The sequence below is a fragment of the Danio rerio genome, chromosome 19 (assembly GCF_049306965.1).
Source record: "Danio rerio strain Tuebingen ecotype United States chromosome 19, GRCz12tu, whole genome shotgun sequence".
In the NCBI taxonomy this organism is placed as follows: domain Eukaryota; kingdom Metazoa; phylum Chordata; class Actinopteri; order Cypriniformes; family Danionidae; genus Danio; species Danio rerio.
The window spans coordinates 33,529,897-33,674,075 of record NC_133194.1 but is presented as its reverse complement, the minus strand read 5'-3'; the positions used below and the strand labels follow the sequence as shown (position 1 = coordinate 33,674,075).

The following is a 144,179-nucleotide window of genomic DNA, read 5'->3' as shown; positions in this document are numbered from 1 at the left end:
CAACCCAACAATGGAATCCGATGAATGGTTGAAACTTAAAAGCCTTTTTAGCACTTCTAAGCACTTTCTAGCACTTCTGTTATTTATTACAATTTATTTATATTTGTTTTCAGCTCCAAGTTCAATCTGACTCCAGTTTTAATTTAACCATTAATGTTTTTAACTGATCATATTATTAATTGTAGTACAATTTAAATTTTAATATATTCTTGGGTCCCATAGTCTTAATTGTACGTTTATTAGAGACCAAACACTGCTTAGAGTTCCATGCCCCAAGATTGCATTTCTTCTCACGGACATTATCTCAACACTCTGGAGTTAGTCCGAGGATGTAGGCTTAAGTAATATTCAAGTAGTCTGGTTGCTTCCCCCTCACTCATACCAAAAGAGTAGCGAGTTTATTCATTTCCAGACAACTTACTAATATCAGTGACTAAATGATTACGAGGTCTTCATGCTGCCATGCCTCCTGCTTCGTACAGTCAAATGCGACTTGAAAATGGATAAAATCATGTCACTTCCTAATGGTAGGGCAGACTCAACTTAATCTACTGGAATTCAGGAAACCCCAGAATTAATCAAAAAGGTAAACATTTATCTCCCAGATGAAAGGGTGTCATGCCAATTACAAAATCAAACAATAAAAACCATCTCAGAAGTAAATGCACAACATCAATTACTCAAAGATAAATCTAAGAGTATAGATTATACATAGTGTTGAGCTTGAGAGCTCTTCACCTCGGGACGGACTGTATATGACCCAGAGCCATTTTGTCCTTCTCTTTAAAAACTCTATGAAAGCAATGAATGGTTATTTTGTCAAAGTTAACCAATGACTTAAAGATTTACCATCTGTTGGGATTTAATCAAAATTGATTAAAGATAGTAAACAAAACCTTGTTACCAGTCACACTTGAGTATTTATCAGTACCAGAGGGAATGGAAAGTTCTGGAAAAGAGCAAAAGGTGTCAAAGTCTATCCTGGGGCTTTTCTTCAGATTCCAGAGTTTTTGTTGCTTTATTACATGTGACATATTGTGACTATGATTTTGGACATTCTTTTAGTAAACAAACAAGCAAATGCATCCCTTGTTTTTTTGCCATTCGTTTGTTCATTCATTTAAATGCATTGAATTACACTTGTGTTGTGGTTTCAAATGCAAAATATGCATTTGCGAAATGGTCATTCTTATTTACCTTATGTCTTTTTGCAGTTTATGGACTTCATGGTTTGTTGTTAAGACTCTCTCTCTCTCTTGTTTGATAAATTATTTAGGTTGGGATTGGTCGTTACAAAAATACAACATAAAATGTGAATTTTGAAGCAATTCCAGAAGAGACCCACCGATCCACAGTGATGAGATTTTGATAAGTTATCTGGAAGAGTGCTAGACCAAGGCAGTAGATGAGGAATGATTCGTGCATCTTGCCAAAGCCCGAGCCTGCAATCTGTTATCAATCAGAGAGCCAGTAATACATCAAAAGCAGAGCAGTTTTACTTCTCTAAATAAATTTTTATTTATCTACAATTGTTGAATCCTTAAAGGGATATGTATAATTAATCTAATCCCATAATCTTGAAGCATGTTTTAAATCATTATTTACTGCACGATAGAACTATTTGTGTAAATTTGGATGTTGGATTGATAAAGCTTCATTATTATTTTGGTGCATGAATTTGCATGTTTTAACATGTTTCTAGAAAGTTTTTTTTTTCAGTGTTTTACATGTGCATAACCTAAACTAGTAACTTACCATGAATTAACATGTTTCAAGCTATTTACTATTTTGTTAGCATAAATAAATGTTTATAGCATGGATTTCCATTGTGTTATGTGTCTGGCAAGCAATAGCATAATGTTAGAATATGCCTATGTTATCATCTTGGATTAACATGCTACTAGCATAAATTAGTACATTGTTAGCATGTTTTGAATATGAATTATGTTGTTAAACTTTCTAAAATGAATTAGCATGGTGTTAATAAGTTTCTAGCAGGAATTATCATGTTGGAAGCATAAATTAATGTGTTGCTAGCATGAATTAGCACAATGCTAGCATGTTTACAATGAATTACAATCTTTATAGATTTTTTCTTACAAGCATTATTATGCTGTTAATATATTTCTAACAAGTGAGCTTGTTTCAAGCATGAATTAACATGTTTCTAGCATGTTTCTTGCAACATCTTCTTCCTAAAGGAATCAGAAAATTTAAGCAAACCTCAGATCAGCCTGAAGGTCTGAGCCAAGTTTGGTGAATTTGGAATTTAGTCTCAGAAAATTCTACCGTGTACATTTATTCATTCATTTTCCTTCGGCTTAGCCTCTTTATTCATTAGGGGTCACCACAGTTGAATGAACCGCTAACTTATTCAGCATTTGTTTTACACAGTGGATACCCTTCCAGCTGCAACCCCATCTATACATACACACACACTCATTCACACACATACACTTCGGCCAATTTAGATTATTCATTTCACCTATAGTGCATGTCTTTGAACTGTGGGGGAAAACAGAGCACCCAGCGGAAACCCTCGCGGACACGGGGAGAACATGCAAACTCCACACAGAAATACCATCTTACTGTGAGGTGATAGTGCTATCCACTGATCCAACGTGTACCCCCCATGTTAATTCGCTAAACTAAATAACACACACAAACACATGCATAGATGTCGACTGACCCCTGTGATGGTTTGCTGCGTAGAGGGTTTGGGTCACTGTTGATGTTATTTCACAGCCCCTTGAGCTTGATTGTACAGCAGTCTCTCTACATCCTGAACGCTCGGCTACTTTTGTCCTTCATCCAACCTACACAGCAAGGGACTTCCAGTCAGGGTCCAGATTTATGAGGCCCTTCTCTACTGGGGACTCACCTCACTGCAGCCGCAACAGGCTTGTTCTTCAAACAATAACATCCAACTGCACTGGAAAGCTTGTGCACTTTTCCTTCTCTTTCTTTCTTTTGCTATTTTATGTGTTTATGGTGAGTGGAATGCTTTTTCCCATTTAATTTGAAATAAAATCACAATAAAAGTCTTGCGCTGGTTGATAAATTAAAGGCCATATTATACCATACAAAGTCTTTTTTAACAAAAGTTTATTTTTGAAGATTTTGATGTAAATTGCTCCTTCTGTGATCACCAAACTGAAGATCTGTCTCACCTTTTTTGGAATTGTGAATATACCAAAAAATTTTTGAAAAATGTATTAGGTATATTAAGTGGTATAATTCCTGATGTTATGTTAAAATATGAAAATGCTATTTTAGGATATAACCATAAAAATGAACATCCAGATGCTTTTTATTTATTTAATCTTAATATATTTTTTGGTCAAATATTTTATACACAATTGTATATTTTGTATAAAATAAAAATAAAAAGTAAACCTTTCTTTCAAATTTTTTTTGAAGATCTAAATCTTTATATGTCTTTGATTTCCGAATGTACTAACAAAAAAGCTGTAAAAACTGTGAATCTGTTTAAAAGATACATTTCTGTTTTGATCCCTGTCATGTAATGTAATGTAATGTAATGTAAATGTTTCAGTTTGTTAATAAAAAAAATTTAAATAAAAAAAATAAATAAAAAATAAAGGCCATATTATGCAACTCATCCAATAATTGCATACAATTTATTTTGAATATAATATGCTGCACTTTGCAATAACCTTTTTGCTGGTTCATGTACTATCAAACCAGGCCCATAATTGATATTGTGATATTTTGATATTTTTAAATATGTTAACCACTCCCCTACCTAAGATATATGTAATCTGACAATTTAACAACAACAAACAACACAGGAAATGCATTTCCAGATTTCAATTAAAGATTACTAGCAAAAATAAATAAAAAATGATGGCATGCACAGATGAATTGTTCACTACAAAACTAGTATTGTGAGTTAACAAAATCATATGGTTAGTTTTGATTTCATATATATATATATATATATATATATATATATATATATATATATATATATATATATATATATATATATATTCTTTTCTTTTTTTTGGTCTGGACCAAAAAAATCAAAAGAACCCAATTACAAGTATAAACATAGTAGTTCCTGCATTTTCCAACACTGTTTCCAATCAATATCAAGTTATGGATGAGTCACATAGCACCGGTTTCCTTATTTCTTACTCAGGCTCTCTTCACTCCCACGCTTGCTGGCTCGTTGCTAGTCTTCTTCTCCAAATTTTTATTCTCTCTTGCGTTCCGGACAGTTTAACACATGCCAGACCACGGTAGAAATGTGTGGGGGAAGCGAAGGTGATGAAAGACCAGTCAAAATGCATGTGAGAGACTGCCATAGCACATGTGGCTTCCCATGAATCTAATAACGTCAGTGGACACTGTTGCGGGCAGTAAAGGTGGATGATCTGTATTCATTGGTGTGATAATTTACAATGAAAAGGATCAACACCAAAGGAGGCCCAGGTGTGAGGGCCTACACAGAGCTGAGTCTTTTGCGAATGACGGTATGATTTGTTTCCACAAACCTCAGGTCGTGGGGTTAAGGGTCACTTGTCCTTTCACACAGGAAGATGTGTTACATGATTATTACAAGAGTGAATGAGAGCACTGTATGACACATAACTTGACCTGACACTTATGGGGCCAAAACGCTCTTGTGGTTGCTTTATCACCACTTTTGCAAGGACAAAGTGTCAAGTGTTCTCATCGGAGGGGAAAAGTAAGTCACCTTTGAGTGAACTCTACAAAGGAATACACTTTTTATAAAAAGATGGTTCTTTACACATAGCAAAATTAGTATTTACAATCACATTATCCTGAAGAACTTCTTCATGTTGAAAGAGTTTAAGATTCTTTATTTTCCGCCTTTTTGTTATTTAAATTTGTAACTGTCAAAGGCAACCCAGGCTCATTCTGAAAACATACCACTATATACATTTTTGGAGAGCACCAAAGACATCCGAGGAGCTATGCTTTTTTGCAGATTTTGTTTTTTCGAATCCACCAGAGGTCGCTGTGTATGCTTTTTCAGATCTCAAATTTCTATTGTGAGTTCCAATTGCACCTGCTGTACTCACGTAAATCCACCCGAGGCTGCTGTCGACTAACTGACTAAATGACTGCTCCCACCCTGCTCCTTCCCTAAACCCAACCAATAGTGTTTTCAAAAGTATTGATTCTTCACTGGACTCAAACCTTGTTGTCATGGTCAATTCCTCTCTGTGTCCCAAGTCCGCTAACGTACATGGCGAGCTACTGGACAAACTGGTAACAGTGGAAAAGCTGTCCACGCAAAGGTCAGCTGGTCAGCTGGCAAGCGTGGAAAGAAATGACGTCATACGTGCGGTAGCATTTATTTTAAAGACGAAATGCAGCCATAGGTACTTCTGTCTACATAATTTCGATCTCCAGAAATGTACATATTGCTATGCTTTCAGAATGAGCCTATGTTGGTCAAAGCACCTCATTATTGCTTTTCAGAAGCATAATTATTAAACTTGGATGGTCAACACTCATTCTTGCTAGGGCAGATGCTTCTAAAAAGTTTTTTAAAAATCTGGGGCCTCTTCCTTGCTTTTAAAAGTTGAAAGTAGGGCACTTATGATTCATAAACACTTTCACTCTTACTTTTCCACTCCAATTTCAGTGTTTTGAGTTTGACCAAGTAAAACTTGATAATCTATATTATTTACTCTATATTATGCATGTTTGGATAAACTGGTGTTTTTATTATTATTATTATTATTTATGTTTTTTTTATTAATTAACTTATTTTTTATCAATTATATAAAAACTATTATAGATCATATACATGTTTTGATTCTTTTTTTGTGCTTTTAAAAACTGTTATAAATTATATATATATATATATATATATATATATATATATATATATATATATATATATATATATATATATATATATATATATGTCAGAGGTCTGAGTGAGAGAGAAGATGGTTCAGACACAGATGCAGGTCTCAGCAAAGTTTATTGAAGCCCACAAACTCAAGGGGCAAAAAATAGTCAACAAAACAATCTTCAAAAAAGGAAACTAAAAATTCCTCCGTAATGGAGTTGGCAAAAAAAAGCCCAAAGTTCACAAAAACTCAAAACTGAGAAATAAAGTCTCCAAAAACGATTAAATAAAACTACTCCGGAGAGGTTATATGAACAGTCTTCAAGAGGGTGCAATACCCTGATACCCGACAGGGGGCGATGAATCCGGCCGCCGCTGACTGGGACAGAATGGCCACGAGGAAGACTGAGGCTTGGAAGCCGGCGAGAGAGTGTTGAGGGCCGGCAGGATAGGGACGGAGAGTCAGATGGGCGGCAAAGCAAAAACAGACGGGAACAGGCTTGAAGGCAGACGGAGAAAAAACACTTTAGGAAAATCAACAGGATGACATCAGACACGACAAAACTCACAGGATATACAAGGAACAGGACTAGACCAGGAGATCGCCAGACATGCCGGAAGGGGAAAAACTACGATCTGACACAGAACTACGATCAACAGAGGGATAAATAGGGGGAGAAATCAAGGAAACCAGGTGAGTGAAATTAGTTTGATAGACTAATGGAAAGTAATAGAGCAGATGGGTGGGGAAGCGAGAGGTAAACAAAGCAGGGTATGAGTGATCAAAACAATACGAGTGAAAGGGAAAAAGTAACACAAACATCAAACCGGTGATCAGACCGAGATTGTGACAGTACCCCCCTCCCCACGGACGCCACCAGGCGCCCTAGGGAGGGGGCTCACCTCGTCTCCGACGAAATTCCTCGACCAACCCCCGGTCCAAGATATCCCGGGCCGGGACCCAGCTCCTTTCCTCCGGGCCATAGCCCTCCCAGTCCACTAGGTATTGGAAACCACGACCCCTGCGTCTGACGTCCAGTAACTTTCTGACAGTATATGCTGGAGCACCATCCACTAGACAGGGGGGAGGGGGGGAAGGGGTCGGGACAGTGGGAACAAGGGGGGAGTACAAAACAGGTTTAACCCTAGAAACATGAAAGACTGGGTGTACCCGACCAAGCGTAGGAGGGAGCTTGAGCCGAACTGCCACAGGACTCAACACCTTGGTGATCCGGTATGGGCCAATGAACCTGGGAGCCAATTTACGTGAGGCTACCCTGAGAGGCAGGTCCTTGGTAGACAGCCATACTCTTTGACCACTAACATAGCGGGGAGCGGGAGTCCGATGACGGTCAGCCGCTGCTTTGGTCCGTCTACTAGCCTGGGCCAAGGCTTCCTTGGCTCTACTCCAGGTACGTCGACACCTTTGGACAAAAGCCAAGGCAGACGGGACCGCAGCATCGGGTTCCTGTGCGGGGAAAAGAGGTGGTTGATAACCAACAGAGCACTGAAATGGTGACATACCTGTGGAGGAGACTGGTAGAGTATTATGAGCATACTCTACCCAGGACAGTTGCTGACACCAGGAGCTCGGATTCTGGGATGCCAGGCAGCGGAGAGTGCGTTCCAGATCCTGGTTTGCCCGCTCAGACTGCCCATTGGTCTGAGGATGAAATCCCGATGACAGACTCGTAGAGGCCCCGATCTGTCGACAGAATTCCTTCCAGAACCGGGAGACAAACTGGGGACCCCTATCAGAAACAACGTTGACCGGAAGGCCATGAATCCGGAAAACGTGGTCCACCACCGCCTGAGCAGTCTCCTTGGCTGAGGGCAATTTGGGAAGAGGAATGAAGTGGGCCGCCTTGGAAAATCGATCCACCACTGTAAGGATGACAGTGTTCCCCTTCGATACTGGTAACCCAGTAACAAAATCAAGGGCAAGGTGTGACCAGGGGCGGGAAGGGATGGGAAGGGGGCGGAGCAGACCAGTGGGAGGCGAGTTAGAACTCTTGTTCTGGGCGCAAACTGAGCAGGCAAACACAAACTGCCTGACATCCCTGGCCATGGATGGCCACCAGAATCGCTGCCGGATGGCTGCCAGCGATCTCCGAACTCCTGGATGACAGACTAACCTGGATGAGTGACCCCACTGGATGACCTGTGAACGCAGAGCAGAAGGGACAAATAATTTGCCCGCTGGAACTCTCTGAGGAGGTTGGCACTCTCGTAAGGCCTTCAGGACCCGACTCTCAATTTCCCAAGAGAGGGAGGCCACCACCACACCCCTGGGCAGGATGGTGTCCTTTGAAACCACCCTCTCTGGGGCCTCAAACAGGCGAGAGAGAGAGTCGGGTTTAACGTTCTTGGACCCAGGCCTGTACGAGAGTGTGAAATTGAACCGGCTGAAGAAGAGAGACCAGCGGGCTTGTCTTGCATTGAGCCTTTTGGCAGAGTTTATGTATTCAAGGTTTCTGTGGTCTGTCCAGACCACAAAAGGCTGCTCTGCGCCCTCCAGCCAATGGCGCCACTCACCCAAAGCGAGCCTGACTGCCAACAACTCCCGATTGCCTATGTCATAGTTTCGTTCCGTGGGGGTCAAACGGTGGGAGAAGAAAGCACAGGGGTGTACTTTCCCATCCTGAAGAGATCGTTGTGATAGGACTGCGCCTACTCCGACCTCAGAAGCATCAACCTCGACTATAAACTGCTGTTTAGGATCTGGAATAGACAAGACAGGAGCAGAGATAAAACGGGACTTGAGTTTATCAAAGGCCTCCTGAGCCTTATCCCCCCACCTAAACAGTACCTTGGAGGAGGTCAGTGCTGTTAAGGGTGCAGCAATCTGGCCAAAGTTCCTGATGAAACGCCGATAAAAGTTGGCGAATTCCAGGAACCGCTGCAGTGCCTTGCGAGAGTCTGGAGTTGGCCACTCGGCAACAGCCCTTACCTTTGCAGGATCGGCACTGATCTCACCCGCCGAAATCAAAAACCCCAGGAACGAAACTGACTGGGTGTGGAAGACGCACTTCTCCGCCTTAACAAACAGTTGGTTTTCTAAGAGTCGTTGCAGCACCTGGCGAACATGCTGAGTGTGTGCCTGCAGAGAGGGAGAGAATATTAGGATATCATCCAGGTACACGAAGACAAACTGGTTTACCATGTCTCTCAACACGTCATTGACCAGGGCCTGGAAGACAGCCGGGGCGTTGGTCAGACCAAAAGGAAGGACCCGATATTCAAAGTGTCCCGTGGGTGTGTTGAAGGCTGACTTCCACTCATCCCCCTCCCGAATGCGAACCAGATGATAAGCATTACGGAGGTCCAACTTGGTGAAAACTTGGGCTCCCTGTAAGAGTTCAAAGGCTGAGGACATAAGAGGTAAGGGGTACCTGTTCTTAATGGTGATGTCATTCAGCCCTCGATAGTCAATACAGGGACGGAGGGAGCCGTCCTTCTTCTTGACGAAGAAGAACCCAGCTCCCGCTGGGGATGAGGAGGGGCGGATGAGGCCGGCTTTAAGGGATTCATTAATATACTTGTCCATGGCCTCTCTTTCAGGACGGGACAGAGAATACAAACGTCCCTTAGGCGGAGAAGTGCCTGGGAGGAGCTCAATGGCACAGTCGTAGGGTCGATGCGGAGGCAAGGAGGTGGCCCGGGACTTGCTGAAGACCAGGTGCAGGTCGTGGTACTCCGCCGGAACCCCGGTCAGATCCACCGACTCCACCTGTAACACAGAAGACACAGAAACAGGAAACGGGGCAGGACCAAGACAAGACTTAAGACATGATTGACTCCAAGACAAGACAGAATCTCCAGACCAATCCACGTGAGGACCATGCTTTACCAACCAAGGATGCCCTAAAATTATAGGTGCATTGGGTGAGTCTAAAAGATACAGCGTGATGACCTCACGGTGATTGCCGGATACAATAAGACTTACACTAGGGGTAGTGTGAGAGACGGTGGCAATAAGAGTACCATCAAGGGAATGGGCAGAAACAGATTCAGCGAGAGGGATGGTCGGGATTCCCCACTGGGCGGCCACAGAGCGGTCCATGAAATTCCCCTCTGCCCCAGAGTCAATGAGAGCAGAACAGGAACCAGAAATGCCATCATACTGGACCACAACAGGGAGGATGGTGCGAGATGAGGGGGAAGAGAAAGGAATAGCGCCCACCAGGATCCCTCTTCTCACTGATGAGCTTTGGCTTTTACTGGGCACTTCGCTGCAAAATGCCCCGGCTTGCCACAGTATAGGCACAGACCCTGAGCCAGGCGCTGCTGTTTCTCATGAGACGTGAGATGGAGACGTCCCACTTGCATGGGTTCATGATCCGATGGAGGTACCATGGTGGAAAGGGACCCGGGGTCCTCTCTTCTGGTTGAAGAGCGCAGAAACCTTCGATGGTCTCGACGGCGAAGACGGCCCTCTATGCGAAGCGCCAGGTTTGTGAGGGTGTCAAAATCTTGAGGTAGGTCGTGGGTCGCCAGTTCATCCTGGATGTCCTCATCCAGTCCAGCCCGGAACATGGCATGACAGGCTCCCTCGTTCCAATCACATGAGGCCGCCAACGTCTTGAACTTTATAGCGTACTGAGTGACAGACTGACCTTCCTGACGAAGACGAGCTAATTGATCTGCCGCCTCCTGGCCCCTGGCAGATCGGTCAAAGAGTCTGATCATTTCATGACGGAGACTACTAAAAGAGGAAACGCATGGTGCTCTGGCCTCCCAGACAGACGTTCCCCAGTCGCGAGCTCTGCCCGTGAGAAGGGTAAGTACGAAGGCCACTTTAGTCTCCTCCAAGGCATAGGTGCGTGGCTGGAGCGTGAAGACCACCGAGCACTGGGACAGGAATGCCCGGCATGAAGTAGGATCCCCATCATAGGTAGGGGGATTGTTGCAGCGTGGTTCAGGGGCCTGATGGGACGCCTGGGCCCCCTGCAGGGTCTCGAACTGAAGCTCGTGTAGACGGGCCGTGAGATCAGCCACCTGATTGGTGAGATACTCCACTTCTCTGGAGGTGCTGGTGAGTCTTGACTCGTGCTGACCCAATAGAGCTCCTTGCTGAGTTAAAGCCGACCTGACAGAATCTTGGCCTGCTGTGTCCATCGTTGGTCAGATCGTACTGTCAGAGGTCTGAGTGAGAGAGAAGATGGTTCAGACACAGATGCAGGTCTCAGCAAAGTTTATTGAAGCCCACAAACTCAAGGGGCAAAAAATAGTCAACAAAACAATCTTCAAAAAAGGAAACTAAAAATTCCTCCGTAATGGAGTTGGCAAAAAAAAGCCCAAAGTTCACAAAAACTCAAAACTGAGAAATAAAGTCTCCAAAAACGATTAAATAAAACTACTCCGGAGAGGTTATATGAACAGTCTTCAAGAGGGTGCAATACCCTGATACCCGACAGGGGGCGATGAATCCGGCCGCCGCTGACTGGGACAGAATGGCCACGAGGAAGACTGAGGCTTGGAAGCCGGCGAGAGAGTGTTGAGGGCCGGCAGGATAGGGACGGAGAGTCAGATGGGCGGCAAAGCAAAAACAGACGGGAACAGGCTTGAAGGCAGACGGAGAAAAAACACTTTAGGAAAATCAACAGGATGACATCAGACACGACAAAACTCACAGGATATACAAGGAACAGGACTAGACCAGGAGATCGCCAGACATGCCGGAAGGGGAAAAACTACGATCTGACACAGAACTACGATCAACAGAGGGATAAATAGGGGGAGAAATCAAGGAAACCAGGTGAGTGAAATTAGTTTGATAGACTAATGGAAAGTAATAGAGCAGATGGGTGGGGAAGCGAGAGGTAAACAAAGCAGGGTATGAGTGATCAAAACAATACGAGTGAAAGGGAAAAAGTAACACAAACATCAAACCGGTGATCAGACCGAGATTGTGACAATATATATATATATATATATATATAAACACTCATTCTTTCTTAAAACGTCTGTATTTTAACTTCTTAATTTTAAGTTTGATAAATTGTTTGGCATTTTATGATAAAGAGATTTAATTTTTCTTTGGTTGTTTTGAAACATTTTTGTTTCAGCTTTAAAATTTAAAAATATTTGTACATTTTCTTGGCTGAACAAAGTTTATATGCTCAATTAAAAAATGGGATACCCTCAGCACAATAGCCTAGTGGTTAGCGCATCGACATATGGTGCAGTAGCACGTCAGGGCGTCCAGCGTTCAGATCCCGGTTCGAGGACATTTCCCTACCCTACCCCAATTTCTAAAATCAAATAAAAATTTCTGTGAATCAAATATGATTACCCTTTACAAGGGGCAGAACATTTTTCCAACTTTTTTGTTGGCACTGTAAATTCAAAGGTTATTCAACATAAAACAAACGTGACATGCCTTCATCCTCCAACCCATCAACAAAACTACCCATAGAAAACTGAAAATGTGCCTCAGACTGCATGTAATACGGGTTCATTTGCACTGAAGATAAACATGGTTTGTACTTACCACAATGTGTTTGTGGGGTGAATTACTGGCTGCTGAGAGCATGAAAGCATTGAAATTAAATTTTTTTTAAAGTAAACAATTTTGATACAGTGAAGGGTCAAAATGTAAAATCCTGGTCAACAACCACTGCTCAATTCAGTTTGTTGTTTTTGTGCATTTGTGACCAAACCTGTGGTCAACCTTAAAAATTTCCGCCTTCAGGCTTTTAAGTCCTCTTCCATCCTTTTCATTCAGTTTTTAAATGTCGGTTTCCAGGTTGTTGTGGTAGAACCTCCTAAAAGACTCATTACTGTAACTCCTAAGATATCTATTTCCTAAAGTAGTATTTTAACCTGAGCACTTCTGTCTGTACCTACATTCAGTCGAGTCTGTTGAGGAAATTATGTAAGTGAAGGGTTGTGGCGAATCACCTAATTTCCAAAATTCCGAAATACAGACTATTATTAAAAGGAAATCAGAGAATGAGCAGTAACTATTACCTTTTCCTATTTGCTGGTAGAAAGAAGCCCTCGTGACCTTTACTGACGTACAGTCAGAGTCCAAACTTGGAAAAAGCCAGATGGCCAAGGACACGGTGTCAGTCAGCACAGAGGAAATGAACAGGGCACAATGTATTGGCGAGTAAAAAGCTGAGCTGGAAAGAGAAAGACAGAGAAAGACTGTCAACGAAAAGACAAATAACCTGGCAGGTCTATGAATTTGATTTAGATATGTTGTCATGTCAGAATTTGGTGCAAATCATTGCAGCTCAAAGGCTCTTCATCAAAAGAATGAAAGACATCTCACATTAAACAAGAAAGACCAAAGTCAGACAGTTTTTCAAATCTTTTCTGGAGCATTTCAATGAGAAAATAGATCTATGTATCTATCTATCTATCTATCTATCTATCTATCTATCTATCTATCTATCTATCTATCTATCTATCTATCTATCTGTCTGTCTGTCTGTCTGTCTGTCTGTCTGTCTGTCTGTCTGTCTGTCTGTCTGTCTGTCTGTCTCTATCTATCTGTCTGTCTGTCTGTCTGTCTGTCTGTCTGTCTGTCTCTATCTATCTATCTATCTGTCTATCTGTCTATCTGTCTATCTATCTATCTATCTATCTATCTATCTATCTATCTATCTATCTATCTATCTCTTATTAAAAAAAAAAAAAGGGAGAGTTCTCGAGACCTACCTGAGCTCAAAGCTGGCCTCTCACCCTGCAAACGGGAGGGAGCCCAGGGCTCAAGGACCTTTTGAGCTCAGGGCTCTCTCCAGGGACAGCATGCCAAACTTGCCTATAATCAATCATCAGCTAAGGGTGAACTCTTGAAATACTTTTAAAAAGTTACTGTTCATTTGCTTTAATGTTATTTTTTTTTCTTTAAAAAAGTGGGAATCTCATGCTAACTAAAATGACAATACAAAACAGTATTGCTGCTTCAGAATAATTTAGACATGGACCCATATTGAATAAGTGGAGCAAACCCACACCACACACACAAACTTGATCTTCCATCATTAAAAGAATTTTAATATTTTTAATATTTTTTAATAAAATATTCATGCTAGAAAGCATGTTTTTTAGGTGGGAATGTAACAACTAATTTTGATGCTCTCATCTGAGGAACAAAAGACAGACAACGTTATCGCCAGGGCGGCCAGAGCAAATGCTCTCGCCACCTTTGGTGGAAATGCACAGTTAGTCTAGCACTTTATTCTCTGAGCACTGACAGTTCTTTTGTAGAATTATCACTTCTTGTGTGTATTGCCTCTTCTTTTTTTTAAGCTCTTCAATTTTATACAACAGCTGATAAGCCTGTTGGGCTTTATTTTGTGAGAAAACACAACCAAATGTACATTAAAACGTACATAAATATTCAAGGATGATAATGCGGTACAGTAATGATCACCCTGTTGGACTTTATTTTGCATTAAATGTTGCTGTAAGGCACTTATAAGTAAAAAGGAGTTGCAAACATTTATCTTTAGCCTTTTCACTAAGTTTAATGTACAGCCGTGTTGGTGTTTAAACTATATCACTCTACGAAACAAATTGAACTGTAATTGAAACTAAGGAGGAGTAATGGTTCTCTTATCAATTTGACAGTAAGACCTGTCTTAGGTAGACTGTATAAACATGAAGAAGCATAACTTGGAGTTCACTTCAGTTCTTTGAGTGTTATTGTAACTTATCTTCGGCTATGGTGCAAGAAGTATGTCTTCGGTTTACTTTCTTTTGGAGAAAGAAATGGGAGTTGGCTGCCAAATTGGCTTCTACTGTACATCTACAACTGAAGCCCCCAAGAAGCGAATAGAAATGAACGGTGTTTCTGTTGGCATAGAGGTTTATAAAATACTAGGGCCACTCTTTTTCAGAACTGGTAGTGTACAGTTCAGACACTTACTGTAGGTATTTCCATGGCGTCTCTGAACCACACTTATTTGGATATTAGTTCATTCAAAAACAAAGTTTCCCTCAATATTTGTGCACTCTTTACATTTTGGAATATAAACGATGAACTTCATGAAAGTTCTGTTCAGTATAATGAATTGAATGAAGACCAAATTATGAAAAGTATCTTAAAAGTTATAAAAAAGTTGAGACTTTTAAATCGCTTTTTGCTATTTAGATTTTGTTAAAAAACATTTTTTTTAACATGCAATATAACATTTTAACATGAAAATTTAAATTAAAAGGTACATTTAAAAAAATGTAATGCGTTTTTTATTTTCTTTTTTAATTTACACAAAACAGTGAAGAATGCAGCATCTCATTTCTCACAGGATGCAATCTGTGTTCTTGCAATCTCACGAGTTCGTTCTTCCGAAGTGACCTGGCAGGACCGCTTTCCACAAGAACACAAGTCTGGCACGGTAAAACCAAACAGTCAACTTTATCAAATGAAATGTAGTCAAATGAGTGTAGTTAACTCAAAATGTACTGAAAGGTAATTCTACTCATTTCAGAATAGTTTTGAACTCAGGGTTGAAGGTGATGAGGTAATTTAATACCTCATACTTCAACTTAAATGGAGAAAGTTCACAGTACTCATATAGAGTATTTTTATTGGTTTGTAGAAATCGCTTTCCTCAAATGGTTTAAGTTGCCTTAAGGTTAGGTTTTACAGTACTCAGTTGGTTTGAGTTCTCTTCACAGTACTCATTAGGATTCGTTTTTGAACTTAAATGGTTTGTTGCAATCGGTCTCCTCAAAGGATTTGAGTTACCTTAACTTTTTGGGTTTTACAGTGTGCGTTCTTGAAATTAGGAAACAGACAATGTGCAAAATATATCTATCTCATAAAAACCTACTTATGAACTTAATTAAGTAGATAAAAACAGGCTAATGATGAACTAAACATAGGAATCATGGCAATGAAAATAATTTACACAAAACAGTGTTGGACAGCCTGAAAATGCCACAGTATCATCATAAACTACAAAAATGACATTATTTTGTTATAACGGTGATATAATGTGACAAAATTGCTCACTTTATTTGCACGTGCAAGTATTTGACAACCAAAAAACAAAACAGAACTTTATGAGCAGACGTGTAGTGTTTCTTTATAAAGTGACATCGCCAGCTTCTATCCTGACTAGCACAATCCATAATTTTTTATGTAGATTTTGAGGATCCATGTAAATGTGGATTATTTTGATATTTTGATCATTGCGGTTTGATCTGAAACTTTACAAAAGGTTGCAGTTTTAGTACATCAGTGATGTGTCAACTTATTATTATACCATTCCACAAACAACAGAAACACTTGAAGAAATGAATATAATTAAATGAGGACATTCCATTCAATTTAATTCATCTTTATTTCTATAGCGCTTTTAAAATGTAAATTGTGTTAAAGCAGCTTGACATAGAGGTTCTAGTAAATTGAAATCGTGTCAGTCCAGTGAGTTGAAGTTTAGTTTAGTTTAGTTCAATGTGGTTTAATTTCACTGCTGAAAGTTCAAACACTGAAAAGCAAATCCATCTGCACAGCTCCACAAGTCCCAACCAAGCAATTCTGTGGTGACAGTGTCGAGGAACAAACTTCACCAATTGACGAAAACAAAGAAGAAAAAAAAACTCAAGAGAAGCCAGGTTCTGTTGGGCAACACCATTTCTCCTCTGGCCAAACTTTCTGTGTGGAGCTGCAGCCTAGGCGCCGGGGGCTGGAGAATGCTGGGCGTCCATTTTGGAGATCATCATTTTCATATTTAGCTGATGTAAAGCTGTAAAAATCTCCCAGATACTGCTGCAGTGCTGTGAACTTCATTAGAGAAAGCCTACAAGTTCCAAAAAAGACAACCATAGCTGTCATATTAGATCATTTATATATTGCCTTAAATCCCACTAACAGTGGAGATGATGCATCACACACACACACACACACACACACACACACACACACACACACACACACACACACACACACACACACACACACACACACACACACACACACAGCTTCATCCTCAAAGTTGAGCATATCTGACCCACACTCTCCAACTGATCAAAGAGGATCTCACTTTCTCCCTCACTCTTTCTCTAAGAGCCAGATGCTCGTAAGGATGGAGGGAAATGGATCTTACACGACAGCCTTATTAAGCAGCACATCACAGCTCTGCTCTCTCCAAGGGTCTCAGAGGTTTCTCTCAATTCTCAACTGCAGGTGTTCCTCCTGGCGCCAAGCCCAGAGAGTGAGCGTTTACCTACGGATCCTTCCGGACAAAGACCTAGATGATATGTTTTTTGACTTTGGTCCATCTGGGCACTCCTTTAACACTTGGACCACGAAAGAGTTGATCATTGCTGATCTCCAATTTGGAAAATGTGCAGCCATGGGTCTTATTATGGCATCAGCATGTGGATGTTTTTGTCTTTTGGGAGAGATGGGGGAGTGTTTTGGATTGATGAGCGTCCACGCACGACTTGAACCACATCTTCCCTATCCACACAAATTTCCTCGCCTGCGGAGCGCTGGGAGCAGGGCCTGTTGTTTTTTCTCATTGCATGGTAACTTATCTTTGCTGTAGTGTTCACAGTAGCCACAGCTGTTTGACTTGGACCCGGGCTGCAGGTTAAATGTACAGGGTTCAGAATAAGTGAAGATGTATCAGGTTCCCCCACAGCAGTCTGATGTGAGGAAACGCGGGGTGGATCAACCTATCATCACTGTGCATGGGATCTCTGCCACATGATGACTCGTCCAACACTCTGATCCAAACCTGAATATTGACCTGAAATAACCCATAACTGCATCATAAATCAAGGCAATTACGGAGAACCCACAATTGTTTGATGCATATGGAATATAGAATCAGTGGTGTAACATACTCAAGCATCTCATCTTTTTCAAAACTAAATACATAATAGTTTACAGCTACAATATTTGATGTATGGCTACTGCTTTTATTTTCAGTGCAACCTCCAAGAATGAATGAAGGAATAAATGAATGAATGACAATAGTGATCATTATTCTGTTTCTGATTGTTCCTTTTGATTTTTGTTACGGAAAAAAACATATACTGTATTAAACTAACTGTAACAGCATGTTGCATCTTTGTTTGATTTCTTCTATTGTCCTCGCTTATAGGCCTCTTTGGATTACAGCAACAACTCAAATGTTAATGTTGTTCCTATTTCTATGCTTGCTTGTTAAGTGATATATTTTGTTCACCTGTGTCTTGTTTGGTTCTTTAATTAGCAAAATATATATGTCCAACTTTTCTTTTTGCCTTTTTATTTTTATACAACCCCAAAAACAGTTGGAAAAGTATGGAAAATGCAAATAAAAAAGTGATTTCTAAATTTACTTTGACTTGTATTTCATTGCAGACAATACAACAGCACATTATTTAATGTACTCCTCACGATTATTAATATTTTTGCTTAAACATGTATTCCAATTTTGGTTCTTGCAACACATTTAAAAAAAAGTTCAAACAGTAAAGCATTTAGCAATTTGTAATGCTGCCATTCCTTTTCACCACACTGAAAAGATGTTTAGGGCATGAAGACACTAAGTGATGAAGTGTTTCAGGTGTAATTTTGTCCCATTCTTCCTGGAAACAAGTCTTAAGATGGGCAACAGTACAGGGTCTTCATTGTGACATTTTTCGATTCAAAATGCACCACACATTCTCTTTCTAAGACAGGTCAGGACTGCAGACAGGCCAGTCAAGTACCTGTATCCTCTTCCTCTAGCCAGGACGTTGTAATGTGGTTTTGCATTGTCTTGTTGAAATATGCATGTGCATCCCTGGAAAAAAAGGCAGCATATTGTGCTCCAAGATCTCTATGTACTTTTCAGCATTGATGGTGCAATCACAGAAGTGCAAGTTACCTTTGCCAAGGGCACTGGTGCCTCCAAGTCCAAAGAAGTCAACGTTGCTTCTGGACACTGTTAACATAGGGCTTCCTTTTGGCAGTTTTTACTGGCATTTGTGGATTTAACTATGTATTGTGGTACTTCACAAAGGTTTGCCAAAGTAGCCCCGAGCCCACGTGGTGATATTGCTTATAGATGAATGACGATTCTTGATCCAGTGCTATCTGAGGGTTGTTCCCTGAATCTTTTAATGATGTTATGCACTGTCTAAGGTAAAATATCCTAATGTCTTCCTTTCTTTTTTTGAGGAACATGGTTTTTAAACATTTCAATAATTTTCTCACATATTTCACAAACTGGCAATCCTTGACCCATCTTTGCTGCTACAGGACTAGACCTTTCGTGGATGCAGCTTATTTTTTTGCTGCTTTTGTAAATCATAAATACAGGCACCTGTTGACATCACCTGTTTCAAATCCCATCATTTAACCAATTTACCTGATTACTAGCCCTAAATTGCTCCTCTGTCACAACCTTTTTTAATGTGTTGCAGGTCTGAATGACAGGAAAGGATGTATATTTACTAATGAAATGAAGTTAACCCGACAAAACATCAAATATTTTGTCTTCACGTTGTCGGAAATTAAATACAAGTCAAAGTAAATTTAGAAATCACTACTTTTTTGTTTGCGTTTTCCATACTGTCCAAGCTTTTTTCTGACTTGGGGTTGTATTTGTGAATATGTTACATTGATTGTTGGCTTCTGGATAAGCTTTTTTTTAGCTAAAGTAAATCTGTTTCAGTACACTTGTTGGTTATAACATCATATACAGTAGTGATCATGTGTCAACTCAACTGTTTATAAATAATTTATAACCTAAACTATATTGTATACAATAGAGATGAATTGTATAGTTATGTGTGTGTGTGTGTGTGTGTGTGTGTGTGTGTGTGTGTGTGTGTGTGTGTGTGTGTGTGTGTGTGTGTGTGTGTGTGTGTGTATACACACAAAAATTCTATCTAATTAATTTGAGGAACAATATACTTTTTTAGCGTGTTTATATAAAAACTAGTTTACAAAATTGACATTTTCATAGAACATTGTATTTCACCATTTCAAGTAAAACATAAATTTTGGGTGGTATTAAATGAATAGATATTTCATCAGATATTTTCAATTTAAAATGATGAAATGTACTATCCATCTGTTTGTATGAAACAAGTGAAGTGAACAGCAGATAATGTGCAGCTCTTGTGTCCAGTGCAGGTGGTCATCCAGTGGGCGCAGGGAGTGTTTGGGAGGGTCCCGGAATGACTGGAATGTCATGAAGTGTGTATACAGGTGGACTGGGAAACAAGACCAGATTGGATCAGACAGTTAATTGGGAAACCAAGTCCCTGACAGTAAACCAACAGCTGCGCTTCACATTCGGCTCTACGGCTCAATCAGTGAGAACAGGCAGTGGAAGTTTCTGGAAATAATCTGCCTGGGTCTAAGTATCGCCATCATTTGGACAAACGTGATAACAATCATTTCCCCTCCTCTGTGTCGGACTGCAAACCTGCTGCCAAGGAACATTTCTGGAGGCTGCTTTCTCCACTTCTAAAGATTAATGAGCGAGCTCCGCCACAAATACATGATGTAGTCCTCTCAAGATAAATCAATAAAATTATGATAAGCTGTCTGCTTGAATCCCAAACATTAAACACTCAGCCAGTGCCAAACAGTTAAACTAATGCGCTATCACTTCTCACTTGCGAGACTTGGATGGCGGTTATGAATGGAAAGATGCATTTGGGGTGCACATGTTTGTGTTTTCAGTCATGTGGAACTCTTTGCCAAATTTTAACATGATGTGGAATTGTTTTCTGAGTGCGAAAATATTAAATTAAATGAAATCACATCAACACCATCCCCTCAATATTTTGTGTAAAATGCATTTGTAGCTCAATTAAATTGTAAGTATGCCAAACTATATTTAATGGGCTTTTCTCATTTTTATAAGCAGAAAGGTGTTAACTGAAATGCATTAAACAGCATTTAATTGCCAAACCCAAGTTCTTTGCAAGCATACTGATTTTAATTTAAATAGATTTTTTAAGTTATTTGAACTGCACAATACAATATGAATTTTTTTTCAGTATTAACATTTATATCCAATTTTAAAAAAGTATCTTTATTGTCACTATGTTTGACTGTTTGGCAGCGTCTTGTGCCTGAATAATAATAAAAATAAATATGTTAATGTTATTGGCTACTTCCAGCTGCTTTTGTTTCTGCCAGCCCATATTAATGTTATGTGTCTAATTATTTAGATTTGTGGCAAGTAGTCATATGAAAAGCTGGATCAAAAGGAAGTTGTTTCTGCAGAATAATATTTAGAATTGTCTTAAAACATATTTTATGATGTAAGCAACACAGCTACAGCGAATAAAATCGATAATGTGTGTTTTAAATTTTATAGTGTGCAAATTATCAAGGATTGACGACAATTTGTCATTGTTTGCACCAAGGGGGCCCCAAATAAAATTCTACTTAGGGCCCCCCTGAAGGCTTGGGCCGGCCCTGTATATCGTCGTTGGGCTGGCGGCAGGTAAACACAGGATGAGTATGCAGGCATGGGTCAGAGGCAGGCGGCTAGTATCAGAGTCAGTAAGCAGGCTAGAGATCAAGGCATGCGGCGAGGATCAAAGTCGGAGCTCAGGCAAAGGTACAAGGCAGTCAGGACTGGGTCAGTAAACAAAGCAAGGTCACAACGGGAAAGCAGACAAGGATGAGAAACACTCAGTAGTGTTAGCCAGGGCAGAACAAGACTTCGCATTGAGTGAGCGTGTGTGTGCTGCTTATATGTGTGAGTGTGTCATCAACTAGATGAGCTGCAGGTGTGCATGCTATCAGTGTAAGTGGATGACGTAATGTTTAGAAGTCCGGTGATGATGACCTCTGCTGGCCAGCGAGGGAAATGACTGGGACCGAGTCGGTGACACTTATAAGTTTTGCCTCTTTGTTGTCATCTCTGTTTGAAATATGCAATTGCAGCTACTTGTAGAATTATATTTTTTACTTGCTTTGAAAATTGGTGCATATAAAATAATGCAAATTAGACATTAAATTAAAAAGTTACAAACTGCTATGAGGCTTGGTTATGAACTTGCTCAACAATTTATTTCTGGTCATATTTAGCCTAAAAATTTAGGGACTGCAGCTGTATTTTGAGAAACTACATTTTATGACAATATTGGGCCCTATCATACACCAGGCACACTAAAGCAAAAGACGTGTTTGGTGCGAATTGTTACTATTTTCAGACCAATGCATCCCTAATTTTCTCGTTTTGTGCCTGGTTGTTTAAATAGAAAATGCATTTGCGCCGGTTTGTGGACTCATGGGTGGGTCAGTCTAGAAAAGAGGTGCATTAAGGCGCATTGTTAGAGCATTGCTATTTTGAGGAGATAAATTAGACTGTGCAATTGACCTGAAAGCTGGTCTAAAATCCAGTGCAGAATGTGTTATTTGTGTGCCTTTAATGCGTACACATTGCTTAATACACACAGGATTTACAGCAACAGATATCTATTAATACTATTGTTATTTTCTACATTAATAAAGCAAAAACACTGCCTCCATGCTGTCTTCATGTCGGGGGGCTTTTTTCAGTTCATTCATAACAATTTGTTTTTGTATAATATTATTATTATTAGCAGTATTATTTATTATATACATATTTATATTTGCTTTATTAAAAACAAGCTTAAATTTGTCCTCATGTCGGGTTTTGAACTATATGTGGCGACAGAATAGGACATGTGTTTGGACAACACAATCTCACGGCAATTCGTAACTTTTTCATTTAGTGGCTAATTCGTATGAATTCGTATGATCTAATTCGTACAATTTAGTACGATTTGCTTATCCCCCAATGACGGTTGGGGTTAGTGGTGGGGTCAGGTGCCACGCCTCCTTTTAAAAATCTTACCATTTCGTACGACTGAACTCGTACGAATTCGTACAAATTAGCCACTAAACTGGCAAAACGTAAAATACTTACGTTTTCTCGTAAGATCAGGCTGATTTGGATATACTTTGAGCTTAACAAACAAAATTAATATGTAGGTTAATGAATGTCATCAGTGGAATTCAGTTTTCTGTTTACCTTACTCCAAAAAAGTAAAGAGTAAAGAGAAAGTTAAGAGGCCGATGGAGGAGGCTCATTCTTTATACTCTCACTGCAGATGGTCTTTTTAACTGTTTTCTTGCTAGTGAAGCGTCAGTTTTTCCACACAAAGTCCACCATGTAAATAGCAAATGCTCCATGGTGTGACACAACTAAATCCTAATAGAAATAGGAGATGAGACTCATTAGTCTCAAAGCACACCCATAACTCATTAAGAGAATAAGCACATCCCTGTTAAACCATGCGCTGTGGCACAAACTGTATTTTTTCATCCTTAAAATATCAAAAGTGAATTCGGACAACCCCTTAAAGCTTTGCTCTATGAGCTTTAGACTTTGCACCTAGATCAGGCAGACAGTGTCACTCCACATTTGATATTTCCCATGGAATAATTTTTAAAAATGGGAATTTTAGGTAATATAAAATAAGGGTGTATTTTACCCACTCTGGTGTCTTAATTTCCATTTACACATTGTGCCCTAAATGCCAGTTGTGACAACAGTATATGTGCCAATTCAGGCAGAAGTGTGGGGGGAGTTAAATAAGACTTTTCTACAATAAAATAGATTCATACTTTTATTCATAATCCCATAATAATTGGAGTTCTTCTCCAGTCTGTTCTGAGGATTATATTCGTGACTTGTGGTTTTAATGCTCCAGGTGTGAAGTCACATTTTAGGCTGTTAAGTTTCGGTTTCTGGCCCAGATCTTCTGTAGTAAAAGTGACTGTTGTGCCAATAAATAAGACTCTAAATGGCTAAAACAGCCGTCAGTCATGGTCCCCTGCCAGTTTATTGGAGGGTTTGTGGTTTCCTGCATTTCGTCATTCTGTATCATCCGGCCATATTCTTATGATTCAGAAGAGTTTCCTGAGCCCTAGCCGAATACTAAATATGTGAAATTATCATTAAACCACATCACTGCATTGGTCTCAACTGCTATTATTAAATCTGTCTCATGGCATAATCCTCATAATTCCAGCAGGTTCAAACACACAGTGGAGGAACAGGATGAAAAGAGAAAGTGTCCACAGTGCACTAATTAAAATAAAGCTACATTATTGGAAACAACGGTTCAAATAAAGAAGCATGTCATTGGAATCTTTCGATTTAACTAAGAGTATTTAACCATTTTTGATTAAATACTGATTTTCTTTTAAATGTTTGGGTGGCTTGTTTACACAACACCACCAATACAAATGTAACAGAACTGAAAACAGTAACATTCTTTATTATGGAAATCATTCTCCAAATTATTTAAATGATTGGTTGCAAAATTTTAATGGTATTTTTGCAAAAATTTAAATAAAATAAACACACAGACAAAAAATAACATTTGTAACCTTTATCAGATTTTATTTCAATCGGTTTTAATGTAATAATTTGAACAGAAATTCTTAAAAATTTAATATTTTTCCCCACACAATTGAAGTCAATGACAACCACTTAAAAAATGTAATTAAGATAGACTGAGATTGATTAATTAGATATAAACTTAGATATAAATAAATAAAAGGAGATTAAATCAAGGTCATCATTATATTACTAATTATTATTATTGGGTGGCATGGTGGCTCAGTGGTTGTCACTGTCACCTCACAGCAAGAAGATTGCTGGTTCGAGACCCTGGACCAGTTGACATTTCTGTTGGCGTGGGTTTCCTCTGGGTGCTCCGGTTTCCCCCACAGTCCAAAGACATGCGCTATAGGTGAATTGGGTAAAACAAAATACTGGGTTGTGGCTGGAAGGGCATCCACTGAATAAAAACATATGCCGGAATGGTTGGTGGTTCATTCCGCTGTGGCAACCCCTGATAATTAGGGACTAAGCAAAAGGTAAATTAATAAATTATTATTATTTTAAATCTATTTTGAGAATGATGTGAGCAATTAAAAAATCTCATATTTTGTTCCAGACTTCTAAACTTAGATATAAATTTCTAAGCTTAGAATTCTGAGAAAAAATCCAGGATTTCTATATATTAATTTTAAATAGCAAGAAATACACTACACAATGGCATTGTGTGAAATAAAACAAACAATCAATCAAGTAAAAATAGCAAAAATAAATATTACAGTACATTTTAATGTTTTATAATTGACAATATCATAGATAATTCTTAATTGCTTTTATTTGAAACTTTTATAAGAATACTTTTGTTTATAACATTACAATTTGAATAGATATTCACAATAATTCAAACCCAGAGCACTTGTAAACGTTTTATGTAGCTTTAATTCAAAAGTTGTTTCTAATTACCTAAATAAACATGCACGAGTTGTCGACTTTTCACAGATGGCCCTTTTTTAATGTGTCCCACATGCATTGTGACCTGGCCTTGACCCAAACGCTTAGCAGAAACTGACAAATTCGGAGCAGACGTATCCGTACTGATTTAAATCTCTAGACATGTCTTTCACCAAGCCAGAGAACAGCATATAAAAATGCCAGCGTTTCATTACCTGCACAACCACTGCTTTTGTTTCCTTAATGAAAGACGTTCAGCCACCAGAAGGAAAATAACAACAGGCACACAGTGAACATCATCCATCAACACCTATGGTTGCGCTGAAAATGATCCTAAATCACTTTTTGCAAGGAGGCTGAGCAGACACTGAGAGCCGGTGTGGAAAACTCTTCAGTTGGGCCTTGTTTTTCTTGGCATGGCATGGAGAAATGACAACATTACCCTTCCTGCTAAAGGAAAGTTGTTCCCTGTGGGGTCAAGGTAAAGGGTTCATTCAGGATCAAACCCAAGGTATTCCAAAACAACATGCTTTTTAGTTTTGTTTTTGTGAAAAAGAGAGACAATCTTCCTCTTGCGACTTACACATTCACTGAAAAGTTTCTAGACGATCAGGAGAACAATATAAACCTGCTTATATTCTTGAATAAGTAAAATATTTAGAATTGCTTTTGTGAATAAAACCAGGATGATCTCAAAAGGAAACGCAATTTTACATTTTTGGTATACTCTAAAAAAAAAATCCATAAATGTGCAGTTTTTTTCTGGCAGCTGGGGTGCCGGAAAAATAAGTTAAATAACAGCTTTAAAATGACTAAAAAATTACTGTAAAATAACAGACTTTAAATTACTGAAAATTACTGTAAAATAACAGACTTTGAATTACTGAAAATTGCCGTAAAATAACAGACATTAAATTACTGAAAATTACTGTAAAATAACAGACATTAAATTATTGAAAATTACTGTAAAATAACAGACATTAAATTACTAAAAAATAACTGTAAAATAACAGACATTAAATGACTGAAAATTGCCGTAAAATAACAGACATTAAATTACTGAAAATAATTGTAAAATAATAGACTTTAAATTACTGAAAATTACTGTCAAATAACAGACATTAAATGACTGAAAATTGCCATAAAATAACAGACATTAAATGACTGAAAATTACTGTAAAATAGCAGACGTTAAATTCCTGAAAATTACAGTAAAATAACAGACGTTAAATTCCTGAAAATTACAGTAAAATAACAGGCATTAAATTACTAAAAAATTACAGTAAAATAACAGACATCAAATTACTGAAAATTACTGTAAATAACAAACATTAAATTACTGAAAATTGCTGTAACATAACAGACATTAAATTACTGAAAACTACTGTAAAATAACAGACATTAAATTACTGAAAGTTACTGTAAAATAACAGACCTTAAATGACTGAAAATTACCATCAAATAGCAGACATTAAATGACTGAAAATTACTGTAAAATAACAGACGTTAAATTCCTGAAAATTACAGTAAAATAACAGGCAATAAATTACTGAAAATTACAGTGAAATAACAGACATTAAATTACTGAAAATTGCTGTAAAATAACAGACATTAAATTACTGAAAATTACTGTAAAATAACAGACATTAAATTACTGAAAGTTACAGTAAAATAACAGACATTAAATCACTGAAAATTACTGTAAAATAACAGACATTAAATCACTGAAAATTACTGAAAAAAACAGACATTAAAATCACTGAAAATTACTGAAAAAAACAGACATTAAAATCACTGAAAATTACTTTAAAATAAAAGACATTAAATCACTGAAAATTACTGTAAAATAACAGACATTAAATCACTGAAAATTACTGAAAAAAACAGACATTAAAATCACTGAAAATTACTGAAAAAAACAGACATTAAAATCACTGAAAATTACTTTAAAATAAAAGACATTAAATCACTGAAAATTGCTGTAAAATAACAGACATTAAATTACAGAAAATTACTGTAAAATAACAGACATTAAATTACAGAAATTTACTGTAATATTACAGACGTTAATTTACAGAAAATTCCTGCAATTAATGTCTGTTATTTTGAAGTAAATTTCTGTAATTTAGTGGTCGTTATTTAACTTTTTTTTTTTTTTCTGACACCCCAGCTGCCGGAAAAAAACCCATAAAATTATGGATTTATTTTTTACAGTGTACAAATTTGTACAGGTTCAGTAGTACGAAAATGTGCAGTTTTTTAAAAAGAGGTGTGGCACCAAACCCCACCCCTAACTGTCATAGAGGGATAAGCAAAGCGTACTAAATTGTACAAATTATTTCCTTAACGTCCGTGATTTTATGGTAAATTTCTGTAATTTAGCTTTCATTATTTTACCTTTTGTTCCGACACCCCAGCTGACAACATATGATTTTGGTTAATTGTAACTCATTCATTCATTTATTTTCTTTTCAGCTTTGTCTCTTTATTAATCTGGGGTCGCCACAGCGGAATGAAACATAAACTTATCCAGCTCATGCTTTACATGTTGCCCTTTCAGCCGCAACCCATCACTGGGAAACATCCATACACTCTCATTTAAACAAATACACTACGGACAATTAAGCCTACCCACTTCACCTATACCACATGCCTTTTGAACTTGTGGGGGAAACCGGAGCACCCCGAGAAAACCCACGCGAACACTAGGAGAACATGCAAACTCCACACAGAAACGCCAACTGACCCAGCCAAGGCTCGAACCAGCAACCTTCTTACTGTAGGGCAAACATGCTACCCACTGTGCTACAGCCTTAATTTATAACTTATTAAACTGGGTTTGTCATGTTCCAACTTAATTGAATGAGTTAACAAAGTTCTTTTAAGTCAGTTTAACATAATATAAATTCAAATGACTCATAAAGGTTATTTGATTCAGCTTGAAAATGTACAGCAACCATTATTTTTTTTACTGTGTAGTTTTACAGCTTAGTTTTTACTGTAATTTACGATACCAACCCAAACAACATATCACGTCAAGCTATTAAAAACTTGAAGTTTGCAATATCAAAATTTGTTGGACAAGGATGAAGTTCACATAACGCAATTCAAAAGCATTAATAAATGTTAATTTACGTGTATTTTTTTACAGTGTTTATCAATTTCTTTTAAAGTATGACCCTTTTTTGCAAAAACAAAACATATTTCAAATAACCAACCAGCTCAGATTCCCATTGAATACTCCACCATAGAAATACTATTAATATAAATAATACAAATACCTTTTAGCTGTCAATTCTGACTTTCTCACTTTGCTAGTTTCTACATAAGAATTTAGCCTTTTTTGTAAAATGACGAGTTTATATTGAACTGAGTTGAATATATCTTTCATGCCGTTCATGCTAGAACATAAATTACATTAACTAATGGAACACTCTAAGTTGACCATACAAAGTCTATGGGAATGTCCCACTAAAGAGTAAACAAAATGAATAACTAAGAAAGGGTGAGTAAAGGAATAATCCATACACAATAAAAATTCTGTGAATAAATATGTCAACGGCGGTTCATTCCGCTGTGGCAAACCCCTGATGAATAAAGGGACTAAACTGAAGGAACAAGAATAAATGAAAATGTCAACACTAACCAACACATTAGGTTGCTATTGATGATCATTCTTTTCTGCATAAGTACATTTTCCAAAATAGCTTCTCTTTTTGTTCAATGTGGAGAACAATTATTGTTAGATTTGTTTAAGGTGCCACCCAATAATAATAATAATAAATTATTCCATAAATAATGACAATATCTTAAAGAATGTTGGTAATCAAACAGTGCAGATTCGTATTGATTTCCATTATATTTTAGACCATATACAGTGGAAGAAAGCTGGAATCGAAACTGCTTTGTTTACAACATTTTTCCAAATATCTTATTTTGTTTTCAACTAGAACGCCACAAGGGTCAGTAAATTTGAGTTAACAGTAACAGTCCTCTCAAAAATAAAAAAGGTCATCTTTTACAATCATTTCGTTCCAAATATTTTCAATCTGTTGGTATAAATTTGGCTCCCATTTACATCTTTTTTAAAACTATGCAAATGAAAGTCTATGGGATTCGAAACTTGATTAAATTACCAACATGCTTTACTTTTGTTCCACAAAGGAAAAATCAATCACAAAGGTTTGGACTGACATGAAGTGGAGTAAATATTTTCGAAATCCTCCTCCTTTACACATGTTTTTAAAGTGGTTGTAAAGAAAGAAACATCATTTGAGCAGCAAATCAACCAAAATCATAAGAAAGCTGTGTTTGTTTGGACAGAAAAATCATAAAAGAGTCTTCCTTGTTTACCTGTGCTAGTCTGCGCTCTGCTTTGTTTGCGATCCGTGGTGTATTTTTCATACCTAAGTCATGTTTGTCCTGATTTGTGTTTATTTGCTCGTGTTTTTATTGATTTGTCTGTTTGGGAGCGCATTTGACGGGCTACATTCATCATGTGTTGTTTAGACACGGCTGTGATCAGTGCAGCTGGGTGCTTGGCAGGGTTTGAGGGGGTCATAAATATATTTCCCATTCATTTCGCAAAGCCACGAATTGTTTCCCCAAGGGGATCGTTCTTCGTCTCACTTTGATCACAGTATATCATACACAAACATCTAAATCGGATGGCTAATCAAAAACGTCTTCCACAGAGGGAAAATGCATGGCTGGCTTCGACCACAACTGAAAACAAATCCACTTAGCCTGGGTTTTGCCTATGTGTCAAGGGGAACGGCGAAGCCACAAATCAAACCAGTCCAAACTTCTGCAGCTATCGAATCACCAGCTGCTCTCTTATATGACCGAAGACGCTCCAGAAGTTGGCCGACACGATAAAGCGTCAGCCCAGAAATTAAAATGCTAACTCACGTGCTCTTCACAGATAGCCAAACCATAATATTAGTCCTTCGACATGGCTTTCCATAACATTTACATCACATGATCCTCTTCAGCGTTTTGGTAGGATTTACATTGTAAACAGTGGTGTAAATTAACAAATTACAAATACTTAAATTAACTGAATAGTTTTTCTCATGAATTGTAATTCACTAAGTAGTTTTAAAATTGTGTACTTTTACTTTCCCTTGAACCTGAAGTCACTACATTATTATTTAGTGTCTATGGGGATAAGAAAATCTGTCGTGTGATTCCTGTCCAATCAAATAGCACATAGAAGGCAAATCGCATCATAATGAACTACCTCAAGACGTGAGCCATTTATAATAGCAGCAAACTGTTTGGAAGTATTAAAAGTGTCCAAGAAGATGTCCAAAATTTTTACAATCATTGACCCAGAGAGTGTTTAGATGCATGTCACTGATAAGATGACGACAGATGTTTACTTTATGTTGACTAAAATGGCCTTAAACACCCAGCAGGCACAAGACGTCAATATGGCATCAGATTGACATTGTAACCCAATGTCGTGAGGATGTTGCATTTTGTTTGGAAATGAAAATCGTTTTACGTCACAATTGAATGTCAGGCTGACATCAATGTCCAACAGCCAACCTAAAATCAACCAAATATGAACATCTAATGACATTACAGCTTGACGATGTGTCAACATTACCACTATCACATGCTGAATTTTGGTAGCCATACCTGATGAATAAATGTCAGTATTTGACGTCAATATGATGTTGGTTTAAGACATTGGCAACGTTGGATTTTGGTCACTTTACAACACAACCTAAAATCAACCAAATATCAACATCATTCGACGTTTTTAGGACATTAAAATAACATTGTCTTTCGACGCGGACTAGACTTTGACTTCTGGTCACCTGACATCACAACCTAAATCTAACCTAATATTAACATCTTATTATATTGTGTGCCTTCTGGGCAATCACTAAATGCACTACAGAATGTTACGTTTACACACGTCCACAAATTACATGTAAATGCATCAGCTTTTTACAGCGAAAAACTCACTACTCTTGAGTATGAAAGTTCTGCTTTTATTCATACTTTCAGTAATATTTAATTAAAACATACTTTTACTCTACTTGCACTACATTTTTAAGCGAGTAATGGTACTTTTACTTGAGTTTGATTTGTCAGTACTGAATATTAAAGCTAATTTTTTTTATTAAATGTATTCTTTTTGTGCACTTAATTGAGAAATTTAATCCAGAAAGTCATAAAAATTCATGAAAACTTTTGTTTATACAAGGTAAATAAGAGACATGAACTATGTTGTAAACTTCATCTGAAAAAACTCAACTTGAACTTAGAGTTCATTAATACAGTTGAAGGCAAAATGATTAGCCCTTCTGTGAAATTTTCTACAGTAAGTGCTGTTTAACAGAGCAAAAAACAGTTAACATTTTTTCTTCTGGAGAAAGTCTTATTTCTTTTATAGTCTGGCTGGAATAAAAGCAGTTTTAAAAGTTTAAAAACAATTTTGAAGGTCAATATTATAAGCCTCGGCTAAAGAATTAGTATTTTTTGGGGGGGATTAGCTACACAACAAACCGCTTTTGTCCAATGACACCTAATAAACCTAACTTACCTAGTTAACCTAATTAATCTATAAGCTTTTAAACTGCACTTTAAGCTGAATACTAATACCTGGTGAAATATTATGTATTGTCATCATGCTAAAGACAAAGAAATGAATTCATTAATTTCCCTTTGGCTTAGTCTCTAATTATCACAGGTCACCACAGTAGAATGCACTGCCAACTAATTCAGCATATGTTTTTCAGCAGTGGATGCCCTTACAGCCACAACCCCGTAATGGGAAACACCCATACACTTTCCCATTCACACACACACTTATACACTACGGCCAATTTAGTTCATCCAATTCACCTATAGCGCATGTCTTTGGACCTTGTTTGAAATCTTCTCTCCATTAAACAGCACTTATGAAATATTTTTAAACTAATTAGAATTTCACAAGAGGGCTAATAATTTTGACTTCAACTGTACAATACAATTCAATAGTCTGGGGTCAGTGTTTTTAAGTTAAATTTTACTTAAAATGCATTTCTTCAGTATATTTGCATTCGGTTATTCAATAAAGTTAAAGACAATTATAATGTCATATTTTTTTTTAAATATATGCTGTTCCTTTGAACTGTTCATCAAAAGTAAAAGAATTTTTTTTTGTAATAATAATAATAATAAATATTCCTTGATGCTTCAAGCTAAACTCTTAAAAATAAAAGTTCCGTAAAAGAATCACTGTAAACTCTCTTTTTGTAATCTTTAATTATTTATATGAAAATAGCAGAAAACCTATTATAATGTGTCTGTCTGTTTTGCATTTTACTGTAAAACCCTTTAAAAAAATCCAACCAAGTGTTGATTTGTAATGTTTTTTTAATAACTCAGTGATCATTGAACATTTGCAGTCAGTAAGTAAACAAGTCTTCGGCAAGGTAAGTGAAAATATACCCATTCTATATAATTTCCCCCCTACTGTCCATCTACAGTAAACTAAACCCAAATGCACCAATATTGTGGAAAACTAATCAAAAAATGAAATCTGTGGGAGTCTAAAAATGACTCCATCAGTAAACACAAAAATATGCTGCAATTTGCATTTTCCTTTGTTTCTTTACAAACAGACTAGGAAAATACTTCACCTATGCTGTCACAGATTATGTAAAAATGTGATTTTGGCAATCATGGTAATAGGTTTTATCAAAAAAACTGTCTAAATACAGTAGCAATCAGTTAAGGAAAAACAACTAAAAATAAAACAGTGCAAAAAATCCTCTTTAAGGCACTCGTATGGAATGTTTACAACATCCAACCTTACATTTATTTACAAAGTCAATCTCAAGAATCAAACGTGTATAAAACCCAAAGTCTCTTCAAAAGTACGACCACCATTAAACCCCCTTTTAACTCGACTAATCTACCAAATTAAGACCCTGCGAGCATCTGTTTCACAGACCAAGAACAAACCCGAAATCACTCAGACTGAAATAACCTGTGCTCGTTGTTAATGGAGAACCAACACAGCTGATTCCTGAGGAGATTGTCCAGACTTGCGGGCATCATAAATGTGCATGATCGGAGCTCTGATCGCTGTCGTGACTGTCGTCCTCATTGCTGGGAGAGCCGATAGGATGATGGAGTCCCACCATCGGGGAGAATTCAGAGGGTAAGAGAGTCCCTTTCTTTACGTTCACCAGCTCTTTCTCTCTAGCGGCGGCTCCCTGTTGACCTCCTTTCACCCGCTTCCACTTCATCCGTCTGTTCTGGAACCAGACCTTCACCTACGTGCAGAGCAAATGATGTTAATGTGGTCACAGAAAGTGTAGAAAAAGGTTAAGATGGCTGAACTCTAATAGGCAGAATTAAAATAAAACTAAATTCTAAGAAACATTAAAATTGATTTTGTTTTCATAATTCATTGTAATGCATTGAGTTTCTCAGGTGTGTGTGTGTGGGGGGGTACTTTTTACCAATTTTACCGTAAATATACAGACTAAATTATTACATTTTTACAGTTTATATTATATGTTAGGTATGTTTAGAATAATATGCAATTGCACTTTGAGCTGAATACTGGTGTCTTGCAAAGTAGCTAGTAAAATATAATGTACTGTCATCATGTCAAAGACAAAGAAAAGGAAAAATAATGCCTAGTACATTTTACCATGAATTACTGAAAACAAGTTTTTACACAAAGAGTTTACCAAGAGTTTATATAACAGAATGTTTCGTCAGGCATATTTAGAGTCATATGTGTGATACAGTTGAAATCACAATTATTAAGCCCCCTTTTATTTCTATTTTTCTTTGTTAAATATTTCCCAAATGATGTTTAACAGAGCAAGGAAATTTTCACAGTATGTCTGATAATATCTTTTCTTCTGGAGAAAGTCTTAATTGTTTTATTTTGGCTAAAATAAAAACAATTTTTTAATAAAATAAAAAAAAAACATTTTAATGTCAAAATTATTAGCCCCTTTAGGCTATATTTTTTCAATAGTCTACAGAACAAACCATCGTTAACCTAATTAACCTAATGAAGCATGTCACTTTAAGCTGTATAAAAGTCTCTTGAAAAACATCTAGTAAAATATTATGTACTGTCATCATGAAAAAGATAAAATAAATCAGTTATAAGAAATAATTTATTAAAACCATTATGTTTAGAAATGTGTTGAAAAAAAATCTCTCCCTTAAACAGAAATTGGGGAACAAAATAAATAGGGGGTCTAATAATTTTGATTGCAACTGTATATTAATGCTCTTAAGGATCCCAGTACAATCTCAAACAAATAAATTCACTGACATTGTATGATTTTAAATCTTTATACTTGACACTTTGAATGATTTATTATATATTATATGTAATTTATTATATAATACAATATGATCACATTTTCCTAAATGTAAATATATATATATATATATATATATATATATATATATATATATATATATATATATATATATATATATATATATATATATATATATATATATATATATATATATATATATATATTTAAGTACAGGTAAGAATAAGTGTGTATAATTTTTTATATTTTAACTGTTACATAATTTTCCGGTTACCCTGAACATTAAAATTGACACTTTATTGGCATTTAATACGTTTTGTTGAGTTTTTGTTATTTTAGATTTATTGATAAGCAAGTAGCAAACATAACTTAAATTCAATTAAATAATTGAACTAATTAAAAAAATGATAATATAATTTTGCATATATTTTATTATATTTTGCATAAATTTAATATATTTTATTGTCATATTTTTATTTGATCATTTATTATGTATTTATTGCTAACATAAGGTTATCAGCAAACAATATGACAAATAATAGACAAATAGAAGTTTTTGAATTATTAATTTTTTTTTCAAAATGTTTGGCAGAGCTGTTATTCAGTAGTCAATTACACACAATGTTTACATGACTTGAGTATCTTAGCAACGCAGACGTCCAAGATCTGCATCAGGGAAACTCAACGCCACTTTGTGCGACCGCATGTTAGGGTGTGTGTTATAGCACTTTCCAGAAAGACTTGTTTTGGCACACAGACCCCGCTCTAAAACCACCATCGAGCCCCTCTGTATCTTCATACGTGTGCATGTGTATCAGATTGGATGAGTGACAGATTTAAAGCTTTTGCCAACACAGCACTCAGATCCCACACATACAGACCACATACATAAACCAAGTAAAACACCTCATTTCAGATCTGCTTTTAATCTTTAAGCTTCCCCATATGGTACTTTTTTGTTTTTTATCCTGGCTAAAATATATGCTAAGTATATTTTAAACTGTGAGGCTCAATGAACTCAAAGACTTTTGGTGCTTGTTCAAACTACTTGTTTAAAATGAGTAGAAACGACACAATTCTTACGATTTTTTGGGAGGACAACTTAATCGTTTATATTGAATCTACTTGTTGAATCTACTTTTTGTAAAGACGATTAATAAATTTGTGCTGTGACAGCTTTTTTTCAAATAATAAAAAATATGTTACTTTCAGCCTATGTTATGTACGGATTTTAAAATACAGCCGATTTTGTCTGTTAAAAATGACCTTTCCTATTTTTATTTTTGCTTTAAATATTTCGGACATTAAAAAAGATTTTCTTCAAATGTATTTTTATAGAAATAATTTGGCTAAATACATATTATTAAATACGTATTTAAAAAAAAAAGACATGGCCATAAGTGTTTTTTTTTTTTTTTCTTTTGTAGAATATACATATAAAGTGCTCAGCATATTGAGTACACCCCGTTTTGAAAATGAATATTTTTATCAATTTCTCAGTGAATGCAGGCAATCTGCATTTAAACAAAACAGATTTATTAAACAGATATATTTATTAAAATAATATTTTAGTCAACAAACATATTTTGAAATTGAAAGATACTACAACTAAATTCAAGCAAAATATTGAAAAAAAAACACAATTTCAATAATTTTTTTCCCTCTTTTTAAAATGTGTATTAAATATTTTTTCTATAACACAAATTTGGGTGTACAGATTTTTGGACCGTTATCATAAGTTATTTCATTAGATTAGCTCCAGATTTGGCTAATGTATATGCACAGATATAATATTGTATAGCTTCCTATTAAAAATATGAATTTAAAAAATAGATTTGTGAGGGCTGTACTTATATATGCTGAGCACTGTATACACCCATCAGCTATTTTAAAATGCATTTCAGGGTCAAGAAAACAATGTAGATTAAGATCTAAAGTATCCATTATATAAAATAAAACATGATCTAAACTAATTCCAGTCTAAAATAGTTTGAGGTAACAGAAATATATAATATTATTTGTCTCATTTTTGTCTGATAAAATGACTTTTCTTTATTTTTTATTTTTGCTTCAAATATTTCGGACATCAAATAAGATTTTCTTCAATTATTACATTAATGTATTTTCTTCTAAATAATTACATGGCATGAATGTTTTTTTTTCTTTTTTTTGTAGAATATTTAAATAAGTTGCTCAGCATAACTGACTATACCCCGTTTTGAAAATAAATAATGAATGTTTATCCATTTCTCAGTAAATGCAGGCAATGTTTTTTTCATGCATTTAAACAAAACAGATTTATTAAACAGATATATTTGTTAAAATAATATTTTATTTACCAAACATATTTAGAAATTGATAGATAAAACATTAAAACAATTAAATTCGAGCATAATATTGCAAAAACTAATGACAAATCTCATGTGAATTTTTCAATTTCTTTCCTTTTTTCTTGATTTTTCTCTTTTTTAAATTTGTATTTAATATTTTTTTATTACATATAAATTTTTATAGTAATAGTTTTTAGACCGTTTTTGTAAGTTATTTTGTTAGATAAATTCCAGATTTGGCTTCAGTACTGACTAAACTATAGTATATGCACAAACATAATATTGTATAGCTTCCTATTACAGGGTTTCTGCAGGTTTCACCAAGTTAAATTTAGGACTTTTAAAGACATTTTCAAGGCCATTATAAAACAGCCCAGAAGGAAAAGATTGTTATTTTCATTCATTCATTTTCTTGTCGGCTTAGTCCCTTTATTAATCAGGGGTCGCCACAGCGGAATGAACCGCCAACTTATCCAGCACGTTTTTACGCAGCGGATGACCTTCCAGCCGCAACCCATCTCTGGGAAACATCCACACAAACACTCATACACTACAGACAATTTAGCCTACCCAATTCACCTGTAGCGCATGTCTTTGGACTGTGGGGGAAACCAGAGCACCCTGAGGAAACCCACGCTAACGCAGGGAGAACATGCAAACTCCACACAGAAACGCCAACTGAGCGGAGGCTCGAACCAGCAACCCAGCGACATTCTTGCTGTGAGGCGTCAGCACTACCTACTGCGCCACAGCGTCGCCTAGATTGTTATTTGACCTATCAAAAAAATATTAAATTAATATATTAAAAAATACATTTAATAGTACAAGAATAATTGAATTTAAAAAAATATATATTTGAGACATTTCTTAGCAAAAGATTTAAAACATTGTGTAAAAACAAGCAAGCTCTACTTGTATCCACACACTTTTTTTTTCAAAATAAACTTTCTTTAAAATAAAAAAATAACAATAATTAAAGCTGCAAGCAGCGATGATAGGGACCTCGCACCCGGGCTCACCGCCGCCCGGTGACCTTACGATGACAGAGAACAGCGAACAATAATAATTTAAGCCAATATATTAAAAAAATCTAAGAAAATAACAGATTTATGCTAAACTTCCTCCTGTCAGCAGGTGGCGATATAACTGTGACTTAAGATTGGCATGTAGATGTCTTCCGGAGAGGAATCTTATCAACCATGTGAAGTTTCAGGCACATGGTACATTGTGTGGCTGAGTTATAAGCCAAACTACCTTCTGCCAGCAGGTGGCGCTATGAAAGACTAAATATTATTATGTAGATGTGTTTAGGAGAGGACTTTCATCAACCATGTGACATTTTAGGCAGATCTGACATTGTGTGGCCGAGTTACAGGCCAAAATTTCTTCTGCCAGCAGATGGTGCTATGACTCTGACTCAATATTATTATGTAGATGTGTTTAGGAGAGGACTTTCATCAACCATGTGACATTTTAGGCAGATCGGACATTGTGTGGCCGAGTTACAAGCCAATCTACCTTCTGCTAGCAGGTGGCGCTATGACTGACTCAATATTGTTATGTAGATATGTTCAGGAGAGGACTTTTATCAATCATGTGAAGTTTCAGGCAGATCGGACATTGTGTGGTTGAGTTATAAGGACTTCCTGTTCCATGGCGAAGCGTTAAGGTTTGTCATGCCACCACAGACACGCCCCTTTGCAAAAACTCTACATCTTCACAATATATCATCGCTAGAGCTTTCAGATGACACGACTCTATTTTGGTGCTGATACGGGAAAGTTTGTGGGAGGAGTTTGTTATAGTGTCAAACATGTCATTTCCTGTGGCCAGCAGGTGGCGCTATAACTGTAACTGGATATCGGCACGTAAACCTGATCAGGTCAGGACTGTTATTAAATGTGTGAATTTTGAGGCAGATCGAATATTGCATGCCAGAGTTATAAAGACTTCCTGTTTTGTGGCGAATCATCAAAGTTTGGGAGGCCGCCACGGACACGCCCATCGATGAAAACTCTAAAGCTTCGCAATTTAACATCACCAAGGCTTTAAGATAACAAAACCCAATTTTGGTGTTTATCAGATAAAATCCCTAGGAGGAGTTCGTTAAAATACAACGCCTGAAAATGGCAAAAGCGCCACTTTTTCGCCACAGGACGTTAAAAATATCCGACTTCCTGTTGGGTTTGAGATATGGCTCCAAGAGACTTTTTCGTATGTTTTGCCATGTTTGAGGTGTGTGCCAATTTTTGTGCATGTGCGTGATTCGTGGATCGGGGGCTTGTCCGTTTAATTTTTCTAGGTGGCGCTGTCGAGTCATTTTGCCACGCCCACTTCAATATTGTTATGTGGATGTGTTCAAGAGATGACGTTTATCAACCATGTGAAGTTTCAGGCAGATCGGACATTGTGTGGTTGAGTTATAAGGACTTCCTGTTCCATGGCGAAGCGTTGAGGTTTGTCATGTCGCCACGGACACGCCCCTCTGCGAAAACTCTAGATCTTCACAATATATCATCGCTAGAGCTTTCAGATAACACAACCCAATTTTGGTGTTGATACGATAAAATTTGTGGGAGGAGATTATAACTCCGTAAATCATGTCATTTCCTGTGGCCAGCAGGTGGCGCTATAACTGTATCTGGATATTGGCATGTAAACGTGTTCAGGTCAGGACTCTTATCAAACGTGTGAATTTTGAGGCAGATCGGATTATGCATGCCTGAGTTATAACGACTTCCTGTTTTGTGGCGAATCGTCAAAGTTTGCGAGGCCGCCACGGACACGCCCATCGATGAAAACTCTAAAGCTTCGCAATTTAACATCGCCAAGGCCTTTAGATGACAAAACCCAATTTTGGTGTCGATCGGATAAAATCCCTAGGAGGAGTTCGTTAAAATACAATGCCTGGAAATGGCAAAAAAGCCACTTTTTCGCCGCAGGAAGTCAAAAATATCCGACTTCCTGTTGGGTTTGAGATATGGCTCTAAGAGACTTTTTCGTATGTTTTAGCGTGTTTGAGGTGTGTGCCAATTTTCGTGCATGTGCGTGATTCGTGGATCGGGGGCTCGTCCGTTTAATTTTTCTAGGTGGCGCTGTTGAGTCATTTTGCCACGCCCACTTCCGAAGCCCATAACAAACGTAAATTTTCGCCACTTCTGAGGTGTGTGCAAAGTTTCGTGAGTTTTCGGGCATGTTTAGCCCCTCAAAACCGCGATTCATTCCGCGGAAGAAGAAGAAGAAGAATAATAATTAAAGCTGCAAGCAGCGATGATAGGGACCTCGCACCCGGGCTCACCGCCGCCCGGTGGCCTCAGGACGACAGAGAACAGTGAACAATAACAATTTAAGCCGATAAATATAAAAAAACCTGAGAAATCCACAGATTTATGCCAAACTTCCTCCTGTCAGCAGGTGGCGCTATGACTGTGACAGTATTGTCATGTAGATGTCTTCAGGAGAAGACTTTTATCAACCATGTGAAGTTTCAGGCAGATCGGACATTGTGTGGCTGAGTTAAAAGCCAAACTACCTGTTGCCAGCAGGTGGCGCTATGACTGTGACTCAATATTGGCATGTAGATGTCTTCAGGAGAGGACTTTTATCAACCCTGTGAAGTTTCAGGCTGATTGGACATTGTGTGGCTGAGTTATAAGCAAAACTACCTTCTGTCACTAGGTGGCGCTATGACTGACTCAATATTGGCATTTAGATGTCTTCAGGAGAGGAATTTAATCAACCGTGTGAAGTTTCAGGCAGATCAGACATTGTGTGGTTGAGTTATAAGGACTTCCTTTTTCATGGCGAAGCGTTGAGGTTTGTCATGCCGCCACGGACACGCCCCTCTGCAAAAACTCTAGATCTTCACAATATATCATCGCTTGAGCTTTCAGATACACAACCAACCAAATTTGGTGCTGATATAAAAACATTTGTGGGATGAGTTTATTACTTTGTAAATCATGACATTTCCTGTGGTCAGCAGGTGGCGCTATAACTGTATCTGAATATCGGCATGTAAACTTGTTCTGGTCTGGACTCTTATTAAACATGTAAATTTTGAGGCAGATCGGATAATGCATGCCTGAGTTATAATGACTTCCGGTTTTGTGGCGAATCGTTAAAGTTTGTGAGGCCGCCACGGACACGCCCATCGACAAAACCTCTAAAGCTTCGCAATTTAACATCGCCAAGGCCTTTAGATGACAAAACCCAATTTTGGTGTCGATAGCATAAAATCCCTTGGAGGAGTTCGTTAAGATACAAAGCCTGGAAATGGCAAAAATGCCACTTATTTGCCGCAGGAAGTTAAAAATATCCGACTTCCTGTTGGGTTTGAGATATGGCTCCAAGAGACTTTTTCGTATGTTTTGGCATGTTTGAGGTGTGTGCCAATTTTCGTGCATGTGCGTGATTCGTAGATTAGGGGCTCGTCCATTTAATTTTTATAGGTGGCGCTGTCGAGTCATTTTGCCACGCCCGCTTCATTATTGTTATGAGGATGTGTTCAGGAGAAGACTTTTATCCACCATGTGAAGTTTCAGGCAGATCGGACATTGTGTGCTTGAGTTATAAGGACTTCCTGTTCCTTGGCGAAGCGTTGAGGTTTGTCATGCCGCCACGGACACGCCCCTCTGCAAAAACTCTAGATCTTCACAATATATCATCGCTAGGGCTTTTAGATAACACAACCCAAATTTGGTGCTGATACAAAAAAAATTTGTGGGAGGAGTTTGTTACGATGTAAAACATGTCATTTCCTGTGGCCAGCAGGTGGCGCTATAACTGTATTTGGATATTGGCATGTAAACTTGTTCAGGTCAGGACTCTTATCAAACGTGTGAATTTTGAGGCAGATCTGATAATGCATGCCAGAGTTATAAAGACTTCCTGTTTTGTGGCGAATCGTCAAAGTTTGCGAGGCCGCCACAGACACGCCCATCGACGAAAACTCTAAAGCTTCGCAATTTAACATCGACAAGGCCTTTAGATGACAAAACCCAATTTTGGTGTCGATAGCATAAAATCCCTAGGAGGAGTTCGTTAAAATACAACGCCTGGAAATGGCAAAAACGCCACTTTTTCGTCGCAGGAAGTCAAAAATATCCAACTTCCTGTTGGGTTTGAGATATGGCTCCAAGAGACTTTTTTGTATGTTTTGGCATGTTTGAGGTGTGTGCCAATTTTCGTGCATGTGCGTGATTCGTGGATCGGGGGCTTGTCTGTTTAATTTTTCTAGGTGGCGCTGTCGAGTCATTTTGCCACGCCCACTTCCGAAGACCATAAAAAACGTAAATTTTCGCCACTTCTAAGGCGTGTGCAAAGTTGCGTGAGTTTTCGGGCTTGTTTAGCCCCTCAAAATCGCGATTCATTGGAGAGAAGAATAATAATAATAATAAACGGAGCAATTCCAATAGGGCCTTGCACCGTTCGGTGCTCGGTCCCTAATAATAATAATAATAATAATAATAATAATAAACGGAGCAATTCCAATAGGGCCTACGCACCGTTTCGGTGCTCGGTCCCTAATTAAAGCTGCAAGCAGCGATGAAAGGGACCTCGCACCCAGGCTCACCGCCACCCGGTAGCCTCAGGATGACAGAGAACAGCGAACAATATTAATTTCAGCCGATATATATAAAGAACCTGAGAAAAATCACAGATTTATGCCAAACTTCCTCCTGTCAGCAGGTGGCGCTATAACTGTGACTCAAGATCGGCATGTAGATGTCTTTAGGAGAGGCATCTCATCTAACCTGTGAATTTTCAGGCAGATCGGACATTGTGTGGCTGAGTTATAAGCCAAACTACCTTCTGCCAGCAGGTGGCGCTATGACTGACTCAATATTGTTATGTGGATGTGTTCAGGAGTGGACTTTTATCAACCATGTGAAGTTTCAGGCAGATATGAGATTGTGTGGAGATTGTGTTATAAGACAAACTACATTCTGCCAGCAGGTGGCGCTATTAAAGACTCAATATTATTATGTAGATGTGCTCAGGAGAGGACTTTTATCAACCATGTGAAGTTTCAGGCAGATCGGACATTGTGTGGCTGAGTTATAAGCCAAACTACCTTCTGCCAGCAGGTGGCGCTATGACTGACTCAATATTGTTATGTATATTTGTTCAGGAGAGGACTTTTATCAACCATGTGAAGTTTCAGGCAGATCAGACATTGTGTGGTTGAGTTATAAGAACTTCCTGTTCCATGGCGAAGCGTTGAGGTTTGTCATGCCGCCACGGACACGCCCCTCTTCAAAAACTCTAGATCTTCACAATATATCATCGCTTGAGCTTTCAGATAACACAACCCAAATTTGGTGCTGATACGAAAAAATTTGTGGAAGGAGTTTATTACTCTGTAAATCATGACATTTCCCGTGGCCAGCAGGTGGCGCTATAACTGTATCTGGATATTGGCATGTAAACATGTTCTGGTCTGGACTTATATTAAACATGTGAATTTTGAGGCAGATCGGATAATGCATGCCTGAGTTATAATCACGTCCGGTTTTGTGGCGAATCGTCAAAGTTTGCGAGGCCGCCACGGACACGCCCATCGACAAAACCTCTAAAGCTTCGCAATTTAACATCGCCAAGGCCTTTAGATGACAAAACCCAATTTTGGTGTCGATAGGATAAAATCCCTAGGAGGAGTTCGTTAAGATACAAAGCCTGGAAATGGCAAAAATGCCACTTATTTGCCGCAGGAAGTTAAAAATATCCGACTTCCTCTTGGGTTTGAGATATGGCTCCAAGAGACTTTTTCGTATGTTTTGACGTGTTTGAGGTGTGTGCCAATTTTCGTGCATGTGCGTGATTCGTAGATCAGGGGCTCGTCCGTTTAATTTTTATAGGTGGCGCTGTCGAGTCATTTTGCCACGCCCACTTCAATTTTGTTATGGGGATGTGTTCAGGAGAGGACTTTTATCAACCATCTGAAGTTTTAGGCAGATTGGACATTGTGTGGTTGAGTTATAATAACTTCCTGTTCCATGGCGTAGCGTTGAGGTTTGTCATGCCGCCACGGACACACCCCTCTGCAAAAACTCTAGATCTTCACAATATATCATCGCTAGGGCTTTCAGATAACACCACTCAAATTTGGTGCGGACACGAAAAAATTTGTGGGAGGAGTTTGTTACGATGTAAAACATGTCATTTCCTGTAGCCAGCAGGTGGCGCTATAACTGTATCTGGATATCGGCAAGTACACGTGTTCAGGTTAGGACTCTTATCAAACGTGTGAATTTTGAGGCAGATCTGATAATGCATGCCTGAGTTATAACGACTTCCTGTTTTGTGGCGAATCGTCAAAGTTTGCGAGGCCGCCACGGACACGCCCATCAACAAAAACTCTAAAGCTTCGCAATTTAACATCGCCAAGGCCTTTAGATGACAAAACCCAATTTTGGTGTCGATCGGATAAAATCCCTAGGAGGAGTTCGTTAAAATACAACGCCTGGAAATGGCAAAAACGCCACTTTTTCGCGGCAGGAAGTCAAAAATATCCGACTTCCTGTTGGGTTTGAGATATGGCTCCAAGAGACTTTTTCGTATGTTTTGGTGTGTTTGAGGTGTGTACCAATTTTCGTGCATGTGCGTGATTCGTGGATCGGGGGCTCGTCCGTTTAATTTTTCTAGGTGGCGCTGTCGAGTCATTTTGCCACGCCCACTTCCGAAGCCCATAAAAAACGTAAATTTTCGCTACTTCTGAGGCGTGTGCAAAGTTGCGTGAGTTTTCGGGCATGGTAAGGCCCTCAAAATCGCGATTCATTGGAGAGAAGAATAATAATAATTAAAGCTGCAAGCAGCGATGATAGGGACCTCGCACCCGGGCTCACCGCCGCCCGGTGACCTTACGATGACAAAGAACAGCGAACAATAATAATTTAAGCCAATATATTTTTAAAAATCAAAGAAAATCACAGATTTATGCCAAATTTCCTCCTGTCAGCAGGTGGCGCTATAACTGTGACTCAAGATTGGCATGTAGATGTCTTCCGGAGAGTAATCTTATCAACCATGTGAAGTTTCAGGCACATGGGACATTGTGTGGCTGAGTTATAAGCCAAACTACCTTCTGCCAGCAGGTGGCGTTATGACTGACTCAATATTGTTATGTGGATGTGTTCAGGAGTGGACTTTTATCAACCATGTGAAGTTTCAGGCAGATCAGAGATTGTGTGGAGATTGTGTTTTAAGACAAACTACATTCTGCCAGCAGGTGGCGCTATGAAAGACTCAATATTATTACGTAGATGTGTTTAGGAGAGGACTTTCATCAATCATGTGACATTTTAGGCAGATCGGACATTGTGTGGCCGAGTTACAAGCCAAACTACCTTCTGCCAGCAGGTGGCGCTATGACTGACTCAATATTGTTATGTGGATGTGTTCAGGAGAGGACTTTTATCAATCATGTGAAGTTTCAGGCAGATCAGACATTGTGTGGTTGAGTTATAAGAAATTCCTGTTCCATGGCGAAGCGTTGAGGTTTGTCATGCCACCACAGACACGCCCTTCTGCAAAAACTCTAGATCTTCACAATATATCATCGCTAGAGCTTTCAGATGACACCACTCTATTTTGGTGCTGATACGGGAAAGTTTGTGGGAGGAGTTTGTTACAGTGTCAAACATGACACTTCCTGTGGCCAGCAGGTGGCGCTATAGCTGTAACTGGATATCGGCACGTAAACCTGATCAGGTCAGGACTGTTATTAAATGTGTGAATTTTGAGGCAGATCGAATATTGCATGCCAGAGTTATAACGTCTTCCTGTTTTGTGGCGAATCATCAAAGTTTGCGAGGCCGCCACGGACATGCCCATCGATGAAAACTCTAAAGCTTCGCAATTTAACATCACCAAGGCTTTAAGATGACAAAACCCAATTTTGGTGTTTATCAGATAAAATCCCTAGGAGGAGTTCGTTAAAATACAACGCCTGGAAATGGCAAAAGCGCCACTTTTTCGCCACAGGAAGTTAAAAATATCCAACTTCCTGTTGGGTTTGAGATATGGCTCCAAGAGACTTTTTCGTATGTTTTGCCATGTTTGAGGTGTGTGCCAATTTTTGTGCATGTGCGTGATTCGTAGTTCGGGGGCTCGTCCGTTTAATTTTTCTAGGTGGCGCTGTCGAGTCATTTTGCCACGCCCACTTCAATGTTGTTATGTGGATGTGTTCAAGAGATGACGTTTATCAACCATGTGAAGTTTCAGGCAGATCGGACATTGTGTGGTTGTGTTATAAGGACTTCCTGTTCCATGGCGAAGCGTTGAGGTTTGTCATACCGCCACGGACACGCCCCTCTGCGAAAACTCTAGATCTTCACAATATAACATCGCTAGAGCTTTCAGATAACACCACTCAATTTTGGTGTTGATACGATAAAATTTGTGGGAGGAGTTTATAACTCCGTAAATCAGGTCATTTCCTGTGACCAGCAGGTGGCGCTGTAACTGTATCTGGATAGTGGCATGTAAACGTGTTCAGGTCAGGACGCTTATCAATCGTGTGAATTTTGAGGCAGATCTGATAATGCATGCCTGAGTTATAACGACTTCCTGTTTTGTGGCGAATCATCAAAGTTTGTGAGGCCGCCACGGACACGCCCATCGATGAAAACTCTAAAGCTTCGCAATTTAACATCGCCAAGGCCTTTAGATGACAAAACCCAATTTTGGTGTCGATCGGATAAAATCCCTAGGAGGAGTTCGTTAAAATACAACGTCTGGAAATGGCAGAAACGCCACTTTTTTTCAGCAGGAAGTTAAAAATATCCGACTTCCTGTTGAGTTTGAGATATGGCACCAAGAGACTTTTTCGTATGTTTTGGCATGTTTGAGGTGTGTGCCAATTTTCGTGCATGTGCGTGATTCGTATATCAGGGGCTCATCCAATTAATTTTTTTAGGTGGCGCTGTCGAGTTGATTTGCCACGCCCACTTCAATATTGTTATGTGGATGTGTTCAGGAGAAGACTTTTACCAACCATGTGAAGTTTCAGGCTGATCAGACATTGTGGGGTTGAGTTATGAAGCCTTCCTGGTCAATGGCGAAGCATTGAGGTTTGTCATGCCGCCATGGACACGCCCCTCTCCGAAAACTCTAGATCTTCACAATATATCATCACTAGAGCTTTTAGATAACACTACCCAATTTTGGTGCTGATACGATAAAATTTGTGGGAGGAGTTTGTTACTCTCTAAAACATGTCATTTCCTGTGGCCAGCAGGTGGCGCTGTAACTGTATCTGGATATTGGCATGTAAACGTGTTCAGGTCAGGACTGTTATTAAATGTGTGAGTTTTGAGGCAGATCGGATAATGCATGTCTGAGTTATAACGACTTCCTGTTTTGTGGCGAATCGTCAAATTTTGCGAGGCCGCCACAGACACGCCCATCGACGAAAACTCTAAAGCTTCGCAATTTAACATCGCCAAGGCTTTAAGATGACAAAACCCAATTTTGGTGTCGATCGGATAAAATCCCTAGGAGGAGTTCGTTAAAATACAACGCCTGGAAATGGCAAAAACGCCACTTTTTCGCCGCGGGAAGTCAAAAATATCCGACTTCCTGTTGGGTTTGAGATATGGCTCCAAGAGACTTTTTTGTATGTTTTGGCATGTTTGAGGTGTGTGCTAATTTTCGTGCATGTGCGTGATTCGTAGATCGGGGGCTCGTTCGTTTAATTTTTCTAGGTGGCGCTGTCGAGTCATTTTGCCACACCCACTTCCAAGACCCATAATAAACGTAAATTTTCGCCACTTCTGAGGCGTGTGCAAAGTTCCGTGAGTTTTCGGGCATGTTTAGCCCCTCAAAATTGCGATTCATTCCGGAAAAGAATAATAATAATAATAATAATAATAATAAACGGAGCAATTCCAATAGGGCCTTGCACCGTTCGGTGCTCGGTCCCTAATTAAAGCTGCAAGCAGCGATGATAGGGACCTCGCACCCGGGCTCACCGCCGCTCAGTGGCCTCAAGATGACAGAGAAGAGCGAACAACAATAATTTAAGCCAATATATATAAAGAACCTGGGAAAATCACAGATTTATGCCAAACTTCCTCCTGTCAGCAGGTGGCGCTATAAATGTGACTCAAGATTGGCATTTAGATGTCTTCAGGAGAGGAATCTTATCAACCATGTGAATTTTCAGGCAGTTCTGACATTGTGTGGCTGAGTTATAAGGCAAACTTCCTTCTGCCAGCAGATGGCGCTATGCCAGACTCATTATTGTTATGTAGATGTGTTCAAGAGAGGACTTTTATCAACCATGGGAAGTTTCAGGCAGATCGGACTTTGTGTGGTTGAGTTACAATGCAAACTACCATCTGCCAGCAGGTGGCGCTGTAACTGTGACTTAAGATTGGCATGTAGATGCCTTCAGTAATGGAATTTAATCAACCATGTGAAGTTTCAGGCAGATCAGACATTGTGTGGCTGAAATATAAGCCAAACTACCTTCTGTCAGCAGGTGGCGCAATGACTGACTCAATAATGTTATGTAGATGTGTTCAGGAGAAGACTTTTATCAACCATGTGAAGTTTCAGGCAGATCGGACATTGTGTAGCTGAGTTATAAGCAAAACTACCTGTTGCAAGCAGGTGGCGCTATGACTGTGACTCAATATTGGCATGTAGATGTCTTCAGGAGAGGAATTTAATGAACCTTGTTAAGTTTCAGGCTGATTGGACATTGTGTAGCTGAGTTATAAGCAAAACTACCTTCTGTCAATAGGTGGCGCTATGACTGACTCAATATTGGCACGTATATGTGTTCAGGAGAGGACTTTTATCAACCCTGTGAAGTTTCAGGCAGATCGGACATTGTGTGGTTGAGGTATAAGGACTTCCAGTTCCATGGTGAAGCGTTGAGGTTTGTCATGCCGCCACAGACACGCCCCTCTGCGAAAACTCTAGATCTTCACAATATATCATCGCTAGAGCTTTCAGATGACACCACTCAAATTTGGTGCTGATACGATAAAATTTGTGGGAGGAGTTCGTTACAGTGTAAAACATGTCATTTCCTGTGGCCAGCAGGTGGCGCTATAACTGTATCTGGATATTGGCATGTAAACGTGTTCAGGTCAGGACGCTTATCAAACGTGTGAATTTTGAGGCAGATCGGATAATGCATGCCTAAGTTATAGCGACTTCCTGTTTTGTGGCGAATCGTCAAATTTTGCGAGGCCGCCACGGACACGCCCATCGACGAAAACTCTAAAGCTTCGCAATTTAACATCGCCAAGGCCTTTAGATGACAAAACTCAATTTTGGTGTCGATCGGATAAAATCCCTAGGAGGAGTTCGTTAAAATACAACGCCTGGAAATGGCAAAAATGCCACTTTTTCGCCGCAGGAAGTTAAAAATATCCGACTTCCTGTTGGGTTTGAGATATGGCTCCTTGAGACTTTTTCGTATGTTTTGGTGTGTTTGAGGTGTGTGCCAATTTTCGTGCATGTGCGTGATTCGTGGATCGGGGGCTCGTCGATTTAATTTTTCTAGGTGGCGCTGTCGAGTCATTTTGCCACGCCCACTTCCGAAGCCCATAACAAACGTAAATTTTCGCCACTTCTGAGCCGTGTGCAAAGTTTCGTGAGTTTTCAGGCATGTTTAGCCCCTCAAAACTGCAATTCATTCCGCGGAAGAAGTCGGAAGAATAATAATAATAAACGGAGCAATTCCAATAGGGCCTTGCACCGTTCGGTGCTCGGTCCCTAATTAAAGCTGCAAGCAGCGATGATAGGGACCTCGCACCCGGGCTCACCGCCGCCCGGTGACCGTACGATGACAGAGAACAGCGAACAATAATAATTTAAGCCGATATATAAAAACAAAATCTAAGAAAATCACAGATTTATGCCAAACTTCCTCCTGTCAGCAGGTGGCGCTATAACTGTGACTTAAGATTGGCATGTAGATGTCTTTCGGAGAGGAATCTTATCAACCATGTGAAGTTTCAGGCAGATCAGAGATTGTGTGGAGATTGTGTTTTAAGACAAACTACATTCTGCCAGCAGGTGGCGCTATGACTGACTCAGTATTGTTATGTAGATGTGTTCAGGAGAGGACTTTTATCAATCATGTGAAGTTTCAGGCAGATCGGACATTGTGTGGTTGAGTTATAAGGACTTCCTATTCCATGGCGAAGCGTTGAGGTTTGTCATGCCACCACAGACACGCCCCTCTGCAAAAACTCTAGATCTTCACAATATATCATCGCTAGAGCTTTCAGATGACACCACTCTATTTTGGTGCTGATACGGGAAAGTTTGTGGGAGGAGTTTGTTACAGTGTCAAACATGTCATTTCCTGTGGCCAGCAGGTGGCGCTATAACTGTAACTGGATATAGGCACGTAAACCTGATCAGGTCAGGACTGTTATTAAATGTGTGAATTTTGAGGCAGATCGAATATTGCATGCCAGAGTTATAACGACTTCCTGTTTTGTGGCGAATCAAAGTTTGCGAGGCCGCCACGGACACGCCCATCGATGAAAACTCTAAAGCTTCGCAATTTAACATCACCAAGGCTTTAAGATGACAAAACCCAATTTTGGTGTTTATCAGATAAAATCCCTAGGAGGAGTTCGTTAAAATACAACGTCTGAAAATGGCAAAAGCGCCACTTTTTTGCCACAGGAAGTTAAAAATATCCGACTTCCTGTTGGGTTTGAGATATGGCTCCAAGAGACTTTTTCATATTTTTTGCCATGTTTGAGGTGCGTGCCAATTTTTGTGCATGTGCGTGATTCGTAGATCGGGGGCTCGTCCGTTTAATTTTTCTAGGTGGCGCTGTCGAGTCATTTTGCCACGCCCACTTCAATATTGTTATGTGGATGTGTTCAAGAGATGACGTTTATCAACCATGTGAAGTTTCAGGCTGATCGGACATTGTGTGGTTGTGTTATAAGGACTTCCTGTTCCATGGCGAAGCGTTGAGGTTTGTCATACCGCCATGGACACGCCCCTCTGCGAAAACTCTACATCTTCACAATATATCATCGCTAGAGCTTTCAGATAACACCACTCAATTTTGGTGTTGATACGATAAAATTTGTGGGAGGAGTTTGTAACTCCGTAAATCATGTCATTTCCTGTGGCCAGCAGGTGGCGCTATAACTATATCTGGATATTGGCATGTAAACGTGTTCAGGTCAGGACGCTTATCAAGCGTGTGAATTTTGAGGCAGATCGGATAATGCATGCCTGAGTTATAACGACTTCCTCTTTTGTGGCGAATCGTCAACGTTTGCGAGGCCGCCACGGACACGCCCATCGATGAAAACTCTAAAGCTTCGCAATTTAACATCGCCAAGGCCTTTAGATGACAAAACCCAATTTTGGTGTCGATCGGATAAAATCCCTAGGAGGAGTTCGTTAAAATACAACGCCTGGAAATGGGAAAAACGCCACTTTTTCGCCGCAGGAAGTTAAAAATATCCGACTTCCTGTTGGGTTTGAGATATGGCTCCAAGAGACTTTTTCGTATGTTTTGGCATGTTTGAGGTGTGTGCTAATTTTCGTGCATGTGCGTGATTCGTGGATCGGGGGCTCGTCCGTTTAATTTTTCTAGGTGGCGCTGTCGAGTCATTTTGCCACGCCCACTTCCGAAGCCCATAACAAACGTAAATTTTCGCCACTTCTGAGGCGTGTGCAAAGTTGCGTGAGTTTTCGGGCATGTTTAGCCCCTCAAAACCGCGATTCATTCCGCGGAAGAAGAAGAAGAAGAAGAAGAATAATTAAAGCTGCAAGCAGCGATGATAGGGACCTCGCACCCGGGCTCACCGCCGCCCGTTGGCCTCAGAATGACAGAGAACAGCGAACAATATTAATTTAAGCCGATTTATATAAAGAACCTGAGAAAATCACAGATTTATGCCAAACTTTCTCTTGTCAGTAGATGGCGCTATGACTGTGACTCAAGATTTGCATGTAGATGCCTTCAGTAGAGGAATCTTATCAACCATGTGAATTTTTAGCCAGATCGGACATTGTTTGGCTGAGTTATATGTAATTTCCTGTTGCCAGCAGGTGGCGCTATGACTGTGACTCGATATTGGCATGTAGATGTCTTCAGCAGAGGATTTTAATCAACCATGTAAATTTTCAGGCTGGTCAGACTTTGTGTGGCTGAGTTATAAGCCAAACTATCTTCTGCCAGCAGGTGGCGCTATGACTGTGACTCAATATTGCAATGTAGATGTCTTCAAGAGAGGAATTTAATCAACCATGTGAAGTTTCAGGCAGATCGGACATTGTGTGGCCGAGTTACAAGCCAAACTACCTTCTGCCAGCAGGTGGCGCTATGACAGACTCAATATTGTTATGTGGATGTGTTCAGGAGAGGAATATGATCAACCTTGTGAAGTTTCAGGCAGATCGGACATTGTGTGGTTGAGTTATAAGCATTTCCTGTTCCATGGCGAAGCGTTGAGGTTTGTCATGCCGCCACGGACACGCCCTTCTGCAAAATCTCTAGATCTTTACAATATATCATCGCTAGAGCTTTTAAATAACATCACTCAAATTTGCTGCTGATATAATAAAGTTTGCGGAAGGAGTGTATTACAATTTAAAACATGTCATTTCCTGTGGCCAGCAGGTGGCGCTATAACTCTATCTGGATATCAGCATATAAACGTATTCAGGTCAGGACTCTTATCAAATGTGTGAATTTTGAGGCAGATCGGATAATGCATGCCTGAGTTATAACGACTTCCTGTTTTGTGGCGAATCGTCAAAGTTTGCGAGGCCGCCACGGACACGCCCATCGATGAAAACTCTAAAGCTTCGCAATTTAACATCGCCAAGGCCTTTAGATGACAAAACCCAATTTTGGTGTCGATAGCATAAAATCCCTAGGAGGAGTTCGTTAAGATACAACGCCTGGAAATGGCAAAAATGCCACTTATTTGCAGCAGGAAGTTAAAAATATCCGACTTCCTGTTGGGTTTGAGATATGGCTCCAAGAGACTTTTTCGTATGTTTTGGCGTGTTAGAGGTGTGTGCCAATTTTCGCGCATTTGCATGATTCGTAGATCAGGGGCTCGACCGTTTAATTTTTCTAGGTGGCGCTGTCGAGTCATTTTGCCACGCCCACTTCAATATTGTTATGTGGATGTGTTCAAGAGATGACGTATATCAACCATATGAAGTTTCAGGCTGATCAGACTTTGTGTGGTTGAGTTATGAGGACTTCCTGTTCCATGGCGAAGCGTTGAGGTTTGTCATGCCGCCACGGACACGCCCCTCTGCAAAAACTCTAGTTCTTTACAATATATCACCGATAGAGCTTTCAGATGACACCACTCAAATTTGGTGCTGATACCATAAAATTTGTGGGAGGAGTTTGTTACAGTGTAAAACATGTCATTTCCTGTGGCCAGTAGGTGGCGCTATAACTGTATCTGGATATTGGCATGTAAACGTGTTCAGGTCAGGACTCTTATCAAGCGTGTGAATTTTGAGGCAGATCGGATAATGCATGCCTGAGTTATAACGACTTCCTGTTTTGTGGCGAATTGTCAAAGTTTGCGAGGCCGCCACGGACACGCCCATCGACGAAAACTCTAAAGCTTCGCAATTTAACATCGCCAAGGCCTTTAGATGACAAAACCCAATTTTGGTGTCGATCGGATAAAATCCCTGGGAGGAGTTCGTTAAAATACAACGCTTGGAAATGGCAAAAACGCCACTTTTTCGCCGCAAGAAGTCAAAAATATCCGACTTCCTGTTGGGTTTGAGATATGGCTCCAAGAGACTTTTTCGTATGTTTTGGCATGTTTAAGGTGTGTGCCAATTTTCGTGCATGTGTGTGATTCGTGGATCAGGGGCTCGTCCGTTTAATTTTTCTAGGTGGCGCTGTCGAGTCATTTTGCCACGCCCACTTCCGAAGACCATAAAAAACGTAAATTTTCGCCACTTCTGAGGTGTGTGCAAAGTTGCGTGAGTTTTCGGGCATGTTTAGCCCCTCAAAATCGCGATTCATTGGAGAGAAGAATAATAATAATTAAAGCTGCAAGCAGCGATGATAGGGACCTCGCACCCGGGCTCACTGCCGCCCGGTGGCCTCAGGATGACAGAGAACAGCGAACAGTAATAATTTAAGCCGATATATAAAAAAAATCTGAGAAAATCACAGATTTATGCCAAATTTCCTCCTGTCAGCAGGTGGCGCTATATCTGTGACTCACGATTGGCATGTAGATGTCTTCAGGAGAGGAAACTTATCAACCATGTGAAGTTTCAGGCAGATCGGACATTGTTTGGCTGAGTTATAAGCCAAACTGCCTTTTGTCAGCAGGTGGCGCTATGACAGACTCAATGTTGTTATGTAGATGTTTTCAGGAGAGGACTCTTATCAAACTTGTGAAGTTTCAGCCAGATCAGACTTTGTGTGGTTGAGTTATACTGCAAACTACCATCTGTCAGCAGGTGGCGCTATAACTGTGACTTAAGATTGGCATGTAGATGTCTTCCGGACAGGAATCTTATCAACCATGTGAAGTTTCAGGCACATGGGACATTGTGTGGCTGAGTTATAAGCCAAACTACCTTCTGCCAGCAGACTCAATATTGTTATGTGGATGTGTTCAGGAGAGGACTTTTATCAATCATGTGAAGTTTCAGGCAGATCAGACATTGTGTGGTTGAGTTATAAGGCATTCCTGTTCCATGGCGAAGCGTTGAGGTTTGTCATGCCACCACAGACACGCCCCTCTGCAAAAACTCTAGATCTTCACAATATATCATCGCTAGAGCTTTCAGATGACACCACTCTATTTTGGTGCTGATACGGGAAAGTTTGTGGGAGGAGTTTGTTAGAGTGTCAAACATGTTATTTCCTGTGGCCAGCAGGTGGCGCTATAACTGTAACTAGATATCGGCACGTAAACCTGATCAGGTCAGGACTGTTATTAAATGTGTGAATTTTGAGGCAGATCGAATATTGTATGCCAGAGTCATAAAGACTTCCTGTTTTGTGGCGAATCATCAAAGCTTGCAAGGCCGCCACGGACACGCCCATCGATGAAAACTCTAAAGCTTCGCAATTTAACATCACCAAGGCTTTAAGATGACAAAACTCAATTTTGGTGTTTATCCGATAAAATCCCTAGGAGGAGTTCGTTAAAATAGTACGCCTGAAAATGGCAAAAGCACCACTTTATCGCCACAGGAAGTTAAAATATCCGACTTCCTGTTGGGTTTGAGATATGGCTCCAAGAGACTTTTTCGTATGTTTTGCCATGCTTGAGGTGTGTGCCAATTTTTGTGCATGTGCGTGATTCGTAGATCGGGGGCTCGTCCGTTTAATTTTTCTAGGTGGCGCTGTCGAGTCATTTTGCCACGCCCACTTCAATATTGTTATGTGGATGTGTTCAAGAGATGACATTTATCAACCATGTGAAGTTTCAGGCAGATCGGACATTGCGTGGTTGTGTTATATGGACTTCATGTTCCATGGCGAAGCGTTGAGGTTTGTCATACTGCCACGGACACGCCCCTCTGCGAAAACTCTAGATCTTCACAATATATCATCGCTAGAGCTTTCAGATAACACTACCCAATTTTGGTGTTGATACGAAAAAATTTGTGGGAGGAGTTTATAACTCCGTAAATCATGTCATTTCCTGTGGCCAGCAGGTGGCGCTGTAACTGTATCTGGATAGTGGCATGTAAACGTGTTCAGGTCAGGACGCTTATCAAGCGTGTGAATTTTGAGGCAGATCTGATAAAATATTAATTTAAGCCGATATATATAAAGAACCAGAGAAAATCACAGATTTATGCCGAACTTCCTCCGGTCAGGAAGTGGCGGTATAACTGTGACTCAAGATTGTTATGTATATGCCTTCAGTAGAAGAGTCTTATCAACCATGCGAATTTTCAGGCAGATCGGTCGTTGTTTGGCTGAGTTATAAGCCAAACTTCCTTCTGCCAGCAGGTGGCGCTATGACTGTGACTCAATATTGTTATGTTGATGTCTTCAGGAGAGGATTTTAATCAACCATGTGAAGTTTCAGGTAGATCAGACATTGTGTGGCTGAGTTTTAAGCCAAACTGCCTTCTGCCAGCATGTGGCGCTATGACTGTCTCAATATTGTTATGTGGATGTGTTCAGGAGAGGAATCTTATCAACCATGTGAAGTTTCAGGCAGATCGGACATTGTGTGGTTGAGTTATAAGGACTTCCTGTTCCATGGCGAAGCGTTGAGGTTTGTCATGCCACCACGGACACGCCCCTCTGCAAAAACTCTAGATCTTTACAATATATCATCGCTAGAGCTTTCAGATGACACCACCCAATTTTGGTGCTAATACGATAAAATTTGGTGAAGGAGTTTATTACTCTGTAAATAATGTCATTTCCTGTGGCCAGCAGGTGGCGCTATAACTGTAACTGGATATTGGCATGTTAACGTGTTCATGTCAGGTTTATGTCAAAAAACGTGTGATTTTTGAGGCAGATCTGATAATGCATGCCTGAGTTACAATGACTTCCTGTTTTGTGGCGAATTGTCAAAGTTTGCGAGGCTGCAACGGACACGCCCATCGACAAAAACTCTAAAGCTTCGCAATTTAACATCGCCAAGGCCTTTAGATGACAAAACCCAATTTTGGTGTTGATTGGATCAAATCCCTACGAGGAGTTCGTTAAAATACAACGCCTGGAAATGGCAAAAACGCCACTTTTTTACAGCAGGAAGTCAAAAATATCTGACTTCCTGTTGAGTTTGAGATATGGCTCCAAGAGACTTTTTCGTATGTTTTGGCATGTTTGAGATGTGTGCCAATTTTCGTGCGTGTGCGTGATTCGTATATCAGGGGCTCGTCCGTTAAATTTTTGTAGGTGGCGCTGTCGAGTCTATTTGCCACGCCCACTTCAATATTGTTATGTGGATGTGTTCAGGAGAGGACTTTAATCAACCATGTGAAGTTTCAGGCAGATCGGACATTGTGTGGTTGAGTTATAAAGCCTTCCTGTTCCATGGCGAAGCGTTGAGGTTTGTCATGCCACCACGGACACGCCCCTCTCCGAAAACTCTAGATCTTCACAATATATCATCGCTAGAGTTTTCAGATAACACAACCCAATTTTGGTGCTGATACGATAAAATTTGTGGGAGGAGTTTGTTACCCTGTAAAACATGTCATTTCCTGTGGCCAGCAGGTGGCGCTATAACTGTATCTGAATATTGGCATGTAAATGTGTTCAGGTCTGGACTCTTATCAAGCGTGTGAAATTTGAAGCAGATCGGATAATGCATGCCTGAGTAAAAACGACTTCCTGTTTTGTGGCGAATCGTCAAAGTTTGCGAGGCCGCCACGGACACGCCCATCGACGAAAACTCAAAAGCTTCGCAATTTAACATCGCCAAGGCCTTTAGATGACAAAACCCAATTTTGGTGTCGATCGGATAAAATCCCTAGGAGGAGTTCGTCAAAATACAACGCCTGGAAATGGCAAAAATGCCACTTTTTCGCCGCAGGAAGTTAAAAATATCCGACTTCCTGTTGGGTTTGAGATATGGCTCCAAGAGACTTTTTCGTATGTTTTGGCGTGTTTGAGGTGTGTGCCAATTTTCGTGCATGTGCGTGATTCGTGGATCGGGGGCTCGTCCGTTTAATTTTTCTAGGTGGCGCTGTCGAGTCAATTTGCCACGCCCACTTCCGAGGCCAATAATAAACGTAAATTTTCGCCACTTCTGAGGCGTGTGCAAAGTTGCGTGAGTTTTCGGGCATGTTTAGCCCCTCTAAATCGCGATTCATTGGAGAGAAGAATAATAATAATAATAATTAAAGCTGCAAGCAGCGATGATAGGGACCTCGCACCCGGGCTCACCGCCACCCGGTGGCCTCAGGATGACAGAGAACAGCGAACAGTAATAATTTAAGCCGATATGTTTAAAAAATCGGAGAAAATCACCGATTTATGCCAAACCTCCTCCTCTCAGCAGGTGGTGCTATGACTGTGACTCAAGATTGGCATGTAGATGTCACCAGGAGAGGAATCTTATCAACCATGTGAAGTTTCAGGCAGATCGAACATTGTTTAGCTGAGTTACAAGCCAAACTGCCTTTTGTCAGCAGGTGGCGCTACGACAGACTCAATGTTGTTATGTAGATGTGTTCAGGAGAGGACTTTTATTAACCATGTGAACTTTCAGGCAGATCGGACTTTGTGTGGTTGAGTTATAATGCAAACTACCATCTGCCAGCAGGTGGCGCTATAACTGTGACTTAAGATTGGCATGTAGATGCCTTCAGTAATGGAATTTAATCAACCATGTGAAGTTTCAGGCAGATCGGATGTTGTTTGGCTGAGTTACAAGCCTATCTACCTTCTGCCAGCAGGTGGCGTTATGACTGACTCATAACTGTTTTGGGGATGTGTTCAGAAGAGGACTTTTATGAGCCATGTGAAGTTTCAGGCTGATCTGACTTTGTGTGGTTGAGATACAAGGACTTCCTGTTCCACGGCGAAGTGTTGAGGTTTGTCATGCCGCCACGGCCACGCCCCTCTGCAAAAACTCTAGATCTTGACAATATATCATCACTTAAGCTTTCAGATACCAACCCACCAAACTTGGTGCTGATACACAAAAAAATTGTGGGAGGAGTTAATTACTCTGTAAATCATGACATTTTCTGTGGCCAGCAGGTGGCGCTATAACTGTATCTGGATATCGGCATGTAAACTTGTTCTGGTCTGGACTCTTATTAAACATGTGAATTTTGAGGCAGATCGGATAATGCATGCCTAAGTTATAATGACTTCCGGTTTTGTGGCGAATCGTCAAAGTTTGCGGGGCCGCCACGGACACGCCCATCGACAAAAACTATAAAGCTCCGCAATTTAACATCGCCAAGGCCTTTAGATGACAAAACCCAATTTTGGTGTCGATAGCATAAAATCCCTAGGAGGAGTTCGTTAAGATACAAAGCCTGGAAATGGCAAAAATGCCACTTATTTGCCGCAGGAAGTTAAAAATATCTGACTTCCTGTTGGGTTTGAGTTATGGCTCCAAGAGACTTTTTCGTATGTTTTGGCATGTTTAAGGTGTGTGCCAATTTTCGTGCATGTGCATGATTCGTAGATCAGGGGCTCGTCCGTTTAATTTTTATAGGTGGCGCTGTCGAGTCATTTTGCCACGCCCACTTCATTATTGTTATGAGGATGTGTTCAGGAGAGGACTTTTATCAACCATGTGAAGTTTCAGGCAGATCGGACATTGTGTGGTTGAGTTATAAGGACTTCCTGTTCCATGGCGAAGCGTTGAGGTTTGTCATACCGCCACAGACACGCCCCTCTGCGAAAACTCTAGATCTTCACAATATATCATCGCTAGAGCTTTCAAACAACACCACCCAATTTTGGTGCTGATACGAAAAAATTTGTGGGAGGAGTTTATTACTCCGTAAATCATGTCATTTCCTGTGGCCAGCAGGTGGCGCTATAACTATATCTGGATATTGGCATGTAAACGTGTTCAGGTCAGGACGCTTATCAAGCGTGTGAATTTTGAGGCAGATCTGATAATGCATGCCTGAGTTATAACGACTTCCTGTTTTGTGGCGAATCGTCAAAGTTTGCGAGGCCGCCACAGACACGCCCATCGACAAAAACTCTAAAGCTTCGCAATTTAACATCGCCAAGGCCTTTAGATGACAAAACCCAATTTTGGTGTCGATCGGATAAAATCCCTAGGAGGAGTTCGTTAAAATACAACGCCTGGAAATGGCAAAAACGCCACTTTTTCGCCGCAGGAAGTTAAAAATATCCGACTTCCTGTTGGGTTTGAGATATAGCTCCAAGAGACTTTTTCGTATGTTTTGGCATGTTTGAGGTGTGTGCCAATTTTCGTGCATGTGCGTGATTCGTGTATCGGGGGCTCGTCCGTTTAATTTTTCTAGGTGGCGCTGTCGAGTCATTTTGCCACGCCCACTTCCGAGACCCATATCAACCTGCTATTTACACCGCGTTTGGTGTGTGTGCAAATTTTCATGAGTTTTCGGGCATGTTTAGACCCTCAAAAGTGCCCCGATAGGGGGCGGAATAATAATAATAATAATAATAATAATAAAAAACGGAGCAATTCCAATAGGGCCTACGCACCGTTTCGGTGCTCGGTCCCTAATAATAATAATAATAATAAACGGAGCAATTCCAATAGGGCCTACGCACCGTTTCGGTGCTCGGTCCCTAATAATAAACGGAGCAATTCCAATAGGGCCTACGCACCGTTTCGGTGCTCGGTCCCTAATTAAAGCTGCAAGCAGCGATGATAGGGACCTCGCACCCGGGCTCACCGCCGCCCGGTGGCCTCAGGATGACAGAGAACAGCGAACAATATTAATTTAAGCCGATATATATAAAGAACCTGAGAAAATCACAGATTTATGCCGAACTTCCTCCTGTCAGCAGGTGGCGCTATAACTGTGACTCAAGATTGTTATGTAGATGCCTTTAGTAAAGGAATCTTATCAACCATGTAAATTTTCAGGCAGATCGAATATTGTTTGGCTGAGTTATAAGCCAAACTTCTGGTTGCCAGCAGGTGGCGCTATGACTATGACTCAATACTGTTTTGTAGATGTCTTCAGGAGAGGACTTTTATCCACAATGTGAAGTTTCAGGCAGGTCAGACATTGTATGGCTGAGTTATAAGCCAAAATTCCTTCTGTCAGCAGGTGGCGCTATGACTGTCAATCAATATTGGCATGTAGATGTATTTAGGAGTGGATTTTAATTAACCATGTGAAGTTTCAGGCAGATCGGACATTGTCTGGCTGAGTTATAAGCCAAACTATCTTCTGCCAACAGGTGGCACTATGACAGATTCAGTATTGGCATTTAAATGTCTTCAGGAGAGGAATTTAATTAACCATGTGTAGTTTCATGCAGATCAGACATTGTGTGGTTAAGTTATAAGCCAAAATTCCTTCTGCCAGCAGGTGGCGCTATGACTGTCACTCAATATTAGCATGTAGTTATGTTCAGGAGAGAACTTTTATCAACCATGTGAAGTTTCAGGCAGATCGGAAATTGTGTGGTTGAGTTAGAAGGACCTCCTGTTCCATGGCGAAGCGTTGAGGTTTGTCATGCCGCCACGGACACGCCCCTTTGTGAAAACTCTAGATCTTCACAATATATCACTGATAGAGCTTTCAAATGACACCCCTCAAATTTGGCGCTGATACGATAAAGTTTGTGGGAGGAGTTTATTACAGTGTAAATCATGTCATTTCCTGTGGCCAGCAGGTGGCGCTATAACTCTATGTGGATATCGGCATGTAAACGTGTTCAGGTCAGGACGCTTATCAAGCGTGTGAATTTTGAGGCAGATCGGATAATGCATGCCTAAGTGATAACGACTGCCTGTTTTGTGGCGAATCATCAAAGTTTGCGAGGCCGCCACGGACACGCCCATCGATGAAAATTCAAAAGCTTCGCAATTTAACATCGCCAAGGCCTTTAGATGACAAAACCCAATTTTGGTGTTGATCGGATAAAATCCCTTGGAGAAGTTCGTTAAAATACAACGCCTGGAAATGGCAAAAATGCCACTTTTTCACCGCAGGAAGTTAAAAATATCCGACTTCCTGTTGGGTTTGAGTTATGGCTCCAAGAGACTTTTTCGTATGTTTTGGCATGTTTGAGGTGTGTGCCAATTATCGTGCATGTGCGTGATTCGTAGATCGGGGGCTCGACCGTTAAAATTTTATAGGTGGCGCTGTCGAGTCGTTTTGCCACGCCCACTTTAATAATTTTATAGGCATGTGTTCAGGAGAGGACTTTTATCAACCATGTGAAGTTTCAGGCAGAGCTGACATTGTGTGGTTGAGTTATAAGGACTTCTTGTTCCATGGCGAAGCGTTGAGGTTTGTCATGCCGCCACGGACACGCCCCTCTGCGAAAACTCTAGATCTTCACAATATATCATCGCTAGAGCTTTCAGATAACACAACCCTAATTTGGTGCTGATACGAAAAATTTTGTGTGAGGAGTTTGTTACTCCGTAAAACATGTCATTTCCTGTGGCCAGCAGGTGGCGCTGTAACTGTATCTGGATATTGGCATGTAAACGTGTTCAGGTCAGGACGCTTATCAAACATGTGAATTTTGAGGCAGATCTGATAATGCATGCCTGAGTTATAACGACTTCCTCTTTTGTGGCGAATCGTCAAAGTTTGCGAGGCCGCCACGGACACGCCCATCGATGAAAACTCTAAAGCTTCGCAATTTAACATCGCCAAGGCCTTTAGATGACAAAACCCAATTTTGGTGTCGATCGGATAAAATCCCTAGGAGGAGTTCGTTAAAATACAACGCCTGGAAATGGCAAAAACGCCACTTTTTCGCCACAGGAAGTTAAAAATATCTGACTTCCTGTTGGGTTTGAGATATGGCTGCAAGAGACTTTTTCGTATGTTTTGGCATGTTGGAGGTGTGTGTCAATTTTCGTGCATGTGCGTGATTCGTGGATCAGGGGCTCGTCCGTTTAATTTTTCTAGGTGGCGCTGTCGAGCCATTTTGCCACGCCCACTTCCGAAGCCCATAATAAACGTAAATTTTCACCACTTCTGAGGCGTGTGCAAAGTTGCGTGAGTTTTCGGGCATGTTTAGCCCCTCAAAACCGCGATTCATTCCGGACGAGAATAATAATAATAATAATAATAATAATAATTAAAGCTGCAAGCAGCGATGATAGGGACCTCGCACCCGGGCTCACCACCGCCCAGTGGCCTCAGGATGACAGAGAACAGCGAACAACATTAATTTAAGCCGATATATATAAATAACCAGAGAAAATCACAGATTTATGCCGAACTTCCTCCTGTCAGCAGGTGGCGCTATAATTGTGACTATAGATTGTTATGTAGATGCCTTCAGTAGAAGAGTCTTATCAACCGTGTGATTTTTCAGGCAGATCGGACATTGTTTGGCTGAGTTAAAAGCCAAACTACCTTCTGCCAGCAGGTGGCGCTATGACTGACTCAATTATGTTATGTGGATGTGTTTAGGAGAGGAATTTAATCAACCATTTGAAGTTTCAGGCAGATCAGAGATTGTGTGGCTGAGTTATAAGCCAAACTACATTCTGCCAGCAGGTGGCGCTATGACAGACTCAATATTATTATGTAGATGTGTTTAGGAGATGACTTTTATCCACAATGTAAAGTTTCAGGCAGGTCAGGCATTGTGTGGCTGAGTTATAAGCCAAACTACCATCTGCCAGCAGGTGGCACTATGACAGATTCAATATTGGCTTTTAAATGTCTTCAGAAGAGGAATTTAATCAACCATGTGTAGTTTCAGGCAGATCAGACATTGTGTGGTTAAGTTATAAGGTAAAATTCCTTCTGTCAGCAGGTGGCGCTATGACTGTGACTCAATATAGGTATGGGGATATGTTCAAGAGGGGAATTTAATCAACCATGTGAAGTTTCAGGCAGATCGGACATTGTGTGGTTGAGGTATAAGGACTTCCTGTTTCATGGCGAAGCGTTGAGGTTTGTCATGCCACCACATACACGCCCCTCCGCAAAAACTCTAAATCTTCACAATATATATCATCGCTTGAGCTTTCAGATAACAACCAACCAAATTCAGTGCTGATACGAAAAAAATTTGTGGGAGGAGTTTATAACTCTGTAAATCATGTAATTTCCTGTGGCCAGCAGGTGGCGCTATAACTGTATCTGGATATTGGCATGTAAATGTGTTCTGGTCTGGACTCTTATTAAACGTGTGGATTTTAAGGCAGATCGGATAATGCATGCCTGAGTTATAATGACTTCCGTTTTTGTGGCGAATCATCAAAGTTTGCGAGGCCGCCACGGACACGCCCATCGACAAAAACTCTAAAGCTTCGCAATTTAACATCGCCAAGGCCTTTAGATGACAAAACCCAATTTTGGTGTCGATAGCATAAAATCCCTAGGAGGAGTTCGTTAAGATGCAACGCCTGGAAATGGCAAAAATGCCACTTATTTGCCGCAGGAAGTTAAAAATATCCGACTTCCTGTTGGGTTTGAGATATGGCTCCAAGAGACTTTTTCGTATGTTTTGCCGTGTTTGAGGTGTGTGACAATTTTCGTGCATGTGTGTGATTCGTAGATCAGGGGCTTATCCGTTTAATTTTTGTAGGTGGCGCTGTCGAGTCATTTTGCCATGCCCACTTCATTATTGTTATGGGGATGTGTTCAGGAGAGGACTTTTATCAACCATATGAAGTTTCAGGCAGATCGGACTTTGTGTGGTTGAGTTATAAGGTCTTCTTATTCCATGGCGAAGCGTTGAGGTTTGTCATGCCGCCACGGACACGCCCCTCTGCCAAAACTCTAGATCTTCACAATATATCATTGCTAGAGCTTTCAGATTACACAACCCAAATTTGGTGCTGATACGAAAAAATTTGTGGGAGGAGTTTATTACTCTGTAAATCATTTCATTTCCTGTGGCCAGCAGGTGGCGCTATATCTGTATATAGATATCGGCATGTAAACGTGTTCAGGTCAGGACTCTTATCAAGCGTGTGAATTTTGAGGCAGATCTGATAATGCATGCCTGAGTTATAATGACTTCCGGTTTTGTGGCGAATCGTTAAAGTTTGTGAGGCCGCCACAGACACGCCCATCGACAAAACCTCTAAAGCTTCGCAATTTAACATCGCCAAGGCCTTTAGATGACAAAACCCAATTTTGGTGTCGATAGCATAAAATCCCTTGGAGGAGTTTGTTAAGATACAACGCCTGGAAATGGCAAAAATGCCACTTTTTCGCCGCAGGAAGTTAAAAATATCCGACTTCCTGTTGGGTTTGAGATATGGCTCCAAGAGACTTTTTCGTATGTTTTGGCATGTTTAAGGTGTGTGCCAATTTTCGTGCATGTGCGTGATTCGTAGCTCAGGGGCTCGTCCGTTTAATTTTTCTAGGTGGCGCTGTCGAGTCATTTTGCCACGCCCACTTCAATATTGTTATGTGGATGTGTTCAAGAGATGACGTTTGTCAACCATGTGAAGTTTCAGGCAGATCGGACATTGTGTGGTTGAGTTATAAGGACTTCCTGTTCCATGGCGAAGCGTTGAGGTTTGTCATACCGCCACGGACACGCCCCTCTGCGAAAACTCTAGATCTTCACAATATATCATAGCTAGAGCTTTCAGATAACACTACCCAATTTTGGTGCTGATACGAAAAAAATTGTGGGAGGAGTTTATTACTCCAAAAATCATGTCATTTCCTGTGGCCAGCAGGTGGCGCTATAACTGTATCTGGATATTGGCAGGTAAACGTGTTCAGGTCAGGACTCTTATCAAGCGTGTGACTTTTGAGGCAGATCGGATAATGTATGCCTGAGTTATAACGACTTCCTGTTTTGTGGCGAATCGTCAAAGTTTGCGAGGCCGCCACGGACACGCCCATCGACGAAAACTCTAAAGCTTCGCAATTTAACATTGCCAAGGCCTTTAGATGTCAAAACCCAATTTTGGTGTCGATCAGATAAAATCCCTAGGAGGAGTTCGTTAAAGTACAACGCCTGGAAATGGCAAAAACGCCAACCATGTGAAGTTTCAGGCAGATCGAACATTGTTTAGCTGAGTTATAAGCCAAACTGCCTTTTGTCAGCAGGTGGCGCTACGATAGACTCAATGTTGTTATGTAGATGTGTTCAGGAGAGGACTTTTATCAACCATGTGAACTTTCAGGCAGATCGGACTTTGTGTGGTTGAGTTATAATGCAAACTACCATCTGCCAGCAGGTGGCGCTATAACTGTGACTTAAGATTGGCATGTAGATGCCTTCAGTAATGGAATTTATTCAACCATGTGAAGTTTCAGGCAGATCGGATGTTGTTTGGCTGAGTTATAAGCCTATCTACTTTCTGCCAGCAGGTGGCGTTATGACTGACTCATTACTGTTTTGGGGATGTGTTCAGAAGAGGACTTTTATGAGCCATGTGAAGTTTCAGGCTGATCTGACTTTGTGTGGTTGAGTTATGAGGACTTCCTGTTCCACGGCGAAGTGTTGAGGTTTGTCATGCCGCCACGGACACGCCCCTCTGCAAAAACTCTAGATCTTGACAAAATATCATCACTTAAGCTTTCAGATAACAACCCACCAAACTTGGTGCTGATACAAAAAAAATAGTGGGAGGAGTTTATTTCTCTGTAAATCATGACATTTCCTGTGGCCAGCAGGTGGCGCTATAACTGTATCTGGATATTGGCATGTAAACGTGTTCTGGTCTGGACTCTTATTAAACATGTGAATTTTGAGGCAGATCGGATAATGCATGCCTAAGTTATAATGACTTCCGGTTTTGTGGCGAATCGTCAAAGTTTGCGGGGCCGCCACGGACACGCCCATCGACAAAAACTATAAAGCTCCGCAATTTAACATCGCCAAGGCCTTTAGATGACAAAACCCAATTTTGGTGTCGATAGCATAAAATCCCTAGGAGGAGTTTGTTAAGATACAACGCCTGGAAATGGCAAAAATGCCACTTATTTGCAACAGGAAGTTAAAAATATCCGACTTCCTGTTGGGTTTGAGATATGGCTCCTAGAGACTTTTTCGTATGTTTTGGCGTGTTTGAGGTGTGTGCCAATTTTCGCGCATGTGCGTGATTCGTAGATCAGGGGCTCGTCCGTTTAATTTTTCTAGGTGGCGCTGTCGAGTCATTTTGCCACGCCTACTTCAATATTGTTATGAGGATGTGTTCAAGAGATGACGTATATCAACCATATGAAGTTTCAGGCTGATCAGACTTTGTGTGGTTGAGTTATGAGGACTTCCTGTTCCATGGCGAAGCGTTGAGGTTTGTCATACCGCCACGGACACCCCCCTCTGCAAAAACTCTAGATCTTTATAATATATCACCGATAGAGCTTTCAGATGACACCACTCAATTTTGGTGCTGATACCATAAAATTTGTGGGAGGAGTTTGTTACAGTGTAAAACATGTCATTTCCTGTGGCCAGTAGGTGGCGCTATTTCTGTATATGGATATTGGCATGTAAAGGTTTTTAGGTCAGGACTCTTATTAAACGTGTGAATTTTGAGGCAGATCGGATGATGCATGCTTGAGTTATAACGACTGCCTATTTTGTGGTGAATCATCAACGTTTGCGAGGCCGCCACAGACACGCACATCGATGAAAACTCTAAAGCTTCGCAATTTAACATCACCAAGGCCTTTAGATGACAAACCCCAATTTTGGTGTCGATCGGATAAAATCCCTAAGAGCAGTTCGTTAAAATACAACGCCTGAAAATGGCAAAAACGCCACTTTTTCGCCGCAGGAAGTTAAAAATATCTGACTTCCTGTTGAGTTTGAGATATGGCTCCAAGAGACTTTTTCGTATGTTTTGGTGTGTTTGAGGTGTGTGCCAATTTTTGTGCATGTGCGTGATTCGTAGATCGGGGGCTCGTCCGTTTAATTTTTCTAGGTGGCGCTGTCGAGTAAATTTGCCACCCCCACTTCAATATTGTTATTAAGATGTGTTCAAGAGATGACGTTTATCAACCATGTGAAGTTTCAGGCAGATCGGACATTGTGTGGTTGAGTTATAAGGACTTCCTCTTCCATGGCGAAGCGTTGAGGTTTGTCATACCGCCACGAACACGCCCCTCTGCGAAAACTCTAGATCTTCACAATATATCATCGCTAGAGTTTTCAGATAACACAACCCAAATTTGGTGCTGATACGAAAAAAATTGTGGGAGGAGTTTGTTACACTGTAAAACATGTCATTTCCTGTGGCCAGCAGGTGGCGCTATATCTGTATCTAGATATCGGCATGTAAACGTGTTTAGGTCAGGACTCTTATCAAATGTGTGCATTTTGAGGCAGATCGGATAATGCATGCCTGAGTTATACCGACTTCCTGTTTTGTGGCGAATCGTCAAAGTTTGCGAGGCCGCCACGGACACGCCCATCGATGAAAACTCAAAAGCTTCGCAATTTAACATCGCCAAGGCCTTTAGATGACAAAACCCAATTTTGGTGTCGATCGGATAAAATCCCTAGGAGGAGTTCGTTAAAATACAACGCCTGGAAATGGCAAAAATGCCACTTTTTTGCCGCAGGAAGTTAAAAATATCCGACTTCCTGTTGGGTTTGAGATATGGCTCCAAGAGACTTTTTCGTATGTTTTGGCATGTTTCAGGTGTGTGCCAATTTTCGTGCATGTGCGTGATTCGTGTATCGGGGGCTCGTCCGTTTAATTTTTCTAGGTGGCGCTGTCGAGTCATTTTGCCACGCCCACTTCCGAGACCCATATCAACCTGCTATTTACACCGCGTTTGGTGTGTGTGCAAATTTTCATGAGTTTTCGGGCATGTTTAGACCCTCAAAAGTGCCCCGATAGGGGGCGGAATAATAATAATAATAATAATAATAATAATTAAAGCTGCAAGCAGCGATGATAGGGACCTCGCACCCGGGCTCACCGCCGCCCGGTGGCTTCAGGATGACAGAGAACAGCGAACAACATTAATTTAAGCCGATATATATAAATAACCAGAGAAAATCACAGATTTATGCCGAACTTCCTCCTGTCAGCAGGTGGCGCTATAATTGTGACTAAAGATTGTTATGTAGATGCCTTCAGTAGAAGAGTCTTATCAACCGTGAGATTTTTCAGGCAGATCGGACATTTTTTGGCTGAGTTATAAGCCAAACTACCTTCTGCCAGCAGGTGGCGCTATGACTGACTCAATTATGTTATGTGGATGTGTTCAGGAGAGGAATTTAATCAACCATTTGAAGTTTCAGGCAGATCAGAGATTGTGTGGCTGAGTTATAAGCCAAACTACATTCTGCCAGCAGGTGGCGCTATGACAGACTCAATATTATTATGTAGATGTGTTTAGGAGATGACTTTTATCCACAATGTAAAGTTTCAGGCAGATCAGACATTGTGTGGTTAAGTTATAAGGTAAAATTCCTTCTGTCAGCAGGTGGCGCTATGACTGTGACTCAATATAGGTAGGGGATATGTTCAAGAGGGGAATTTAATCAACCATGTGAAGTTTCAGGCAGATCGGACATTGTGTGGTTGTGGTATAAGGACTTCCTGTTTCATGGCGAAGCGTTGAGGTTTGTCATGCCACCACATACACGCCCCTCCGCAAAAACTCTAAATCTTCACAATATATATCATCGCTTGAGCTTTCAGATAACAACCAACCAAATTTAGTGCTGATACGAAAAAAATTTGTGGGAGGAGTTTATTACTCTGTAAATCATGTAATTTCCTGTGGCCAGCAGGTGGCGCTATAACTGTATCTGGATATTGGCATGTAAATGTGTTCTGGTATGGACTCTTATTAAACGTGTGGATTTTAAGGCAGATCGGATAATGCATGCCTGAGTTATAATGACTTCCGGTTTTGTGGCGAATCATCAAAGTTTGCGAGGCCGCCACGGACACGCCCATCGACAAAAACTTTAAAGCTTCGCAATTTAACATCGCCAAGGCCTTTAGATGACAAAACCCAATTTTGGTGTCGATAGCATAAAATCCCTAGGAGGAGTTCGTTAAGATGCATCGCCTGGAAATGGCAAAAATGCCACTTATTTGCCGCAGGAAGTTAAAAATATCCGACTTCCTGTTGGGTTTGAGATATGGCTCCAAGAGACTTTTTCGTATGTTTTGCCGTGTTTGAGGTGTGTGACAATTTTCGTGCATGTGCGTGATTCGTAGATCAGGGGCTTGTCCGTTTAATTTTTCTAGGTGGCGCTGTCGAGTCATTTTGCCACGCCCACTTCAATATTGTTATGGGGATGTGTTCAGGAGAGGACTTTTATCAACCATGTGAAGTTTCAGGCAGATCGGACTTTGTGTGGTTGAGTTATAAGGTCTTCTTATTCCATGGCGAAGCGTTGAGGTTTGTCATGCCGCCACGGACACGCCCCTCTGCCAAAACTCTAGATCTTCACAATATATCATCGCTAGAGCTTTCAGATAACACAACCCAAATTTGGTGCTGATACGAAAAAAATTTGTGGGAGGAGTTTATTACTCTGTAAATCATTACATTTCCTGTGGCCAGCAGGTGGCGCTATATCTGTATATAGATATCCGCATGTAAACGTGTTCAGGTCAGGACTCTTATCAAGCGTGTGAATTTTGAGGCAGATCTGATAATGCATGCCTGAGTTATAACGACTTCCTATTTTGTGGCGAATCGTCAAACTTTGCGAGGCCGCCACGGACACGCCCATCGATGAAAACTCTAAAGCTTCGCAATTTAACATCGCCAAGGCCTTTAGATGACAAAACCCAATTTTGGTGTCGATCGGATAAAATCCCTAGGAGGAGTTCGTTAAAATACAACGCCTGGAAATGGCAAAAACGCCACTTTTTCGCCGCAGGAAGTCAAAAATATCCGACTTCCTGTTGGGTTTGAGATATGGCTCCAAGAGACTTTTTCGTATGTTTTGGCATGTTTGAGGTGTGTGCCATTTTTCGTGCATGTGCGTGATTCGTAGATCGGGGGCTCGTCCGTTTAATTTTTCTAGGTGGCGCTGTCGAGTCATTTTGCCACACCCACTACCGAGACCCATAATAAACGTAAATTTTCGCCACTTCTGAGGCGTGTGCAAAGTTCCGTGAGTTTTCGGGCATGTTTAGCCCCTCAAAATCGCGATTCATTCCGGAGGAGAATAATAATAATAATAATAATAATAATAATAATAATAAACGGAGCAATTCCAATAGGGCCTACGCACCGTTTCGGTGCTCGGTCCCTAATAAACGGAGCAATTCCAATAGGGCCTTGCACCGTTCGGTGCTCGGTCCCTAATAAACAGAGCAATTCCAATAGGGCCTACGCACCGTTTCGGTGCTCGGTCCCTAATAACTGTTTTAAAAACCAGAATAAACTAAATGTATACACAACAATCTGTCCAGAAATGCGTTTCCCAAACAACGACTTAACTCCCAGCTGAATTATCATGGTACGATGCATCGTTTGGGAAAAGAACGATGTAGTGACTAGTGTTTCCCAAAATGCATAGTTTCTCTGTCGCAGATCCATCGCTTGAACCATGTTAGTTATAAAGTAAAACGACCATAATGATGCTCTAAACTGGGTGGAGTAACTTCTTTAGAGAAGAACCCAATCATTTCTTTGTGCAAATTATATTGTTTTACACAAACATGCATTTAAAATAAAATCCAATAATAGATTTGGTAAAAAACATGCACTCGCTTTCCATATTAATTCAAATTGATGGCACATATAGGGCCTATGTTTGCTTTACAAATATTATTGAGAATGACATATCATATTCTAAAACATAAAATCACTTACAAAAGCAAACACGTTCTAAAATTATATATAAATCATATAAATAAATATGTCTAAATAATAAGGCGATTTATCAAGAAATAAAATTTAATAATTATTATGTATTAGACATGAAAAATTATTTTTTGATTTTAATATTAATGATGATGATTGTTATTATTATATTATTATTATTAAGTAGGATATTGTTTATTTTATTATTTTTTTTAGAAAAGTCTACTTTTACAATTTACACTTTTAAACCACTGCAGAAAGTTCTAACCAGCAGGCCCATGTCATAAACAGTACAGATACTTAATGAATAACCCACTATAAATTAAAAGAATTAACGTATATGCTTTTTAACGTAACATAAATTCCATTTTTAAATAACAGGTCACCTATAGTTTTCGTCATAAGGCTGTGTTCAAAATGACATCAATGTTTTCAAAGTGCACTGCGAAGGGAGCACAATTATAAACATGAAGATCGCTAAAACTGAACTGTAAAAATAGTTATAAAGCAAATTACACCTAAGAGAGATGACATTAATGCTTTTTTACTTTTCATAATTACAACTTTGAATGTTAGAATGTTTTAAATGAATAGGGCATAGGGTGGATAAGTGGAAATAGAACACAGGCAGGAACTATGTTTCGAACTACAGCCCTAAAGGTATAGTTGCCAGTGCTCAAGTTTGCGACGCAGTTTGCGAATGTTTGTTGGAGCGACAGATTTGGGAAACGGCAAATACACAAACTATGTTTGTAACGACAGAACTTGCGACCTTAGTTGGCTAATGATGGTTTTGGGAAACGCACCCCAGGTCGGTATCCTCAGCAGTAAATACATGGAGCACTTTTAAACAAATGTTATTGTAAGCAAATTAATTAAATTTATTGAGATGGATTGTTGGTGATTGAATGGGTTTTGCCAGATTGAGTAGCTGTACATGAATAAAGGAAAAATTAAGACCTGTTTAAAAAAGATTTAGGATCTACAACACAATATTTCAGTAAATTAAAGACCTTTACGGCCTAAAATTTTGATTTTGGGATCTAAGACATTAAGTTTTTTTAAGACCCCGCGGAAGCCCTGTGTTAGGGTTAGTAAAAAAAAAAAAAAGAACTTAAAAGATAGATTTGTGAGGGTTGTACTTATATATGCTAAGCACTGTATAATTATATATTTTTAAAACAATTTATCAAATATAATCTTTTTGGGCTGTTATTTGTATTGTTTGAAATGTATTTGAAAGTATATTTTATTTACTGCATGGGCAAAGTAACTGCAGATCAGTGTTATTCTTTTCTGAAGCAGGTTTCTGGGAAGTTTGTAGATGATTGGCTCCAGCATTGGCTCACTGGTCTATTTCCACCTGGTCAGTAATGTGCTGATGTGAAGCTCCTGGTGACCCGCTGGCCCTCGTTCCAGATCCTGACTTGACACTCTGGTCGGCTCTGGGATGATCGAGCTGCTGCCTAAAACGGGCTGATGGGATGTGGAGCGAGCGGCGGCGCCTGACAGTTATATTTATATTATATTTCAAGCCTGATGGGGTTATTTTAGGAAGCGCAGCGCAGGTATTTTAGACCGAGCTCCTACATGAGTCAGCAGATTTCCTTACATGACACATTTTTTTGATTGAGCGGTGAGAAATGATTTCTGTTCAGCTGATTGGAGGAATAACGAGGGTGAAATGAGGCTTGTGAGCATCAAATACTTACTCATATATTTTAAAAGATCTGCTTTAATGTTTAAAATCATGTAAAATGGTAAGATATTGGTGAAATAACATTATCATTATTCAGTCCTACAGATACATTTATTGGTCATAATATTTCATCAGTTAATTTTACTTAATGTTTGTTAATGAATGAACAATGCATGTAAAGTATTTATTAAAGATAGTTCAACATTTGCTAATGGATTATTAAAACCCGAATTCATGCTTGTTTATATTAGCTAATACACACTGTGAGTTAACACATCAAGCATTAAACAACTATAAAAACATTAACTAATGTAAACAAAGATAAATACATATAGTAATAAATGCATTGTTCATTGTTTGCTCATGCTAGTAAATACATTAAATAACATTAACTAATACAACCTTATGATGAAGTGTTACCAATTTATTTAACAATAAACAACAAATACAAAGATATTAATGGAATTCGTAATTGTTTACACAATTATTTTGACAAAATAGATACTTATTAAATATGCTGTTAAAAAACAAAAATAAAACAGGTTTAAGTATCAAAAAGTGTAATTTGCTTTAATTTTTTGGGCAGAAAAAAAAGGAGAATGACATATTTAGAAAAATGTGTATATTTGGAACATTGGTGTATATATATATATATATATATATATATATATATATATATATATATATATATATATATATATATATATATATATATATATGTATATATATATATATATGTATATATATATATATTTTTTTTTTTTTTTTTTTGATAAAATATTAAAAGACTTCATTTAATCATCCCATTTGTCAGTTTTTAATTACTAAAAAAATCAGAAAATTCAGTACCATCACATTTTATTTTATGCATATTTAAAAAGCACAGCTTAGAGTAAGTACGTAGTTTAATTTTTACATGAATATATCTGTTACATTTTCACACATTTTACTCTTGTTTTGACATTTAATTTTCACAAACATTATTTGAAGCATTAATTTAGGCATTATTCGCATTTAATAAGCTTTACTTTTAATAAAATACAGATTTGTAAACCTATTTGATTCCCCTACCAAAATAGCACATCTCCAAAAGGGAAGTTTTTCATACTTTGGGATCTAAGATCAACCCACGTCCACAGATTTATTGGATTTGAGTCTTTGGATAGGAAGCATTTGTGTGGAGGAGTATACAAAGAAGAAATGGGAATGAAACACAAAAATGCAAATCTTATGTGAGTTGAACATGCAGTAGGGATTGATTTTAGGTCAGGACTCAGCTTGAATGATCTTAAACTCAGGAATGGGTGTGTGGGATCTGTGGGCCATTTTGAAGAAAGCATTTGTACAGTGAACTTCAACATGGTTTAGTTTTAAATGTTTTTAAGGAGTTAAAAGCAAGAATAGGTTATAGAGTAGGTTATCATGCTAAATGTTTTTATATTTTGAATTATTAAAAACCTCCTTGCTGAAAAATAGTTAAATAAAAAAAAAAAGATAGTGACAAAGTACAGAGATGCAAAATGAGTATTAGTTAGTATTTTTGGGCTGCATTGTGTTGATTAATGGATTTTATTACATGATGGTTCTCTATATGCCTCACAAGATGTGTTGGTACTATTTCTACACCGAATGACATGTTAGAGGAGGTCTTCTCTAAAAATGTTAACAAAACAAAATAAAATGAAAGATGACCTATTTTGTAAATCAGGATACTCATAATTTTTTTCTTCTTTTTTTTTGAAGAAGAAAAAGGTTAGATTAGACATATAACTTAATCAGACATATTGTAATATTTTTACAGCAAAGCTGAAAGTTTGAAAAAATTCTGGCTTTTCAACATAAATTGAAAAATGCAACAACAAATACTGCAATACTCAGTTATTTTAAACCTATTTGTTTTACTTTTGATTTATATTAAAGTCATTTTAGCAAGATACTAAGACACTAAACTTACCAAGTGACTTCTCCTCTGTATGCATTTTAAAGTCACTATTTTAAAGGTTTATATCATTGCAGCTAACTGGCAGATGGGAAAATCTGATGCCTCTGAATTAAATTTTTGACATTCCTGCTTGAAGCATTTTTCAGTACTGTTGTCCCTCTTTCTCTCTGTCATTTTCCCTCTCTCTTATCTAATAAAACCTATGATAATAATTAAACAAAAACAACTATTAAAGACATGAGATAAAGGGATACTTCACGTAAAACTTACATTTCTGTCATCATTTGCTCATCCAATACTGCAAACCTATTTGATTGTCTTCTGTTGAACACAGAAAAAATACTTTGAAGAATTTCGGAAACCATTACCCATTGACTTGTGTAATATTTTTATGTCGTTGGTGACAAGTATCCAACTTTTCTGAATATCTTCTTCTGTGTTCATCAGAAACAAACAAACAAACTCAAAGGTTTGGCACAAGAGAGTGAGAAAATAAGTAAATTTTCATTTTTGGGTGTACTATCCCTTTAATCATTATTCAATTTAACAATTTAAGTCATATAAGAGGTGATAAGTCCGTTTAAAGCAATGCAATTTAAAAGTTGTTCAACGGTAACTTGATCCAACTTCACGATTGAAAGCAATTGCTTTTACAGTATAACATAAAGCATTGTGTTTATCACTTTGTACAACTTAATCACTTCAAGTCAGCCTATTGTCAGGAGTCAGCCTATTTTATTCCTCCATATTTTTAAAGCCAATGGAAGTGCCAGTGTTATGTCTCCAGATAACATGCAAAAGCAGCTCAACGTACTTGTCTCTCTGTGAGGTCAAGGTTGACAGCGATTTCGTAACGTCTAAGCCGTGTCAGATAGTTGTGGTGAGCGAATTCTGACTCCAGCTCTCGAATCTGTTCCTTGGTGAACGCCGTGCGCTCCTTCCTAGGTTTACTGCTCACGTCTGACTTATAGCTCCCATCCTGGGAATCTGAAATGAAAAACAGATCACTTTCCAGCCGCTGTAAATGCACAGAAAAAGAAGGGGGGAAAAAAAGCAAAAAAAAGGGTGAAAAAAATAAGATGGTGTGATAAACTGCAGGGCTCTGAAATAAAATAAACGAACAAAAATAAAAATGAAAGCGGAACAATTTGGCCTGCCAATCAGGCTTTATTATGGCGATACGGCGGTGGGGTTTTTTAGCAAGCAGAGACGGAGCCAGAAAGCCCAGCACATGCTCTCAAATCTGGCCTGAATCACCAGGGCTTCGTTCACACTCTCCAACAATCAGATCAATTTACCCTTCGATTTCCACACATGGCTCCTTTAATAGAATTCATTGAAGGAACATTTCTGATTGGTCCAGTAATTGTCAACTTCAACCCTCATTGTAACCGGGTTGACTAAAGTTTCTTACTTTATTTATTATAGTTACAGAAATAGTTATGATATATCATATTATGAGGTACAACTAAATTCAGCAAAAATAGGAACCAATTTTATTTTCTAAAATACATCATAGTTAAAAGTACAATATGAAATTATTGTGTGTCTTTATTGCTGAGGAAAAGTTAAAAACAGCTTATTACACATTACATGTTGTAGCAATTTCTGAAGTTATGATGTGTCTTTATAATTGAGGTTTTTAAAAAATGCACTAATAAGAACAAATTGATTGAAGTTTGTTACACAGTATATTACAGTTAAAGCAATAGCAGTTATAGCAGTACATAAAGTTACAGCAATATTTAGTTATGGTGTGTCTATTATTACATTTTGTTTTTTCAAAAATTGGATCACAATTGATTGAAGCTTGCTATACAGTATATCAAGGTTAAATCATTATAGCAGTTATAGCAGTACATAAAGTTGTATTGTCTTTAGTATTGTTAATGCAAGTAATCTGCAAAATCAGGAGAGGATTTTAAAGACTAATTTAAAAGGAAACGAAATAGAAAATTATACAGCCTGGCCAGTTTCTTTACAGTTTTTTTAAGTAATAATGAAATTGAATAGTTTAGGAGAGCACAGTATGTACAGTGGAAGTCAATTGAATTATTAGCCCCCCTGAATAATTAGCCACCCTGTTTATTTTTTCTCCCAGTTTCTGTTTAATGTAGAGAAGATTTTTTTCAACACATTTCTAAACATAATAGTTTTAATAACTCATTTCTAATAACTGATTTATTTTAGCTTTGCCATGATGACAGTAAATAATAACTTACTAGATATATTTTAAGGCATTTAGTTCAACTAGGTTAACTAGGTTGACTAGGCAGGTTAAAATATTTAGCCAAGTAATAATGATGTATAACGATGGTTCTGTAGACTATCGAAAAAAATGTAGCTTAAAGGGGCTAATAATTTTGACCTTAAAATGTTTTTTTTATTATTAAAAATTTTCTAACTGAAATAAAGAAAATAAGACTTTCTCTAGAAGAAAAAATATTATAAGACATACTGTGAAAATTTCCTTGCTCTATTAAACATCATTTAGAAATTGTTTAAAACAGAAAAAAAATAAAAGAGGGCTAATATTCTGACTTCAACTGTAAAATCCAGAGCAAAGAATTTATTTGGTATTCATTTAATTAAACAAAATTATGCCAAATCATTTACTGTTAAAACAACAACAAATTATTAAAAAACACTCAAATCATTTGATTCTATTTTTTACATTTAGTTTTATACAAAACTAAATTCAAAGAATCTATCAAGTAGAAATAAATAGAAAAGTTGCTGCTTTAAATTCTTTAGTTGAATCAAATGAACTTTTCTAATCACTTCAACTTACATCAATCAAACTGACTCACAATATTAAGCCAAACTTAACATTAAGTAACTTTAAAACCTGATTAACTTATTTTAATAAGTTAAAGCAACGTAAAAATGTTTGTAACCTTGACTTTTTGTCATGATTTCTTTTACAGTGTAAAATTTTAAATAAATATATTTTAAAAATAAAAAGGTCATTATCTGTAAGAGTTTCCAATAAATATCTTTTGGCTTTCCTTTCAGTAGATGGGTGTGATTTAGACATCAAATTTTTGTCTCCTTTAAAAACACAGCTGCCCTAGAAATCCAAGTGTTTTTACATTACACAAGATTATGAGCTTTGAAAGTCATATTTCAATCCGACATCACTTTTCGGAATAATAATCTAAGATCTGTTGGGCCTATCGCTGCTACATCTCGACACGTGACACCACTCTAAATGGAAACCACACTGCTTTTGATAACTGCCAACAGACTGGAGGAAATTGGATTTGGTATAAAGGCACAGCAACTTCCAACAGGAGCCTTCTGGAAACTTCAACAACCATTGGGCATATCCATTAGTAGGCCATCATGTAATAAATTACAGACACCTAGATGAAAAACTACATGCAGGACTCGTCTCTGATGTACAGGAGAAGCTAGAGTAATTTACTTCAACTACAGTATAAAGACGGCAAAAATCACTCATTAGCTCAGAATCTATTGACTTTAAACAGAAAAACTGTTCATTTTTTTTCCTAAGGAAAAATCTTGGTGTTCAACACAGGTTTATTATTTATATAAATTTATCAATTATATCAATTTTAAGCCACATAGATCACCAGGTGTTACTTTTTCTATTGTTCTTGAAATTTAAGGGTCACAATTAAAAAAAAAAAGTCTCCAGCTGCAGATCTGACTGTTTTCTCCAGCCGTAAATGCTGTGTGTGTGTGTGTGTGTGTGTGTGTATCAAAAGCGCAGCTGCGGGCAGTGAGAGAGTTTAACAGCGGCTTTCACCTGTGCTCTATTAAAGACCTGAGGGTAAATGCCAGAGTGACTTACACCTCTGAGACTGATGAGAGAAAGAACCAAGGCTGCCTCGGCGCACCAGACCCTGCCATTAAAACACCACTGCGCCTCATCCCGCACAGACAGAACTTTCTTCTCTTTTTGGCTAAATTTGATATTTCTAATTCAAGAAACAATATCTATACATAAATGATAAACCTAACTGAGAAAACTGCTACAATTCAATTCATTTTAAACATTGCACGCTTCGCTATAGAGCAAATGTGTGGAACAGTTTGTGTGTGTGTGTGTGTGTGTAAATATGATCCTTATGTCAGATATGTAAAATGAATTGCAGTTTCATTTCATACATGCTGACTTTCGCTTTAACAACTTTAAATTTGACTTAAAAGCTACAGTTGATTCTCTACTTATTGTGAGTTTAATATTCTAATATTAAAACAAATCTATTTACTCTATTTAACATTTTTGCTTAACTGCACTAAAAAAATTATTCAAAGATGATTCCTGGGATTTACCTTTTTTTAAGTTAAGTGGCTGAAACTATTTATTTGGGCTGAATTTAAACGAACAAATTAAGTTGAACAATACTAAATTTAATTAGTTTGGTTAAATTCAACAAAAATAAATAGTTTGCAACATAATTTTTCAGTGTGTCTAGATACTGTACAAATTGTGAACAAATATATAAAATATATTTTATTTAAATTTTAAATTTTGAAAGTAGACTTCAATCCGTTACAATTCGTTTAAATAATTCAAAATAATTTGATGTCAAAATATAAAGGTTGACTAAACTTGACTAAACTAAACACAATTGTCTAATGTTTCTGTTATATTAAACATAATTTAGCAAAAGTATACATTTTCCATTCATATTTTATACATTTTTGAAACATTAACAATGAATATGGATTCCCCCTTTGATTTTTTTTTCTTTTTTAAATATTTGAAAATGATGTTTAACAGAGCAAGGAAATTTTCACAGTATGTCTAATAATATTTTTTCTTATGGAGAAAGTCTTATTTGTTTTATTACGGCTAGAATAAAAGTAGTTTTAATTTTTTAATAAACATTTTAAGGTCAAAAATTGTAGCCCCTTTAAGCTATATTTTTTTGATTGTCTGCAAACAATTGTTATAAAATAACTTGCCAAATTACCCTAACCAGCCTAGTTAATCTAGTTAAGCCTTTAAATGTCACTTTAAGCTGTATAGAAGTGTCTTGAAAAATATTTAGTCAAATATCATGTTCTGTCATCTTAGCAAAAAATAATAGAATTCAGTTAATAAAAATTAAAACTTTATTAAAACTATTATGTTTAGAAATGTGTCGAAAAAAATCTTCTCTTTGTTAAACAGAAATTGGGGAAAAATAAACAGTGAAACTAATGATTAGGGGGGCTAATAATTCTGACTTTAACTATGATATGAAATAGTGCATCCATAGTTTCCTGAAAAAAAAGCAGCAAATGTTTGAGCAAACACTCGATAATATTTTTTTTTATATTTTTTTCTGTAATAATTTATACTTTTGGAAATTGTTTTTAGAATCATAAATATTTGGTAAATCAATCAAATTCCTGACCAAAATGAGAGTCCTAAACTATTCTGATCAAGTTTAATTAGAATTGAAATTCACTTCTCGAGTCATGACTTGGACACTAATAATAAATAATAAATGTAACAAGTTTCTAAAAATTTTAAAAGACGCTAAATATTTCACATTTACTAAACCACTTCTTTTCTTCTGAATGCAAAAGAACGAGAAAGACAACACTGTGGTCCACGTACCTGAACTGTCGCTCTTTCCTTTGCTGCTCCTTCTTTCCGGCTCAACAGGTGACATGTTCTGTCTCCCGTACTCTCCAGGCACGCATGACACCCCAGAAGGGTCACTTCCAGTGAGTGTTGGGTTACCGGCGCACATGCCCTGCGAACCCGCTCCAGTGCCGCACAGTTCTGGAGCAGCAGCGTCCGGGTGCGGCAGACAGAGCCCGTGCCGCTCACTCTCTATAGACGGCATCTGTGGGACGTGCCACTGATGATGCTGCGGGTGGTGTGGATGCTGCGGAGCGGGGTGAACTCTGTGATGAGCTCCTCCAAAACTGCTCTCCTCCCCGGCGTAGCTGCAGGGCGGTGAAGGTCCCGGGAGGTCGGGGTAGGAGATGTGATCAGAGCGGCCATGGAGTGCCTGGGTGAACGCCGGGTGCAGAGCTTGAGACGGGGCATGCGGGTTTCGAAGGCATCCGAACAGAGAGTGATCCATGATCTACAGATCCACAGAAAACACACAGCCTCGCACCCGTGGCCGCCGTAGTCCAGGCGAAAGGAAGAGGGCGATGAAAGGCAAGGCCTCCGGTAATCCTGAGCATGCAGCCCCGTTGCCAGGCCGAAAAAGAGGGTAAACACACACGCACACACACACCCTGCGAAAGAGGAAGCTCGGGTGACAGACGAGGGTAGAGAGAGAGAGAGAGAGAGAGAAAGAGAGAAATAGACAGAGCTGTCGGGGCCCAAGTGGAGACTGCACTGCTGGAGAAGTGGAGTTGGAGCGAGGGAACGAGGGAGGGGGGGTTGAACGGCGGTGCTGGAGGAATGGATGTTATATATAGGGCGTAACATGAGAGGGAGGTTGGGTCGCTACTGACCACATGCATACAATCTTCCTCTAGAACAGCAAGGTACAATAAATCTGAGGCCAGCCAAGTAGTTCCGGGCTCACGAAAATGGAGGAAGGGGGGTGCGATATTTTGGACTCGGGCTATTCGATCTCATGGATGCTTTTTCTAAGAAATGAGGAGTTGCATAAGCAGCTAAAGAGTGAGCATGAAGGAAGGGGTTATGGGGGTTTGAAGGAAGGGATGGAGGATGGGGTGAGGGGTGCTATCTGGTGTCAATGTGTTTACCTAAAATCATCTTCCTAGCTACCTTTACATTTAGTCATTTAGTAGGCGCTTTTGTTTAAAATGATTAAAAAACGAGGAGGCATTCAGTGATTCAATAAGAGGCAATGCGCACACAAGAAGTGCTAATTATACACACAAACTGTTAGAGTAAAGAATCATTCACACTACGAGTGACTCGCAGTGGCAAAGCAACAAGCGACCATTCATTTCAAAGGAGAGCAATCGACTTCCGACAACCTCTGCGTACGTGAGCGACAGTGTTGAGAAGTTGACAATCCTTCAACTTTATGCAAATGAGGAGCGACTTTCTTGCGCAAAAGCCAATAGGAGCACCAGTAGAGCTCATGTGATGCTCTCTCAGCTCGCTCAGATGCCGGTTGTATTTGTGCTGTATAAACATACAAAGACCTGTGTATTCAGCAGATCGCCACCAAGAGCGACAGGCAGCTACAAAGTCGCTGCTAGTGTAAATGGCGAGTGTTTTTTTTTTAAAGAGAAAGAGAAGTTTGTACAGGTGGTTTGTCAAGCCCACTAACCTGTGTGAAGCACACTTCATAAATGCACAGTGTTTTTTTATTGTGCATGTGTTGATTGTAAGAACATACAAATGTGCAAAGATGGTGCAAGTGTCAGTTATAATGTCAGAGAGATGAAAGATTGTGTTTTCTACAGAAAAGTGTGGACTTAGTGATTATGGCGCCTTAAGCAATTCCAGGTATGGGGCCCTATAGCATTGAAACTCAAAATGTTCTCTTTCATTCATTCATTCATTCTCTTTTCAGCTTAGTCCCTTTATTAATCTAGGGTCACAATTGCGGAATAAACCGTCAACTTGTCCAGGATTTGTTTTATGCAGCGTATGGCCTTCCACACACACACACACACACACGCACGCACGCACGCACGCACGCACACACACACGCACACACGCACGGCCAATTTATATTATTTAATTCACCTAGCACATGTCTTTGGAAATCTTCTTAATGTAAAATTAACCAATAAATTCACAATTAAAAAACAACTATGAACAAACTATTAAAACTAACTATGTACAGTTAATTAGTCATATCTGTGATTATGTTTTAATATTTGTATGTGCAGTATGGAAGGAGAGATCCACTATTCATGGAGGCACCCGATTTTAAAAAGAAGTAATAACGTTAAAATTTCAACGGTTATAGACGGACTTTACAACATATGATATAAAATTACTAAAAGAGCTATATGATTAATACAAGCTTCTTGGCATTGGTTGGGGCCCCCTAATTCCCCGGGGCCCTAAGCGGCCACTTACCTAGCTTATTGGTAAAGTACGCCCCTGTCTACAGGTGGTTTGTCAAGCCCACTCACCTGTTAGCACACTGTAAAACATAACAGTGAACTTTATCAAATGAAATGAGTGTAGTTAACTCATTTAGTTAATTTACTGAAAGTTCATTATACTCATTTGAAACGAGTTTTGAAATCAGTGTTGAATGTAATGAGTTACTTAAATATGTCATTACTTCAACTTAAATGGTGTAAGTTCACAGTACTCAAATAGAACTCAAATGGTTTGTAGCAATTGGTCTCCTAAAATGTTTTGAGTTGCCTTAACTTATTGGGTTTCACAGTACTCAGTTGGTTTGAGTTCTGTTCATTTATTGGGTTTTAAGGTGCTCAGATTGCTTCGTTTACTGAAATGGATTAAGTATACAATACTCAGAAGGATTAGTTTTTGAACTTAAATGGTTTGTTGCAATTTGTTTCCTCAAACAGTTTGAGTTACCTTAACTTTTTAGGTTTTACAGTGCACCATGAAATCCAAGCAATGCTTTATGACTTTAAAGAGGATTATTTTCCAGCAAAAAAATGTTGCAAAAAGGCATATCCAATGGCATTTAACAGAACTTCTTGTCTACGTAAAACTGCTAAAAGAAATATTTTTATGTTTTGGATAAAATGGCAATTTTTATTTTAAATTAAAACAGTTAATCAAATTCAATACTGACAGTCTGTCTACTCTGCAATAATTCAGAATGTGTTGCAAAAATCTGTCACTAATCCAAATGGCAAGCTGGACTTGCTGTAACAGACATAAAACTATATGCAGATTTCTATAAATCTGTCTAGAAATAGATACGCTGGTCACTTGCAAAAAAAAAATAAAAAAATAAAAATCTTGAGAACACAGATGCTGTTCATTCCTATTTGTATTTCTTAAATGGAAAACCATATTTCTCTCCCAGGACCTTTAAAAAGGCATATTTGCTTGTCGTGAAAACTCCAAGTTAACAGTACAGGGAAAATGATATATTTTAACGAACATATTACTGAAAACAAAACCTATTTTATTGACTTTTATTCAGTGTTCAAGCTGCGAAATAAAATGATTGAAAGAACCATTTATTTTTTAATTTCACTTTATAGATTTTAACCACAATGAAATAACAACTCTCAGCAATGCAGAGATCATAAAGGATCTTGTTTTTTATGTGGTGGAAACTTGAAGAAAGTGCCACTCGTGAATGCACTGCACTTACAAAAAAAGCTGACAGAATGGAAATAAAACGGTTTAATCTTCTTTCAACAGTCTAATAAAATAATCATTAATATAGGCTTGCGGCAAGTCCATTGTTTATCAGAATCATTTCATCTTTTGTACATGATTACTTTGCTGTACATTTAATTAAAAAATTGCAATTGTTCTGAAGATAAAAACACTTTTCCCCCCAGTTTTATTGAATCCAGAACTCAGACTGGTAATTTAGCACTTTTATGATTGGTGTAGCTCAGCTGGTGCAAAAATATAATAAAAATAAATCAAATATATAAAAAAAGCTGTAGACTTTCCACCCATCCTTCCACCATATTTCACACAATACACCATTAGCGGCTCTGTATTCACCCCTGAATGTTGCTATTCAAAAACATCACCGTCTCAACCAAGCGTCTTTTACATTCAGCACTATCTCTACATTTAGATGACTGCGGTGAACCAAACACGCACATGAGCCTGAACCCAGAAAGGAAATTAGCTTCATTTCGAGGGGAAATGACTTTAACAGACCACCAAAAATCCAATGTGGGTGTTGCAGCTCGGCTCAGACTGACTGCTATGTCCAGTGGTCCTGTATTAAGCTTCAAAAGAAAATATAGTGTTTATTTAACAAATTAGGCCAATTAGTCGTTATGTAAAGTAATCTCTGAGAATGGCCCCCGGGTGCGTATTAATGTTCATATGGTTTCGGTTTTTGCCTCAGACCCTGCGCCATGTCATTGCCCTCCGGCCTCCGAGCGGTTATAAGAGTCTCTCCTTTTCTCCTCCGTAAGCCTCTGTAATAGTGAACCGCTAATTTGACAGGTCCCGAAGGAGAAGGGATTTTCTGCAGGTGACTCCTCTCACCTGGTGGCCAGTTCTTAAATGTGTGACAGAAGGTTGAGCTTGTCTGACAGCCTAATGCTTATTAGATTTTTGTCAGATTTCGAAGAGGCCTCTCCAGCCTGTCGGAGTCAATCAGACATGAACGAGAGGAAAACCAGACAGATGATTGTTAAAATAGAGCGATATTTTTTTCCGGGATTTTATTACCGTTGTTTTTGGGAGATAATTGGGAGTTTAAATGATAGCTTAGCATCACATATTTGTTATTTAAAGGGATAGTTCAGGCAAAAAAAAAAGAAAATTCTGTAATTTTTTACTCTCCCTCTATTAGTTTCAGAATTGTTTGAGGTTTTTTTTCTTCTATTGAACACAAAAGAAGATATTATGAAGAATGTTGCAGCAATTGATTTCCATGGTATTTACTTTTTTTAAATTAATGACAATTACTACAGGTTTTCATTATTCTTTAAAATATCATCTTTTTTATAGTTATGTCTATAACATTAGTTTATTATATCAGCATTAGTTAACATTAGCTAATTTAGTGCATGTATTAATTTGTCAACATTAATTGATAACTCAAGTGCATTACACTGTAAAAATGCAGGGTTGCACACAATTCATTCATGTCCTCCTAACATAAATTGTTTAAGTTAACTAAATTGTTTTTACAAATTTAAGTGGATTGAACATAACAATTAAGTTGTCCTCAAAAAAACTGAAGACTTGTATTGATTCAGCTCCTTTTAAATATAGTTGAAAATTAGAATTATTAAACCCCTTGAATTATTACCTCCCCTGTTTATTTTTCCCCTAATTTCTGCATAACGGAGAGTAGATTTTAACATATTCATTTTAATAATTCATTTCTAATAACTGATTTATTTTCTCTTTGTCATGATGACAGTAAATAATATTTAGATTTTTTCAAGACACTTCTATACAGCTTAAAGTGCCATTTAAAGGCTTAACTAGGTTAATTAGGTTAACTAGGCAGGTTAGGGTAATTAGGAAAGTTATTGTATAACGATGGTTTGTTCTGTGGACTATCGAACCAATATATAGTTTAAAGGGGCTAACAATTTTTACCTTAAATTTTTTTTTTTAATTAAAACTGCTTTTATTCTAGCTGAAATAAAACAAATAAGACTTTCTCTAGAAGAAAAAATATTGTCAGACATACTGTGAAAATTTCCTTGCTCTGTTAAACATCATTTGGGAAAAATTTATAAAGAAAAAAATTCAAAAGGGGTCTAATAATTCTGATTTCAACTGTAAGTAGTTTGAACAAGCAGCAAAAAAGAGTGTATTTACTAGACCTTTTTAAAATCAGAGGATGTATTTGTTAATATTTTTTATAATGTTTTATAATGTTTTTAATGTTTTAATATTTTTTTAAAGTGTAATCAATACTCTGTCAAAAATTACATCCACTGCAATTGCAACATTTCAATGCATCCAAATTTGTTTCAAAATATAAATACTAACATAACTAACATGTACTTAAAAATATATATTGTAGGTTCACCATCTTTGTTTAAAATGTTTTTCTTTTTCAGAATTTGATATTAGTATTTTTCTTATTTGTTTTGTCGAACACAAAAAGTTATTTTGAAGAACTTTGTGAAATGGTAGACATTGACTACAGATATCACTGGTTATTGATATCCAACAGAATATCTTCTTTTGTGTTCAGCAGAAGATGAAGATGACTGAACTATATGTTTAATACCATATTGTATCTGTTTGTCATGCTATACATTGTCATTTTCACGTCATTTCATTCTGTTCATTTTTAAACACGTTCTATTTTTACAAGGCCCCGTGACGTTCATTAGCGCAGTGGAAAAGGAGCACGGAGACGAAACCGCTAACTCTGGTATCTGTTAATGCCAGACCTCAGACAGACATTTCCAATAGGATACTACGAGTGGGTTCAGTGTAATGTGTGCTGCTTTGTAATGAGAGGATAAAAGGAGTCGAAGGAGGAGGAAGTGATGCGTTTCATATTAACACACAAAGACTGAGGGAATATAGAGCCCTCAGAAATCTCTGCTATGCTTGAGCCACTTTATAGAAGTCTTTGTGAAGCTATTAAAAAACAAAAATGGTGTCACATGATTAATTCCTGAACACTTTGAGATTCTTTTAAGTTATTGTCATACATGAGGGTTGTGTGTGCATGTACAATGATTTAATTTCTAAAATTAAATACTAATACTAAAACTTTCAAAACGGCAAATAAAACAATAATATTATAATACTATTTCAGTGTTTTAACCATGGTATGGTTAATTCAATGTGTTAATGCTGATTGTTGATTTTATTTAATAATTAAAATAGCTTGTTCAACCACTAAATCTAACCATCTATTCAGATTTAAAATTAAGCATTTAGAATTGAGTAATTGTTTCAAATACCCTTAGGTCTGGAGTAATAAACGATATTATTTTGAATCACAATAAAAATTATGTCAATAGCTCTGGACTTTTGATCAAAGAGCCAATGAGCAATTCCAGCGCTATGTATGTGGCATTTGCAGTAAAATCTCAAAACATAAATTCACAATGAAAGTAAATGTGAACATTATATTGAAATATCTGTTTATATTTTCCAAAACAACTAACCACAGAGTTATGGGAGCAGAAAATTTTCAATCTGTAAACATGTTATTTTTATTTTAAATGAGGGAAATAAACATGCGTTATGGATGCGACAAAAAAAGTACGCAAGTTTACAGTCTACAACATACTTTGTAGAAATTCTGCGAATTAAACTGCAAAACCCAAAACAAACAATGTTCATCAAAAGGATGCGTTCTCTCTATAGAACAAAAATTATTGATTTTATTTTATTTGACATTTTTTATACAATTATGAGGAAAAAGTGACGTTATAGATGTAACACCTCTCCGTTATGGATGTGACATATGTGAAATTAGCACTTGTGTGATTTTGGTAAATCAAATATAATAGTTTGAAAATATTAACAGAGACCTTTTTTAGTATTTTTAAAGCACTGTAAAATACTTGCTTGCACAACAAAAAAAAAAAGGCAGAAACGGTGTCGATATTTTGGTGAAATTTTTTTTTTTTTCATGGCAAGGTTGACATTTGCATGGAATTGTGCACACACACACACACACACACACACACACACACACACACACACACACACACACACACACACACACACATCATCATCATCATCATCGTGCAATATGGAAAATAATTATGGAGATTCCATTTTTGCCATATCACCCAGCCCTAAAATACCATTTTATAATATTTAACATTATCAAAAAGCAATTCATTTGTTTCAGTGTTCATTAAGGTTTGATAAGATTAGATAAAAAGCATAGCTGATTATTGTCATATTGCTCTAATGCATTTAACATTTACTAATACATTAAGTTGAAATGTATTTTTTCTTGTTAAATAATGTAGTTTTATAGTTTTAATAAATAGAACCTTGTTCTAAATTTGCATTTATTCGATAGCAAATTACCCTAATTGCAATTACTGTAACTAAATGAATATTAATTTGTATGTAACTTTTAAAAACATTTAATGCTTGGACCCTTAATAGTTTTAAAATATCAAGGTTCCCCACCTTTGTTTGTTTTCCTTTATACTGTTATGTACAGTACTACTTCATTTCTTTCCTGATCTACTTTATAATTAAATTCACTAAATGCCATCTATTACATTGAAAAATCCATTTATTAAATCATTAGCTATGATATCAGTTTAGCTGTGCTACAATAAATTTAAATTAAATTCTTGTTCACAAAGTTTAGTGGCTATCAGTGTCTCAATCAATAGCATCCAGTCTAGAGCTCCCTGCATGTGTTTTAATACATTTCAGAGTATCTGATTGAGACTGTACAGACAAAGCGACTGCGCTCATGACACAAGCTGAGACTAATGTATTCCATGCAGAGTCTATAGACTTTGTCTTCGAATTTGTTTCTGGTGGCCACAAAAAAAAGTAGTACTGGCATATGTTAGACGCTGAAAATGAAGAATTGTTGCCGGCTACTCCAGCTTCGCTCTGTACCTCCAGCACGACATGTTGTTCTAATATTAGAAATAATTCAGAAAAGTGAAGTCGACATCCTATGATTTAATGGCTTTCCTTCTCCTATTAAATTCTTCAAGCAATGGCCGACATCTTAAACTACGTTTTACTTTGCCTATGGGTTTTGTATTGGCATAACCTTTTTTTATTCTGTTTCATCTCTGAACATTTTAGCCACAGAGTTGACGCTAATGATTTTCATGCATATGTTTTTAACAGACACAATCTCAGAATATTCCTTGCTGGGATTCAGGGCGGCATCAATCTCAATTTCTGGATCGTTCTTGTTCATTACTAAAATACAGGCACCGAGACTCACATACCAAACCATAAAGGACACATTATCTCAGTGCTGTTCTATGGAAAAATTTTCCTTAGAGAATTACAGATTTAGGATTTGCTTGTTAAAAAAAAAAGTCTGCTTACTGTGAAGGGCAAACACTGTCAAACTGCCGATTATGCCTGAGGCTGAATTGAATATTTAGTGACATAATTTGATATTCACTGCTAAAATAAAAATGTTTATAATGGTAAGGTTTTAAACTTAAAAGAATGACATATTGGTTAAAACCTAGGTAATCTTTAAATAGGTGCCTAAACATCCTTTAATATTAACTTTAACTTTTGTGTATCCCATTCAAATTATTATATGTTAATGTTTTTGCAATAAGTATATATATTTTATAGTCATCTAGCCTGATCTGAAATACAGTTTTAAAAAATACTCATACTCCAGTCTTCAGTCACAAGATGACAAGCTGATTTGATGCTCAACAATTGTGATGCAGTTTTCATAGTTCATGTTTTGTTTTACTCCTTCCCATGAATTAAGGCTTTGGAGTAAAACATACTGTGATTTTTCTCCATCTAATGCAAATGAAAATATCCCATACATTGCATTGCATCCCGTACAGCATTTGTGACGGTCCAAACTCTACGTTAAAGTCAAATTAATGCATTCAACCCCAGTAGCCAGGTCCAAGATAGATATTTAGGGTAAAAAAAACAGCAATTAAAATTGTCGATTGTTTTTTCTAAAAAAATAAAATAAAATAAAAAAAGCTCATAAACAAGACCCCTTGGGTTTGTACAAGAACAAAAACAAAAAAAAAAGAAAAGAAAAACAGTTTCTCATCGACAGCATATATACTTACTGGCCACTTTATTAGACACACCTTACTAGTACTGTGAAACCCCTTTTGACTTTAGAACTGCCTTAATCTTTCGTGCCATAAATTCAACAAGGTACTGGCAACATTCCTTGGAGATTATGGTTCATATTGACATGATAGTATCTCATAGTTGCTGCAGATTTGTCTTCAATTCCACCACATCTCAAAGGTGCTCTATTGGATTGAGATCTGGAGACTGTGGAGGCCATTTGAGTACAGTGAACTCATTGTCATGTTCAAGAAACCAGTCTGAGATGATTTGCACTTTATGACGCGTTATTCTGCTGGAAGTAGCCATCAGAACATGGGCACACTGTGGTCATAAAGGGGCAGATATGGTCAGCAACAATACTCAAGGCTGTAGGCTGTGGCAAATTGAATTGGTACTAAAAGGCCCAACTTTGGCCAAGAAAATATCCCCCACACCATTACACCACCACCCCAAGCCTAAACCGTCGATACAAGGCAGGATGTATCTATGCTGACAGGAGTGGCACCCATTGTGGTATTCTGCTGCTGTAGCCCATCTGCCTTAAGGTTTGACGTGTTGTGTGCTCAGAGATGCTCTTCTGCAGACCTCGGTTGTATCGAGTGGTTATTTGAGTTACTTTCAGCTCGAACCGCTCTGGCAATTCTCCTTTGACCTCTGGCATGAAGAAAGCATTTGCGCCCACAGAACTGCCGCTCACTGGATATTTTCTCTTTTTTAAACCATTCTCTGTAAACCCTAGAGATGGTTGTGCGTGAAAATCCCAGTAGTTCAGCAGTTTCTGAAATACTCAGACCAGCCTGTCTGGCAACAACAACCATGCCAAGTCACTTAAATCACCTTTCTTCCACATTCTGATGCCCAGTTTGAACTGCAGCAGATCGTCTTGAACATGTCTGCATGCCTAAATGCATTTAGTTGCTGCCATGTGATTGGCTGATTAGAAATTTGCTTTTGGACAGGTGCACCTAATATAGTGTCCGGTGAATGTCTTAGATATATAGTTAATATGCCAAAATAAGTTTATGTCTATTATGTTGCATCCTTAAGTTCAATTGATTGATTGATTGATTGATTGATTGATTGATTGATTGATTGATTGATTGATTGATTGATTGATTGATTGATTTATTGATTGATTGATTGTAGGGATGTAATAATATTGTAAATACCATCATACCGCAACAGTAATTTTTTTCAATATTACCGTAGGGACATGACTCAATAAAACTATATTTCTGAGAAAAGTTTGCTAAGGCGAATGAAGCGAACAGGAGGTAGCGGGAACTACAATTCCCATCAGCCTAGGCGTGGCCATCATCCTTTGCGATCTGTTGTCACTACAGAACCAGTAATGCAGAAATGGAGTGTGTCGCTAGTAGCAGGGAAGAAAAAGAGCTGGAAATGATCGAACCTAAAGCGGGTTTTAAATCGGATATGTGAAAGCATTTCGGTTTCTTTCTAAAAAGATATGAAAAAGGAGAAAAGGTTACAGACAAAGAAAAAAAATAATATGCAGACACTGCCAGACTGTGGTGAAATATAAGTCAGGGAATACGACTAAAAACAGTCATGGGGACTGCCGAACACAGCACACTTGTTAGATTGATGCAGACATTGACTTGTAGCGCAAAGAGACCTCTATCTCACACATGGCTTGTCCTCTCAAGTGGTGGTAAAACAATGCACAACGTTACCCACTGCTGTCAACCTTGGCTAAATCATAACTCTCTGTCCCAGAAACCTCAGTCCCAAATGAGAGGGTTTTTGTTTTTGCAAAAAAAAAAAAAAAAAAACAGTGGACATGCCCAGAGATCCCAGCTTTTACCAGATTATAGTTATATGATAATTTTCCTTAAATAACCCATCTCTATCTAAGTGAGTGAGTGATAAAATGTTGAATGTGATGAGTTTTCAACAATACTAAATTGAAACAATTTTTTTTTATATGGTTTAATAGTTTTTGATATTAAAATTGAAAAATTGAAGTTCCTGTTTCGAAACTTACAGATAGATGGCTAATTTGTATGTCATTGATATGTTCAGTGCTAAGGTAAATAAACACTTTTGGCACTTTTTTCCGAGTCTTTTCATTAGTTTTGTTTTTCCTGTAAATTATTCAATAAATACCGTACCGTGCCATTCATACCGAGGTATTATCGCACCGTGAAATTCTGATACCGTTACATCCCTAATTGATGATTATCCAATCAGATATGTTTCTGTTGAGCTTATGAACACAAGGGCCAGTTAGAACTGTTTTGATTAGTCATTGAAAATTAAACCGCTGAAGTGTTGAGTGTTTACACTTACTGACTGAATCCTGCACTCTCCTGAATCCTCTCATTATAAACAACAAAGTGCTGAAACATTGTAAAAAAGAAATTCATTTTACTTCTTCAATACCAGAAGTTTTGCATAACTCCAGCATGGATTATTATTACAATATCAACAATGATTTTTGTTATAATACTGCAGCCGTGCACTATAGGCTCCCTATTTCACAGTACATATATAATTTACATTTTAATTCAAACATTGTGTGTTATAATTGGTAACAAAACCAACATAATTAGTAACATTATTAAATTTAATTGAAAGTTTAATTCCTTTCCCAGCGTGAGACACGTAAATCAATAGTGTTTATATTGTAATTTATAGTGTTTAATCGTGTAATTTAATAGTGTTTATACACATAAATATGATAGTGATTACACATTATGCAGACTCAGAGTATCCTTCGGCATAGAACAAATGATTATTTGTAAATATTTACCAAAAAACAAACCATGTTTAAATGTTCCAAATCAGAACAAAATATTTTCCATGAAAATTGCTAATCTATCTGACAAAATCAACAAACTCTGCATGTATCGCTAGTGAAAGAAAACTAGCAGAAGATAATGACAGACACTTTCCTCATCCAACAACACGTGTTTACACGTTAAACTCAAGCAAATCATGCCTTTTCAAACAGCACACCAACACAAGCTAAATGCTCCATTCGTCCAGCTAATGACTGCTTGCGTTTTTCTCCACATGTTCAGTCCTTCTGTAATCAGCCCGTAATTTACTATTTTAGCCCTGTGAGCGCTAATTCTGTTGGATGATTAAGTGTAAACATTATTTGCGGCTGGCACCGCGATGCTGGGGCCTGTAAATATGTGAGCTCTTAACAGAAAGCCACAATCACATTGCTCTGGATACACCATTTTCTTTGCTAATGAGCCGTGTCGCACCACCATGCCATGTTTACGTGGAAAAGGGTTCACCTCTTGTGGGCGCTGATTAATCTGGAAGAAAAAAAATTGGAAAGAGCAAACCACAAGTGTAACACATGCTCTGTCTTTTTTAGACTGTATACAAACAGTCTCTCTATATCTGCCAATGCCTTCTCTATACAGTTTCCTTTAGAGTCTGTCAATGCAAAAGCAATCAGTTGCAGACACGAACACACACACCAAAAAAAGAATGAAAAGAATAAAAATGACCTGATGATGTGTTTAAATGAAAATCTGCACGGCCTTACCTAATAACTTTATAAACTTTAATTAAACACTAAAAAATATCTAATTATTTATGCATTTGAATTGCAATATAAGACTTTGATCTTTCTACCAACAACTTTTAATCTTAAAAAGTTCAAAAAAGTGACTTTTTTAACATTATTAATAGTTTGAAGTGATACATTGTCTGAGTCTGTGTTGTCAGTATATTTCCTGTTATTTTACAGACTTATTTCTCTATATATTATTGCTTACATTTTATTATTTCAAACTACTAAAATGTCAATAAAGTCAACTTTATTGTCAATCAAACCATGCAACAGTACATTACACAGCAGACTGAAATTGCGTTTCTCCCATTTGTTAAACTGTAGAATTTAATTGTCAACATTAAATGTAAAGGTAAATGTAAACATTAAATGTAAACATTAAACATTAAAAAAAAATTCGACAGAGCACAGATCAAGGTCCCATAATGAAATTCACAACCTTAAAAAAACAGAAATAACTTGGGAATCGCAAAATATGCTAACAGTTAATTAAAAGTGTAGCATTTAAAGGTGCTGTATGTAAGTTTTTGACTCTTTTAAAGCATAAAAATACAATAACATGTTTGCAGAAATTGAAGAACCATGCCGAGTGAACATTCCTGTTTATCTAATAACAATGCTGAAGTTAGATATTCTGCTTTTGTGCCTTAACGCTCTCTTTGTTTATGTTCTTTTAACCTGTCCAATGCCAGTTTAGCCAATTATATTTCAGCACTCCGGGTTGCCTTGGTAGAAAACCGCTCGTTTGTTCGTTCCTTCGTTTGTTCCTTCCTTCCTTCCTTCCTTCCTTCCTTCCTTCCTTCCTTCCTTCCTTCCTTCCTTCCTTCATTCATTCATTCATTCATTCATTCAGAAAGGATCTGAAAGCATGCACCCGTGACGGAAATGCGACCTCGGCTGGACAATATCATATGAACATATGAACGATTCAGTTCCACAAGAGGTTGTTAATTAACTAATAATATAAATATCACGAACGTAAACATTAGGTGAGCAGGTTACACTGTAACCGCGTGTCATAATACGCAGCCATAAGCAATTTGGCACCAGACGATCATGACAGAAATGTAAATACAGCCATTCAGAAGGACAGAATATGCACTCACTCACGAAATGGAAAGGTTTATAATCTATTTAATCCATATTAACCCTCTTTAACGTAAATGCTGAATCACGTGTTTAGTTCTAAAGTTCAATTTCAAGATCTGAGGTGAACTATCTGCTGCTGCTTTCAATAGTATGGCAATAAATGTCATCTAAAATGGCATTAAAACTCACATTGTTAGCCTTTAACACTGAATAAAGCACATGAGGTGTACCTAAGGTGATCATTGTCATACTTTTCTGTTGTTCGGCTTAAAGAAATTAAGACTTAAAGCCCTTTTTAATATATATATATATATATATATATATATATATTCGAGGTGTTGGTTAGAACAAGAACTCCTTTTAATATGGTAAATATTCTTTCTATCGCGTGCTGTTGCTTTTATTTACAATACAATTTAAATCACTCGCTCCTGTCCTAAAGTGTCAAACATACTGCACCTTTAACTATAAATTTAATGCCTGTTGTATTTTTAAAAACAATTTCATAAGCGCAAGAGTTTTCTGTTTTTGTTGTTTAATTTGAATCACTAAAGTAAGTTTTTATTTGTTCACTTTCATTTGAAGTTTACTTTGCAATACTCTTTTTTTGTTTGTTTGTTTTTTGTTAGTGTTTTACTGCTTGTATATGTTTTACTACGACAATGAAATACAGCTTTACTCCAACAATGTAGCTTGGAACTACACACTGCTTGTAAAGTATGTGTTTTATAAAACATTTAAGTGAACAGTATAGATTTCTTATCATAAATAAAATTACATTATAACATTCTTTCATTCATTTTCCTTCGGCTTAGTCCCTTATTTATCAGGGGTTACCACAGCAGAATGAACCGCCAACTATTCTAGCATATATTTTTACACAGTGGATAACCTTCCAACCGCAACTCAGTTCTGGGAAACAACCATACACTCTTTTACACACATACAGACAATTTTGTGTTCCCAATACACCTATAGTGCATGTCTTTGGACTGTGAGGGAAACACGAGCACCTGGAGGAAACACGGGGAGAACATGCAAGCTCCACACAGAAATGCTAATTGGCCCAGCTAGGACTTGAACCAGCGACCTTCTTGCAGTGAGGTGACAGTGCTAACCACTGAGCCACCATACCACCATATAATATAACAATGCAACATATATAATGAGAAATCCAAACATGGAGAATCAATGTTTTGTAATCAATACAATAGTAACACTACTTGTTGTTTTGATGCGTTTGTTTTTTTTAATAAATTTTTTTTTTTTTTACTAAAAAATATGTTGCACACTTAAACTATTAAGTTGACCCAATGTAACTTTAATAGTCATTTTAACTTGCATCAATTAAGCTGACTTAAATCAAGTTAAAATGTGTTTTACTTAAGTTGAAACCCAATCAACTTTTTAAATGAAGTTAAAGTAACAAGTTATCAGCTTTTTATGATTTTTAACAGTGAAAAATGCAATAATAAAACAGTATACAGTAAATACATAAGGAAAACTATAAAGAATGCAGCAGTGCATGCTGGGAACACCAGGATCAGAAAGTTAAGCAGCAACTTTGATATTATTTTGATATTTCCTCAAAAACTTATAATAATAATAAATTACTGTGACAAGCGATTTAAAGGGGTGGTCCATATTATATTTTAAACTTTAGTTGATGTGTAATGTAGCTGTATGAACATAAGCAACATCTCTGAATGTAATACGCTCAAAGTTCAATGCAAAGAGGGACATTAACTTTTACAGAGTTAGCTTAGCAAAGCCTACAACGAACAAAGTTTGGGGACTACGGAAAAATACGTCCGAGCTAGTGTGACCACACACTTTAGGTTACGCACATTTACGACGTGCATAAACCCAGCACAGCAAAGGGGTGTGGCCAAAGGCACTGTAAATTTTTAGCAGAGAAAGCTACAATGCCGTCCAAACGCTGCTTTTCCACAGAGCTTCTTTTGTTTCTGTATTTGGGCTTCCAAAGAACACGACACAAAGAGAGAAGTGCTTACAGTTTAATTTTAATCATGTTTCAAAGAATTATATAGCTAGCATTTGACAAAGAATCTCTCCCAGTTCAGTGCTGGATTATACTAAAAACTCTTCCAACCGATGAAGCTGTGGATTATGAGCCACGATCTGTAAGTATTTTAATTAGTTAAAATTGATCAACTACATTTCCCAGTGATGGGTTGTGGCTGGAAGGGGCGCTGCTTAAAAACATGCTGGATGATTAGGTGGTTCATTCCGCTGTGGGGACCCCAGATTAATAGGGGGACAGACGAAGGGATAATGAATGAATAAATTAATGAATGAATGAATGAATGATCAACTACAGGCACAGTTTCTAGCGTTAATGGTATGTTGTAGCGAGGATGCAAACAACAGGAAATGCTGTTTGGCATCACAAATAATTTAGCTACAAATTTATATTTATCTCTCAAACCGCTGTAAACACTCACAATCTTCACCAGCGCTGCAGTGTCTCTCTATGCAGCCAATTTCCGTGCGTTCTAGATCTCAAATCACTCACTCGCAAAAGAAATGATATAGCATTTCATATTACTTACACATGCTTATTCTGAATTTATGTGAAAGACACTTGTCAGTGACTGACAGTTTACACAGCGCAAAAGTGTGTGCTTGTAGGTGCGTGATGTGGTGACATGGAGCCAATTTGCGAATCACAGCACAATGTGTTAGCTGACCAATCAGACCCTCTTGAGGGTGGGCTTTTCAGAGGAACTAGGAAATATGACAGTCTTTTCATTGTTAGCTGAGTAGCTATGTATAATCAAAGTAGATATATGAAAAATAAGGTGATTTTCTACAAATGAAGCATGAGCACACATTGCTTTGCATCTTATAAACATAAAAAAGCCTTTAAAATACACTATGGACCACCCCTTTAAGGTAAAACATATTTAAAAGTTCAAGTATTTTCAGCAAATACATACAATATGCATGCTCTATACTGTACACACACACTAGCTTTGCTGTACAACCCCCCTGGTCAGATATATCATCTATAAAATGTTTTTTTTTGCACACAGAAAAAAATAAAAAGCAACAGTATTCCAGACAAATGGAAAACACAGAAATTGTAATCCTGAGAAGTATATCTGAATGATTCAGAAACCCCCTCGCAAGCCCCTCCATGTCAGAACATGTTTTTCATGCAGAGACTGAGGACTAGATTTTATTACACATTTAATGAGACATTTGATTCATGTGCAATAAGAAAAACACAGTTGTCTTGAGTCTTTCTGTCTCAAACGTTCTGAAAAAAATATGTTTATAATTATGAATAAGCTTTCCTTTAATACTATAATCCAAAACATTGTAAATGTCCTGAATTGCTCCAGCTCTAGAATTGCACTCAGACTGCATCTACGAGCCATTCATTTCGTCAAAGTATTAAATTCATGAATGGCTTGATGCCTTAATGATCCAGCGAGTCTCAGTAACCAATCACAGCACTGAACTGCTTTGCCATTGATAATGTGTGAGAAAAGCTAGTACAAGTCAATGCAATTTCCCTTATAATTACATCCATGTCTACAACTCAATCTCTGAATGCATGATGCGACCACAAATCCACATGCTTGTATTTTGGGTTAAAACTAAAACGTGGCTATGTTAGTTTGCTTAGGGGAAGACTTTCCAAGAGTTTGACACTTGGCTGTGTTTGTTGAGCAGTGAGTGTGTACACTGTTAAATGCACGACAAACATATAATTTGTTGAGCAATTATATACAATTTGCACTGAATTTCCCTGCTTAAAGATATAATTAAAGCCAGGAGGTCAAAAGTGCAGGATTTGGGTTTAGTCTGCTTTTGTTTTGTTTATGTTTAGTTTAAGCAAATATCAGAAAACACCAACCTCTGGCATCATGGTATATCTACTGTACGTTATTCCGACTTCTTCCATCTTACAGTGTGTCTTTCTGTTCAATGGATTGTCAAAGCAGTAAAAAAAAGAGAGAGGCTCCAGCTGCATCCTGTTGTAGTGCTGTTGTTTGGTTCCTATAGAGAGAAATCCCATAGTGAATATGCGACTGTCATGAATGAACAATGTATGCTTAATAATTTTGAGTAAATTAATAATAATAAAACTTTTTGTTAGATTGTATTTCATCTGATGCCTTGAACTACAAAAACTGTTAAAGAGCCCATATTATGGGTTTTTGAAAATTCCCCTCCATGTAGTGTGTAACACAGCTCTAAGTGAAGTGAAGTATCCAGCTAAGGCTTAAATCTGTTAGTGTACAGTGTTTAAAACGGTTGATTCATCTATAAAAGAGTCGACTCATAGCGCTTCAAACGAGTCGCCTTGATACCGATTCATTAGGTGTTTCGCCATGACGTACGAACGAAACCAAGTTATTCACGTGCACGCGCAAACCCGGGAGATTTCAAACCTGAGGCCCCGCCCTCTGACGCAGAAACCCAGACACACACACACACACACACACACCCACAAACACACACACACAAACATGCCGGTCGATTGAAGTCACACTGCAGATGGATATATTGAGTCTCTACCCAAAGATGAAACCTCAGCATTATAGCCAAGCAGTTGGAAACTACTGGAAACTTCTGGAAACTACATGCTACAAAGAATACTTCATCAGCGTTTGTTAAAGGAAGGATCAGTAAAGAGTAACTTACTGATGGACGTCAGGATGGATTTTTCTTCCTCCATTTCTCAAGTGTAAGTATGTGCGATTAAAGTTGCCTCGTTGACTCTAGCTTGCAAATGTATTTAGTTGGTATTTGTTACTTGTAACCGCGTGTACTGTATCAGGTTAACTGGCTATATTCTCTTATCGCGTGCAAAGTCACGTTAAAAACGTGACGCGTGCTGCTTTGTTAACGGAGCTCCGTGGACGAGGAGTAGTTTGTGTCTGTGTGTGCGCGCGCTGTCGTCCGGAGGTGTGTGTGTGTATGTGTGTGTGTGTGTGCGCGCGCGCGTTGTCGTCCGGGGCAGGGTTAAGTGCGTGTGTGTGTGTGTGTGTGTGTGTGTGTGTCTGTGAAAAGAGCAGAGTGAGAAGCTAGGAGATCTCCTCAACTGTTTTTGTAGTTTTTGCTCAATAAAATAGTTAGTCGTCTGTATTTTCAAGTCCATAGTCTGTATTTACATTGACCCACTGGCAGCTAAAATCCACGCCTAAACTATCGAGCGTGTATGAACTGTGATTACTTTTATATTGCTGATTAGCTGTTGTGCATTTCACTCTCTGACTGAAGGCAGTCGACCAATCGCAACAGACTGTCATTGGTCCAATCAGCGCAGATTAGCTTCGCGCTAAGCAGGGGTTTGGGAACAAATGAATCACTGGACGATTCATACAGGAGTCGCTGGGATAATTAGGTAAAAATAAATGCAGATTATAAGACCATGAAAGTGTTTTTTGACCTTGCATGCATATTTAACTGTTGTTGGAGACCCTTACAACCTAGATATGACCCTATTTCATGTATAATATGGGCTCTTTAACTTCTTTTGGTTGGATTTTATTTATTAATAAAAACAAATTAATGTTTTTTTTTATTTTTTAGTACATAAAGCTAACCTAAATTTAAATGGAGAAATTATTACATTGGCAGCAAGCTGAAATTGGTTTAATTAGGTTTAATTTATATATGAAAATAAATCTTATAAAAATTAACATTGAGCAAATGCCAAGCACAAACACATACTATACTTTTACATTTTGATTTAACCATTTACCATTCGTTTTTGTAAAAGTGACCTGCAAGTTAGGACAATAAAACAACAAATAAAGATAAATAAATAAACAATTAAACAAATAAATAAACAACATGTAAATACTGCAACAAGTACAAAATTCAAGGGCAAATTACTTTTTTTCTGTTGCTTTGAATGCATTTTTATTCTAATGAATGCATCATGATATGAAAATGCACTGCATGCAATTAAAAAAAAAAGTTAGATCTAAATCACAGTGAAACCTTTAATACCCAAATTCAAAACTAAACCAACCCTAAAGCTATTTAGCGAGAAGCAGCGCTACTGAGCTGAGTCTGAGCTGCGGTACACAGCTGAGATGCTGTAACATTAAACTGAAACCAGAGATCAGTTTCTCATGCAGTAGAGTCAATGTGCCAAACAAGTAATATAAACAAACCGGTCATTTATCTGCCTAGCAAGTTAACTCATATGGTGTGTGCAAACACAACCATGTCAAAGCATTCTGGGGTGGATTACACAAAGAATGAATTGTGGGACTCATTTACATGCATTGTCTGTGTCTTCAGGCGCCTCATTCCATAAGAAACTATGCAAAACCTGCCAACAAAATTCCCCCACACACTTTTTAAAATAAAGGTTGTATATTGGAACAGTAAAGAAGAGTACTGCCAAGATGCGTGTTTAGTTGATGACTTAAAATTAAGTTGATAACTTTTAATGACCTAAAATTAATGGCAGCAATTAAAATGACTTGTAAATGAGATTATGTTTTGGCTATGAGATAAATCTCTGATATGCATACTGAAACTCATAAGACATTCATTCAGCTTCAGAGAACAAATTATATTTATGATAATGTTTTTCATTGGTTCTCATGTCAAGTTCTGTGACTTGTATATTTTACATTTTATAGATTGTTTTAAACATTTATTTGGGGGAGGGACACTTGAAGTGATTATTTATTTATTCTTTATCGTTTAGTTTTATTTAATTTTTTTTTTTTAAGAGTGTTCTGTATGTTTATGTTTTATGTCTTTATGTCCATTTGTTGTTGTTACCATGTGAGTTTTTTTGTGTGGAACTGTTATGAAATAAGGACTCTTGACTGCAAACCCACCTTCGGGTATAAATAAAGTAACCTAACCTAACCAAACCTAACCTAAGCAAGCTTTGAGCATCCATGTCAAAATCAGAAAGCTAATGATGGTTTATTTTTGGTTATGTGAATAGAGATAAATCTTAATCATTAAAGGTGATTGCATATCTCTGGAAGATTTAGAACTAATCTCTTAAATCATATGGATGAATTTTTAATCTCTTTATGAACTTTTGAAGCGTTAGAGGTTTACCAAACACATCTTCAGTGGAGGAACAGAAATCTCAGATTTGATTTAAAATATCTTCACTTGTGTTCCGAATATAAATCAATTTCTTCTGCATTTGAAACAACATGAGGGAGAATAAATGTTCTTTAGTGCATTGCATGACCCGTTTTCATTATGTGAGAGCTCTTTTTCATGATAAATGCAATAAATCAGAAAACAAGGTAAAAATCTAACTTCTTGAGTTGATATTTTGCAAACTGCGATTCCATGAAAGTGTGATAATAATAATAAAAATGCAAACGTATGCTTCTCAAATGAAAACTCTAATAATTTTTTATAGCAAAATAATTACAATTATTGACCACTGGTGTGAAGCCCTTATTATACTCAGTCAAACCATCATAGTACTACACAGTATATTTTTTCAGCATTGACGTGATTCCTACTTGACATCATAATTTGCAACGTGATTTGTGGTTTACTCGAAAAGTTTAACCATAATATGTTTATATAATTTGCACATGTTGCATTGCATAAAAAAATAGGAAAAAAAGAAAGAAAAGAAAGGAAAGGGAATAAAAAGCAAGTTTAAAACATTCAGGTTTAATAAACCATACACTGTAAACGATTTCTTGTTAAATTAACAGTAAGTTACTGGCAACAATTATCCAGTAGCTGCTGTATTTCATAAAACAGTAACATTACTGTAATACTAATTACATTAGTATTACATTTACTGTAAAATGTAATACATCATTTTACTGTTGTTGATTTTTACTGTAACACCAATTACAGTAGTGATACACATACTGCAAAACTGAAAACAGTATTTTATTGTACATTTTTACCATGAAGAACTACGGTATTTTAACGTTACTTTCATTATTACTGTATAGTATTTTACAGTTATTAAATGTTATTTTATTTTATTTAATAGTGCTACTTTATAATGGGTAAAAATGTTCAAAAATTGCAAAAGTGTTATTTTAACTGTTCAAGAAATACAAGAAAAATAAAGAAATTGAAACTTTAACTTCACAATAAAGGTTTATTGTGTAAACCATGCTAAAACAGTAGCAATTATTCAATATAACAAAGCAACAGAACACTAATAAACAATTGATCATAAAAACCAGTCAACAATTAATGCATCAAAAATTATTACAATTTTAAAAACAGGTAAAAATACTGCTACAAGACAGGAAATGATGAAGGCCAAATGATGTGGAAAGGGACAGTGAAAAAGGGCAGGAGCACTTCTGATGATCCTGCAGAAATGACAAGCAAAATCAATCACTGAAGTAAAAACTAATCATCCCTCAAACCATTTAATTCATTCAGAAACGAAACACTGCACTGTTGTTTTTATATATATATATAAATATATATAACAGTTATAATATATATAACAGTTTTTTTAATTGTTTTTGTTGGTGAAATACAGTTTGTTGTCAATTCACAATTACACTAACGTTAATGGGGAAAAGATCAGCGGGCATTGTTCTTGAAGATCGCTAGTCAGGTGTCCACACAGGTGTGTAAAAAATAAAGTCTCATCTTAACTTAATGTCCGACTCTGTATAGCTCGAATATCTGATTCCATGATCACACTACTAGTGCTTCCACGGATTTAAGAGGGGTGAACACAGTTCATTCTCACTTTAAGAGGCTACATATTTAAAATTAAATAAATAAAAATAATCTAATTTAACGTGACTAATGTTAATTAAATACTTTTAGGCTTTTAACACGTATAAATCCACTTCTAACTTACAGATAAGATTGCGTTAGAGAACATGAAAGCCGTGGGTGATTTTTTAAAATAATGCTAAAGATGAGTTACTGATATTTGGTTTGCATAAAACAAAGAAATCACTAAGCATTCATTTTTGGCAAAATCTGCAGAGAGGCTCAGCGACAAGAGGAAATGTGTTAAAGTTGAGTAGAGAACTAAAGAGCAGTCTAGCCTACTTCATGAAATGTTTGTGGTAATATTCTGCTGTCAATTCGTATTACTGTATTTTAATATGCAGCAGTGATGGCATGTCAGCGAGACAAATAAACATTTTATCGAGTCATTTCATACAGTTTATTTATTTTTTTTTTTTTATACAAACCCTCTAGTGACATTTCCTCAAACTAAATCATCATAACGTTACTGTGCACAGCATCAGTAAAACGTTGAGAATAATTTAAATACTTAATTTTTTAAAACAGTCACTGCTGATTAGAAACTAACATTAAAGCTAAGCTTACAGAAATCCTGTATGCATGACAATATAAAGATGTATTACTCACTGATGTCGAAGCACTTCCAGGTCATCAGAGATGTAGACAGGACAGAATGTGTGCTATCAAATGAGCTCTTGTGCAGCCTTTGTTGGACATCCAGGTAGTATGTTCACCCACACTGTAAGAAACAAAAACAGAAACAATTTATTAAAATGTGAGGGATAGTAAACATGTTTGGTCTACAGAGAGAAGAAAATGTTTACTTTAAGCATTGATCCTAATGAATCTATTTCTCAACTACATTTAACCTTATCACGGAAACAGCATTTTTGAGCTTTTAGACCAGGGGTGCTCAACCTTGTTTGCTTTAAATTAGAATTAAAACAATAAATCTCTATGTCAAATAAAATACTTCAGATCTAAATAAAGTAGGTGTTTTTACCTAAAGGTTCCTTCCCTCCAGTTAGTTTGGCTGCAAATCCCTCCACATCTGTGCTTTATTCGGTTCTTGTCTTAAGAGTAACTGGTGTCACATTCCAGGTTCATCACAATCTGAGCTAGAAAGACAATATGGCAAAAGACAAGACACATATAAATAAGTCTCAGAATAAAATATTTAAAAGGATAGTTTACTTTTTTGCCACCATTACTCCATGTGTTTTAAATCCGTTTAAATTTCTGTTAAACACTAAAGCAGATATTTTGAAGAATGTTAGTAAACAGTAACTATTGACATCCATATTTGAACCAAATTTCTTTAAAAAATACGAGTTTGTGTTCAACGGAACAAATTAAATGTATAACTATTTTGAAACAAGTGGAGGATGCCAAAGATGCTGTTATTTTCATTTTGGGGTGAACTGTCCCTTCAATTAAAGTGTCAAGCAATAGTCATAAAATCTGATGTATCGCTTGAGGAAAACTAAATCAAGTACTTTCTTTGAACAAGCAGAATCATTATGCCATTGTATTCAGTGATTCTCTTTTACATTTTCCCACTATAAAACGATAGCTTCACCATGCAATCTATGTTAACAAAAAAATGAATAGCATAAAATAACATTTTGAACTAAACTTACAGTTTCCAGGCTGTTTGAAAAAAAAAAACACATACGCCCAGTAAAATTGCTAATAAACACAAAGACAACAGTTATAGAAAAAAATGTTTGTCTAATATTTACTCAGCACTTGGTAGGCAGATAGCATAGGCGTGGCTGTTTTAACACCAGATTTTTTTTATCTTAGGAACTGCTGGAAGAAGAAAAAGAGGTTGTACATGAAACTCCTCACAACAAATCTGTGAACAACTTGACATTTAAAAATCTAATCAAAATGAGGAAGACATCAACATTACCTTGAATAATCAAGTGAGGAGAGATTGGTAGCATCAGTTTTTCAACATCAATTACTGTAGCTGAAAAACAGATAAATATAATAAGAGTAAAATAAGACTTAACATTAATTAATCTAAATCTATGGTACAACCATACCAATCTGTATGGGGTTAAAATACATTTGTACACAAATCATTCCCTGACCCCATCAATTTCTCTTAGAATAGGATGGATATATATATATATATATAGTGATAATGACTTTGGCTTATATCTGTGTACTCAGAACGTACACTCACTTCAGGTACACCTGAACACCAAAAATTAAATGTACAATTAATGACACATTATACATCAAGCTCATTAACATTATTGAGAAATAGACAATTAATATGTATTTTGTTAATATTAACGTTAGCTTAAAATAATTCAACTGCATTTAATTTTCAGCTCCATTTAATAAAACAGTTAAGACTCATTTCATTATGAGTTTAGTTTAAATAACTAACTTACAGTTGAAAAATTTTTACCATAATGATAGCTTAGTCATAATGACTATGTGAAGACCAGAGCTTACCTTAACGGTAAACGTTTAACTTTTCATGGTGACTTCGCCTTCATCTCAGTGTTGTGCTGAAATAGAGAATTCATTAATGCAGTTACAACAAGTTAAAGTTATGTTTTTCAGGTAACTTAGCGTATGGTCAATAACTCACTAAAGATAAACTCACTGTATCTAATACCTCGCAAACACTACAATGACCGCCTGGCGTCTGTTATTTCTTGTTTAAAATACCGTTTGTTAACGGATAGCGTGACAAAACATAAGAACCTACAACTAATGTCACTTGGTTAATTCTTTTAAATTACACACACAATACACAGAAATACATACAAAACAATCCTTTAACGGACAGAATTTGACTTTAAAACACTTACCGAGGATGAATTCGCTGGATGAAAGACGACAGGTGAATTTCAAATTAGGAGAGCCGTTGCCTGCATGTCGAGTCGTGTCCGTTCGGTTCTATGAATCGGCTCATTAGTGAACAGTAAAGAATCGAATCCGCCTAAAACCGATTCCTTTTTGTATATGATTCATTACTATTTCGTTATACTGCTTGGCCACACTCATTTATACACTAATTATACACTAATTGCATATTGCTGAATGTGCTTGTGAACACGTGTGATCAAATAATTCCCGAGCAAACGGTTCAATTCGGTTCAATACGATTCAGAGTTGCTCGAGTGCTGAACCGAACCAGTGCAAACGTGATATTGATTACAATATAGTAACATTGTTTTTTATTCACTTTACCAGCGAAATTATTGCATATATCTGACCTTGACAATAAGAATAAAGTTCGTTTGAAGTGTTTTGAGAATTATATATAAATATATAAAAAAAAAATTCTCCCAGAATTCATTTCACATCAACAAGCAAATGTTAATGGCGGATGAGAAAGCCCAGCTAATATTATAAATATTGCGTTTAATATGTCACGAAATGAAATTTTAACAGTGTTTCATGCGAGAATGTAGTTCTTACAAACTCAAATCTGTGGTTTATTTATAGCTATCATAAATTTTAAGCGTGCTTTGCCGATAGCGGAGATTCTGACCTCCAGGGTGTCCATCATCACTCATGTATCCGGCGAAACGAGGTTATAATCGGCTAGACATGTGAGACTTGCCCCGGTCTTAGATGGCTCTATAATGAATGTGTTATAAAATTTAGTTTTAACCGTTTTTCATGCGGGAATGTAATTGTTTTAAACTCAAGTCTGTGGTTTATTTATAGAGATGGTGGGTATTTTAAAATATTGTTTTGAAAATGCGGAGATATGTGACCTCCATGGTGATGACGGGTGCCCTAACCTCATGAATCCGTCTAAAGCAGGCTGGTCATTATGACATTTAAGCTGACTTTGGTTTCATGATGAATCAATTACTTTTGTTCCAGTTTACGTTTTGGTTAAGCACAAAGTTATGTTGATTAAAAATGATTTAATATTTTCATGTTAACCTTATAAAATTAAGGTGCAGTACACCCAAATATGGAAAACCAGGGGAAAGCTTTATGCACTGAACAGTCTGAAGAAACTGGTTATTTTATTTTTCTTCTCAAAATACTTTGTCAAAAAATAAAATAAACATAATAATAATAATATAAAGTGTGTGTAGAGTTTTTCATGGTCATTTGCAGTACTGTATTTAGATGCACAGTAACTGATTTTTTCCCAAAATTCATTGTAAAATCTGCAGTAGCATACTGTTAATCATGTTCACAGTATGGAAATGTTGAGAATACATTATCATGCTGTGAAAACAGCAATATATACAGTAACACACTGTGCACAGCTTATACAGTAAACAACTGTTGAGAAATGCAGTATAATACCGTGAAAACAACAGAAATCGTTTACAGTGTAGACAGCTTTAAGGAAGATTTTATTTATATGCAGTGTTACTTTACAGTTGAACATTCAATTTCCATACGCTCTTTTAGGAATAAAAGTACAAGAGCTGTCACTGGGTTGGTTTTCAAATGGTAAACTTTTGTAATTTTCGATGTCCACCTTTAGATAGAAATATAAAAATCACCAAATCATCCAAAAAACTATTTTATTCAAGTCAAATTTTATAATATTTAAGTCCTCTGGTGAAATTATTTCCATATACAATTATTAGCCTCCCCGTGTATATCTTTTCCCCAATTTCTGTTTAATGTAAAGAAGATCTTTTTTCAACACATTTCTAAACATAATAGTTTTAATAACTCATTTCTAATAATCAATCTCTTTTTATCTTTGCAATGATGATAGTAAATTGTATTTAGCTAGATATTTTTAAGATGCTAGTATTCTGCTTAAAGTGACATTTACAGGCTTAATTAGATTAACGAGGCAAGTTAGGATAATTAGGCAAATCATTGTATAACGATAGTTTGTTCTGTAGACTATCAAAAAAATAATAATACTAAACTTAAAATCGTTTAAAAATTAAATACTGTTTTTATTCTAGCCAAATTAAAACATAAGTATTATAGAAATAATTTCCTTCTGCTCTGTTAAACATCATATGGGAAATATTTGAAAATAATAATAATAATAATAAATTTGACTTCAACTGTAAACACTCTCAGAAAAAAAGGTTCACAGTGGTACAAAAAGTGTTCCTTTAAGAACAGTTTTGTACCTTTGTAAAAATTGTACCTTATTATATTAAATTATTAAAAGGCCTCTTATGATACTGTTCTGTACCTTTTTCGGTACAACTGAAATGGAGGTACACAATTGTTCTCATATAAAAGGTACATCAACAACTCCTTCTTTGTTACAATACCATGAAAATAAATATGACTGGATTAAGTGATTTTACGAATAATTTTCATATTAAAACATGGGAGCTGGCAAAAGTCCCACATATGCAGAAATTTTAGTATTGTAAAGCTAATCAGACATTGTGCATAACTCGTTACAAGACTTTTGCATAATTCTATTTTTTTTTTAATTAAGCAATTTGAATGAATATTTGAGTGATTATAAAGATATTGTGAGAAAATGGGAGAACATTTTTTATTATTTGTTTTTATTTTTAATTGTAAATTAAAGAAACTTTAAATTTGCTGAAAATAAATTGACACATTTTGGATGTAGCAAAATGCCTTTGAATAGTTCTTGAAGAAACACATTTGACACTGTAAAAGTACAAAGTGTCCTGTCACAGTGGTACCTTTATGGATCAGATTTGTACCTTTGATAAAAGGTACAATATTGTATCTGCAGGTTTTAAAAACCAAAGGTACATTTTGGTTTCCCATAGTACAAATCATGTCCTTAAAAGGTACAAACTGCAAAGTTACAAATTTATTTCTTCGTCTTAAAGTGCAATTCTGTTCCAAAAAAAGGTACTGCCCCAGTGACAAGGGTTTGTACATTCTTTGGTGCAACATTGTACCATTTTTTTCTGAGAGTGTATACACAAATATCACAAAAAAATATATATATTTCATGTGAAAACAATTTTTTAAATACTGACATGTTTCAGAAAACCTGATTCAGTGGTGCTGAATCCTGTGACAAGATCAGAATAGATTCACACATAAAGACACTGATACACTCCTCCTTTTTCCGCCCACAAGTCCTTAAATTTCTCCTCAGCTTTCTCTCTTGGCTCGTCTCTCTCACTCTCTCACTGTCTATTTCTCACTTTTCATGCTGTGGTAAATCTGGGAGACCTTAGGCCTACTAGAAGCTTACTTATGTCCCTCAACGGGCCTCTTTACCCAGTCTGTAATTAGACCTGGCCATACACACACACACACACAAACACACACACACAAACACACACACACACACACACACACACACACACACACACACACACACACACACACACACACACACACACACACACACACACACACACACACATAGAGAAGCCAAATTCATATATCCAAATGTACCTCAAACCAGGATATGACATCAGCGTCGGTTAGAAAAAAAATGGGCCCAACCAAACAGAGCAGTAGGTTGGCATTTCACTGAACTAATTTTGAGCCTATAGATTTATTGCACACTTCCCATCCCAGACATCTGTGGTAAAGCACACAGCCTTGACCAGATGCCCATTGGCACCACAAGGTCAACCTGCCATTAGTCAACACTGCGGACCGGCAGTTAGAGCGATACTGTGGATCATAATCTAGTAACTTGGCCAAGGTCAGGTTTGCGGGTATAATTGGCAGTATAATTCACCATGAGATGGGTTAGAAAGGTGGATGTGGGACAGATGAAATTATATAATACAAAATAAAAGGTGTTTTACAGCAGATCTGTCTCAATTTTAAGGTGCAGTCACAGTAAAATATCAAAGAATTCTTCATTTCACTACTTACTTGCTTTATATGGATTATATGGTTGATGTTGTAAATTTGCTGCTTATTTTTCTAAATGAACTATATTTGCTAATGAACCATTGGAGTTGGTCTGTTGTGACTCATAACTCTTCAGAATATTAATGGGGACGTTTAAAACAAAAATTAACCATTAAAAAATTCTTATCTACAGAAATTGCTTATATGCAAAGTTGAAAGTGAACAAAAATGTATAGAAATATTTGATAGAAAATCTAAATAAAGATACAAATGTTAAACGGATAAGAACAAATGCATTCATGAATAATAAATCACATAATAATCGGACCCTGTGTCCATTACAATGAACATCGCATGACAGCTCATGTTTTCTATGGTTCCTGAGCATTTCATCTAATTTAAAGCCTGCAGTCCATAAGAGTGGACGATTGTCATCCAATCAAATGGCAGTCAGGCTCGGCATGTTGTATTTTGGAAAAAAACAACAACAACTGAACACTGAAAACCAACATGGCATCCCTTCATTCCAGACACAAACGCAAGCCACGTTTACAATGTTTTGATTCCGGTTTATTGGTATGTCAAATATGTCTGTCCATTAGAATGTACAATAGGTTCAAAATCTGTTACTGAAAGTAAATCTTCAGTAATGCTGCTTGAACTGAATGTACTAATTCTTTGCTGAAAAAGTTTCATACGCAAAATATACAGATCTTGAAGTTCTTGAGCATATAGCAGATGGAAATATCTCAGATGTGGACATTATGTGGAGCGACAAGGAAGATAAAGAAAGTTTGTTATAAACACTCTATATAAAACCAAAACCCTAAAATTAAAGTAAAAATGTTAGAAACTTAAATGTTTGTGATTTTGAAAATAAATTTCAAGATTACCAGCAATCATGTGTGTGTGTGTGTGTGTGTGTGTGTGTGTGTGTGTATTTTGTGTTGGCATAATTTTTGGGAAGTACAACTGTTCTGACCTGATGTCCATCGAAAAGGACAGATACATATACACATACGTAAAGGTTGTTGAATCGTATTTTATTATAATTTCATCTCTTTATTAAATGAATTATGTATCAGTTGAGTGAATGTCAAAATGTAATATAATCATGTTATTTACTAAAATGTAGTTTAATAAATTAATATAATTAAACAATTCATATATTTCTTTATACACATTTAGTTTTTAAGAATTTCAGTGCAAATTCATATATTATGAATAGAGAATATAAAGTGCCTATAAAGTGCCTATGAATGCTTCATTGTGTATGTTTAGTCTGCCATCTGCTGATTTAATAGAGCATTGCTTGAGACTGTAATTCACTGCAATATACATGTAGCCCACGAGGTGTCCCCATTATGTTGTGTGTGAAAAATTGTGGTCAGTTTTACAGATTTGTCAGATTTGACTTCAAAACAGTGCATTTACCTTAAAAACTAATTTATCAGAATAATAAAAAAGCAAAGGGCCAAACTTGCTTGAAGCTATAAGTGGATCATATCTACAAAACATTAGAATTATGTTGTGCCTTTGTATAGGTTTGCACTCCTTTACAGACCAAACAGATCACAACCTCCAAAAAATACAACCTCCTTTGTATGAATGAAAATGACGGCAGAAATCTTATGACAAATTAACCCATATTTGCCATTCATTCATCTTACATGTTTTTGTGTGTGTGTGCAAGTCCATTTTAGAACCAATTATAACCATAACAATACTGAGCAAAAAAAAAAAAAAAAAAAAAAAAACACAAATAAATGAAACGTCCATTGCAAAGCTGAAAAAGTCTTTTACCTTTAAAGTGTTGCAAGTCAGTCCAGTATTTGGAGATGTCACTTTGTTAAAAAACACCATGCATCTGCACATATACAGTACTGAAGTATAGTACTGTTGCTTTAGTCGTCAAATACTCACACATTACATTGACTGATACACATATATGGCATTAAAATTATTACTAAACATTTTTGTTTGACATAATAAAAACATAATTTTAAAAAACATTCTTTTTTATACCCTGAAAAAAATATTAATCAAAGATGATTACTTGGATTTACTCATTTTTTTAAGTTAAGTGGTTGTAAATAATTTATTTAGACTGAATTTAATCAAACAAATTAAGTTGAACATTACTAAAATTGAATTTGTTTGTTTTAAATTTAACCCATATAAATTCATAAAAATCATTCATAAATCTTTTTTTATTGTACTAAATGTTGAAAAGTTACTGTTTTCAGGCAACCAAAACACATCAACATTTCCCTTTTTTAGTTGAAAATGTTTCTGTGTAAGCATATATTTTATGAAAATGAATTTGATCCTTCCTAATAGACTTGTAAAGGTGTCTGTGAGGAAACGCTTCACTAATGAATTGTATTATTCAACTATAACATAGAGATCATTGCTTGTTTGGTTCATTAGACAAACCTAAGCTAAACTGCAGGGCATTGAAATAACCCTGGTAAACAACACTAAAACACAATCCATGGATTGCAAAAACACCCAGTGAGCTCACCTGTTATTGCTCGCACTCACTTGTGAAATTATTCCAAATGTTTGTGCAAAATGGTCTTTAGTTGCTAGGAGACATGTGTACCTAATTATATTAATTATATAGCAACGAACAGTCTTTCCGCAGTTTTGCTTTGATATGTCTGATGGCACATATGAACATATCAGCACCAAACAGATATCAAACATATAATTTGTACAGTAATTAGGCTTGGCTTTCATTTATGCGCAAATTGCAAATGGATAGGAAACTTAGCAGCAGACAGGATTGAAAAAAGAAAAAAAAGGTATACTGCATGTCACTGGCCACTTTATTAGATACAAGATCTTTGTTCAGCTTTGTTGATGCAAATACACTCACCACTTTATTCTTCAGAACTGCCTTAATCCTTCATGGCATAGGTATGGTAATTGTAACAAGGTACTGGAAATATTCCTCAGAGATTTTGGTCCATATTGACATGTTAGCATCCCGCAGTTGCTGCAGATTTGTCGGCTGCACATTCATGATGCAAATTTCCCGTTCCACCACATTCCAAAGGTGCTCTATTGGATTGCAATATGGTGACTGTGGAGGTCATTTGAGTACAGTGAACTCATTGTCATGTTCAAGAAATGATTCACGTTTGGCATGTTGACATGGTGCATTATCCTGCTGGAAGTAACCATCAGAATGGGTACTGTGGTCATGAAGGGATGGACATGGTCAGCAACAATACTCAGGTAGGCTGTGGCGTTGACATGATGCTCAATTGGTACTAATGGGCCCAAAGTGTGCCAAAAAAATAACCCCCACACCATTACACCACCACCACCAGCCTGATCTGCTGATATAAGGCTGGATGGATCCATGCTGTCATGTTGTTGATGCCAAATTCTAACCCTACGATCTGAATATCGCAGCAGAAACTGAGACTCACCAGACCAGGCGACGTTTTTCCAATCTATTTGGTTAGCCTGTGTGAATTGCAGCTTCAATTTCCTGTTCTCAGCTGACAGGAGAGGCACCCGGTGTGCCTCAAGGTCGGATGTGTTGTGCGTTCAGAGATGCTCATCTGCATTCTCAGTTGTAACGAGTGGTTATTGAGTTACTGTTGCCTTTCTATCAGCTAGAACCAGTCCGGCCATTCTCATTCTCTTCGGCCATTTAGATCAGCAGTTTCTGAAATACTCAGACCAGCCCGTCAGGCACCAACAACCAAGCCACGTTCAAAGTCAACTTAATCACCTTTCTTCCCCATTCCCCATGATGTTTGGTTTAAACTGCAGCAGATCGTCTTGACCATGTCTACATGACCAAATGCATTGAGTTGCTGCCATATAATTGGCTGATTAGAAATTTGCATTAACAAGCAGTTGGACAGGTGTACCTATTAAGTGGTCGGTGAGTGTGTGTAATTAGCCAATCAAGTCAGCAACTTAATGCAATAAGGCACGTCTATAGACGTGGTCAAGACAATTTACAGACGTTCAAACCGAGCATCAATATAGAGAAGAAAGGTGGTTTGTGTGAATGTGGATTAATAGTTGCTGCCTACCGAAACTGCTGTTAATGTGCATTTTGAAGCCTTTCTTGAGAAAATCAAATCATTTTTAAAAATACCTGGATTCACTGATTGAAGATGCTCTAATGGAAACTGAAGGAAAAGCATCTACAATCACATTTGGGATTACTATTTTTTTTTTTTTTTTTGCTAAATTTTAAAAAAGCAAAGTGAGACTACAATTCACAAAGGTGAAAAAAAAAAAAAGTTGTCGTCTGAATAGAAAATTTCAGCAGCAACATTTGCATGTTAGGGTCACAACCTGGCAAAAACACCTAAAACATGAAAGTATTGAACTGTTATAACTTGATCTACTTTTCAGGATGTTAATGTTGGTGTAATGGCATGGTGAATATTTTCTTAGCACACTTTCGGCTATTTAATATCAAATGAGCATTATTTAAACATGCAGAGTCTATGTGAGCGTTGTCAAAGACTATAGAATACACAAGACGTGTCACTCGTATCTTTGTGAATCTGGAAAAGTGTAACAGACAAAATGGTGAATAAAGCCCCGCCTAATAGTACAGGAGCCAATCATCGATTGCTACAGACTGACGATACTCCGGGGAAAGGCTTGGACCAGACGTGAGTTTCTGCAGAATTTGCGTGATTTGGATGTTTAGAAATTAAACTAAAGTGACAGTTGTTGTTTAATTGTATTAGTGATTGCTGATATGACATTTAATGGTAAGCTTGGCAAGCAGTTTTGGAGAATTTGATGTGTCCTTTATTAACCCGAGCATACTGCCCGAGAGGTGTTTTAATGATGGCCGCAGAGTGAAATGACTTGCCTTAAAAGGACTTTGGTGTTGTTGACCCTTTATGACCACATGGTGTAAACAGAGCTTCAATAATCTGAAACTGGTTTCATAAACATAGCTCAAATATCCTAAGTCACTAGTTCTCGATCCAAGGGAGTAGAATAAGAGGTTAACATCATGGATGTGCTGCCAACAAATTTACAGAGGCTGTGGAATACTGTCATCACAATTTGGATCAAAATATCTGAGGAATATTTCCAGTACCTTGTTGATTCAATGCCACAAACAATTAAAGCAGAGTACAAGCAAAGTGTACCCAATAAAGTGGCTGGTGAGTGTATATGGGTTTTGGGGCCACACAACATGTTCGTGCTGCTGGAAATGTATGAGAATGTTTATTAAATCTCTCAATCACTTTTGAGGTGTTGACAGTAACCAAGACGGTGCTAAGAGCATGAAATATACAGTCTGTCTGGCAATGACAACATTGCCTTCTGATTTTATATGACCTAACATAATAAATTTGCATCTGATGTGATTGATATTAGTGACTGTGGTTGGTAAACTTGTACAGTATATGTTTGCTTCGTTGTGTATTTGCACAGAATTTATAGAAGGTAGTCTTAACCCAACTGTATAAAGACTTCTTGAAGAATAAACAAAGCGAGACAGCCACACACAAGCACACTTGGCACAGTACAATCAAATATGCTCATTACGTTGCCAGAACATTTACCAATTTATTTTGAAAGGAGAGGATGTGCACTACTTTTCAGCGAAACAATGGAAAACATAATCAAAAATAATCACCTAACTGGATTAGATAAACAGATTTCAGCAACAGATACACAGATGTTCCACACTATGAAAACAGGAATGGACAACAATCTCTGATCAGGTGTAGCAATTAACAAAAAACCCACATCTCTATTTTTATATTGGCACCAACAGTTAATTTTGACAGCAAATTTTGATTTAGTTTTAGTCTTCTGTCTAAAAATCCATTTTAGTTTTAGTCATATTTTAGTCTTCTGAATCATTTTAGTTTTAGTCAACTAAATTTCATAAGATTTTAATCGACTAAATCTACTCTAGATTTACTGACTGAAATATGTTTGGTTTAATTTAAGTGTAATTTAATTCAAATATTGTATACATTTATTTACACAAAATAGTCTAACTTAAAATTTTATAAAACAGTCTCATTAAAATGTAAAGACTTACATTAAAGATTTTAAGACTTGAATTTAAGACTTACCAATGTAATGACTTTTAATGTACAATCTAACAGAGTTCATTCTCTTAAAATCAGCCAGTGGCTAAACCATTTCAGTTAAGCAAAAGCAGACACTTAGGTAAAAAAAACATCTGAGTCTGAGTTTACCTTTGCATGAATTTTGGGATGATTTCCTGGCATGCTGATATCACTTTAGATTTGTTGTTTTTATCAGGTATTACCTCGCCATATGGTTAACGGTCTTTTTATCTTGACATCAAATGTGAATCTTCTTTTTCTCTCAGCTGTTGCTATTTTATTTTAATCAGACTGACATCCCTATGAATGATGATGCAATCACATCCCGCATCTACTGTGGACCAGTTACTTAATGCATGTGCACGAAAATCATGACGAAATTTTTCATCAACGAAACTAACACTGCGCACAACGACTGAGCATGCTCAGAAAACACAGCCATGTTCAATTGCTTTGAACTTCAAGCACCTTGAAAGATCTAAAAGACAAATAACTATATAATGCTTTCAATGGAAGTAACTTAATGTCAGAGATTTATTCCTTTTCTACTAACTTTATCCGAAAATGGTGACAACACTGACAACGCCTTGTTTTGATTACGAGCTGTTATTATAGGCAATTTAATTTGGTGCTTCTACTTTAATACTACCTTAATACTACTTTATAAAAATAGAAATAATATTTGAGAATATATTTTAATGCAAATTGAATTAAGTAAAACTATAAATACACCACAATTGGACATTTGTTACAATTAAATATGAAGTAATAAAAATTTAATATTTCCCAAGAATATATTTGCTATAGCACCATTGTCCCAGAAAAAATCATTAATTTATTAATTATATTTTCTTTTATTCAGTTTACACTTTAATAGTTTTTCTAAATGGTATTATTTTAAATATATATGTATTTATAAAAGCAATCAACAGTCAAACCATAACTCTATGTCTCTTATTTTTTTGTTGTTTTATCTAACATTATTGATACCGTATGGTTGACACACTGTTTTGAGCATTTCTAAAATGAATGCTCTTTGACAGGAACATTTGAAAATAATCATTATGATTTACAGTTTTTAGTGCAAAGTGATTTAATGTTTTCAAAGAAGTAGAAAAAAAATCAATGAGATCACTGACACTTCAAGGAAATAAAACGAAAAAAGATCAGCCAAAGTGTCCTCGCCAATCTCTTCTTGTCTGCTTCCAGGAGAGCAGTGGGCCGAGACTTAGAAATCCTATCCATGACCTCTGTGGGTGGTCAAACCATTCGACAACATCAGATACAGCCAGGTGATCACACAGTGGTCACAAAGTGTGTAGCGAACACACAAACACAGTCCCTACATGAAATCAAACAGATATTTACAAACCTGTCAGTTGAAGATTTGTTTTGAAAACAGTTGGAAATGCTTTCCCATGATTTCCCAATTGTAAGGTTTGGAAAGGATTCACCTCCCAGCCCATCATATGTGCTTTAAACTGACATTTTAACTAAACAAACGATCCCACTGAGATGAAAGAACTATGTTCAAATACATTCTTTAATCATGTGGAGATCAAAATTAGAGAACAACCTACAATTTCCTACATTGAGACTTCTACTTGGTCATATATGCAGTCATGCAAACAGGAGGGAATAATATGCATATTTCATAAGTTATATTCTGTTTACCATTTCAATTAGATATTTGAAAAACATTGAGAAAAATGAAACAACACAGAAATTACTGTTACTGCTGGTACTTTCCTTAATTATCTGACTAAAGCCATCCTGACACTGATTAACCACGTTTTGATTGTCTTAGACACATTTGGGAAAACCTATAAAAGATTCCTTTAATCTTAGGCTAAAATCTTTGGTTTTTGATTGTTGGTTTGACATGTTCACCGACAGCTGATTATGGCCATTATGCGATTATGTGATTAGATATTCACTGTGATTCACACAGATTTCAACTGTGACGTGCATCAAACCAAGAACTAATAGGAGCACCAAATCTGATGATACAACAGCTTCAAACCACCGTGGTTAACTTTCAAAACAGCTTTTTTTTTTTTAATGAGGCATGCTGTTGGCAAAATTATACTACTGTGAGGTAACATTTCACCAAGATAGTGAAAGTGTCGGGGATGATGATGTCACACTCCGGATGTGTTTTTGTCCTTCATTCTGACATAATGACAACTGTGATCTTACAGTGTGACAAGGGAGCCATGTTCATGCAGTCTGAAATGCAGCAATCATTTAGGATTATTAAAAATCACAGTGTGAGCTGGGCTTAACACTGTTTAACTGGCAGCCAAACTTTACAGTTTTTACTCCCTTTGTAAAACGGTTGTTCTAAAGTGACTGAAACCCTCAGACAGTAGATTGTTCAGTTGAATGACAAAGGGATGAAATTGCATGTAAGTAGGGATGCAACGATTATAGACTTTGGTTGTGCTATTTGAGTCTGAGGTATAATCAAGGTTATCACGATTATTATGCATGCATTCATTTCAAAATACTGCTAGTTTAGAAAATCACATGAAAACTCCTTATATTTTAAAGTGTTGTTTGTTGCTGCTCAGTAACCAAATAATACGGCACAAAATGATAATAAAAAACAAACAATAGTCCAATTCTCTTTGGACTTAAAAATAAGTGAAAAAAGTTTTGCCATTTAAACGTAAAAATTTTATACTGAAAATTAACAAAATAAATAAAAATGAAAATAAATAAATAAAATGTATTAAAATATATATAATTAATATTATATAAAAATAAAATAAATTACTATAAATAAATGTAAATAAATTTATATAAAGTTTAATAAATTTAAATTAATTAATTATCTTAAATGTAAATAAATTTAAAAAACAAAAATATACAAATAAATAAAAATTTAATAAATTAATTTAATATAAATTAATAAATTATTTTAAAATTATTTTAAAATAAATTAATATAATAAATAAATAAACTTACGGCATTCTTGCAACTACTAGGTGCGTCTGGAAAGCACGAGTCCGTCGCTCAATATATGCAAGTCACGCGCCTCCATTGGAAATAACGAACTTGCACGCAAAAACGCAATATGTGACTGGCTCTTAGTTAATAGCCTCAGCCATAGTTAATCCAGTGTGCGTGGTGTACAAGCTCCGAACTTCAAACTAGCACACAGTTGGCATAACTTTGTTAAGTTGCAGCAGTTTTGTTCCATGCAGAATCACAGTGTTGAAAAGCCTTCACGATTAATTAACCGTGACGAATAAAAGTGCGGTTAATAGTGAAATCGGTTAATTGTTGCATCCCTACTTGTAAGGATCTGTATTTCAGCATGTAGCATCTTGATGCTTAAGAGAACATGGACTGAAAGATCTACAGTAACCAAACCTCTTGTCAGCAGAAAGATTCAAAATCATTTAAACATTTTGTATGTCTCTTTAGCTTAATAGACCAGATTTAGATCTCTTTAGAAGACGGCTCCATGAAGAAATGTTCAGTTTGACAAGCTCCCTACAGAGTATTCACTGCTCTCCAGGCAACCGGCTGAACTTAAAGTACTACTCTGCTGAACTTGAAGCTCTATGCAGTGTCTGCAGGCAAAACTTGTTACAAACATGTGAAGGGCTATTTCAATTGTAATCAGGAGATTTGTAAAAAAGTCACACCTCACACAATTAACACCATTTAAACTGAACAAGCTTCTTTCAAACTGGAATTATGACCGAATTTCTTATGTTGTCCACTTTGCAGGGCACTAAACACCTTATACTTCGAACAAAATTGAAGAATGAACTAAGATTATGAAAAAAAAGATGTGCAGAATTCTCATTCTAAGCATGGTTCTGTGCACTTCCTGCTCATTCTCATTCTGATTATTTCTCATTTTCATTCTGATTCTTTTTGGAAAAAAAAGGTTTCAGTGTCTTGAAATGGTTATTCTGTTAACCTATTTTTTTTTGTTCTACTAACATAGTATATGAATCACAACTAAAACTAAAAACCTCAAAAGAAGATTGCACTTTTTTTAATAAAATATTTTAATTAAAAATAATAAATAACTTTTTTGTTGTTGTTGATTTTCACTGTAGAATAGATCTATTCTAGGCAATACTGCAAATATTTTCTGAATGCAATCTTTGAACACATTCCTAAACCTTAAAAAACACTCTAATGAGGTGTTAGGGTTCACTTTTCTCCGTCTGGGTCTTTTCATAAATATCAGTGTGGATAGCAAGGTTGGGTGAGGTGAGCAGGTTAGCTGACCTCAGATCCGTCTGAAACCAGAGACTCTTCGAACAGATCAGGTTTAAGGCTTTTTTTCTTAACCGTTTGACCAGCTGCAAGTGTCAGACATGTAAACATCACAGCTTTTTACTTAATGGTTTGGCTCTTCAAAAAGGCCTTGTTTACACCTGCTGTAAAGATGTGTGGTCAGTGAAGATAACACCATTTAAACCTGGTAGTAGTAACATTTATCTTGAGTCTCCGTTGACCACTTGAGATCAGATTTCTACAGTATGGTCCTGTGAATACATACATTACTCACACATAAGTGTTTAAGCCTAAATTGCAAGGGAAGTAAGAAATTCACTAAGAACAATAGCAATAGTCTTAACTACATTTTTGGAGTATTTGTTTTTAAATAACAGCATTTTTAGTGCTGGTCTGTTCGTTCTTTTTTTTTTTTTTTAATTTTATAAGCTTTTAAAAAAATCACCCCCCACACCCACCCACCACCTCCACCCCTTTCCTCAAGTAATTGCAGACTTTATGACTTGATTTTTCTTCTGTTGAACACAAAAGAAGATATTTTGAAATACTCAAAACCACTGCCATCAACATCAACAATATAAAAAAATTAATAAACGGCAAGAAGTTAATAGCTACTGGTTTCCAACATTCTTCAAAATATCTTCTTTAGTTTTCAACAAAAACAAAACAAAACAAACAAACAGGTTTTGACCAAGCTGAGGCTGAGTTAGCTAATTATGATGTCTGATGTTTTGTAACAGTCCTAAAAATGTGGTTTAACATGTTTTTGTTTTTTTAAGTAAAATTTCCTTGAAAGTGTCAGTAATACTATTGTACAAGTTCCTAAATAAGTTTTCAGGGTCTCTTAAAAAAATAAAAACTAAGCAAAAACACTCAAAGTAAAAAGACTCTAGGACAGACTTTAAACTGCGGTAAACCCTTTGTAAACAATCAATACAAAATTGAAAAGTCACAGAAAATTATGGTTATTTAAAATCTAAATTTGCTTCTTCTTTTTTTTTTTTTTTTGATGCGTCGGAAATTAGATCTTCAATGAATTCACAAAATAAAATAATAAAATAATCTGGTAAATTTTTCACCCTAAAGTATTTCACCCTAAATTATTTCTTCTTTCATTCAAACAAAATTGGACTAACAACATCTTGGCTCTTCCCTTGTTGGTAATGGCAGTGAATGGTGCCCAGTTTTGATGCTCTAAAAAGCACATCCAGCTTTCTAAATGTAATCCATGACTCAGTGGATTAATAAATTCCAAATTAATAAATATAGAAAGTATGGATATAAATTGTTAACTCAGCTTCCCATTTAGCCCACTTCATACATCATAACTCAACTTGTGAATCCAGGTATAACAGTTGCCGGAAGAAATCACAAAAAACAACACTTAACTTCAGAAAATGTATTAGGTGAACTATTCCTTTAATCTTTTAATCAAATAATACATCCTGACTGGATAAATGTCTTCAATGATGATTTGTAAATGGCAGAAATAAAGAGAAGAATGAACTGATTTACTCTGAGAACTCTTACACTAGAAGAGAAATCTCAGAGTTGGTCACTAACATTGTGGACACTTATTTCCACAATACACACTGAATGCTCCCCAGTTGTTAGTTTACCTTTTGTCATTTTGAAAAACAATTTCTAGCACTTAGGCCAATTGTTTTTAGATTTATTTAATATAACCTTCCTTTTCGAGAATGTATCCCTTAGTGGATATAAAATATTGACAAAGCATTAAAAAAACGTCTAAACAATACTTTACTCCCCAGTCATTGTACTTACATGCACCGCTTGTGTACTTGACTTTTCTGCATACTCATTCAAATCAAAGTAACGCAATTATATTTAATATAATGATATAGTGTATAAACCACAAATAAAGGAAGGAGCTGCTTTTAAATGCATACTTGGTTTTACTTTTGAATTTGTCAACACAGGCTCATTGGCAGAAAATGTGCCCTGGTGTTCATTTTTGAGAACCGAGAATTATGTGCTGAGTACATATTTTGCATTTTATATGTGAAATGAATGCTACAGGGCTTTTCCATTGTGCTTGGTTTGTTCAGTAGATCACAACAAATGACACTAGATTTGGGAGGCGGTGTGGAGTGGAGCAGACTGGAGTTAAGAGTCCAGCGAAGCACAATTTCATAAACGAGGTAAAACGAAACCCACAAAAATCAGCGTAAGGTCACAGTAAAAGCACACAGAGATGGCTTTTCTTTTCTAGCTTGCTTTTGAAACACTATTGGTTGGGTTTAGGTAAGGGGGTGGGTTGGTCAGTCAATATCAATGTGGTATAATATATGAAAAAAAAATGTTTATTAGGCCTGTCACAATAATCCATAGATCGACTTATCGCACAACACATGGACATGACCTCAATCATTTTTGGTGATGTAATAAATATCGGCCATACATAAAAAAACAATTCTATCAACATTTAAGCTGATTGGATATATTGGGGATGACAGTATGGTTAAAAAATACTATAGTACTTACAATAAATTACTTTATTATTTTAAAATAATACAACTGAAAATTGATCAAGTAGCAGTTATCGCAGCCTGTTTCTTTTTTATCTTGCTTACTTTTTTGTTAACATTTATTATTATTTATTTAGGGTATAAATGAAATATTAAAAATAATGAAATATATGTTCTATGGAAGAGTGTACTTGCATGGTGATGATATTATATTGGCATTCTGGCATTATATAATGAGTGACATAAAAAGGTCTTAATATTACAATAATATTGTTTATTGTAATATATTTTGGTGCAATATATCATACAACAAAAAATAGATATCGTGACTGGCCTAAGTCAGAATTATTACCTCCCTAAATTATTAGCCCCTGTTTATATTTTTCCCCAATTTCTGTTTAACAGAGAGAAGATTTTTTTCAACATGTTTCTAAACATAATAGTTTTAATAACTCATCTCTAATAACTGATTTATTTTATCTTTGCCATGCTGACAGTAAATAATATTTGACTAGATATTTTTCAAGAAACTTCTATACAGCTTAAAGTGTCATTTAAAGGCTTAACTAGGTTAACTAGAATGGTTAGAGTAATTAGGCAAGTTATTGTATAATGACAGTTTGTTCTGTAAACTATCGAAAAAAATATAGCTTAAAGGGGCTAATAATTTTGCCCCTAAAATGGTGTTTAAAAAATTAAAAACTGTTTTTATTCTAGCCAAAATAAAACAAATAAGACTTTCTCCAGAAGAACAAATATTAATGTGAAAATTTTCTTGCTCTGTTAAACATAATTTGGGAAATATTAAAAAAAGAAAAAATCAAAGGGGAGCTAATAATTCTGATTTCAACTGTATGTTGGTTCTCAAAAATGTAGTCCTAAGCACGTATTTCCAATAACCTGGGTTGGAATTGATGGTCACATGTACACCGTGTGTAGAGAGTGACAGCATGGAGAACACAACTCCACTTATATTGTACTCAAAATAAGCAGGCTACATGCTTAGATTATGTAAACTGTAATGAAAACAAAATATGCATCATTCTAACTGCATACAAACTAGAGGCTTCCTTAAGCTTTAATGTTAGGTGTAAACAGAGGACTGACTATAACTGGCAAGCCAACGGATGTCTTTCCTGGCAGGGATAAAAAAGATGGATTACTCTCATCTCTATGGAGCAAGAGTGACAACAGTTATACCCCTATTTTAATGGGGCGAAAAAAGAAAAGAGCCACGGTCTCATTGTGCCATGATCCCATTCAGACAAGTTTCAGAGAGTGATGCAATACAGATAGCCAAAGAAAGGCATGGCTCCAAACATGAGGTCACAGGGCGAGAAACAGTGGTGTCATGTGGTTCCATACACACAGCGCTGACACATAATACTTAATGAGGAACAAATAGTGCTGTTTTTTCAACTGCATTTCCTCTCTTCCTGGATCAAATGTCTGCAACAACAAAAAACAGTCTCGTGCATTTGCCGTGATGAGTAGTCTCATCATTACCCAAGATACAGAGGATAAGTGGGTTCGCAGCACTTAAAAGCGGCTTCACAAAGCAGCTTATAGACTTCACCAATGACCGTGGGGCACTGTGACTGTACTATGGGAAAAGTACATTAAAAAAAGATCTGCTACATAAAGCTTGTTTTAGCTTTCCACTCTACTCCCTGTTTTACGATTGATTTTTCACAAAAATGGTTTAAATCTAATAACTAATGTTTGGGTAAAGGTTTCTATAAAGAATGACCATGTTTACAAGCACATGATTTTTCTATTATGGTCCATATGTTGCAAAAAAAAAAAAAGATTTTAGACTGATTTTATTACTGTAAAAGCCTGCAAAAATTCCCGCTTCCAGGATGCTTGATCTCACAGCTGCTCGGCATCTCATGATAAACTGGTAAAATAATTTATTGATCAGTCCTTAAAATTAAATCCGTATGAATGTGTAGACATAAATTTATCTTAATTCAAGAAATGTTGGTTTTAAATTTCCAATATAATGGTCTAATAGGTTATTTTCTATCAGCTCATATACATTCATGCTGCCAAGAAAGCACTGACACATGAAGGCATGGACTCTGGTGGATCTTACAAAGACATTATCTGCAAATCCTTTCCCTTTTGTAGGCTGCGAGCTGGAGATCGAACTTCTTGAACTCCAAGATCCCACAGATGCTGAACTACATGCGGAATCTGAAGGCCAGGCTAACCCTATGAACTCCTCATCATATTATTCATGCAAATTTTTTGCAGTGTCACAACCAATCCAAACAGGGAACATCATTATCTTTGCAATACTTCTTTGTGATTACAGCATGATATTAACTTGCACTGTATACGGGAAGATCGCATGTGATGTAAAGACAAGGCTCACGACTCCTGTAATCACACAATTTCTTTCTTCCACTGTGCGTATGTGCGTGTAAGTATTAACTTGTCTGGAAGACTGTTGGGTAGGTAGCTTGTGTCAAATATGTATGGTGGCCGAGAGAGCTTAACGTACTGCAATTAAAAAAAAAACATTTGCAATTACAAAAAACACCAGCAAATTAAGGAAAGATTTTCATCCGTTTGACAGCTCACGTGCTGCAAATCCTCACAAAGCATAGGCTTAAAAAAATGTGCTGCATTTTCTCACAACGCAAACAAATTAATGAAACATTATGCAACAACGCAAACAAATTAATGAAACAGACTGCATTTTCTAACAACACAAAAAGAACAGAACACAATGGAAATATTTCAAGGGGACCCAAAAATGTGACGCTGTGCAGCAACTATAGAGTGGAGGAACTATGACGTCACCTTGTAGGCCAATCGGCTGCTAGCACAAAACTGTTCCCTCAATAAAATCCCTTTAAGATTTTTCCATATAGGCTTTTCGAAGACTGCATTATAGACTAGTTTAGATGGATGACGTATCATGTCTCTGACATCGCCTGTAGTTCCATTTAGCAACTTGATAGCAACCGTCTTTTAAAACAAGCATACATTATTTTTTTTAAATCAAGAGTGTGATGTAACTGATGCGTTTTATGTTGTAGAATAAAGCGTGAAAGTATCTTGAGTTTGTTTATTCATTCAAAAAAACTTATCGACTTTGGGGAGAGAGAACTGGAATTGCTGAAATGCTAACTCGTTTCCGTGTTTTTGCAAACATATTGACATCATAGTTCCTCCACTCTATTGCTCAGTGAAGTTGTAGGTGATCTTTGAAAGGTGAGTTTTTTGTTTGTTTATTTTAGTATGCCGATTTCTGTGCCTTTAGTATTTATTAGCCTTAATATCCATACCCTAAATATCCTACATTAGTTACATTTTACATCTTCTGGAAAAATGTAGCGTATTTTTAAAAAATGTTTGCTTTGTGACGATTTGCATCATGTGTGCTGTCAAACTAATGAGGATCTTTTCTCTATTTGCTGGTGTTTTTTGTAACTGAACCCGTTTTCTTAAATTGCAGCACGTTAATCTCTCTCGGCCACCGTAAATGTCAACATGAACAAAATATGCCGGTTTGTGACCTCTGCAACCAACAAGCCTATCAGTTTCATTATTGCTCTGACTCTAGTCAAAGCAGGGCTTTTGCCCCGCCCTATGACTCAAACCACGCCCCCACAAGGAAAATGAATGAATTAAAATTTACTTCATTAGAATGAAATTCTCTAGATAGTATAGTACGCAAAAAATATGTTTTGTAAAATCATCTGTTGTGTGTTGTCTTAGACCCGACTCATAGCTAAGAATTAGGTTTATTAAGTCAAAACTTCCTGACGTTTTGATGACTTCCAAAACTCACTGCGTGCCGACAACTGTACATAAAAGGCTGTTACCTCTGCCATAAAATGCACCCCTTCTGAAATGTGAATCTATTAACTTAAATTTACATTTTTTTAATACCAGCATTATGAGAGTGAACCAGTGGGAGTAAACCTTTCCCTTGCAGAAGGTTACAGAATTCTTTTTTTTTTTTACATTTATTGTAAACCTAGTGCGTTTTAAAATGCGTTTCACTTGTTGTTTTTGCTTTATCCATCAAGATATTCACAGTACGTTTTAATCAATTATGGCCTACATTGTTTTTTATGTAGACTGAGAATCTCAATAAAAGTTTGAAAGGGGTGCATCTTACTGCAGGGATGCGTTTCTCGGCACAACACCTGTAGCACAAGGCATAAGCAGCACCTATAAGCAGCACATATTTTTTTTTCCAAATGCATGTTCACAACCGGTATTTATATCAGGAGAGGGAACGCAAGCAGGAGCGTTGAGAGAGGCGTGCGGGTATGTTTTCTGCATGCATGCGTCAGTTTGTTTTTGATTACATTGTTTTCACCAGTGTTGGTTCGGTAGCACATAGAGAATAACATCTTTATATAATGATAAAAGTCTTTAAAACCGTCTTCATTATAATGGAATAAATATTTAACTGAGATGATTTTACTGCGTGAGAAAAGTGATGTGTGGCGTGAGAGCGTGAGAATACGGTCAATTGCGTGACTCTCACGCCGAATGCGTGACAGTTGTCAACTCTGTATCAAAGTGACTCAGCTCATTATTCCAAACCTATTCTCCTGCATCCGACACATTATTTACAAGATGTGATTGTTTGATACCTAAACTGTAATAGAGTTTGCGGCCTTGATAAAGAGATAACCAAGAACATTCTCATCACATGTGCCTGCTGAGTCAGCTGTCTAGCAAGTAACTATGCTACAGTTTCAGAGTTCTAAACAAAAGAATACCTTAGGCTGGGCAGACTCTGTGTGATTTGGATGCAGTTTCAACAAGAAGCTCATAATTCACATGCACACACTATATGGTCCACTTGACTGTATGAAATCAACATGCCCTTCTTTTTTCCTATTTAATGACAGTTGGCAAATCAGCATATGGTGCCCCTATACACCACACAAACACAACATGACAAATGACGCACCACAAAGCTGATATATGTCCCGATTTAAAGAGGAGTGCCTCGAGTCTTCCAGCCGCAAAGTATATTTCAGCCACAATTTGGTTCTACTTAAAACTTTAACGATTCCAATAATCCAAGGCTAAAATCTGTGATCTTTGATCGTTAGTTTGGCATGTTCACCGACAGCTGATTAATGGCTATTGTGTGATAAAAAAAATCCCTCCTACAAAGTTCTGCAAGGCTCAGATCATTTGAGACACTTTTCTTCATGTGACTTCAACTACAATGATCACCAATTCAAGAACCAATAGGACAACCAAACCTGATGACACATCAGAGTAACAACATCAAAGCACTGCAAGGAATGTCAAAACAGTTGTGTTAACAATGCATGTTATGACTAAAAGTAACGCTACAGATTGTTTATGTTCAAAGACATGTGCTATAGGTGAATTGAGTAATAAAAATTGGCCTTAGTGTATGAGTGCATATGTGAATGCAAGAGTGTATGGGTGTTTCCAGTACTGGGTTGCGACTGGAAGGGCATCTCCTGCATAAAACATATGCCGGAATAGTTGGCGATTTATTCCTGTGGTGACCCCTGATAAATAAGGGACTAAGCTAAAGGAAAATGAATGAACTAATTGTTTATGCTTGCTTTCATGTATTGTTTCAGAATGTCTTGGATGAAGAATCTCGGAATAAATCTTCTTGCATGTCTGTGTTTGGCGCATCTTATTTTGCATGCAGTCAAGTATATAAATAAATTGTCACAAAGATTAAAAACAATATAATAATCAATAAAATAGACCTCACATATTACTCAATGAATACATTAAACCAGTTTTAACAAAGTAAGCCATCAGACATTTGCCCAGTGCTTGAACAGAAATGTCTTCTGATTTGATATAAACTCAGTGAAACAGAAAATTAAGAGAAAAAGAAAAAAAGAGAATGAGACAGAAGAAAGATGAAAAGAGTCCTGGAAGCTTTCTGCCTGCAGATGTTGGCCTAGTCCAGCCCACCCACGTTGGACCCAGTGATCTTGATGGCGATGAATGATGATGTCACAAGAGCTCAGGCCAGAAGACAAGAGGAAAAAGCTTATCATCACTGATGCAACAAAGCGTAAAGCGAGAAACACACACACACACACTATTAGTGTACATACATACACAACTGCACGTGCACGCCTTTTAACCAGTTTTGCTTTATGTTTGCACAAAAACAGCAGAATTGTGCAAATACAGCATAACATAATTTAATAAAACTTAAATGCTTTAAGTCAAATACTTAGTGTGCATGAATATGTTCGAAAATACACTAACTGGCCACTTCATTAGGTACACCTACAAGTACCGGTTGGGCCCACTTTTGGCTTCAGAACTGCCTTAATCCTTTATCGCATAGATTCAACAAGGTACTGGAAACATTTCTCAGAGATTTTGGTCCATATTGACATGATCACATCACACAGTTGCTGCAGATTTGTTGGCTGCACATCCATGATGCAAATTTCCTGTTCCACCACATCCTAAATGTGCTCTATTGGATTGAGATCTGGTAAATGTGGAGGCCGATTTGAGTATAGTGAACTCATTGTCATGTTTAAGAAACCAGTCTGGGGTGCTTTATTACTTGCTGGATCCTGTTTCCTGCTGGAAGTAGCCATCAGAAGATGGGTACCGTGGTCATAAAGGGATGGACATAGTCAGCAACAATATTCAGGTAGGCTGTGGCATTGACATGATGCTTAATTGATAATAATGGGCCCAAAGTGTGCCAAGAAAAAATCCCTCACACCATTACACTACCACCCCCAGCCTGAACCATTGATACAAGGCAGGATGGATCCATGCTTTCATGATGCTGACACCAAATTCTAATCCTACCATCTGAATGTCGCAGCAGAAATCGAGACTCATTAGACCAGGCAACGTTTTTCCAGTTTTTTATTGTCCAGATTTGTAAAGCCTGTGTGAATTGTATCCTCATTTTCCTGTTCTTAACTGACAGGAGTAGCACCCGATGTGGTCTTCTGCTGCTGTAGCCTATCCGCCTCAAGGTTCGACAGTTGTGTGTTCAGAAATGCTCTTCTGCATACATTGGTTGTAATGAGTGGTTATTTGAGTTACTGTTGCCTTTCAATCGGCTCCAACCAGTCTGGCCCTTCTCCTTTAACATTAACAAGGCTTTTCCGCCCACAGAGCTGCCGCTCACAGAATTATTAATTTTTTTACCAATCTCTGTAAACCCTAGAAATGGTTGTGCGTGAAAATCCCAGTAGATCATCAGTTTCTGAAATACTCAGACCATCCCGTCACGCACCAACAACCATGCCACATTCAAAGTCATTTAAACTCCCTTTCTTCCCTATTCTGATGCTCTGTTTGAACTGCAGCAGATTGTCTTGACCATGTTGCTGCCATTGGCAGATTAGAAACAATTGTACCTAATAAAGTGGCCGCTGAGTGTAATGTAATTAGAAAATGTTTCAGGTCGAGAACTTGACTGTTTAAGGGTAAAAGGAGACATGCTAATATTTGCTTGAATGCATTCTTACAAAATAACCTTTCCAAACTGTTTTCAATATTTACATGGGTGGTCAAGTTTTCCGAGTTTATTTATCCATTTTTCTGTCTTAACTAAAATGTTTGCTTTATGTTGTTTATAACAACTGGATATGCTGCTTTGGCCTTTCATCTGAACTCTGTGTTTTCAAAATATGGCCACATTTGATTTTTACTTTCTGATGGAAATTAAAACTAAATTATTTCAGAAGCAAAAATATGCAAATATAATATTTTTTCTTACAGGTATATTTATGTATTTATTAAATAAATAAAAGTAACAATAAATAATCTGATCTATGATGCTGAGTTATTATGTCCAATAAATTTTGCAACCACAGCAAAGTCTGATATTCATATGTTAACAGCTGAGTGACTTATAAATCCTGCCCTGGTGCCTTGCTCGGATCTTCACAAATGTTCCAATGACGGCGTTTTCACTGCCAGTTGACAGAAATACACGGCACAACCTCAAAATAGTCTTGAAGGAAAGCAATATATTAATGTGTCATATTCCTTTCCCTCAAAATTACTGCCAATTGCCACACAACACTGAATTCTGTATCCCTCAAAACTACTGCCAGCTGCCATACCAAACTCCAAATCATATTTCTCAAATGAAGTGACAGAACCAACACGTCTTTTAATGATGGAAAAATACACCGTTGTGCCAGAAGACCCTAAATCTAGACATTGAAGGTACTGATCACCAAGTCTGCATTAATAACAAGGATTAGGTTTGCACACAGTCTCTGCTGTCATGTAGATGATGAATGAAAAAGAAAAATCAGTAGGGCAGACAGTGCAGTGATTATAGTGCCAGGTAGGCCTAAGTCTTATAAGGCTCAAGACAATAGAAACATTCTCTGCCAGGTACAGAAATTATAAAGGATTTCTTTTTGTGCATGTGTCAACAAAGACAAAGAAGAAACAGGCCTACATCTGGAGTGACTACAACATCAGACATTAGCTGCTTTTTCACAGAATTATTAGTAGTCATTCTACTCAAAGCAAAGATTTGATTATTTACGTTCATTTACATTTACAACTTTCACTCATTTCAAGTCTCAGATGCTTTAACCTTTTGATTAATAGGTAAACTGGTGTTCCATGGGTCTTCAACCCAAAACAATGTCTAATGACATTAAATTACAACCAACTAAATGAAAATAAAACCAGGAAGGAACTGTTCTTACCTGTATGAACTTTACAGCCATTAGTCAGACTTATGTAGAGTAAAAAAAACAACAACTGTATAGCACGAATTCGGACACTATACAAAGTTTAAAATAATCTCAGGTGATTGTTCAATCCAATCGTTTACTAATGAGACACAAGATGGCGGCAAAAACAAACGCGAATCGCCATACATTTGTGCAGCTTGTGCACGAGTTGATGCGTCGGCCATCTTTGAAGGGACATCATCAGTAATCTATCAAGTAAAAACGGGAAATGGGATAAAGTTTCAGATATGAGAATTTTAAGTTTTTTTTAATTGAAGCATTGTTTTATAGTAAGTGTATGCATATAAGTCTCAAGTTTTTCTTCTTTGCTTCACATCCCAAAAAGAGACAAAGTAATAGCCTATTTGGTGAGAATAATGTTGCAATTGAAAGATTCAATTCAAGTATTCCATATGGTATCATGCAATAAGGCTGATTAAACCGATTTGACAAATTAATTAAAAGAGTTATTTACAGTAGCCTAATTGTTATTAATCTGCAATCAGTTTGTAATTCATTTTGAATGTTTTATTGATTTACAGTCCTATAAATGAAAAAAAAATTAACAAAAATAAACTTTTGGGCTGTTGTAAAAAGAGGCTTCTGTTTTGCAGCTTTCAAAAATCCTAAATAATTACCAAACTCAGCCATAAAATTAATTGTTTACTTAAAGTGTTACAGAGCTCAGACATTAGCACTCAGCAGGTTTGTGCCTATCCTCTAAGTGCAATCAGCTTAGACATGCCTGTGATAATATAAACAGATCAATCCCAATAACATCATGAAAGGAGCAGAAAAACACAGTGGAATGTGGCATCGTCGCTTGCCAAATTAAATAAAATCACTGTACACCAAACTAAATCTTAAGTTCATGTTGTTCTTTCTTTAAAAAGGTTACCTGTTTTGGCCATCCTAGCTATTCATTACAATTTGCCAAACTGTGTGCAGATTTTCTTAGCCCAGTCCAGTTTCCAGTTCATTGTTTACTCAGATTTCGCATCTCGGTGCTTAACATTCCAACTGTCATTTTTACTTTGTTCTGATTCTACTACTTCGAAGCCCAAACTCTAACAACAGTAACAGTTTCATAATTAGATGTATTAACATAGGAACAGGGGGCCCCAGAAACACTGAGGGTCTTTGTTTTACATGAGATGGGTTGTAGCTGGGGGATGAAACCATCTCTCAAGAGCATCTTGGTTTAATGAGAAACAGGTGTGATTGCATAGAGACACATTCCCTGCTTCCGAATAGGCCCACTTCTATACTATTGAGTGGTACAGTATGACTGAATTTGTGCTGTTTATAAAACAGTAGACAAAATGAACTTGATAATATTTCAGATCAGATTTTGAAATGAGCAGCCAATAAACCAATTCTTACCATCCCATGAGCCCACAGGAACTGTAAATGGCAGTGAAGCAACTGACACCATAGGTCACATGACTCTGGCTGCTAGCTGCGTCAACGTCATCTTGTAATTACTGTAATTTCAAAATACCAACACATGATGTTGTTCTCAGACCTATTCACCTATTTGGACTTGGAATTCTGTCTTTTTTGCAACCACTATCATTATCAATGCCTAAACAGAGCCAAGGGTTTCTGGTGAACTTTCCATTACAAAATTGTCACGTTTAAGATCTGATTTCTTTAAAAATCTGTGATCTTCACTGCCGGTTAGATATACGATATGAAGTGGGTCTCAGAGTGGACAAGAAGCACTGCATTAAATTCTATTTCCCCCCGCCATGTTTTTACAATATGACAGTTTATTTTATCCCAGTATTTTCATGGGATTTCACAACAAAATGAATGCTTAAGTCTTTTTAACTGAATGTATTGCAATGACATTATAACATCGATGCTGTAAAAACAACCTTAAGAAATTTTAAAAAAGTCACATTAAGCTTTCACCAGAAGTTTATGATTGGCTTTAAAACTAGAGCCCATTACATCTATGCGGTGGTACAGTGTTGTGTGATACAAGCCCCACCAATCAAACAATTTGCTGTTTACAAGCTCTTATCAGTTGTATGAAGATACCCACTTACAAACATACTATACTAACTTTTCTAAATGTGTTAACCATACTGTAGTAAAGTTTTTGAATTAATCTGTTGTATTAATTTTTAGTTGCTAGGATAACACAACAACTAGAATGATTTAAACAAATTACCCAAAACTGTAGTTATCTACAAGTATAGGGTATATTAATTTACAATAAACTAAAGTATACTGCAGTACTTATTACAGTTTAGAATTTCACTATAGTTAGTACTACAGTGGATGGCAGAGTGGCTCAGTGGTCACCTCACAGCAAGAAGATTACTGGTTCGCGTCCTGGCTGGATCAGTTGGCATTTTCTCCCTGTTTGCATGTTCTCCCTGTTTTCACATGGGTTTCCTCTGTGTGGCCCACAGTCAAAAGACATGCGTAAGTGAATTGGATGATCTAAATTGGCTGTAGTGTATCAGTGTGTGTGAATGAGTGTATGGGTGTTTCCCAGTACTGGGTTACAGCTGGAAGGGCATTCGCTGCATAAAACATATGCTGGAATTGTTGGTGGTTCATTCCGCTGTGGCGACCCATAATAAATAAGGGACTAAGCCGAAGGAATATTAATGAATGATTAATATTACAGTATGCAGTAACTTTCATTAACAAAGAGTTGGAAATACTATAATATATACAGTATAATACACATACACTATGGTTCTAAAACACTTTAGTATTTATTATGCTTTACTATAGTTATGTGAGGTTATGATGAAGACATTTCACCAGAGGTGAAGTTCCAAATGCGTTTAATTCCATTATTAGGAGTGGTCTGGCAGACAGAGGTAGCAAACAACAATAAAAAGGTCAATCCAAAATGGGTAAATCCAATGCAGCAAACAATCATAAACAACAACAAAAAAAAAAAAACTGTGCAGGAATCAAAACATGGAAACAAAAAACATGAGCAAAGACTATGATGTCAAATCAATTTAAGAGTGGTGCGATTGAGCAGTGGGTAGTGCTGTCGCCTCACAGCATGACGTCATATTGATGTTGTACCCCAATGTTTTTTATTTGAAAATGAAAATCAGGTTGATGTCAAAAACTCAATGTCAGGCCGATATCAGTGTCCAATGTCCAACTTAAAATCAACCAAATATCAACATGTTACACCTTGACGTTGTGTGGACATTACCACTATGGCATCTATTAGATGTTGGATTTTGGTCACTTTCCAACACAACCTAAAATCAACCAAATATCAACATAATTAATAGACATTAAAATAACGTTGTCCTTAAACGCTGCCGCTGGCTAGACAGAATTTTGGTCACCTGGCGTCACGACCTAAATCTAACCTAATATTAACATGATATGATGATGTGTGCCTGCAGGGATGTTCTCTCCATGTTCATGTGGGTTTCCCCCAGGTGCTTCAGTTTCCCCCACAAGTGCAAAGACATGCACTACAGTTGAATTGGGTAAACAAAATTGTTCCTATGTGTGTGAAAGAGAGTGTATGGGTGTTTCCAAGTGATGGGTTGCACCTTGGAATGGCATCCGCTAGGTAAAACATATGCTGGATAAGTGACGGTTCATTCTGCTCTGGCGACCCCTGATTAATAAAGGGACTAAGCCGAAAAGAAAATGAATGAATAAATTGCCCCAATGAAGGTGTGTGAGTGTGGTGTTTATGTTGAATTAAGTGTCAATAATTTACAGCTGCGTGTGTATGTTTTAGATTCGTAAACATTCACAGCTGTGAAGTACAACGCATGCTGGGAGGTGTAGTCCAGGTGAATGGCTGGTGGAGTGTAGTGCCCTTTATTGAGTCAGGTGAACACTCTAATAATTGTGACAAATATATATTGTGTAAGTATGAATACTGAATCTCTTAAAAATGTTAATTAAGGTGAAAGAAGATACACTTTGTTGGGAATAATATCATGTGTCATTATGCTATTTCCACATAACAGCACATGACTACAATTTTTCAGTTTTTATTTTGAACCCAATTAAATGTTTGCAATGTTCATGTCAAATTAATTAGATCTCAGACAAGCTAAAATTAAAATCAGTTCAGGCATTTTTAATTGAACTGAACTTTATTATATTTTTATTGAAGCCAACTTGTCAGACCTCCACATAAAACACTTAGCAGATGGTGACAGAAGTCTGATGTTATGAGTGGAAACAAGAAAGTGTTACGTAGGTATCCATAGTAAACAGAAAAAAATTCTGTCAATGCCCTTGAGACATGTCAGAAATGTTTGTTTTGCTTTGTGCTTTATAAGACATCATAAGAAATCAGCAAAGACCTGTCAATGCAAAAGATAGCCGGGGGTTAAGCTGTAGCTTTGCTGTGTTATTTTAAATGAAGCAAATGAGTTTGCCTTATTCAGTCCAGATAAACAATAGATTTTCTCAAATTCATACACAATACCACTGACACTTTTCTTACCAGGTTTGGATTAGTATTGCAGGTGAAGTTTCCTCTCTTAATTCCTGTCTGGCCTTCTTCCTGGTTATAGTTTATCATGATTAATCATGCATCATTACTGTGAGAATTGTTACCACATGCATTGAGCCTCCAACACACATTGAAAGGAAAAGTCAAATATACCCTCATAAGCCATTTCACAGGTGTGCTCTGCTGAGTAATATCATGAAAACGTAAACCTAAATTCAAAACCATATTTTAAATTTAGATAAATAGGGAGAATGTGACATTGTGACTTATCTAAATGTTTTTGTCTATTTGTTGTAATAACTAAATGTATAATAAGAACAATACATGGTTTATTTATTAATATATTATATAAAAAAAAAAACTATAAATTTACAGTTTTACGCAATCTCACGGCAAATTCTAACCTTTTGATTTAGTGGCTAATTCGCAATCATTTGTACATTTTAGATATGCTCATCACCGAAAAAGCAGTAGGTTTAGGTGTGGGTTTGAGAGCACACTTCCTTTTAACTGAAATCAAATGAAATCATATGAATTAGTGCTTTTTTCTCACAATATGTAAAACAGTTATGTTTCCTCGCGAGACCAGGCTCGTTTTAACACAACATATACTTTTACTACAGGTCACTTAGTCAAATCCATGTTTAAAATCCCATAATTCACATTTGTATGAACAAATAATGTGATTTAAGGCTTGTTCATACTAAGAACACTTTTACGCCATCTAAAGTTTTAAATATTGGTCTAATTTTTCAAAAGTGCACATCACAGACAAAATAATGATCAACACAACTCTAACCCTGCCTCATCATGCACAATAATTTTTTAAATATTAGTAAGTTTATGACAATTTCTTCTAGAAACATTATTAGGATTTAATTGTTGATAAACATGTATACCTGTTAACAAACCATTGCAGCATTAACACTAAGCGTTTTTCACTCACTACTAAATCTTATATGCTTATATAAGCTAGTTTAAATTTATCTATAAAGTTCCAACCATATGTTCTGTTTAAACAACTTCCTTCTCAAGTTGACGCAACATAAAATTTTAAGGCAGCACTGACTTTAACTCTTTTTATTCTATTTGCCTTTCCTTACGTTTTTACAATAAAGCTGTGTTATTATAAGTTGTTCATGGTAATGGTCCAAACCGTAGGGTGAGGTAGAGTTATGGTACAGCAGGCTACAGTATTTAGGCTCATTGTGTCGTGTTGACAGAGTGAGTTATACATCACTTGCTTTGGGAAATTAACTGAGGTTAAGAGCAGCCTAAGGCTGTATGCTATATGATTATAAATGTATGGCTTAAACAATGACAGTTTGTAAAGAACGCACAATTGTTGTCAAATGATGCACAGCAACTTTAAACTATAGGGACTGATGAAACCATGTGAGGAGAAACAAATGCAATGGTGTGAAAACTGCCAGTGTGGAGGAAAGAGGTAAAGTAAACTATTATGAGAACAAATGAAACTTGTTCTTATCTGTCTGAAATAAAGGTACTGAGCCGAAAAGAAAAATTAATGAATGAATGAAAATAAATTGTTATATTTATTGAAAAATACATCTAAAAATATAGGGGTGGCAAGGGTATGTGGGTGCTATTCAAACTAGAACCACCACTAAATGCACATTCAGAGTGTGAAGGTTTAATCAACAGCGTTATAGTACAGTTTTGCTTAAAATATTGTAATGCACACAAAATAGGTGATATATTAGAGTTCAAAAGAGGACAAATTGTTGGTGTGTGTCTCGCTGGCGTATCTAGAGAGGAGAGTTAGGGTGTGGAGAAGCACCCAAAGAAGCATACCCCCAAGACTGTTGCATGTCCAGAGTGAAGCATGGGGCTGGATCAGTAATGGTTTGGGATGCAATATCATGACATTCCCTAGGCCCTAGACTTGTGCTAGATTGGTGCTTCACTGCCAAGGACTACGAAATCAATCTGGAGAGCCATGTGCACCAAATAGCTCAAACAATAGGGGTTGTGTTAGGTTGTAGGTTGCTAGGTGACCATCAACCATTTTCTCAAAGGATGACAAGCTGACAAAACATTGCTGTCACTGTGATACAAGTTTTATTTATGGAAAAAATACAACACTGTACTGTACTGAAATGTATATATTTCATACAAGCTGAAGCTAATTGGTCAATTCTTGTCATGTGAATTGCGTCACGTTGCTTGTGCTTAAGCCATGCACCTTTAATGTAAACAACAAACTTGCGCAAACTCTAGACAAGACGCGATATGCCACTAAAAAGCCACCGTCAGTTGCAATCTCCGTCAGTTGATCTTCTTGCACAGACACGGTGGATCCACCTGATTTGTTGACAAATGGGTTGTGGATCCATTCCTGGCAGTTCGCGGGTCCTTCACTGGGCCTTTTTCCGGAGGCAGAGGACCACTGCCCTACACCATACTGATGAATTATTGTGGTCTAAAACCAGGTGTTTCATTTTCATTGTCCAACCCCTGTAGATGTCAAATAATATGTTGCTAAAACTGGTAATTGTGAGGTGATGAAAAGCTACTGAAGAATACACAAACAAATAAACAGAAAATGACTCACACATGATCCATGCCATGAAAAACTAAAGCTAAAAAAGCTGTAAATGAAACATTTTCATGATTTCCATTGCTATGTCACAACATTTGATTTAGTGGTTAATCCATATTATTTTGGACATTCTCATTAAAACATTTTCTCATTCCCCAGTGAGGGGTAGAGATGGGTTTGGGGCCACATCTCTTTTTAAAAAGCAAATTTTTTCATATGAATGAAATTGAATGAATTTGCACAAATTATTCACTTTTCTGACAAAAGGTAAAGTAGTTGCATATGAGATTGGGCAGGCTTTTCCAAAAATAACTGAGAGCTCCCTCATCCTCCATATACAGCAATCATTCCCAGAAATTCAAAGTCCAGTAAAGGAACCAAAAACATTTTAAAAACTTTTCATGTGAGTTAAGGGGCTAAGCATGAAGCTCCAAGAATACTTTTTTTGTACCAAAAGAAAAATTGAAAAATGACTTTGTTGCCCTATTTTCAACATCTGATGGGGTGCACGTTTACTATGGGCTATATACAATGATTGTGTGTTGCATTGCTGACTCTAATGGCAATACACATACTGCCCTTAATAACTCATACCATGGCCTGTTACTTACTTTTGTGGAGCTTTTTATGATTAAAGTTAAACTGTTTCTTTTTTTAAGTTTTGAAAATATTGTTTTTTTCTGGACTTTGAACATTTCTGGATCGTTTCTGTGTGGATGGTCAGAGAGCTCATTTCATTTAAAATATCTTAATTTGTATTTTTAAGATGAAAAAAATATCTCTGGGGATTGGAACGACATGAGGATGAGTAATTTATAACAGAATTAATTTTTTTGGTGAACTAACTCTTTAATGACAACATAAAATTAATTTAGTGGACTATCACTTTAAGATAAAAGCCCCCAAATAACTTTAATTTGGTTTTCATAAGGATTAAATGTGTTCTCAGTTCAGAATTTTTGAGTAAACAAAACATAACCAAGGAAAACCCTTCATTTGAATACCGCAGTATGTGGGAGTACTCTTGAGTTTTGTAGATCACAGCAACTCTCTCTTTAAGGAATGTATTTGGTAATTGAGCTTATAAATACCAGCAGGTGGTCCTTGCATCTCAAACTCTCTGGAGGCAAATCTGCTGTCAGGGATAATTATAGATGGAGAATCGGTGCTCTGCTGTGACAAAAGCACATTTCTGACTGCACCTGTCAACACACCAAAGACATCAGACATCCTTTAAAGACGTCTTCCTGTTAGACTCGTGATTTTACCTGCCTCGGTTTCCCAGTCTCAGACGGCACACCCATAAACCACACACAATCCGTTTGCTGACCTTGTAATGCATCTAAAACTGGAAAGCATTCATTCTAGATTTGGCAGTTTTGCTTGATTAGACAAGAATATCTTTATTATAGATTCCACATCGTTCCTTCGTTGACTTGAAGAGCAAGCAGCCTGTGCAGTGTCACCTTCCTCTGGATTCATAACATGAGGAATCTGATTCATAACTTGGAAATATGACCTCAGGCACGGCAACGTGATTTTCAGAATGGCAGAGTGAAAGGATATGGGATACACTGAAGCAGCTTTAACATGTCGCCGCCAAAAAAGTAGCTGAAGCGCCTGCAGGTGAGGGCAGCCCTTCACAACAATGCAGCGTAGAGTTACGAACGCAGTGAGAAAGAACTCGCTCCTTGAACTAATTCCCCATTTCTTACATAGTTACTGCCTCCATGTGTAATTCTACTACCTTGCCTTTAGCGACAGTTTCCGTGAACAAAATGATACACAACAGCATTATGTAAACTAATTAATTTATTGTATACATGTGCATTCAGCTGCGTAAATATCATCTTGAAATTATATAAAAATAGATGGATGTAACTCTATTCAAAATCTACTACATGCACTGTAAAAAATGTTGGGTTCCACAAAATCAAATTGTGCTGGGACAACATGAAGGTACCAAGTTAACTTGTTAGTTTTTACAAATTTAAGTGGATTGAACATAAAACCATTAAGTTGTGGCAAAAAAAGTCGCTTTGGTACATTTCTCAGAACAGAATCAAAATTTGCACAACAGTAAGAGCATTTCAACAACATGTACAAATAACAAAACACCATGGATTACCTGCAAAAGCCAGTCTCTTCCTCAAAATCCTTAGTTTATCTCTCAAAACTGAATTTCTGTGTCAATGAACATGTCAGTGCCATCAAAATGACAAGTCCTTGTGTCATGTGTATGGATAAGACAGTCAAATGACTTTGTCATGTTGTCAATACAACTGTGTTCTCTGGAGGGGTGTTCTGACGTAAACTATGGCTATGGTTTTGATTACAAATATTGTGGAAGTTTGATTACAAGAGACTGGACAAGATTCACATTCATGCTTTTACTGTTTGTACTGTCATTTGTTGACAGACCATGTCATTGTGAGTCAGAAAAGGGAAAAAACAGCACAGCATAGCACAAACAAAAAGAAAATTATAGACATGTGAACATAGGACACACTCCTGTACATGTAGTGCTGTATATCTTACACAATGCTCAGCATATATAAGTACAATCCTCACAAATCTATCTTTTAAATTTATATTTTTAATAGGAAGCTATACAATATTAAATTTGTGCATATACAATAGATTACTCATACTGAAGCCAAATCTGAGCTAATCTAACAAAATAACCTATGATAACGGTCCAAAAACTAGTACAACCAAGTTTATATGTTATAGAAAAATATTACAGTAAATACAAATTTAATTAAGAGGAAAAATTAAGATAAGCAAAATAATTGTTGTGTTAAAATTTTGTAGGTTGTACTTCTTTTTGCAATATTTTCCTTGAATTTAGTTGTATTATCTTTCTATTTCTAAATATTTTTGGTGACTAAAATATTATTTTAACAAAAAAATCTGTTTGATAAATCTGTTTTGTTTAAATGCACAAAAATACATTGCCTATTTACTGAGAAATTGATAAAAATATTCATTTTCAAAATGCTTAACAGTGTACATATTCACTTGATGGTTCATCGGATGCACCTTCATTACAACAAAGATTCAACTGGAACAATTTACCAGTTCAGGACAGATTTAAAAAAATGTCCATTGGAAATGTATAGAAAAATGCATAATGACAAAATATTATGACAACTTATTCAAGCATTTTGCATGTAAAGATTTATGCCATTAACTAATGCCTATGTTGTGGGGCGGTGAGATTCAGACATAAACAATTGTAAAACATTTTGTTCAACAGGACATACTCTGGAAAAAAGTATTCAGAGATAATTCTTGGATTTACTCTTTTTTTAAGTTAAGTGGTTGTAAACTATTTATTTGGGTTGAATTTAAACAGATTAAGTTGATCATGACTAAATGAAATTTGTTTAAATTCAACACATAAATTGTTTGCAACAAGTTTGCAGACATTAATTTGTTCAGTGTAAGCAAGTGATAATGGAGGAAACAGTAGAAAATTGTATATAATCACTTGCATGGATGACTAAAGCATTTGCATCTTGTTCAAAGAAACAAGAAACTGTTTTTTGTTGTGTACAAGTGACACAATGATGTGTAGATTGAACAAGTAGTTTTGAGAATTTGAATTCTGATTTAAGAATTGTACCAAAGCGACTGAGAACTATTGATAGCTGGGTATAGATTTAGTAAAAGTTCAGTTTTTTTTTTTAAACTTTTGTCTGTCAAAGCATTATTTGTACAAAACATTACCCATATTACACTCAAAAAGTGCATAAACACACACACACACACATGCATATATTTATGCACAGTCGTAAAAGAATCCATACCTGAAAATATAAAACCAGTTGTACATATTATTGCAGTTCAAGTCAGTGTAACTGTAGTTCATAGTCAGGTTCCTTCCATGAGCAGGGTCATGATGGTCAATAAATGATATCGAAATGATATCAAATCTCTTTTTTTTTAGAAGTAAGCTTGGAGTTTTTATTTTTGCTTTTTTTCTTCTTGGGGCTCTGCAGTGGATGATCCTTTGAGTGACTCTGAGGTGCATGAGAGGACTCGTTGTTTTGGCGAGTGTATCTCTTGCATGTGCAGGAGGTGACAGCTGTGATTTTGTATGTGCGTGTGGTGCCGTCCTGGCACTGGAGTTTAATGCGCTGGGTACGTGTGCGGTCGGTGACACAGCGCCACTCCTGGGCATCCCGTCTGCTCCAGTAGTGACCTCCACCGATCCAGTTGGGCAGCAGGTGGGTGGGCAGACATTCACCAGCACACACCAACTCCTTGACTGGGTTCAGGCTGGTGCATTGGCCATCAGATATATACTTAGTGGACCTCAGCTCCCTGCAGCCGACCTGGTGCTGTTCTGGAAAATAGATGTTGCTTTTAAAACCAGGATGAAGAATTACAGTGGGATTTTAAATGATACATAATGTTAGACAGAAAACCAGATGAAGGGATGGACAGACAAATGGATGGATGGCAAATAAAAATAGACAGACAGACAGACAGACAGACAAACAGACAGACAGACAGACAGACAGACAGACAGACAGACAGATAGATAGATAGATAGATAGATAGATAGATAGATAGATAGATAGATAGATAGATAGATAGATAGATAGATAGATAGATAGATAGATAGATAGATAGATAGACAAGCAGGTGGATATGCAGAAAAACAGACAGACGAATATACGGACAGACAGACAGACGGATAGAGCCAGATGAATAGACAGACAAACAGAGACAGACAACTAGAAAGATGGATGGATGGATGGATGGATGGATGGATGGATGGATGGATAGATAGATAGATAGATAGATAGATAGATAGATAGATAGATAGATAGATAGATAGATAGATAGATAGATATCAACCTTTTCTATTTTAATCATTTGTATGCGTTAATATTAGAATAAACCTACAAAAGTACAGTTAACACAAGAGTGAAAACGTGGTGATAAACACGTACCGGTCTGGTGGCGACTCTCTGGTCTTCTTCCTCCGTTGCGAGCTCGGTTTAACGACGCGTTATTCGGAGTCTCTTGAGCCGATGCGAGCGCGTGCCCGTTAAACTCTTCAGTAGCATCATTTTTGAAAGCGTGACAGCTTTTCATCAGAAAACAGAGCAGAAACAGCAGTTGGTATTCGCATGTGTTTAGGGGCATTGCAAAGGAGGACGGTTTTTTGTGTCTCTTTGAAAATTCAGAGAATGATTGTACCTACCTGTTACTCGTGGATGTTTATATACCCGCCCATTCTGAGCAGCAGCAAAAAGAGAGGAATTATGAAGTGTGCTGGAAGTGGGCGTGTCCCGACATGCAGGCACCACGCCCACCTACTGGAATATTATTCTGCACTATGCACGTGGAAGATTATCTTCATACGAGATAACTGTTGTAAACATGATGGCACGGGGCCGTTTGATTAAATGTTTATAAAGAATTGTATAGA

General features: G+C 37.2%; 2 protein-coding genes across 4 annotated transcripts; both read right to left on the bottom strand.

The window, feature by feature from the left end:
* Window positions 1-32,439: 32,439 nt before the first annotated feature.
* Window positions 32,440-132,049, bottom strand: meox2b (mesenchyme homeobox 2b). 3 transcript variants are annotated; one of them, XM_073930971.1, is made up of 6 exons: window positions 131,673-132,046; window positions 125,378-125,490; window positions 98,539-98,681; window positions 80,285-80,762; window positions 75,521-75,693; window positions 32,440-33,362 (listed from the first exon to the last, which is right to left on the bottom strand). In XM_073930971.1, the coding sequence occupies exons 3-6, from the start codon at window positions 98,653-98,655 to the stop codon at window positions 33,141-33,143; spliced, it is 990 nt and encodes a 329-aa protein (XP_073787072.1). In that variant the 5' UTR covers window positions 98,656-98,681; window positions 125,378-125,490; window positions 131,673-132,046; the 3' UTR covers window positions 32,440-33,140. The 3 variants fall into 3 exon arrangements, with proteins under 3 accessions (XP_073787072.1, XP_073787071.1, NP_001038589.1); XM_073930970.1 differs by lacking the exon at window positions 125,378-125,490 and having other exon boundaries at window positions 131,673-132,049; NM_001045124.1 differs by lacking the exons at window positions 98,539-98,681; window positions 125,378-125,490; window positions 131,673-132,046 and having other exon boundaries at window positions 33,141-33,362; window positions 80,285-80,759.
* A 10,616-nt stretch (window positions 132,050-142,665) lies between these two features.
* Window positions 142,666-143,893, bottom strand: sostdc1b (sclerostin domain containing 1b). The gene is made up of 2 exons (NM_001082845.1): window positions 143,698-143,893; window positions 142,666-143,084 (listed from the first exon to the last, which is right to left on the bottom strand). The coding sequence occupies exons 1-2, from the start codon at window positions 143,891-143,893 to the stop codon at window positions 142,666-142,668; spliced, it is 615 nt and encodes a 204-aa protein (NP_001076314.1).
* Between the last annotated feature and the right edge of the window lie 286 nt (window positions 143,894-144,179).

Excerpts from the sequence above, each read along its gene's own strand:
- meox2b (XM_073930970.1), bottom strand. The coding sequence starts at position 98,655 with ATGCAGCTGGAGCCTCTCTCTTTTTTTTACTGCTTTGACAATCCATTG. Across the intron at positions 75,694-80,284 it reads AGGAAAGAGCGACAGTTCAG|ATTCCCAGGATGGGAGCTAT; the intron begins GTACGTGGACCA and ends TTTTCATTTCAG. Across the intron at positions 33,363-75,520 it reads TTGACCTCACAGAGAGACAA|GTGAAGGTCTGGTTCCAGAA; the intron begins GTACGTTGAGCT and ends CTCTGCACGTAG.
- sostdc1b (NM_001082845.1), bottom strand. The coding sequence starts at position 143,893 with ATGCCCCTAAACACATGCGAATACCAACTGCTGTTTCTGCTCTGTTTT. Across the intron at positions 143,085-143,697 it reads AGAGAGTCGCCACCAGACCG|AACAGCACCAGGTCGGCTGC; the intron begins GTACGTGTTTAT and ends TCTATTTTCCAG.